This window comes from Lipophrys pholis (genome assembly GCF_963383615.2).
Source record: "Lipophrys pholis genome assembly, chromosome: 19".
NCBI lineage: Eukaryota > Metazoa > Chordata > Actinopteri > Blenniiformes > Blenniidae > Lipophrys > Lipophrys pholis.
In genome coordinates, this window is record NC_137647.1 from 20,035,421 (window position 1) to 20,157,316 (window position 121,896).

Genomic DNA, 121,896 nt, shown 5'->3' on the forward strand with positions numbered 1-121,896 from the left:
TGCTCTCATTTTCATTCAGTTTTGTTCGGAGTTGGGTGGCATTGGGGTCAGGGCGTTTCGAGTGTCACAGTGGTTCAGTTAGCATCTGCTCCAGCGTCAGAACAGTAAATCCCTCCAGACAGTGGAGCGGCTTTCTTGTTACATCATAGCGCTTTCTTCGTGTGCACGTGTCGCGAGCTATAAATAAGCTGTGTTGGCGAGGAGGTGAGTATTAAACACAATCTATCATGGCGTTTGTGATCAGGGATAGGTTCAGTAATCAATTTGTAATCAAGTATGATAGCAAAGGTAACTGATTAGTGTTTTTAGCTCAATTTCACAACACTGTTGGATGAAGGTCAGCAGAGAGAAAAACAGTCTCATTTCACATTATTTTCCCCTAGAAGTTGTCCTGATTGTCTCAATGGGTCGTTTCTGCAGATGACAGCAAACACAATCTCACCCTGAATTGTTCACTGTCCTTTTTATGATCTGGCTGCTCACATAGACTCCTGCCTTTGTTCACTGCAGTCTGGCTCAGGAATATATCCCATCAAAAGGATTATCTAAGCCCATGCAGTGTGCACGCACGGCCTGATTCCCCCGGCACCGTTTCACCGACGGCTATATTCAGTTACACAGACACAGAACGAGAGGAGGGGGTGGCTGTGGAAGGGTCACATGTAAGATTGTTATTGTGTTGCAAAATAAACCTGCAAAAACTGTTTGAAATGTACATTGTTTGTTTGTTTTTTTAAATTTAACTTTCACTTTTATATAATATTTGTTGTAGATTTCTTTCTAGAAAAAAGAACTTCTTTGTATGGGAACATCGTTGTAACATGCATTCACCTGAATGTTAGTTGATGTTACAGTGGGCACACATTATGGTCATAAAGGAGCAGACACTGGACTTAAAACCAAACTGCAAGAGAAGACAGAGGAAGCTTGGATAGCTTGGTAACCTGGCGTTCAAAAACCCTGGTTACAGCTGTACCAGCAAACAAAGCCCGTGTAATGAAGAGGCCCTCCGGGAAGAGCTGAAGAGCCCAATGGCTGCTGGAGCGGCATGCGAAGCCGTCCTCGTCCCACGTGTCTCCTGTGGTTGGATTGTTGGCGGCGTTGGGATGGAAGGGTTGAACAGACACTTTTGGTCCAGTCCCTTGTTTTGCCCCCATATTTCTGAACAACAGAGCATCATCTTCACAAAATGACTTAGTCCTTGTTGTGGTGTCCTAGTCTGCCATATTGGTTTCAGCATCATGAACGCCGTCCTCACCTTCCCAATGGACCCTTTCACGTCTTTATCAGATCCTCTCGTCTTGTCCACGCTACTTACATGGTGTGTGGTTTCATCCATCTTACAATTGTCACACTATCAACACGCTCACCTTTGGACTCTGTTTATTTAAACTCAGGGTGTTGTCCCTCTAGTTGTGGTTTCTGGGTGACAGTGAGGCTTCATCATCATCATCATCACCATCAGTCAAGATCTTCCATGGATGTCATGAAGGACGAGCCGATACTTTGTCTCAAAATCGAGGGTGAATGGAAACATCCTTGCTCAATGGCTTGGATTTCTGTCCATTATGAACCACATGAAAAACCGCCATCCAGAGCTCTGATGGTTGTGACAGTTCAATTCACAGGCATCTCAAAGCACTTTTACAGAGAAAAATATATGAGGGAAAGTGGAAAGGAAATAATCGCTTTTCACAGGAAGAAGCCTGCAGAACCAGGCCCAGCGGTGGAGAGAATTGGATACCACTATTTATCAACATTGTTATCTCATCTGTACTTGACCAACTCGACCAACTGCAAAAACCTGCCTGTAAATTCATCCCCCATAGAAATGACACTCTGGCTCAAGCTCTGTGCGACTCGAATTACACGTGAGTCAGACATTTTTTTTTCCATCGTTCCGAGTCTGTTTTGCCGCTTACAGCTTTCTAAATCAATTCCTCACGTCTCCCCAGATTTCAGTTGTTGTGATGAGCACATTAAGGATGATTACTGGAGTAAGTTGCAATCTAAATTGAAGGCTTATAAAGGCAATTAAGGCTGGAATCACGGGAAGGGTTGGCAGCATTACTCCTAAATGCTCCCGCTGCCAGCGCAGTGATGACGGGAAACATTACCAGTAAGATGTCAGTGAAACTGCAGCCGGGGCCGATGGTTTTGTCTCTGTTGGCTCCGACTGTGACGTCTTGTTCTATGAGGGTCACTGAAGGTCACTGCTTTTGTTTGGCTTGAATGTTTGTGATTTTTCTCAGTGATTGCTGTCCTTTCTCTTAAACTCTTTCCACTGAGAGGTTCTCCTGCTGCAAGTGTACCACTAATCAATTTAATTGTTGAAAAGATCAGTTGTCAAAATGAAAAGAAAACTCACCTTCATTCTCTTCGTTTAATGAAGATGATGTTAATAACAAGGTTCGGCACAGTTTTTCCTGCGAGATGAGCGACTCCCGACTATCTATCGCAGTTCATTCAGGCCCATTTCTATTTATTGTGATGGCCCACTTACACATGTGAAATCTGAAAATAGACAAATTTATGACCGCCCATGTATGCGAACAGATGCTCGCTCTCTCTCATGTCCGCTGACTAGAAGAAATCACCCGTCAGAGCGATTCACGTCGCTGCCTTTCAGCGCCGCGTCCCGCCGTCGTCATGTTGTAATTAAAAATGACACCTGGCACGGATTGACGCTCACGCTGGCGATACGGACGCGGTTACTTGTCGGCAAACTACGGAGATGCATTAAACACTCAGACACATTTGCATCAGCCTCTGGGTTGCTTTTAGCGGCCACAGGAATTTGCACATGGGTGAAAATCCCACCAGGCACGTATAGTCCATTTTCACTCGGTAACAACAAGAAACACTTCCGTCTCTCAACAGAAAGAGATGGACTGAAAATGGTTGGGTTTGCTCACAAAAGGGTTCCTTCTTACTGTTAACTCAAAGAAGCAGTAAATCATTGAATGATGTATGGGGGAGCTTTATTACTAATGATGTCAGTAAGGCACTGGGGATGAGATCTGACCTCTGCAGTAATGGCGTAGGTGACCAAGTGGATCCAGTTAGTGACATTTCTGAGGCTGTGATTGGGAGATGATTGATTGCTGAGCCTCAGGAAGGTGGCGATCAGAGCGTGCACGACCGTGGCGGACCAGGAATGCTTTTGACATGTGTCTGCTTGGTTATTAGAGTGAAATATCGGGACAGAGTCAGCAATACAAATGAAAACCATTTTTCAGAAAAAAATAAAGACAAGGCATTCCTAATACATACAGAGAGAGTGAAACGTCTCATGAGACTGGCAGTGTTTTACACACACCACTGTGTGTGTGTGTGTGTGTGTGTGTGTGTGTGTGTGTGTGTGTGTGTGTGTGTGTGTATCTGATTTACTGAAGTTTGACACACAAACTGACCCAAGCTTGATATGGAGCGGACACTTGTGTGGATGCATATAGATTAGATAAGCTCTTAAAGACCAACTATTTTGGGTTGATTTTCTGTGATTATTCATGCACATTTCAGCAACATGACGTACGAGATGGACAATAAGTTGTGATAGTCTTATTTGGTGGATTATTACGAAGGGAGCAAGCACAAGAAGCCTCACACTGAAGTTGTACTGGACTTATAGAAATGGACAAAATGTAGGAAATACTTAATTACCGATTTGCCTTTTACATAGTATCATTGCTCATTATGTCAAGGGTTGTATTATCGTCATAAAATGAACATAATATTATTTTTGTAGAGAAAGCAAGCGTTCGAACAAGGTATAATATGCATATTGTGAAAATACCGGGTTACCAAAAATACAATACACACCATCCCTGATCATTGAGGACGGTCCTCAAGGGGTTAATTTACTTTTTGAGCAATCAAAACTTGAATTGATGAAGGAACTTTAGCAAAAATGCTGCTGTTATTTTGGTGAGAGGTGTTTCCACTGCTGCACTGTCTCTCTTACATCTCCCTTATCTTTTTCCCATTGCTTTAACTTTGTGACCAATCATCTTCAAAATTGCCTTTTCACAGCTGGGTGTTTTTTTTTTGCTGTAATTTTTGGATATGTTCAAAATCTCCCTCGGCAAATACATTCAAATCCATGGTGTCACATTTCATTTTGTGTTTGTGGAGCCTCGGCCCATCATTCAATCACACATGCAAACAGACATGGAAACGACACCATTTCCAGTCAACTTTTCTCGTGTAAACAGGTCTAATGCCTGAAAATCCCTCGTTTGAATACTTCTATTTGTACATGTTACACATAGTATAATTCCTGGTAGATCATCCGCAAGACACACATACAGCAAATGTGCAGTTAAACACGCTTTAGTTGTAATGTTTACGTTTGGGGTTGGCGGGCTGGAGGAATTCATCCATTTCTGTAGAGGAAGGTGCAGTTCCAAGCTGGTCGGAGTTGTACGGACCAGATAATAACAATGATGGATAGAGCAGGAAGCGGCAGGCCTTCCTGGACATTAACGCTGAAGATACTGAAAAGATTTTGAAATGCATCAGCAGAAAACTGTGGGGGAAGTTGCTGCAGCACTTCGTTTACATCTACCGTGAGAACAGTCTCCACCATCAGAGTTTTCTATGAGGGTTTTTTTTTTTTTTAATCTCTTTACCATGGATTGGGTGAGAAAAAAAAATTCAGTGTCCGGCAGCAATTCTTGACATTCTTAGAAGATTTGATGATAATTTGGTCCTATTGTCTCACAGAACACAAGACAGGGTGTAAAGGTGGGTCTAAAGATCAGGGTACTCTGGAGCTAAGAAAAATGCAACAGAGGAGCTGAAACAGGATGGATATTGATTCATCACATATAAAGGTGGAATGGAGCCCGGAAAGTTCTTGATTTGAACCCAACATGGTCAGAGCAAGAGACAGAGAATCCAATACATCTAGTGATGCAGTGAAGTAGAAGACACTTCTCAATATACTAATAGTAGAGGACCATTTTTATGTCTTGTCTTTTATAATCTACGGTTGTGTACAGGAAATACATGTATTTTAATTCCAAAATAATGCTAAATAATAAGGCTGGTAAAAGCAAAACATAAGTTTAGTCAGAAGATTGAGATCTCCCACATCATTTATCTCATAAACATAGCATCCTACCAAGCTTACAGGTTTCATTCAACTGTATTATCAAGGGTCTAACCTACTGAAAGAGATCGGTTTCTGTGTAACCCTGGTTCAGGCCGGTCAACTCTCATGAAACAACTTAGCTATATACTCACATCCTTTGTCTTCCAATAAGAAAACTTTCTTCAGATTTTTGTACTTAAATAATTCTATAGTATCTAAAGATATTGTTGTTAATAGCTGATGGGAACCACTGAATAGTTTGTGTCGCCACGTGCAGGTTAAAGGCCTTTTTGTGTGGCTCATTTGACTAGAATGGGTCGTTGTCCAATTCCAAAGATGGAAGTTCAAGTCCCCAGCATTCCCTGAACATGTGTAAAAGGGTCCTTGGCCACGACACTGAGTTTCTCCCATTGGTGGCAGTTTGCATGGCTCTCATTAGTGTGTGAACGTGTGAATGAGGCTGAGTGCAAATTGCATACAAAGTGTGAGATTGCTCGAGTGGTAAAATGCACCACATTAGTAAAAATGTAACATTTATTCTGTATATTTACAGCCTGAAACCATAATAAATGTACTCAATTGTGCTTTTTAGGATAGTGATCAATAAGCAGTCACGTTTAAAAAAAAAAAAAAGTAATCTCTTTACTTGACTTTAAACATGTCATTGAGCAACATTATTTGAAAAAAAAAAAAGAAGAAAATTTTAAGGTGAAAAATCTGTTGTCATCTAGAAGACATGAGGAATGCAGAGCTCATGGGAAGATGCTGAGAGAAACCCTGACAAAACCTTTTAAACTGCGAAGAGAAGAGGTATGTTGAGTGTGCATTACACCTAATTACAATCACCATGATGCTCGCGACAGGCCCTGTTCGTCTTGCCCGGCTTCAGCCTCTTAAAGCAGCACGTCTAACGATCAGCAGGGTGTCAGGCTCACTGCCGGGTGCTGCCATCACAGCGCCATCGCACCAAACCTGCGTGTCACTCCGCATCACGTTTCAGATCTTCCGCTCGGCGTGACGCCTCTCCACTGCTCCACGCATCCTGTTACTCTCTCTATCCACTCTCAGCATTCCTTCAGTGTTGGAGTGCAAACTTTAAAACATCATCTCTTCTGACTCAGTGCAGCTGAGCAGGGCAGCGAGTCGGCTCCCGACGCCTGATGGGAGTACAGTCTGATATGTGAGCTTTTCTGATCAGATTGATTGATAAGCAGAAGAGAAATGAGAGAAAACAACCAGATCGTATAAAAGCCAAACACTCTCAATCATAAGTCTTATTTTGAAACACTTTGTCAAGAAAAAATAGTTTGTTTTTCCTTCTCATGTTGTGCTCATGAAATGTTTTTTTCTTCCCCTGATTCCAGAGTGAGGGGCTGCTGGAGATATTTTCTTCACATTAAAATAAGATTTCAGGCTCCAAGTTCATATCAGACTTCACTTTGTCAGCGTTAACTGTCTACAACTTTGTGTGCGCAGCACATCCAATACCATGAACGGAAACAAATGCTGAATAAGATCATTAAGAAACTAGATAAAATATAAAAGCAATAATAAAAACAATAAAACTAAATTTAAAAAAACTGAAAACTATATATAAATTACCAGTGCTTTGGAAGCGGATGTGTACTTTGAGTTTAAATTAAGTAAATTAGAAAGGAATCCAAAATATAGTCCATATCCAATAATGAAATTGCAGATTTTAATCATTTTAATATTTGCAGTTACAGTACTGGTCCAACAAAGCTGGATTGTGAAGAGCAGAATTAATAAATCCTTTAAGTTATTGAAGTAAGGGTCCTGTAGAGGTGGAGTGTTTCCCAGCAGATGATGAATGAAGTACAAAATGCAACCTGGACAGATTTAGAGTCACAGAACGGCACAAAGTGAAAGTGATGATTTAATCTGATGAACATGTACCTTCATTGTGGGGAAATACACACACATGGACAGGGAGAACATGGAAACTCCACACAGAAAGGAACAAGTGATAACAAATAATTGCTGGTTATGTAATGAAATACTGAACGATTCTCCACAACTATGACTGAATGTGATGACTATCCCATCCTATATACTTCTTTTTTAAAAAGCAAACTGCACAAAACCTGCATAAAAGCTTTTATTTCCAGGAAAACAAATCTTATTAATGCTGTTGACTGAAGTCTTTACACTTTCAATGTATGTTTTCAACGATGCACTAAGCTTTGACATGTAATCACTATAATGGATCAGATATCTTATCACACTAAAGGCAATTTTTTACGTTATGGAAGTTACTACACTGAATAAAAAAATGCCCAAATTACACAAAAAAATTAAGGAATTACGTTAATGGTGATTCAGACTAGACTGCTCCATTGAGCTGTCTGAATACAAAATTATTTCATAGAGCAACAATGCAAACACACAAAAATATTTTCTTAAAGTAAAATAAAAACAAGTGAAATGTCCTAACACTCAGAAGTAACCAAGTTTGAGTGTTTCTTTTTTGTTTGTTTTTGTCCTACGACATCGACAAACAGGAAGCAGTCGAGTTTTTCTCCCGTGAAAAAACGAAATCAGAATTTATAATAAAATCAGCAAAGCTCTAGAAATTCCAATTTCAACTGAGACTGTCATTCATTGTGATTTCATCAACCGTTTCCATCCCGATGAAACTGTAAATAAAACTAAAACAACTCGATATTGTGCTGGATGGCTTCTCTGGCTGACACACTCGGACATGAGCAGGAAAGCACAGAGGGACTCTGAAGAAGAAAGAGACAGCAACACTTTACACTTCACATGAAGAATCAGGTCAGGCGTCACTGATCACAAAGGGCCGGTGACCCAATGTGGGTCAGTCCCATCACACCGTGGATAAAAGAGCACACCTGCAGAGGAAGACGTCAGGTTGAGGTTGCACTCACTCACACATCAGAAGGCAATACGAAGAGCTGATACTGCCAGTGGAGAACCAACAGCCTGGACAAGCTCTCTCACTTTGAATCCTGAGGTTTAATGGCTTTTTAAACTGCAGCGACTGGATTAAGAATATTTTACGCAAATGAATCATGAACTGAAGCATGTACTATGGGATGGATATCAATTCTGGTAAAAAAAAAAAAGAAATATTGTAAAATAGTTGTTTTGTTTTTCAAAATTAGTTTATGAAACAATGGTCTAAATACATTGATTTTGAGTAGCAGCCACAAGACAACACTGAGACCCGAGCTGTGATTTCTGTGATGGTACCATGAAAGATAACTACCCCATTGCTATCAAACTATCCTCAAAGCCATGCTGTCAGGGTGAGTTTGTAAAAACATGCATGAAGCAACAGCTATAGGATAATTTATTGATTTATTGATTTATTGATTTATTGATTTGTTTATTTAGCAGCAGAGGGTTTCATTAAAATGGCTTTATGTTGAGATTGTGGTCATTTTTGATAGTAATTCTTTGTTTTTTGTGAAAACACAGACATTTTCATCATGTATACTTTGCTTCACAACAAAGAAAAACTTTAAAGTTTAAATCTAAAGGTTATTAAGGAACTATTTTACTGGTCAGGCCCAATCAAGATGAAATTGGACTGCATGTGGCCTCTGAACTTAAATGAGTTTGGCACCCCTTGATCTACGCTAATCACAGCAAACTGAAGGTGGAAAAAGTTCACCAGTCCGTCTCAAGCTGACAATCACAGGGTGCAAGTTAGGGTCATCACTTAACCTCAATGTTTTTCGAGTGTCTGTGAAGAAGTCTGGGGACCCAGAGAAAACACAGAAAGGCCCAGCCCAGAGTTGAATCCATGACTTTCTCACTATGAAGCCTAAAGTGCGAGCAAACACACTGGACCGAGAAGGAGCAAAAGTTCCTGTTCAAGCTCAACTTTAGTGGAATCTGAGTTTGCTGTTGCTCGTCTTACAGTCTGAAAGATGTAACATGGACATATAGAAATGAGTTGCAATACAACAGCGCTTTTCTGAGCCTGTTGCTGCATCGAAGCATGTGGGTTACTTTTACAGTGACTGTTTCATCAATGTCTTAGGTGAGCACAGACACACGCTACAGAAAAACCCTTCTGATGCAGGTGGAGGTAAAGGTGAAATTTTACAAATATGATCTTACACTCTTATTGAAAAATGCCAACAAGTAAACAAGGACACTGCAACTCTTCTTAAATGCAATAAGAGATAATTGTAATAGTTTATCCTGAAGAGATTCTGGTCAGTTTGTGTGTACATTTTGGGCTACTGTTTTAAAGGTGGTGCTGTCCATGGTGCTGAAACACAGAAGCACATGGACTACAAGCTCGACGTGTTGTCATATGTTCTAGTTTTTGTTTTTTGAATAGAGTAAATCAATATTTCAAGTTTTAAAACAGTAATGTTGTGTTTCAACATTTTAGTAAAAGATAAGTTAAATTAATTCATTTTTATTTATTTTTGTGACTTTTGAACAGTCATGTCATACCTGGTTAAAAATGATCTTTCAAGAAATGTAGTCTTCAGATAAAATGTCTATATATACTAGATTGCATACAGCTGTACGTCAAGGATTTTGCTCCTGGATACCCGGATAAATATTTGATGTTTGTACTCGTTCAGATATATCAGCTGACGACTCCATTATCAACACTTCCACTTGTAAAAACCTAGAGGGTCACATGTTTGGTTGGACATTTAATTACAATCTAAATGAGGATGTTTTCAGTTTCCTGACAGTGGAACATATTGTGCATTCATGTTACTGGGAACTTGAGAAGTTACCAGATGTTAAAATCCCCACTTCCAAGTTTGTAGTGTTCACAAGGCAACAAAAAGCAGCGATTTGCATCACCAACACAAGCCAACACAGCTGGATCAACACGTGTGAGTCCAATATCTTCAGTTGAGTCTGTGGTCATTCACAACTGGTGGAGCATCATGTTTATATGACAACTGACTGTTTTTGTTACCATTTTATTAAATGCATAATGAATTTTGATACATAGCACAGAGTTTTTCAGCTTTATTACAGTAAACGTTCCTAAAAGATGACTGAACCCCCGTCATATGAGGAGTTCACTGAACACAAGGTGCATTTCTGTTCTTATGAAAAGGCATGAAGGAGTTTGGCTCCAGTCTGGACGTGGTTGTTTACATTTTCTTTATTTTTTATGTTCCTTCACATTTAAAACCCATGCAAAAAGTACCAAAGTCTAACTCATTGGAGGCTTTTACTTCAAATCTGAGGGTACGTGATGTAATCACACATTCTGGTGTTTCTGTTTTCACACTCGCACTGCACCAGGATGTGACTGCAGCCACACTGAGACCACGTCCTACAGTTCCCGAGTCCTGGTCTCATCTACAAACCTATAAACATACAAACAACAGATGTGAAAGCAGCCACAGACTCAGATTCTGATCGGAAAATTGATTAAAAGCTTAATAATTCAAACTATTAGAAAAACTTAAATCCCCACCCTCATTTAGTGAGACGTGGTGGAACAAGACCGGGGAAACAAATGATTTGTCGTCAGGTTTGATTCCAGTTTTTGGGCGTTTGCATGTTCTATCTATGAGTTAGTTTTTTCACAATTCTCAAGCAAATTCACTCAGTGACGTTGCACTGCTATGAGCATGATGCACACACACACAGCCACTCCTGAACCAGCCGCGTAAAAGTTCAAAGAACATCTGCATGCACAATTGCACACACACTCCTTCACTCCACCGGTCACGTGTCGCCTGTCTTCATGCGACCCCTGACCTCAACATTAGTATGTGAAAGTCAGTACATTTAGCATGACCACGGGCAGGCAGTCAGACAGGCTGTCACCTCTCATCAGCCGCTGTGCATCTGTGATTCAGCAGCTGGATGCAGAACCTGGGGGGGCGGGAGAGGAGGAGATGGAGGTGGAGGAGGGGGGAAGACAAGCCGGATGCTGGGTAATGCTTCAATCCCACCGGCCCCGGAGTCACGCAGCTCCTCAGCGTGGCGGCGAAATGATGACGAGGAGACGGGAAGTCACAGGGCTCAAATTTAAAAAGAGGCTTCCGTCACCTTCCCGTCGGAGTCTGTCGACTTTTCCAAATCGGAAAGTTGCTCGTTCGCAGTCTGATTCTGCACCACTGTCATCACAACACCTTTGGAGGCTACAGTGAAGTGTGTGTGTGTGTGTGTGTGTGTGTGTGTGTGTGTGTGTGTGTGTGTGTGTGTGTGTGTGTGTGTGTGTGTGTGTGTGTGTGTGTGTGTGTGTGTGTGTGTGTGTGTGTGTGTGTGTGTGTGTGTGTGTGTGTGTGTGTGTGTGTGTGTGTGTGTGTGTGGCTCTTGTGGTAGTACCTCCAGGCTCTGTGATTAAACCTTTCTGTCCTCTCTCCCCGCTGTTTGACAAGGTTTCACGCTGACATCTGAGGTCCTGTGAGTCACACACAAGCCAGATTGGAGATTTCAGTCAGTGAATGTATGCAAGTCTCCAGCCTGAGAAGTTTTCTCTCTGCGTCAGACTCACTGATGATGTCTTCACACACACATCAAAAAAACAGTGTTTTCTTCAAAGGTTCTATTTATTTTGGATGCTGTGAATCTCACAGCCAACCAAACAGGTACAACCCCCTCCTGCTGGGAAACAGATGACACATTCCCCTGGCTGTTTCTCATATGCAGCATAAATAAAACTGTTTTTATTTCTCTCTTTTCTTTCTCGCTGCCCTGCTTCCTTTGGTCCGGACACAATAAGAAACATATAAAGTGGACACTCATACACCGGAGCTTCAACTGCATCAACCAACATTAAAATAAAAACAATATTTGGATGCTCAGTTGATTGTTTGGATTTTTCTTCCATTTATTCTTTTTGACATTTCCCTGATTGTAGCTCGCCTGGAATACAACCTTTGATGTCCTCGGCAAATGATTTTGTTTTTTCTTTCCTTTAAGAGTGCAATGTATTGAGCATTTAAACTCAGTTCCAAGTTACTTCTATTGGAAAATGTTGGCGTTACTTGCAACATGTGATTAGTGAGCAATCGGACAATGAGTTTTCTCCTCAGGTAGGTCCCATTAAACTCAGCATGGATGTATTAAAGCTTTATCATCGTAGTGTTTGCTGCAGCTCATTAGCTGAGCTGACAACACTGTGTGGGTTAGTGTGACGACTTGTGCACTCATTAAGTTGAGCTGACGTTACATCAGTTCAGATGCTCTGGTGTTTGAATGTAACAGAATAAACAAGAACAAAACAGGAGGCATTTCTTACAAGAGGTGGTAAAATTTGACTTAATGCTGCCTAATGCTGATATTGATGGTAATTAAAATTGGACGTCCTTGTCGCTGTCAGCAGAACTCCTCTTGAGGTAAACAGCTTTAATTAGAGTTCTACTTGGGAAGAAAAGGTAATTCTGTAGCTCGGTTGTAGCTCAACCGTTTCTACATGAGCCGGAAGTAATGAGCAGCAAACTAAATGAAACTTAAAAAAATATATATTACTGATTTTAGATTCCATGTTTTCCAGACTATAACTCAAGCTTCTTTTTTTTTTTTTAATGTCTTTGTTTGGAGGTCATGCAGCTTATTACAAGCGGCAATTACATAAGGAAATCTACTGGTGTATACCATCTGCAGCCACTAGATGTCCCTGTATGACAACAGAATTGTGCTAGAGTACCAAAGGAACGCCTACAAAACAAAAACAGGCTAAATGTGGACTAAAATGTCCAGAGCTGAGGTACAGCTTTACACATACAGATGTTAAATCTGCGCATGGAAAAATAAATGAAAGTTATTCTCATGTGAGACCTACGGTCCACAAAATACAGTATTTTAGAGCATCACGGCTCCTGTCATAACAGCGAGAAATTAAGAGATGGCAGACTTTTGGATGTGAAAGAAATGCTAATAAGGCAAATCATCTGAAGTCAAGACGGTGATCATAAAGAGTTTCCAGCTCCGCGGTAGAATAAAAAAGAAACGTGGAAGCTGAGCTTGAGAGACGCTACTTAAGTGCAAAACATTAAAAAGCAGTCAAATGTTTGAGAAAGACCTTTAAATAATTCAATCACCTGTTTTGTTACATCTATCAATAAAAAAAAAACTCACAAATGAACCAATGAAAGCTCAGAAATACCTCAAAATGTGGCACACTGAAACCTCTTTCATATCTGGGGGCTACAACAGAGAGGGACTCACACCACGTGCGTGCACACACACACACACACACACACACACACACACACACACACACACACACACACACACACACACTGTGACCGTGTGAAGGCTGCATGTGGGACCGCCTCTGAGCAGATAATGGATAAAGCACTTAGGAGATGCGGAGCTTTAGAGTTAGAAAAGCCACACTGCCTCAGCGAAGTTCAGCTGCAGAGTTAAAGTGAAAGCCGTCCGGCTCGAACTGGATTCTTTTCTTCCAGAGTCTGAAAAACCTCCCGGGAGAACAGGAAACAATGAACTTGTTAGCAAGCCGTGTCAAGTAGCACATTTTTTTCCCTTCGCATAACATCTCAGTGGCATTAAATCACATCTCACTTTTATTCCCTTCTGTTCAAACATAAGCGATTTCAATGCAATAATAAAAAAAAAAGAAACTGTTGAAGTAAAAGGCACAATGAAGAATTATTGCTGGGCTCTGCAGCTCCCCACAGCTCCGCTCACTATTTCAGCTGCAGTTCAAGTCTTCAGTTTTTTATGGCTGCACCTTAGCTGGGTTTTTTTGTTTTTTTTGTGCAATTGGGGCCTGAGGAGATCTTAGCTTGTGTCCTTTTTGATCACATTTGTTTGCTTCTCCCTTGAGGATTACAAGGAAATGATTTCCCATTTTCCATTGAATATTTCTATAGATTGTGATGCATGCATTTCATCAGTCGTACATCCATCTTCTACAAAGTTAGGCTACCGGGGGCATTGGAGTCACTTCCCAACCGTAACAGAGGTTTCATAAGCCAGTGTAGACATTGCGCGTACCACATCATACAGCAACTTTTTGACATTCAAAGTCACAATTCATTTAAGGATTTGGTCAAGACTGAAACACAGTGAAGGAAAAACGGATTCCAAGTAAAGAATGGGGTCCCATTGTAACATCTCAAGCCTTTCAGCATGTGCATTGTTTTTCTATTTTAAATGGCTGTTAACGATGTCTGGTTCATGGTTCAAATGGCTCGTGAAACTTCTCTCTATGGTCTCGAGTTTAGTTTTGGGTATCAACCAATACATCTGACTGAACCATGCCACATGAAAATCATGAGGGTAGATTTACCAAGCAAGAGTGAAAGTGACAGTTGATGGTCAGGAATAAGTACTGCTGCTCCTGCTGAACAAACTAGAATGTTTGCCAAGATCACCTGGTTCAAGGTTCACCTGGTCACTGCTGCCGTCTGCAGGACTGCTCACAGCAATGGTTTGTAGAGAGTTAGTCATAACAATAATTGAAGAGGGAAAAAAAACACCTTATATAGACTTAGAACCTGGGTTTTATTGGTCAGTATGATCTATATTTTCAAATAAAGAACAACATGTCGCTAATGTGTCTAACCAGATGGATTTCAAGGCCAACACACCCACAGTTTAGGCAACATAGGCACCAGATAGGAAAATGATCATATAACCACTGCATCAGTCTCTTGTCCTTTAAAGCAAATGTAAGAAAATGTCAATGATGTTGGTAGAACTTTTTAGCTTATTAGAAAACTTCAAGATATTCATTTTAGCATAAAACCTTTTTCTATAAGCTGAAGAAAGAAAACATTCATGATAGAATTCCATTGACGTCTGTTGTGCAAACTAGACCAGCACGTCCAGTGTTCCATCAAGTCTGTCCAATCAGAAGAAAAAAGCAGATTCAATAGTAAACACAACAGAAGCTCGAGCTCTCAGTGATTTATCGTTTAAAAACTCACTAACACACAAAAGTGGCATACAATCAATGTTTCCCTTTTACAGAAACTTGTTCATTGTGTTTTGGGTATATTCTAAAAGCCAAAATACATGTATATCTATATTTTCTTTCTTGTAAATCATGTTTACCCATGTCTCCTTAGTCGTGTTTATTTGGCGTCAGTACAAAATGTAAATCAGTAAATCAATTAAAACAATTCCATTCAAATTTAACCTCAAATAACCAGATCACACAGTTAAGAAAACTTTGCTCTGACACTACAGTAACAGGTCTGCCTTTGCACAGCAGGAACTCGTCTTTCCATGACTCTCTCCAAAATAAGCTCCTTATTGCCGAGGTCAGCCGGTCGGAGAAGAGAACGAGGATCCGTCTGTTTCCATGTAAGTAACTCTCACCCCGGGTGGATGTTCTCCCACTGATCATCTCTTTCTCTCCCCCTCCCCTGCTGGTTTAATTAAAGCAACCCTGAGGAGTATTTGTGTGTTAGCGGTGGAATACTTACACTCAGCGGGGAGTCCCGACGACATCTAAACCCTCTCGGTGGGTTCCTGATATCGGCCCCGGTGCTGACGTACGTGTTCGTCCTCGTTCCGAGTCGCAATGTCGTGAACTTTGTAAAAGCGTGGCTCACCACCTGAAGCACACACAGGGGTCAAACGTCAGACTGCATCAGACGTCTTCACGCATTAGCCGGGGCGTGTGAGCAGCGGAGGAAGCCCCCACATGTGAGGCCCATTAAAAGACGTCCCTCGTACTCCAAGAAGCCACATGAAAGAGCCCCGGACACTGGCTCGGAGAGTCAGACACTCATGCATGAGCATAAATATCACTGAAGGCGTGTATGTTTCATCCGCCGATTTCAGTGTGAGGACGCTCGGTCCGCTCCAAGTGAACGTGAGCCACCTCTCTATTTCGCACAGCTCTGAAAGGATCACAATATATCAAGTCTGTCTAATATGAAAAGAGACCAAACAGAGGAAGTTTGAGATATGCAAGAGTTTATGTGCCAGATTCCAACAAACCTCCCAGCTTCCCTAAAACTAACTGTTTAATTTTAATTTGCCTCAGATGCTCCTTTCATCATCCTGCGATCAAAGCAGGAGAAGAAGGAGGAAAATCAGGCAGGACGGTTTCAGCCGGGCTGAGGAAAAAGTGCAGCTTTTCTAGATTTAAAGTTCTGTCACTCAGAATACGAGGCGACGTCCAAATCTATTTTAACAAGTTTGACTCATATTTTGAATAAACTAACAGAAAATAAGTCAAACCTAATGTCTTTACTGTGTGAGTGTGTACACAACAAGCCGAGGTCGACTCATTAAGTCTTCAGATGAATGTAGAGGCACGAAAAGCAGCGATAACATAGAGTGGATGGATGCATCATCACATTTTAACCTCAGTGCATGTTGGAGTCTCTCTCACACATGTTAGGTCTCTATCCCTCAAGGGGTTAGATATAATCGACTTGCATTCTATTTACTGGAGACTTAACCTCACCCTGAACTTGACCTAACCCTGACCACAGTATGACATAATCAGTATACATTTATTTATATCAAAATATATCGATTCTTACGGAATGGGAGTGATCTAAATAAAAAAAATGCAACTAAATGGAACAAAAAATACAAACGTAACATATAAATAGAATATATTGAAAATATGCCTCCTGTCTGTGGGTAAAACAATTCAGTTATTCAACAATATAACATACAGTAAATCCAAAGACACAAATTTAAATAGATATTTTAGTTCCACGAGTTAGTCAACAAGTCTTTAATATGTCGGAATTCATCTCTTTTCAACCATCAAAGGCACAAAAACAATAGAAAAAAAAAAGAGAGAAATTGGATGTTGATAGAAATAAAACCTCTTCTGTGTTTAAAATGAAAAGACAAAATCACGATGACAGCGTGGGCCAGGTTCTGCTTGACGTGCATTGATTAAAATCATTTACGAGACGAGTGCTTGTATCTGGCGCTATAGAAATAAAACTGAAATTGAATAAAATCTAAACACCAATACAAATTTACTGTAAATACCCGGATGCTAATTCCTTAAATCTGTCCATCCCAATCGTCCTGCTGTGTGGATACCGCCCCATGCATAAATATTGTCTGTCCATATTAAATAAACATTGAACAGGAAAAATGAGAGACATCATGATGATTGTTTTTTTATTTCAAATCTTCTATCGGTTGGGTTTAGCCTTTTGGTTTGACTTTGTCGGTCAGAAACTCATCCAATCATCAAACCTCCAACATAACATACATATATATCTCTTTCTTTTGTCCTTCTTTTCCATCTTTTCAAACTTTCTTCACCATTTATTAGAGTGCCTTTTAAAATATACATTTCCCTTTGCCCGGAAACTCACTCAGTCTTTTTTATTTGAGTCTGATGAAATGCGTCATCGGTGAATCAAGCCTTTTGTTGCAGAGAAAGGGGTCTGCCGAGGTGAATGGAGCCGATCCCCACATGCACCGTGGTGCCGACAGAATAACTGCCTGCTAATGTTATGTAATATAATTTAAGTCTGATTCAACCAAACAACAGTCTGTTATGTCACCGACAGTGAGCGGGATGCTACTGTGGCGATACTAAAAACACAAAGTGTTATTTTATGCACTGTAATTGGCTGTAAACACTCAAATGTTGGATGCAAATAACTGAATAAATTCTCTTCTCTTTTTTTTTAGGACGATCATTAGAGACCTGATATACGATTCTCACTTTTTTGGCACCACGCTCAGATGAAAGTTTAATAAATCCCTTGAGAAAGCTTGAGCCACAGCGGAGGCAAATCATGGCAGAGAGGAAAATATATGGTGTAAATAAGAATTGAGTGAATGGGGGTAGAAAGGGGGAAAAATGAAAAAGCAATCCGAATCACAGCGTGCACAAAAATAACATCAGTGGGACACGAAGGGATACAGAAGGAGAAAATAATCCGAATAAAAGATGTATTTCTTGATGCAGTATAAAAGCGTTTTTTTCAAACTGTGGCAAAAAAAAAAAAAAGATATATGAAATCGGCTGCATGAGGACGTGAGAAGTGAGTGAATGCTCTGTAACGAAAGAGGGAAAAAACACATTAAGCAACATAGATATGTGATGGAAATGAAGTATGGCCATTTCAAAAAGTAAACACGGAATAATTTGCTGTGAAAATGATTGAATGTCTGAGTGAAATACCCGAGGTGCAGATGACATGAGAATAACGGGAAATCAAACAGCAGACGGTTGGTTCAAAAAATAAAATACAATGAAAATGATAATAATGGTTCTGATCCTGCAGTTTATGAACCAGAGATCAGAGACTTTACCTGTGTTTTAGTTCTTTGGCTTCACGCATCACAAAGGGAGCCATCTTTGGGTCTCCAGGGAGACGAGGTTGGAAACCTCTGTTTTTGTTTGGTTCTTTCCTTTACAGAACAAACATGAGCTCCCGAGCAAAGTGGATTTGAACCTTCTTTGTTGAGTCTTTTGCTTGAACGGGGCAAAGTGGAAATAATCTGCACATTTATTTGCAATACTAAACAACAATCTTCTCTTTTCACCCAGAGAGCATGTCTGTGTATCTGGAGGACTTGTTTGCATGTTTAAAGTTGAACTTTTTGGGGTTTCATTTTTTTTTATTTCATAGTGTGTGAGTCAACAAATACATTTTGGACTTTATTCTTCCATTATAGAGCTGGGCCGTTATTCAGCTGGATGTCTCTGCTGATGTTGACCGAGACATGTAAATGACTGTGTCAGGTTTGGGTTGGGAGACGTGGATTCAAGATGCCGGACGCGTCCTTTGTTAATGTAAAAAACTCATTTTAATGTCAAAATGGGAACCAAAAATTTCCCCATTTCATAGGAGCGAAATCCACAAAAATAAGACAATGAAGACCGAAGTGCAGGAGGGCAGAGACACAGATATGCAGACTGACCGACAAGAAAAGCCCATAATGTACCCAAACCACCAGGTGACGACAATCACACACTCAGGTGAAGCACATCAGGCCGGGGAGCAGAAATCAAAAAGCAGGAGGAGAAGCCAAGGAGCCTGAAATGAGAGACAGAGTTACAATCTCACCAAAAAAAAACCCACAGATATAAACATGAACAGTGACAGAATGACTTACAAATACACTGACTATGAGTTTCCACGCAGTTGATTGTAGCTAAAGCAGCGTCGTCACATTTTAACGCAGCAAAGTCGTCCATTCCACTAGATTACTGGTGATTATTACATCACTGGGTGCTACAAATGAAGTCGATGTGTTTACTTTTAGTTGAAGCTTTTGCTGGATTGAGCCAATCTGGTGTCTTCTGTCAGTTCAACTCAAGTGTTTAGGTTACACTTATAGCCACTAAAATGCAACTTTCACACATTTAGTAAAGAACCTCAGCGTTCCAAGACTTCATTTTAAGCATTGTGGTTGCCAGAAGAAACTCGACTGTGCTGCACTTTGCACCCGAATCTCTCAGACTATTATAAAAAAATAATAATAATAATAATCACTGAGTCATTAAAACAAAGAGAAAATGGCAGATCAATTTTGGTGCTACTGCCCCAAAAGTTCAATCTCCTCGCATTTTAACACTGTAAATGTTCAAACTGAAATTTAAACAGGGAACTGTAGTTGTGACTGTGTGCGTATTCACAAATGAAATGGAACCACGTTGCTGAGCTTCCGTGCTGTTGACTGAATGCAAAACAATGTTCTAGTTTGTTTATGTTTGAATGGAGCCAGCGGTGTCGTAAGAGAAAGCGTTAGAAAACGTGAGACGACCGCATCATCCACATGAACCAGCGTCCTCCACTGGCTTCAGTTGCACCTTCCCATTTTCAATGCTTCTTACCAAACCTTTATTTTAAATATCTATATGTAGTGGTTCAAGTTTTGGACCTTTTGCTGCCTGGCCTCGCACGCCGACGCCGGCCAACACGGAGGTAATCCGTGCGCAGCGTGACGGGAGAGGAAAAGGTCAGCGACTATGATTAGTTTATCACACTTCTTCGCCAGAGCACCTGCCGCTGATGAGCCGGAGCGTATTAGTCCGTCCACAGTCAGCGATTCCACGCTGCTGCTCATCTACTGTTACGTCTCCCTCTGCCACACTGGATCGCTCCCTCGTTTGCGGTAAATAACGCCAAATGTCAAATTTGAAGCAAATAAATGGTAATAGGCTCTGGAAGTTAGATAAAGTCCTCTTTTGGACACGCGTGGAAGGAATCGTTCTGGCTCAAGGTAGCACAATTAGCTCTCCGGTTATTTACGCAATCGTCTTTTGAAAACGTCTGTGGAGCGCTTCTCCATCTCCGTCTCATAGAGCCTTCTTTTTTTTTTTGGTTCTGTTTCCCTTTGGTGAGTCAGCCAGCACAGAAGGCCAGACATCAATACTTGATCTGCGTCCAAGGCGGCCCGCAGCTACCCCGGCTCCACCAGCTGGTCGGGGCAGCTTCGTGGTGTCAGGGTGGAGGGGAACGGGAACGGGCGCCGCTCGCGGGGCTCCTGCAGGAAGCGATCTGCAAAGCGCACAGTCAGTCTCACGAGGGGCCACGAGAGAGATCCATCCTGAAATATCCCCAAAACAGAATTAAAAAAAAAAAAAAAAAAACTCTCTGCCTATCAAGCAGCTGAGCGATGTGCCCACATGCTTTTTGTTTGTGGGGTCCCGCGGCGTTCTGAATGTGTTAAATCCCCGAGGCAGCCCAGCAGCTGCCACGCTAACTTGCTCCCTCCATTTTTTTTTTTTTTAATTTCTCAGTCCATCCACGGAGGCATTCAGGCCCGCCACACTGTGACATCCTCCAAGAGGGAGATCTGTCCGCAGGCAGCAGCCAAACCAAACAAGGAGGGCTCCCGTTCTCATGCTCATCGCTACAGAGCAAATACCCCCCCCCCCCCCCCCGATTTAAATATTACATCATGAAGAGAGTTCATCGTCATCCATCGCTGGCAAGATGAAGAATCACCAGCGAGAACAGAGAGATCAGAGCGAGCCCAGCGTGTTTATTGCAGTTGTGGTGCAGATTAATTTTAATTTGAAAAGCTATCACACAGCAAAACCCTCCCGAACAATAAAAAGCCACAAACTAAAGCGGTGTGGAGGAAATCACAGCGAAATCCTTCAGTTTCGGGGAGGGAATATTAGACAATATGGAGAAACAACTCCCTCATGAAGCATTATCGGCGTTTTACATGATTAGATTAGCATTAATGCCCAAGCAGAAATTTAAGTTAAAGTTCTGCTTTGCATTTTTATTGCACAGCCGACTTCTGAGCCAAACAACTTGAGAGGAAAATCCTGAAGAAAAAGCTTGACAGCAGCTCTCGTGATTATAGCTCAGTCCCTTCTGCCTCTCAGAGGAACATGGTGGTCATAAAACCTTCATTTTCTTTGACTAAATCTCTCAAACGCCGCTTGGTATTTTTGCGGTATTTCTTCTAATGTGTTCTTCCAAGAGATTGGGCGAAAAAAACATTTCTTTTTAAACTGAAGTAGCAAATCAGTTAATAAACATACTACATTCTCTTGTTTAGTTTGATCTATTAAGTCTTCAGTAATGTTGGACTGCTCGTCGAGACTTTCAGACCAAACACGCGACTTCAACAGAAGCTCCATATTCTGGAAACGCTCCACAGAAATTTAACAGCAAAGAAGAATCAGCCAAGAAAAAAAAAAGGGGGGGGGGGGGGGATTATTTGTTGCTGTCCAGTATTGAGCAATGAGATCATTTTCTGGTGCTTCTGGTGGGAAAACATCTTTCCAGAGGAAGACTCCTCCTCCTCCTCCTCCTCCTCCACCGCATCGTTGAACTGAATACAAATGAGTCTCCTCCACTGTCGGTGTAAAACATGGAGGAACTGTTCAGCTGGAGCGTTTCTCTATGCGCTTATGAAGAATTGAAAAGATGTGATGTTTCAAATAGTATTGCATGCGTGATAATTCAGTCTGTTAATGCATTTGAGGCAAAAAAAATATAAAAAAATGCAGAGAAACATTATTCAAAAGCAAAAAAAACTATTTTTACCTTCTGAACATCGAACATCAAACCCCGCCAACAAAGATTCAAAACTATGAAGCATTTGTTGATTTTTGAGATTAATTATAAATCACATTTTTCAGCTGTACTTCAGACACTAAATACTATAAGTGGTTTCTTTTTCATTAGAAAGTAAATGTATGAATAAATCAAAACACAAGCGTGTGACAAAGTATTGAAATTAGTAACAATTTCCACTTAAAGTACGTTGCATGAATCATACACAAACTTCTGGTCAGAAGTAGAGTACTCAATTAAAAAATATTATTACTTTAAATTGAATTGAATTGAAAAAATTCTGGACATGTTTGAAACAAATCAAAATGATTTCAGCATCGTAACTATAAGTGAAGCGTTCAAAAAGCTACTTGGGTAAGAGTAATAAGATACTTAACTGAAGTAATGAGTAATGGCTGAGTAACGTCTGTAAATTAGGACGTGAGAATTCAGATACAACCAAACAATATAAGTTCTCCAAATTGGATATAAATGCATCTTAATGAAATGAGACATAAAGACAATATTACTGAATTATTGTGGATATGTTTTATCCACATTAAGCCCCAGCAAATTTTTGTGAAATGATATTTGTCCTTATAATGATGAACTTTATAAACAGCACTGAGCGTGAACTTGAAAATAATCATTTGCATCACACAAGGGAGCAGAGTATAAATATTGAACAGAGTCTTTAAATATGTAGTTTTTTCATTGTTTGAGTTCATTTTGGCAGTGAATTTAACCATTTTCTTACATTTACATTCTTTTGACTCGGTGTCACAGTCGCCAGGATTTGATAAGAAAGTCATTCAAAGTTATTTTTTTAAGTTTCATGGATTCAAATGATATTAATCCTACAATACTTTGCTGCGTGTCAGAAGGCATCTTAAAATAAACTTCAAATCAAGCATCATTTCAGGATCTCAAAGTCGGGGAAAGTGTCTTCTTCACTGCAAAAGTTCGCACATGACATTTATAGAGAAATACATCCAGAGTTTGGGAAAAACTGCAAGATACTTCACCTTCTCAGGATTAGGATTAGGATTAGTCAGCAGATAAAATCTTCTTTTTTTTTTTTATCTTGCAACATTTGTTACGTTAGGAGAAACAACTGAGAAATCTTGAACGTTGAAATAGAGGATCAATACAGGATCTCTTCCCGGTCCAGCAATCACCACATGGAGCAAATGAAAGAAGAGCAGGAGCTGCTGGATGAGGAAGACCCCCAGCCTGGATGAAGACTAGAGCGAGTTGGCAGAAGTACTTGGATTCTTTCTTTAATTCTCAAGTAAAGGTAGAATACGAAATAGAGTTTTACTTACTGTTTTTAGTGTGTGTGTGTGTGTGTGTGTGTGTGTGTGTGTGTGTGTGTGTGTGTGTGTGTGTGTGTGTGTGTGTGTGTGTGTGTGTGTGTGTGTGTGTGTGTGTGTGTGTGTGTGTTAACACATACCATATTATTTTAACTTGTATTTCTACTTTTGAGTCCAAAACTACATTATCTTCTATATAAATGAACTTAAATTAAAATACAGTTCATTCTGTTTAATACAGGAATATTTTAACTTGATCACTTTTGAATAAAGTACAAATCTATGTTCAGATGTGTGGTTAAAAAGTAAAAAGTCCTCAGTAAAATAAATGCTCATGATACCTAAAATCACTACTTATGTACAGTAATGAAGTTTTTAAAAAGCGCGTAACTGCCACTCTATTTGCAACGATTCACTATGAGATTATTTTGTGAAAAACTGTTTATTGAGCTTTTTTTTCCCAGAAAAATTCAAACATAGACAGTATATGTAATATATATGGAGACATCAATTCAAACAGTTACTATCCAAGATGATGAAAAAACAAAACCCTTCAATTTAAAAAAAAAAAAAGAATCAATATCAATAAAAAATTATCAATAAAATTCATACCAAAAATGAAAAAGGGAAAAATGGTAGAAGAAAAGCGGTAAAGATGTTAAATATAAATACGTGAAAGTAGAATCAATAAATGACAGATGATTGTCTTCTATTGTTGCAGCCACACTTTGACTGTTGTTCAGCATCACTGCTCCAAAAACAAGCTTCAGAGAGAAATAAGCAGCGGATTTTATCCTTTTAACCATCTCCAGGAGCGAACGGCAGATTTACCAGAATTCCAGAATAGAACTTGAGGTAATACGGAATACATTTAATGTATGGAAGTGGGTACTTTGTACTTCCAAATAATTAGAATTAGCCTCCGAGCTAGTCGGGTCGTACATGCTGTGACACTCGCATTGTGTGTAGACAGTTTGAGTGAAGGTGGCAAGATTTACAGTATGGATTAACTTCAGGATATATATCAAATCTCTTCTGTCAACAATTTAAATCCACTATCCAAATGTCCACTTCTTTTGTTGATGAAATGATAAAAAAAATAATAATACTTTAAGCCACTTCAAACCATAGAGTGGCTTTCTGTGAGGACTAAAATCATTTCATAAATACTCTGAGCCATGTTTGTTTTTTTACAGAATAAAAAAGGAAAATCCTTTGACTGTTGATGAGAAGGAAAGCGAAGCCGGGCTGTGTGCGATCAATCCTCCCGGCACTTCATAGAACTTGTTCTCCCGAGGCTGCGGAAACATAAAAAACACGTTTGAGGCTCGTGACTCTCTTGGGGAAACGGCAACGTCGCAGAGAAACGCAGCGTCTCGAATGCCATGCAAATCATGTGCGTACTACTACTGTGTCCTCGCGGAGCCCGCTGCTGTTTATTTGTTTGTGTGTTGGCTCGTATTGTTTGCCCGTGAAGACGGCGTGTAAACTGCAGGAAAGGGAATCACACGGAAAACTGAATGAGGGAGCTAATCACAGTTAATGACCCCTTGATGATAATGAATCTTCTTTTTACACTTGTAATATTTGCTAATTTGGTCTTTATCAACGATTACAGAAGTATGACGGAAGTGGTCACATGAAGGTTTAAAAAAAAAAAAAAAAAACACAAGATGAAAACATGTTGCTTGAATAATTGCTCATTATTAATAAATGAGGTATTTGGTGATTGTAGTCATAATTGAACATTTCCCATCATTCTTCTTTCTTGTAATTTATGAGAAGATATCGTGGTAAATTGTATACAATTTGAATTCTAGGAGCTGTGATATTCCCCACTTGGGAAGGCGCCAGTTCCCAGTTTACAGCATTCACAAGACGACAATGCACAAGTAACTCTAACGTGTCGCTTTGTCGCGGCGGTCAGAGTCCAAAAAAGAACCAAACAAGCTCCAGAGAGGATAAACTGATCCTCCAGTTAATGTTCGTCAGCTATACACCTGTTTAGTTTTTCACTCTTAGCCTATATAGAAATCCAATGTTAGTACTAACGTTGCAGAAAACTGCTTTAATATTGATTCATATACTATACTGACCTGCTGTCCTAAACCTCCCGCTTTCCCAATGGGAAGTTCCCAGTTGCTCACATGCATTTTACACATTTTACACGCTTTGTTCACTCTTGAATGCAGCGTTTCTTATAAACAATACAATCAATCGATAACGATAACTATGACGTAGATTTTACGGCAAGGCAAATTTATTCGTAGAGCATCATTTAGACAGAAAACAATTCACTGGGTTTTACAAAGAAATAAAATAAATACATTAAAGCGAATGTAAAGACTCCTGCAGCACTGTCGTCTCTCAACCTCCTTATCAACATCTGTCTGAAGGTGTGCCTCAAGGCTCAGGTTTAGGATCAACCATCTTCACTATTTATAGTAATGGTGTAGGTCAGACTGTTACTGGTGCATTTCTATGCTGATGACACCGTTTTATAGTCTCGCACTAACAGCATCCTGGTTTTTCAATGTCTGCAGTCGTTCTTTGGGATTATTCAGTCTCAGCTTTATGTGAATAAAACAAAAGTGATATGGATCCAGAACAAAAAGAAGATCCCAGCAGTTATTTAATCTGTAACATCTGTGCAAGATACATCTAATGAGTTTGTGGAATCTTGATTGATGAAACTTTCTTTTAAAGCTTCATACTGAACATCTTTAAAAAATAAATAAATAAAAAAAAGAACAAATGCCTTTTCACAGTCAAGGCTAGACGAGTGGTCCTTACCTCTCCTTGACCATGGAGACTTTGTTTACATGAACACTCCTGCCAGCTCACTACAGATGCTGGATGTTGTTGTTTTTAGGAGCACTTAGCTTCCTGACAAACTCCTCATACATCACAGCACTCTGTATTCTCTGGTCAGCTCAGCATCATTATCCATACGCAGGCTTCTACACGGGTATATCTTTATTTACAAACGCATCCTTGGTCTGCTGCCATCATATTTACCTTCCCACATTTAAGCTCCTTCTGAAGGGTTTGAAGAAAGCTTCTCTGGTTTGTTCCTGGTTTTAAGTATTTGACCAGCTCAGCACTATTTTACTGTCTTATTCATTTGTATGTATTGTACTGTATATAGTATTGTACACTGGCATGTTTGAAACAGAATGTCTGTTTCTGTCCAAAGCAGGTCTCTCTTGTAAAGGAGACCGTCTCAATGGGATTACGTGTATTAATAAAGGTTGATAAAAAAATGACATGTCCACTGCTGATTATCTAAATATTCAGTTTAACCCAGTTTATATTCAAAACAATTGTCGGTCATTGGAAATAAACTTTTATCCAGTTTGTGGATTCGTTGGGTTTCTCTGTTAAAAGCACCAATAAATGACTCTATTGTATGTGGTGCTATAGAAATAAAGTTGAATTGAATGGAATTGTTTCTTCATCCTTTTCTTCTTTTGTCTAAATTAATGTCTTTTCAGTACAATTAGTAAAGTTTGAGATTTAGTGATGCAAAACAAGAACAACACTACTTTAGCAAAGTAAAAAAAAAAAAGAAAGAAAAGAAAACAGATAAATTTTGTCTTACAATTCCTTTCCACATTATTTTCTGCTCCATGTTTTATTTCCTTTTTAGAATTAATAATTATTGACAAGTTTACACATTGATTGAAATTACTTACAATCAATCACTGTGTTTTAAATACATTGGAAATATATCATTTTCAGAATAAAAGCCTTCCTGTTCATATTCAACAGGAAAATATCAGTCCAAAGGGAAAAGTGAGGACTATACAATGTCGGAGTATACAATGTGGTTCTGGGAGTTAAACTATGGAGAATAATTAAATTAACTGTTAATGTTCAGAAAAGCAGTAAATAACAAATTGATTAATAAATGGGTTTTGGGGGGGTTGTTAGGTTTATTTTTATGTATATAGCTCATAATCTAGGATATTCCATATAATTTATAGACACACTGTGTAAAAGCCACTGGCTTCAACCTATTTCTTCTTAAACTTGTACACCACTGCCCCACACGCCCAATTAGTCCAACAGCATCCCAATTTAAATGGAGTGAAAGCCTTGGCAGAGCGCACAGCGTTTGTGCTGCGGACATCCAAACACGCCGCCATCAGAGGGTTTGTGTGGAGCGTAGATCTGAGACCTTTGAGCCACACTGAGCCGACTGTCGGGAGACGGAAAGAGTCAGTGTGTCAGTGTGACAATGAGGATACAAACACGAGGCCACGGCGAGCGCCGGGACAGCCAGAGGGAGCCCAGTAGAAAACAAGTTCATCATTTACTGGTTTTGTTAAGTCGTTTGCACCGTGGGGCCGTTTTTTCTTTTTTCTTCTCATGCTTGTGCGATGACACAAAAAGCAGCACTTAATCTCTGTGTGATCATTATCTCCTCCTCGCTCCCTCCTCTCAGGGAATAAATAATTCACAAGATGCAAGGCTCTTTTCATTGGAACGATTCCCGGAGAATATTAAAGAGTTGGTTAAGTTTTTTTTTTTAAAAGTTAAATTACTGTTTTTTGGGGGGCAACTGGGAAAAGGCCATGAAATTATGTGGGAAATGCTTCCTTTATATATATTGTAAAGGAAAAAAAATAAAAGTCTTGACAAGTTTTGTACATTGTAGAGGGTAAAATAGATTTTTACTTGAAGAATACATCACTGTGGAAGCTTTTGAAGCCTTAAAGACACTTGGGATTCGAACATTCAACCTTGGTTTTATTGGATGGCCCGCTTTATCATCAGATCCCTGTGTTCTCATGCAGCAGCATCGGGAATCAGATTTGAATAGTCTTACACAAGCTGCAGCTCAAACCTTAAAGAAAAGATTTAGTTTGCTTCACCACTGTTTGCAGAGCCACTTCTTCTTGATTCTTCTTTTAGAAAAGGGTCTCCAGCCTGGGGAGTCCAACATGTCCCATGAGCCCCGTGGGCTCAGCTTGCGTACACAAGCAGTCCTCCTCAGAGAGGGAGTCCCGGGGGGGGGGAAATACCTTCCTCATGGGGACGGTTTGTTCACAGATGAAGTTTTCAGTGCTGCACGACACATGTATGAGCAGGAAAAACACACAACTACCCATCTCATACTGATTTGACCAACAAGAGCTGATTCCAGCTCATGAGTGAAGGCAGCGTGGACGTTGGGATACAAATCCACATAGTTTTATCTATTAGTACTTAACAGTGGGTGGGTTGTAATTTAATTTTTATTTTATTTTTTCTTAAGCTTGTTTGAAATCCCGGTATGATGCAGGACATTGCTTTGTTATTCATTTTAGGACAAAGCAGAACAAGAATATCCGTGTTTTGTGCAGCGAAGTGAAGTTTAGATCTACATCATGAAACTAAATCATAGTCGAGATCAATTTGTACATGAAAACACTATTTTGTTAAGGAGTCTGTTGAAAAAGGCTGAAGTTTCCGGAGAGCTTTGTTTTCATGTAAAATGGAGCTGATTGAGTATGAGAGAGAATTTTTCCCTTCCTTGCTGCTGATTTTGTTGTTTATCATTAAACTGGAGGACTGAGTTCATTAAAGATGAATCTCTCCTCCAATGATTAGAAGTTTGATGACATAGTAACGTAGTTGATTTTCACTTAGAATAAGCAGTTATGATGAAGGGCTTATTAAATATACAAACCTCTTCAAATCTACAAAAACCTTATAATTTAATATATTAACTATTTATTATAATTAACATGTTGTAACATAACCTGTTATACTTCAGAATGTATTATTTCCACTAAAGACGTTTTTATTTACAAAGGCCTATACCTTTTCTTTTTTGATTTTATCTATTATATTTTTTTAATTCCAACTAATAATGTTTCATGTAAACTTCATCTCCAGATTGAGGGACACCTCATACGGTAAACAGGAGATTAGTGAAGTTGTGTTAAAGCTTTCCGATAATGCCACAGCTAAAGTGAACGGAGACGGCAGCGCCGCGACTCAACCCAACTGTTTCCATGTAGGACCGATTCAAGCTCAATTAAAACGTTTTGTGATTGTAACTGCATGAAAAACTATATTTCTGATGTATTGAAGAAGTGGAGTCAGTGGGGAAGGAAAGAAAGAAAGAAAGAAAGAAGAAAGAAGTGTTGCAGGTGGTTTTTGTTTACAGGCATTAAAGCAGCAAACCTTGTAGTAATACACAGGGTTTTGGAAGCCACTCACAGAAAGTAAACACACACACACACACACACACACACAGCTCCTCTTTGCTTCACTGCACACCTCAGTCGCTCTGGTTCAGAGATGGATCTTCCAGGGAAAAGCTGAAGCAGCATCAGTTTGCTCAGGTTCTGAAATCCAGAGGGACGACGACGCTGAAGGATCAGAGGAGATGGAAACAAAGAGCTGGATGATGCTCAGAAGGACCAGCAGTTATGCGTCTCCACAGAACATCTGATATGTTCAGGTGTCTGTCATGAGCGTTGGATGAAGAATTGGACGCGACTGCTCCTCTGTATCTTCAGGTGTGTGTCACAAACACTCACCTCTTCACGTTGGGGGGCCTGACCCTAACCCTAACCCTGTAACATGGAGCAGAGGATGAGGAGGATGAGGCCCAGGATAAGCCCCAGGAAGGCTGAGAGGCCTTTCCTCACCCTGTTTACTCGACGCATCGGTTATTACCGCGGCGGGCATGAGTCACCGTGAAGAGCTGCGATCACTGTGGGAATAACTGCTGCATGATATATCTGTCTATGAAGTATGTGGGGATGTATTCTGAAGGGATAAATTGTGATAATGTGAAAAGAGGAAGGCTGCCGGTGTAGAGTGTATTGATTTTTATTTTTTTTTTTAAAGCGTAATCATGACCGAAGAATAAACTGCAGAAGTCATTATGAAAGAAAGAAAAAAAATCATTTTCTACACATCAATATGTGTTTGGCTCTACAGGCCAGCCAGCTTCTCCTGACTCAGTGAATATTTAATAATCACAAAATGTAAGTTCCTGCTTGGAGAATATTGGAGTTTAATTCACTGCGATTAACACAGAATGCATATATGAATCAGGAGGTATTTGGCTCATTGACGAATAAGGAAAAGATTCAGGTTCTTTGGGGACTTCAATGTATAAAGAGTTATAAGCCTGAGAATCAGAGGGCGGAGCTTTCATGGTCACATGACATCAGGTTCAGGTCTGAGCCTCACGTTTCCTCCTCCGTTTTCAGAAACTATTCCATCTGTTATGTTGAATTGCCTTTTTCCCCATAGTTCACATTTGCACACCTGAATGTATGAATGAATGAATGAAGTGTGTTCTGCATTTGTTCCACTGTTCTATTATTTTATCCTGAGTAGGTTTGAATTTTCCAAGAATGTGAAGTTTTGTTATTCTAGTTTGGATTTAATTAGCCAGTTGTCTCGTTTCTGTTGGTTCCCCTCCATTGACCTGTTATTCTTTTTAGCCATGACCTAGTAGACTTAAGACGTTTAAAGATCTTAATCAAGATCAAGAATAGAATAGAATTACTTTATCAATCCCAGAGAACGGAATAAATAGAATCAAATTACAATATCAGTAAGACAGATTAAAAATCAAATAAGTAATATTAAATATCAATATACATATACAGGGCTAAGCGGTGACTGGATATAAGAATAGAGACTGAACTTAACAGAAAAACACGCCTTCAGCTCCTCCGTCCTATTAGTCAGCGTTCTTACAATCCCTGTGACGGCAGACAGAAACTCTTCCTCCAGTCGCCGTTCTCTCTGTAGTACCGATCCATCTCTGTTTTTCCGGAGCTTCATTACCGGCTTGTCTTCTTCCAAGCCTCTTCCAGGAGGTCTGGAAGTTTCAAACGGTCTTGGGATGATGAAGCCGCCCAGCTTGAGGATGACGAGCTGTTCCTTCGTGTACACAACCATCGAGATATTAAGAAATCCTGCAACCCGAGATAGAAACAAGATGTGACATGTTACATTGATTTCTTTGTTTTCTCACATTTTGTTATCATGTCCTTAAGTTTCTACGTCAATCTCATGTCCTTCCCTTCAGACAACCTTTTTTTTTTTTTTTTTTAACTACTTTTCATATTAAAGTGTTTTAACATGTAGGATCATTGGTTTTCCTCTGTTGCAACATTCCGGTGAAGCACAATCTGAAATTTTCTCTGGACTCACAATTTTCACTCCAAAGTGCCAAAACAAAACTCTCACTGACCCAAACCAGGCTGCAAATCAGGTTTGAGTCCTCAAATATTCTTGAAACACATTCTTAGAAGTATAAACCTGGTAACTCTCTGTGTGATCTGCGTTCCTACCATCTTAACAAGCGGTTGTATGGCTCAGGGAGAAGATCAAACATTGCCATCTTTGTCCCGGTCTCATCAAATGAAAACAGAGAAAATACAAATGGAATTTTAGGGGCAAAAGACCTGGTGAGGTCTGAAGGAAAAACAAGCAAATGCAAACTTTGTTGGAAGAAAAAACAAAAAGCATCGAAAGGCCTGCGGGCCCGACTGTCACATGCTGATTCAGGATGACAAACCAGCTCCATCAAAATATGACACATCATGACAGCAGGCCAGCTCGTACACCGGAGGTTTCTCAAAGAACTTGAACCACGCTCACGTTTCTCCATCAGCTTTGTAACGTCACAAGATGAATGGCTTCAATCCCGGAACCTGAGACGCAGAAAACCGCATGAGGTGAAGAGTCTTTATCCTGGGGGTCGATGAGGATGAATCTCAGGTGTGCAGCTCAGCCAGTTGGTCCTGCAGACTCCGCCCACCACTCACACACACACACAGAGACCGGGGAGGGGAGACATGGGAGAAAAGGAGAAAGGCAAAAAGAATCTGTGACATTTTCTTCTTTTATCGTGATTCTTCATCAAAACTGAAAACAATACGCTGATGTCCAGATTCCTCCAGCTGTTGTGTGCCCCCGCCGCCCCGCACTTTGACCACCGCTGATGTAAGCCCTCAGAAAAAAGCACTTAAAAAAACTAAACAAAAAAAAATCCCTGTTTCTGATTGCCCTGTAGCTCAGTTTCAGTAAAAACCTTGGAGACTTGGAGTTTAATTAGTTTTCTCCTCTGTGATAATTGCATTCAAGTGTGGTTCAAAATCTGGCAAATACAGTGAATATTTCATGGCAGGGGTCCTTCACCTGTTGTTACCCCGCTGGCGTGCTCTGAATTTAGCCAAAATATCATTATGTTAAAAGCCGTCAACAAAATAACAGCTTTTTATCAACAACTATTTTCTTCCTGTATGAATGTCACGTGTTTGTTTTTTCCTGCATTTATTTTAAGCTCTGGTTGTATTGAAGGGAAGTAGATCCACTTTTTAGAATGGCTTATAGAGGAAAAAACACTTTTGAGGAGGACAATCAGCATGGAAACAAGGTGCCATTATCCTGCACACTCGGAGAGGAAAGTAGATGTAAACCACGGTCGACGTGCGCACAGTGCAGTCAGAGGTCTCTGTAATTGACATGAGAAAGAGTGTGCATGCAAATGACATCAGATGGGGTTTAAGCTGAACGGAGGTAAAAGTCAAGATTTCCTCCCTCGGAGGAAACGTTGCGTCCTGACATGTTTCCTCGGCTGTCACTGGCGGTTACCTTCACTGTCCGTCCGCGGCTCAGTCAGAAATGTGCTTTGAGATTCGGTTTCACTTCCTTCCACAAACAAGCCTAACATCCAGGCGAGCAGCGGGCGCCCTCTCACCTCGGCGGGCTGAACACCTGCCATATGCTGATCTAATTGGAAGCGCTGTTCACGGCAGCTCATGATGCATGTATGAGAAATCTCAGTCGGGGACGAGGGGTCGCAGTTAGTTTACCATCATCGGCTTTTCCAGGAAGGACGAATAAATGAATTCTCATTAGGAAAAGAGTCGAGGCCCCGGATGAGGGAAACAAGAGGACCACATCAGATAAGCAACACACGTATGAATACACACTCTTCCCGAGTCTGCTCATTATTGAAGCTTTTTCTGCAACACAGTCAAAACAATCGTCTTTGCAGATGAAGGTGGGGAGATTTTAAAAAAAAAAGGCAGGTTAAAGGTCTTCAAAATCATTCCTCTCTGGGAAAGCAAACATTTTTTAGAAAGATCATATAACATGTGAAGAAAGAGAGGAAAGATTTTACCCTCCTGTAGTTATTCATTACTTTTATTGTACTTTTTTAGTGCAGGTTACTCAAAATGACCTGAAATTAATACGCAAACGGTGTTTCTAGAAGCAGAAAAAGCAAAACATGTTTGTCAAAACTACTGGTTATCATCAACTTGATCAAAATATTCTCTTTTTTTTATGTTTCCATCTAATTTTGTGAGGTGGATTCTTCCAGAAGAGACCAGGACGGACACGACTGAGTGGATCCAACTCATCCGGATTTCTGACAGCTGTGACTTCAGTAAAAGTGTCCAATCACAAAGCAATGGCTCCGACGAGAGCTTCTCACTTTGAATGAAAACTTGGTTGTTTTTTTTAAATTCTAATATGAGCATTACTGCCCGCAGCTGCTCATTTTATACAACACTGTGTAACTGCTGTTGTAAATGGAGCCGGTTGTTGTTTCCTCCTCTCGCATGAGCGGCTTCACTGAGCAACGGGAGGCAAACGATGCTCAGACTGAATTTTTCTCATGTATTCAGCTGTAGATCTCATCCACCGCTCTCAGAGCGGAGGCTGCCAGTGAGCTCAGGAGCAACCAAAGCAACATCATGTTGTTTTGTTACAGAGAACACTGGAAATAAAAAGGTTTCTTACTAAGAACTCTGACTAAAACTGTTTAAACACCTCCTTAAAAAAATAACTGTGAGCAGTAACAAATATGCCATTACCAGGAAAACATGTTCCGTATTGTTGATTTTGTTGGAGGTAAACATTTTGTGATCAAACTTTGAGGGATTTTACCCTTCTGGTCTGTGTAACCTTTCAACTTACTGTATTTTAATAAAATATCTAACATCACCAGCAGACAAAACAGTAAATAAATGTAAGTTAAAATCTAAGTAAAGCTTGAAGCTCATATATCTACCTTTACTCTGGCTGCACACGTTAACTTCATACCAAGCTTTAAATATTTATTGAATTGCAGATTTCCTGTATTTTCAAAATATAATATACCATTGTCAATGGGGACAGCATGGTGGGCAGTGGTGGGCAGTGGTGAGCATTGTCGCCTCACAGATGGCCGGGGGTCCAAATACCAAGTCAAATCTTTAATATTAATTATGGATTTGGGGGATTTTTCTTTCAGTATTTTACACCACGATGAATTATTGCACTAGTACAAAAAAAACTATTAATTATGTATACTTTCATAATGTGATCTTACCACTTTGTATTAACACAAAATAAAAGCTTGTTATTTATAGGTTATTGTGTTATTATTAGACAAGTTCAGCCCACTGCACTGAAATGCGTTTGACATTTCTGTGTTGGAAGCAGGAAAATGGACCAACATAAAAATTTGACAGAGTTTTACAAGGAGAAAAATGTGATGGCTCCATGATAAAGTCAGAGCACCTCCAAAACTGCAGCTGTTGTGGGGTCAGGATCAATCAGAAGTTTTCAGAAGAAGCCACCAGATGAGCTCCCCTACGTCACACTGATGGATCTGACTGAAAAGTGTCAGAATTCACAGTGCGCCGCAACTTTTAGTGGCTATAAGGACAGAGATTAGGTACGATATCTGGCATAACGTTCTGGTTCATCGGCGCGTTCAAACTTCCCGTGTGAAATCAAGTCTCCTTCATATAGACGTCATCAGTTCAGTCTGTTGAATCTGAGCTGAATTCCAAACTGGAGGCAGTGAATGAGGTTACAGTGACTGTCTGCATCCCAAAAGCAGACCACTGAGCAAAATGATGCAGATTGAGCCACACTTATGCAACTGCAGCAGATGGATAGTGTGACTGCCTCTGAGTGGGAACCACCCCTCAAACCTAGAATTAAAAAAAATATATAAAAATGTTGTGTAGAACTTTACTTCTCCATACTAATTATCTCTACATACTTTTCCCTCGGCTGAGAACATGACAGCTTGGATATCCAAGCTGGAGGGAAGTGAAGCTACTTCAGATTCTAATTAGGCAGGAATGTGTGGCAATAAGAAGTGTGTCTCAATAATAAATGATAAAATTTGATATGAACTTGTGGTAATTAGTTTCTTTAAGTTGTGCAATCTTTTTTTTTCCCCCTGTAATTTGAGGTGACAGATTGTGTGGATAACTTGCTGTTGTGGAGGTGAAAATAGTGACCGAAGGAGAACAGTAGTCGAGGGTGAGATAAGGAATCTAATTCGATTTTTAATTATAGTGGATTTCAGTGATTTGTATTACAGCGTTCAAGTCGTGCGGTTGAGACTCTGGATGAGCGCGAAGCACAAAGAACAGCAAAGCTCAGAAGGGTAAGAATGCAACACTCTTTTTTTTTTTACCATGAACATTTTTGCTGCCACTGTGTCTTCAATAATTTCTCCTACATGATGAGTCAAAGTGAGAGACTCACACCTGTGACACAAAAATTCCTTCTCTTAAAACTTGATTTTCAAGGCTGGACACTCTTTATTGCTTGCATTGTGTTTTTGAGTCTGAATACCCCTCTAGTACAGATTTTCTTAGTCTGAAATGTGCATGGTCTTCCTGTGCAGCCCAGCGGTCTCCATGGTGTTGCTACAGAGGCTATCGACAACAAACCAAACTATGAAACTAGAGTGTAAATTTGTCGCTAGAAAAGTTGTCAAAACAAAGCTAAAGCCACAATCTATTTTAAAATACAACAATTTCCCCGAAAATAGAAGGGATGTCCGCCATGTTTCATCTTCATGTCGGGAGTAACCCGGCAATCACGTGGCCTGAAGTCTGCCAGCAGAAAAGAACAGGCATATGAAATGAATGTTCCAGAGCCATTTTGTGCAAATACTTCATTTTTTTCAGTATTGAACACAATTTGGAGAGAGACTGGGTTGTCCAAAACTGTGCAACTTGAGGGCTGGTTTTTTCAAGGGAAAACTGTTTATTTCATTATATTGCATTTTAGCTGTAATTTACATTAAAATGGCATTAGGAACGATAGTCTAACAATGTCACCTTTTGAAAATGGCTTTGGAAACGTTTCCAAAAATGCAACTTTTCTTGAAAAGTGTCGCGCTGAACGTGGATGAGTTACTTCCATTCACAAAACATTTAGCTGAAACTCAATGGGCATATAAGAAAGAGAAGGGGAGTAGAGAAAAAAATATAGCTCCGACTAGTGGCCAGGCATCGAAACTACAGCAGTATGAGTTCTGGTGTTCCCAGTTTATAGCACATCAAAACATTATGAATGGATTGATATAAGTTATATTTCTCACACTGTTGCCAGATGCATGCATCTATGTGATGCTGCCTTCCAGATGGAAATCTCGACTTATTAAAAATGTGCCTTGTTTAGGTCAGTATCTTGAGGGTAAGCCCAGATTAAAGTTTTCAGTTTGGCCGCAAGCAGTGTGACATGAAAGCTGATGAAAGCATTTCTGGACGCTTTCATCAGACGTGTAATGTCGAGATCAAGTGGAAAGTTACAACAAGTTTCTTTCCGAGAAAAATAAGTAATGACTTCCCATCACACAGGAGAGCAGTATGAGTCTCCAGATGGATAATTGAACACTGAAACCGTCATTAGAAGTCGCCCTGATTGCTTGTTTTTATGCAGTTGGGTTTTTATCTCATGTTTACCTGCTTCGTGTTTCACCTGCCTCTCCTGTGCTGCTTTCTAATTATATCACCCAGGACGGAAAATTTAATAAAACACTCGGAGCAGCCCAGTACAATCAACTCAAATGCATTGTCTCTTATGCAAAATGTATAAATACAGTCAAATTAAGGATGGGAGCACCTGTTAGTACAAACAGCCCTGTGCGCTTTGTCAGCTGCCTGATTAGAAATTCAACACACAGCAACACCATTAGAGAGTTCAGGCACATTTAACTCTCATGGGTCTGCAAATGCCTCGGGCACTGAGCCGCCTCTCACATCCTTCCCAGCGTCTTTATCTTTCCACAAGATTATTCTTTCTTTTTTTTTAAATGATCTTTTATAGTGACAAGTGTTTGCCTCACAATTATTGTGACACCACAGGCGGCTAATTCTGCTAATTTTGGCGTTCTGGCCCGGAGAGCCCAGCAGCATGGTAATTAAGCGGTGGCTTTAAACACCAGCGCCCTGCCATATCCAACAGCAGGAAAAAGAGAGCTGCACTACGCTGGGAAACCTGGTTGCATCTTCAGATATGATATTGAATGGCTTCCCTGTGGAGCCACGAGCAGGCATCATTAAACAGGTGTTCGACTGGTTATTTTGAAGCCGTGGACGCATCGCTGAGGTGTATCGTACATTTATATTCTGAGCTGTGCGGATTTCACACACATTCGAGATGTGGATTTTTGGTTTCAGAAATAGTGAATAACTCCACAGTGAAATGCGCACTCCCAGCATCCCTGAGCTCCTTTCATGTCTCACTCTTCCTCGCTCAAAAACATTCACGATGCTGGTCAATATTAGAACAGGACTTACGTAACACCTCTCGGATGCACCATCTGTTCACCTACGCTCTTACTAGGTATAAAAAGATCAATTTACTCATGCATACACCTTAGAGTGAGCTGGGCCAGCCGCCTGTCTGCGAGGAAACAATGAGCGCGAGTTGGACGGGAAGGGGGGAGGGGACAGAAGTTTCAATTTTCCGCCTCTCGTCTTCCCGCACCACTTGGTCACGCTTCAGTTCAGGCATCAGCCTCACGTCTCCGGCACAGATGTGATTTATCAGGCCCCGCTTCTCACCCGCCGGTACCACCCACCTCTGTCCTCGCCTCCGCCAGGGTCCGCTCTAAGGTTTCATACAGGCAAACCTCCGTGAGTCTCAATAAATTTCAAAGACACAAACAACTTATGATTGGCGAGGGCAGGGTTCAAAGTGGACAGGTTAACAGACACTCAGTCACTCACACTGGCAGGCAATTTGCTACACATCATCTCACATACAAGCTTTAGAACTATGGAAGGAAAAAAAAGCACACAGAGAAGATTTCTCCCACAACGTGTCAAACTCCACACAGTCCTCTAAGTGCATCCTCGAACTGGGCATATTTCTTGGCGTGAGGCAGAAGTCCAACCACTTCATTAATGTGCATAGACACCATGTAAACTGTAAGACAATGGGAAATGTACAGAAACATTCAGAAAACAATTCAAAAAATGCTAAAAATGTGGATGTCAAATTATTTCAAAGGCACTCGAGTCCAGATCAGTCAAGGCATGGAATCTCAAGCATCCCTTTTGTATCGCTCTCAGGTTTGCCTGCCTATATAATGTGCACATAGCTGCAACCGTGTTGAAGGCGCTCAAAATCTGCAAGGATTTGCTTTTTAAAGGAAGTCAAATAGAAAGCAAAGGGCAATATGCCAAAAAAAAAAAACTACCAGACTGCAGACGGCATGAGGCGGCTCTTAACAAAGCAGGCTGATGTTTATTTAAGGAAGCTAAAGCTAATGCTAAAGTTATTTGATGTCAGACATTTTTCATGCTGACTCGGTTCAGTCAAGAATAATGATGCACTGTTAAAGTAAACAGAAGAAGCAACAAAGGTGCACATTGCTAATCCTCTGCGGCGCTCAAACTGCAACACGCACCACGGAGTACTTAAGTATTTGTTACTCTTACTGTTAAATTCAGTGGAATCGCATTAAGGGTAACACCGATGGTATAGTCATAACTTTCAAAACAGTAAACGTCTGAAAATTGTTGCCAACTTGAGCAACAACAAAACTAACAAGTTTAACATATTAGGCAGGGCTACGGTAGTACTGCATATTTAATAAAACTCAATAAAGTATTTATATATCTTCCACCTCTGCATAATCGCTATGAGAAGCAGCTGGTGCATTAAGGTGGGACATTTCATTCCTGAAATATTTCTACTCTTTTTGAATGTTGCTGAATCCATAGAGGCGATAAATCCTGAGGGGTTGCCTGGATCATATGAGGATCTCTTATGAAAACAATGATTCTCTCTGCTCTCTGTCCTGAAAGACTATTGGAGCAGCTCACAGAGAAACTGGTGTGGTGATTCAAACATGAGGAGAAAGTTTTAGGTAAAAAAAACTGAAGTGTGAATAAAGAAGGGATTTTCAGAATGAATAAGCCAGGCCAAGGCCACAGAGAGCGATGCAAGTCATTTTCTTTCACTCTTTAGAACAACGAGCCAAGCAAGCTGTGACGCCGTGGAGTAATCACCCCCGTGCAACAGCCTTCATTAGCGCCTGCAGCAATCAATGAGAAAAAGTTGGAGCAGAATGGCTCCTCCATCTCCTCCTGGGCTGAAAGTATCTGCCTTATTTACATGAGTCACAAAAACCATTGAAAGTATTTCAGTAAGAAGAACACAAGGTCTCAATGTGACTGACGCACAAGTAAATGCGAGAAAAAGAAAGAAGGTTGCTTACAAGTGCTGCTCAAAGCGATGTAATGTTTCCCGCGGTCACAATGCGACTTCATAAAACACATGTTCCCAAGAACTGTGTTCATAACAAGAGAACAAAGGGTCTGATGAGAAGATCAAGGCCACGTTTACACATAGCATAATGTTCACTGTAGATCGTTTTCCCCCCAAAAAATGTTCATCAACACAAACCTGCTTAAAGCTTTGTTAAGAGCTACTATGAGCATGCCAAGCCTATAGGGGGCAGTGAAATGACAAAAATAAAGCCTCTGCTCCTCGACATTACAGGGATCATATTATGCTAAATTTACTTTCTACTGGTTTTCCAACAGTAATAATCGTCCCCATACCTGGAATGACGCCCCAGAAGTTAGGAAAGTCTGTCCTCTCGCTCCCTGGCTTGTTTCAATTTTTAAAAAGTGTGTTGCTCCAACGAGCCAATCAGAAGTCAAACCCTATATAGTGTCATCGGAGGTTTAGCCAATCCCAGTCAAGGTAGGCCCTCCCTTCGACCCTCCCACAAGTAGGCAGCTCTGCTCTGGCAAATGGCACCATGAGAGGAAGTACTTCCTCCTCTTCCCAAGATGGGCATGTGTGGGCGGGGCCAGTCCAGCTGACACAGACACAGCAGATTCTGAATGCAGCTCCTATGATCCAAGATTCGAATGGCTGAAAATCAAGGAAAAGCTGAATTTGGAGCAATTAACTTAAGCAATACAACATTTTTGGACTGAGACCCATGTGAAAGTGTTGAATAGCTGGATAATATGGCCACTTTAAAGAGCGCTTGTGATTGTCGATGCAAACAAGTCACAAAACAAGCACTGCTTTAACAGCAACACAGGTCGCACACATATATGATATTAAATCGAACTGAACTGAAAAATCCAACTACATTGAAACAAGGAAAACAACTTCATAACAAGCCTATCAGGCCTCCATCAGAAAAAGGGAAACCAAGCTCACAACAAGGAGACAGTCAGGGGGGAGGTTTGACCTTTACTCCCATCTTCCCGTCTATTCTTTACAGCTCTTGCACACATGTTCCACCTGTGCTCTTTATAGGCTTAACAGCTGATCAGCTGATCAGTAGTTCCATACCCCAAGAGAGAAAGGGACAGGAAAGCAAAAATGACAGGGAGCATTTGACACCTGAGTTCATACGATAGAGCGGTGGTTCTCTCCAGGTTAGGGAAGTGAGCTTCTGTTTGCAGATTGAAATCCTTAAGCAAGTCGACCCATGGCTGCTGGATCATCATCCTGCATGGGCCTCCTGATCTTCCACTACACTGGGTGATTCTCTGTGGCTGTACAAAAGAGAACAGGAGGGACCTGCAGCAGGTGTTGATAGTGGTATTGTAATGAAAACACAACCACCCCTCAGAGACATTTACACTGACCACATACAAAACTAGAACAGGCACTCAGTAGAGCGCATACCTTCGCCAACGCCACATTTGTCACCATGGAAACCAAAGGATAGCAAGGTAATTTGATCCACCACTGGTTCCTATTTGTTTGTGCTACTTGAAGTTGAGTTGAACTTGAGTTGACATGTGATTGGCGCACTGCGGCGCTCCAGCGTGTCTGCAATGGAGTAAATATTTCCCCAGGAGCTGTTTGCTCCCAAAATCTAATGGATTTGTCCTCGAGTGATGACAAATTATATCCCTGAAACCGTCCATACAATTCTGGTTAATTGTTCTTGCAAAAGGTTGATGTGTATGTATGTACATACATACATACATACATACATACATACATACATACATACATACATACATACATACATACATACATACATACATACATACATACATACATACATACATACATACATACATACATACATACATACATACATACATATGAAACGTTGGCGAAGGTAAACAGCACAGAGCTCTCCCTGTTGTTATGTTCTAATAAGATACAAATAAATTCTGTTTTGCATTATTCGAATATGTTGTATGTAAACCAGCCATTGCAGGAGCACTCTCTTATATTTCAAATAATTTTTGCACTGCCAGGTACCTTTCTGTTTGTGTAACAGATGTAAACACTGAGCCTCTGGTTAGGTTCTTCCCTCGGCAGCAACATAAAACAGCAGAAATTGCAACTGCAGGACACACGCTGTCAACTGTCTTGTTAATTTGTGCATTGGACAACAACGAACTTCCCCTCCTCCTCCTCCTCCTCTTCCTCCTCTTCCTCCTCCTCCTCCTCCTCCTCCTTTTTTTTTTTTTAACAAGCCAACATAATGTTGGTTATACACACTGAATTGTTTAAATGTGCCCCCTACTGAGTTAAAAGCAGCGATGGTCAGAAAGAGGAATACAAGTAAAATGCATTGTTTCTGCCTTATACAGTTTTGACCACCTGTATAAACCAATTCAAAAACAGAGATAGTATAGTTGTTTTCTTCTCTGCAATGAGTCATCAATCTTGAAAATAGAAATTTAAACTGTGTCAAAAATCATTTTGAAACCATGCCTCTGTTTTAGGCTTCTGTCTGAAAATGTTAGATTGTGATATTCCCATAATCTGTAGAGTTTCTGCTTTAATTTGTCGTATAGATTGTGTGTGTAGCATAAAGTGGCAGTGCAATAACATTTGAAATGTGGAATGTGGTTTGATGAAATTACCTTACATAGATTTTGATATTTTTTTAACACTGGAGTTGTCACTGGAGCTTGGAAAAAAATGGTTTATAAATTGTTGTAGCAAATATTATCCTGTTTCATTACAAGTGACCTGATCAGTGTATTGTTTTGTGCTGTTTGTGGCACTTGGGGGCCCTCATTGTTAAAAGGGTTAAGCCTGTCGCCCTGTCCTATAATCTGTCATCCGGTTCAGAAACGACAGGAGGAAGCTATATATTTCGGCTGGAGCCTGCAGGTGCTCAGCGCTACATATCTAATTATCTCGACAGCAAAATGAATCGGCCCTCGCAGCAGCATAAAGTTAGATTATGGTCCAGACTTGGGTCTCTCTCAGATCTCATTATTCAAACCGAGAACACTCGCGATACGCCTCCTGCCATAGATCCTGACCCTTCCACAAACAACTAATCAGAGTTTCTACATGTGCACAATGCTGACTTATTTCCCCAGAGGACAGCCCACATTACCTTTGAGACTATGATATGCACAATCCTATTTGCAGAAAGGAGAAGTCATTACTGTCTTACGTCCCCAGAAAAGCCTCTTGTGTAACAACTTGAAGCCAGAGGTGCTATTTTATTCAACTGAGTCATGAGGGTGAGAGCGGTACAGTGATGATGGGAGCCCGGGGCAGCTCTCCGCTCGTAATGTACGCACACACGGCCATATTCATCACCTAAACAAGCACACGTGCTCCGATATTGTGTATGTCAGCAGAGCAGAATGCTAAATAAATAAGTGCACATCCTTTTGTACATTAAATGTGACTGTTTCCAGGATCCATGGATCCACACAAGAGTGGCGAACAAAGCGTGGGCTCCGGTCTGTGCTGATGAAGCCGTGTGGTAGCGTTGTGTCTGAACTCTTCCCCACTCCAACGTGGGAGTGGGCGAGGAGCAGGGGTGATGCAAGCTCAGGCAGAGGCAAATTCTCATTTCCCTGCTTCAAAAAAGCCGGCAGCTCTGTAGTGCGCCGCGTCCTGGCAGCCAAGGCTTTCCCTTTTGCTCGGCTGGTGAACACAACCTGACCCAGAATCCACTGCGGGGGAGCTGCGGGCGCCGACTGCGGGGATCGCCTTCTGTTCAGTCTCTGCTTTCATGTGGAAGTGAGAGCGTTGTGGGCATTTGTCTGTGGTGGTGGTGGCTGAGTGGGTGTACGGCTACAGTGTGATACTACAAGAATAATTACTGCTACGCAATGATGAGGCGATTAAAGACTTTTTTTTTTTTTAACGTCTGACTGTTATACAGCTTTTTAATCTTTCTCTCTCACAGCTATTTACACTCTCCCTCCTCCATTGCGCCGACCCATTGTTCACCATTAAGTACCGACTTGACCTGCCTCCAATCAGCACTAATTGAAGAACACAACTGTAATTAACATGGGCCCTTAATTGGCACGTCCTAATGTCCCCACTTGTCAAGTATTTTTCACAGCATGCTGTGTTCTTTAGGTGATTACTGCAGCATTTGCCAGCAGTCCTCAGAGATTTGCCCGATAACACATGTGAACACACTTATTTCTTTAAAGCCCTGATGAACAAGTTACATGAGAGAGCGCCTCCTATTTGTATTTAATACAATACATGATGTTTTACACTTGATCATTTCAAATAGTGATGGTCAATGCATTATCACACAAAAAACTATTCAAAAGCTTATTTTCAGAGGTGCTTTAACTGGAAATGTGGATAGCGAGAATGCCCTGGTAATGCTTTAGATCCTCTCTGCGTAGAGTTTTCATGTTGTTAATGTGTATGCATGGCTGTACAGGCACTCTAATCGCCTCTGTCTTAGAGGTTTTGTTAATTGGTGACTGTAAATTGGCTCTCGGGTGTGAATAACAGTAAGGCACTTTCATTCAAAGACAGCTGGGATCGTTTCCAGCCTCCAGAGCCCTAAATGGGGTTATCCCGCTTAAAGTAGATTACCATACATTTTGTAATGTAAGAGTGACTTCCAGGAAGACAGTTCGAAACTGAGAGGTTAATAACAAATATTCAGCTCGAGAACCATCTGATCTCGTCATTTTGTGGCAGTTAAATGAAATAAGACTAAAACGTATTTAATTTTCAAAAGCCAAGCAGTCTGAACAGAGAAAAAATATATATATTTCATTGCCCAACTAAACCCTTCATTCCTATTCTGTTGTACTGATTGGATTTGGCAATCAAACCATAACTCCTCTACTACCAGAAATCAGACCAGTGGCCATATTGTCATTCAGTTGGCCCCTGTAGCCCTTCCACTGTGCAGCCAATCTATTCAAATATGAGATTAACCAATTTGTCCCCAATTTGCAACACAAGCTTCTCAATACAGTCAAAAACACCCAATTATAATAAAGAACTGATTATAATTGCTCATAATTGCTAATTTTCTAACAATTCACTGACATGAAATCCTGTGAAAACTCAGCATTATCGTCAGTGGAAAATGTGAGAAACCACCACATATTTAGTGTGACCATCACTTTATTTTAATGAATTCTTTCAGGGAAACTCTTAGAAAGAATCTTAGTCATCAAAGAAGATGTAAGAAAATGTGACCACATACATCTGTTCGATGGTGCAGTCATGAAAAGGTGAATGAATCCATCCATCTTCTATTTGTGCTTTAAACAACTTAAAGTTGGAGCCGCTGGAGTCCGTCTCAGCCGACAAAGGGTGGGTGTACAGTCGACCGCATGGGCAAACACAAAGAAATATCTAATTTCTGCGCTGTGAGGTGAAAATACAAAACTGTGCACTGCCATAGGAATCAAACATTAACGTTATATAGATACACTGAATTAGCTTTTAATCTAATTTGTAATTTAACCATTCCGGTTTACGTGCGCATGGAGGTTTTTTTATGATTAATTGTTATGCATTGATTGTGCAGGTTAACAGGACATATATTAAAACAGACAAAGCACAAAATAAATGAATGCACTGCTTCAGAGTTTAAGTGTTTCCTCTATGTATCTTATAAATGTGTGATCACAAACGAGGTGTCTGAAGGTTTTAGTCAAAGGCCTGAGTCAACTGGAAAAGTTCTTATGAGATTTCAGTTTTCTACGGGTGGTTTTACTGACATTTTTTACCTTTTTAATCAGACTTAGCGAACGTGTGATAAATGTGCAATAAAAAAAGTGGCACTTTGGCCATTTTTTAACACATTTCTTTTAACGTTCCGCAAAATACCCCTACGGCTGATTTATGACCCAGAACTCAGGGATCTAATTGAACAACCGAACCCTGCAGATGAAGAGTAAGTCTTTTAACTCTCTTGACCAGAAGGATTTGAATTGCTGCTTCGAGTGAAAGCGCCGAGGCAGAAGGCCCGCGATAAGCACATGGGAAACGATGAGAAGCTTCACAGCAAGCGATCGATACAAACCTTGGATAGATATGTAGGTGCACGACACTGTACCAAGCGTGAGGTATTTGTGTGTGTGAGTGTGTGTGTTATCATGTGTGCCGGTGCGGAGTGACGGCGTGACTCATGTGGCCCCGGGTGGCCCTGTCAGCCCTCTTTTCTCGCCGCTGACTGAGCGATCCTGGTTCTGTAAACATAGACAAATGCACCTTACAGGAGCACCTCACACCCCACAGCTCCGCCTTGCCTCAAACTAATGAATTTTTAAAGACAGCATCAATCAAACTGCGGGCCCGATCAATAGACCATAGAATGGATTTCATCAGCGTAGTGGAGGGAGGTTTTCCGTGCCGCCTGCCCTTTTTACTCCGACCGAGCTTCACGGTTAAACGACGGTTAAAGCCAAGCGCGCAACTTGGAGCGGAGCAACATAATCAAGGCAGGTCTGCCCACAGCAGCATTGAACAACCTGATTAAAGAGATAATGCGGCGTTTACAGTGACAGCGTGTCCTTTACGTGGCGCTGACAGGGCGCACATGGCCGATTGGACACCTGACAGTCAGTCAATCGGACCATTATCTGTTTGGATCACATTATGATATGAATAGGTTGTGGGAGACATTATTCCTGATGAGAAAGGCAGCAGACATGACCTGCCCAACAGTGGCGCCACACGCCAGCGCGCCAGCGCCATTTCAGGAAAGTGACATTGACAAGCTAAAGTACATGTGAGTGATTCGGTGACTTAATACCAACTAGACCAGCTAGATTTTCTTTTCAATGCAGGTCTGAAAGTTTTGCAATAAAAACTTGCAACAGCTTTGACGGTAGCATTATGAGGATGAGCTGACTACCGTCCCCTCTTAAATATTGAAGCAGACTCCTGGGCTAGCCTTGATATTTTCATACCTCCTCTCGTTCTGGGTTTGTTTCTGGGTTTGAGAGTAAGAAAGGTTTGAATCTACAGGCTGATGAGAATTCTCTGTGTGGAGTTTGCATGTTCTCCCTGTTCTCACAGGTATTTTCCGAGGTAAAATGGTGACAGTAAATGTGTTTGTGAGTGATCATTGGTCCCTGTGTGTCATTATTGATGGATGGATTAGATAGAATTCTCATGTTTTCCTTAATTTTTCATCAATAATCTACGTAGCTGCTATGGAAAACAACGTCCCCATCAACACGATGGTAATAAATATCTGTATTACCAACACTCCTGTTTGAAAGTCCTGTTTACACGACAAAAACAATACTTTCGTGGCATGTTAGGTTCCCGTTTACATGACGGTGTCCCGAGATGCTGAAAAAGCAACTTTTTGAGAATGTTCTGACTCCATCGTCATGTCAACAAGGAAAACACCCACTAGTGGCCTAACGGGAAAACCATGTCGCCTTTAGCGTTTCTGCCATTTCCATGTAAATGGACATCGTTTTTCAGACAGCTCTCACGTAAACATGAAACTTTTCTGAAACTGAAGCATAAAAATGATGCTTTTTCACTTGAAATGTCGTGTAAGCTTCCCTTCAAAAGATTGATGCCGAGCTCAGCTTGGCTCTCTGCTCTCTGTTAATTTAGTCTGTGCGAGCCGTCCATCCACTCCACCCATGTATATGATGCTTCAGAGCGGCGGGGGATCTACCAATTTACCTGCCACGAAGATTAAAGTGTCAGCTTTCTCGCGTCTCCTTGCTCTCCCCGGCTATGCTTTTAGGACGCAAGAAATTGCCTAAAGATTAGCAGTCGAGTCTAAGGAGGAAGCAATTTCTCAGCTCGATGGTGCTGCGATAAGAAATGGAGAAGGGCGTAATCCCTCAAATCCAATTTGATTTAATTGAATTAAATTAGTAATCTCGCAGGGAAAACAAAATTGAGGCAATATCATCGAGAATGATGCGTGAACAAGGAAATGCAGCGAGAAAAGCAGAGAGAAAAGGATACTACTCAGATACCAATGGAGAATTCCCATTGTCATCAATTCCCAGGTAAGATGAACCAAAAACCTGAAGGAAAACTTCAGGAGAAGGAGGTGAAGTATGTCAGCATTCGCAAATGAAAGGCATGCCAATTGGTGACAATGGCAAACACATGTCTTGTCTGTTTGCTGACATGAAAAGCTGTGAGCGAGTTTCCTCATGTGAAGTCAGAAGGAACAAAGGACGGCGGGCGAGCGCATGGACAGTTCAAACAGCCGGAGGCTGCGCATGACACGGAACAAAAGTTGATTTCCAGGGTGACTTCGCTTCACAATTTCCTCTGGTTTTAATAAAATATGTGTCGGGTAGTCCAGAGCAGTGGCGTCTCGGTTGAGACTTTGATTTCGGGTCGACCCGTGCCCCACGCGATAACGTTACAGGATCCAGCGCTAATCTGAAGAAACCACCTCTGACATATGAATTCTGCTTCAACCAGGCTTTATGAATGTGAAGTGAGTTTTCCGCTGGTCGTGTTGAGTCACCCGCAGGCTCTGTCTCAGATGACTGTGTGAGGGTCAATCAATGTATTAGCGCGTTGAATATTGTGTGTAAATACAGACACCGTCATATTAAGGGGGTCAATTAGGATTTTTTTCTAAATGTTGAGGTACAATATAAATGTCTACCCAACGTTTTAGCTTTAAAGTTCAATGGCGATGATAAAGATGCAGTTGCCTCAAAGTGAAACAAACGAATTCACAAAAGGATGGAAGTGTATAATGTGAACAACACAGGATGTACTGACTGGCCATGGAAACATATTGTGTTTTTACCACAAAACATGTTGGATGTCAAAAAGTTTATTATTTAATTTCATGAGAAATACAAGCAAATGTTGAATGGCGGTGCTACAGGATGAGAAAAGGAAGGAAAAGTGACCAGCACGTATGAGAGAGAGGACAAGTCAGAAAAAAGTTTAAAATGTAACCACAAACTAAATTATTCCAACAGTAACAACCCCAGTAATGATAATAATAATAATTATCAAAGGATTCAGAAAATCTGAGTAAATCTCTGGGAACAAGGGAGATGCTAATTGTCAGCGTTCGAGGCTAATGAACTGACATGATTCTGTACTGGAAACTATTGCATGAGATCATTTCCAGAAGCCATCGTCTGTAAACACGGTTCACATATTAATATGTATATGTGGATTTATGCTGTTTATCCTGTTTCTACTGACATTCTATGCATTTGTTCGTGAAGCTGAAAGACTTCTTAAATCGAGATGTTGCAACTGTAGTTTTATCTTATAGAGATTAAAGCAGTGTACTCCTAGATAATATACTTTATCATCCAAGAGCGCCGACGATTCATAAGCAACGTCGGCCATACGGCCTGTGCAGCATGTCAGTGTTTTACCTCCTCTGAAGAGCAGATGGACGCGCGCTGTTGTCACGCATCTGTTTGAATTCATTCACGCATCCTGAAACACTGGAGTGTCGTCAGGGATCTAGCACACGCGTGTGGCTGTAAATGTTAGGCCACATGTACATTAAAGTAGAAATTACGCTGGTTAATCTATAGCTTCACAGTTTTAGTTCATCCTCCCGCGGCAGTGGAAACGCCACCATGCACAACCAGTTCAGCCACACACAGCGGATTGAAATGATGGCCCGGCAAACTACACTCCGTGTGTGTGTGTGTGTGTGTGTGTGTGTGTGTGTGCGTGTGTGTGTGTGTGTGTGTGTGTGTGTGTGTGCGTGTGTGTGTGTGTGTGTGTGTGTGTGTGTGTGTGTGTGTGTGTGTGTGTGTGTGTGTGTGTGTGTGTGTGTGTGTGTGTGTGTGTGTGTGTGTGTGTGTGTGCGCACAGGGATGCTGTAGTGGCCTGCACTATCCCATAATCTGCTTCGAGAAGAAACAAAAGAGAAACATTTGCTGTTTTCCTCTGTTCCCCTGCCAAGAGAAGGGATCCCAGCAGCACCGAACAGGCTGGAAAGAGCAAAAGAAAGAAGCCGAGCAGTTTGGCTACGAGCCTCCTGCCTTCTTTCATACTCAAGGACATTTCAGTGTCCTCTCCTCCGCTGAGCCCCACACCCTTTATCTGTGCCCACCCCACCGGGGCCCCGCTGTGTCGGTCTCTGGGAGCTTCTCGCAATTCCAGCTGCTTATAAAATAAAAAGCCATGTAAGCCTTTGGAGCCAGAGGGATTGGAGATCCCTGGGGTAAATCTGAGGAACATTTACGAAAGAAAGAAGAAGAAGAAAAAAAAAAAAGACTCTGTGGTTTCTGTTTTGGACTTTTTATTCATAGCTCTGTTCCAAAAGTCAAGAGATTTTTAAGGCCCTCTTCACAGATCTTTCTTTTTTTTTCTTCTCGAAAGTTGAAATGCTGAAGAGCGTTATGAGAAGCTTAAAAAAAAAAAAAAAAAACTGTCATTAAAAACAAAAGATATCAGAAGAAGCACTTGGGAGTGGAAATAGTCCAAGTACACACAAAGTGTATGTACTGATCTATTCAGACACTTCCATGTATGGACCATGCAGGTGATTCAGCCCCAACGCTTTTCCAGCTTACGTCATAGGCTCAGACATTCGAGAGGCCTAAAGACATTACCATACAAAACACTTCAGCCTGCTGTGTTGTTGCCTGATGGGAGAAACTCACAATGAACAAAGCAGTGAATCTATTCACGTCCTCCAAATAAGACATCCTCTCAGCTGTGGCCATGAGATATACTATGTATAAGAGGCAGGGATGCTCTGCAGCCTCCTCCAACCCAGTGATTCACAGTGTTTTTGTTCCACTGGAGCCCCCTCGGAATGCATTATGAAAGGGCTGCAGACCCCACTCTTATCTCTGATTTACCACAACATCACAGCGAAGTCGCTGGCAGACACGGCCACTTTCATGAACACACAAAAACAGAAGCCTAGAGAATAAAAGCAATGGGAAATATCTCATTATCTCAATAGTTTCAAGAGAGTGTGCCATCACTGTTCTCTTTGACAAGAGCAAATCTGGTTTTGACAAGCTTATAGCAGACAAATCTTCAAACCCAATCCGTGATCTCTGGTCCCCCGACGTGCTTCATGAGGCCACAGATTGGGGAACCACTGCTCTAATATGAGCTTTCACAGGTCAAGATGTGCGACTTTATGCAGAATGAGACACGGACAAACTATTGAAGACTTTTAGTATGTATGTTGGTAGTAGTAGGCATGTCCAAAGAAAAGAAAAAGTTAGAGCCATTGGTTTAGATCAGTGATTCCCAATCAAAGAGTCACGGGCGGTTGTGAAGTTTTCGGGATCAGTTAGCGTTTTTCTCGTTTATGTCACAGAACTACTGTTTGAGTCTTACATTAACAGTGTATTATTCAATTTAATAATACAACAAATATAAGTAAAAGTTTTGAAATATCTGGATGTGTCTGGATATCGGCTAAAGAGGAAGATGGAAAAGTAAAAGAGAGCACCACGAAAATCAGATATATCATGTCTTCATAGAAGCAATGGACCAAATTAGAGGTGAGTGTACATTTTGGTGTGAAAAACTGGTCAATGAAAGTTTGAAGCGATGCAAGCTGAAACCAGGACGCAGTGATAGTTTATCCTTAAAAAAAAAAAAAATGGTACTCGTCATCATAAAATATGATGGAGAAAATGCTTTTTACACACAGTGTGTTATGAGGTTCTTTCATGGTGTGGTGGTGGAGGTGTTGTGGTGTGGCTTAAGTTCACAATGGTCCCTCAACAAAAAGGTTGAAAGTAATGGTGTCTGAGTTTCGAATACCCTCCACGTCTTTCATGCTTCTTTAATAAACAAGTTCCTTTGGGCCTACAGTTTCATACTGACTGCCCGTTGACACCTTTTGAAGTGCGTCTTTCTTTGCCTCTCCTGTTTTCTTCATGCAGATGGTATTGTCACGCTTTACTTCAGGCTACAGAGTGCCGATAATACAGAGAAAACAAAAACATATTTTCTTTTGTTTTTTAATCCAGGAAGTGAAACCAACCCCACTGAACACATATGAAGGGACACAGAGAATACAATAGGGGCTGTATGAGTTTCGGCAGCAACTCTACCTGCAAATCCAACAGGAATATTTTTAGACAGTTTCGTTGGAAGAATTTTTAACATTGTCTTTGTCTTTATTTTGTGTAATTTTCCAGAGTTAGTTCTGAAGGAAGTGACATGCTGGAATAAGTAATAAACTAAAAACCAAGATTTGGATAATAAATCTAACACCAACCTGTGTATCTTAGAAATTAATCAGACTGAAATGAGAAACAACCCTGCCAACGCTGATTGATTTTCTGCTTTCACGACCACACCTGCAAGGCTGACGGAGGCATGTTTGTGTACGCCGCCACTCCGTCAACAACGGGCGTCAAACACAATGGCTCCCGTCAAGCTGTGGCAGCCCAAACTGCTCCCTGCTGTTTCTGATTAAGAGACGGCGAGGAACAGATAAATCACCAGAGTGCTGCTCCAGATCTGCAGCTTCTCAAAAGGCCACCATCGGCCATCTGCCACCGAAAGGAAAAACTGTTTTCCGGCATCCTTTCTGCTGGGTCACGGATTTCGTTAAAGGCCACCGGGACTGTAAACAAAGCTGTGTCCTCTCTCCACACTGATCAGTCGAATGGAGACAGTCTGAAGCACCGCTAATGGTTTCCTTTTCAGTCTATGGGTCAAGGAGAAAACCACAGACATGCAACTTTTTCATTTTTTTTTTTTTTTTTTTTGGTCATTCATGCTGCGAGGAGCCTGCTTAAGCTGCGACAGTGACAAATAAAATGAACAGGACCTATGAGAGAACCATCCATCCTTTTCTTCTTCCTGTCAGCCGCAGGACTCGCCAGCTGGTGCACCAGTTTGTCTGTCCTGTGTTCAGAAACACAAGCTTGTGGAGATTTCTTGTGATGGTGGACAATCTGGCAAGCCTGCCAATTTAAAGGCCGATTCAGTGAACCTCTTTGTGATTGGACAACGGCAAAGGATCAGAAACTGACGAAAACTGCTCTTCATTCATTTGCAAATTACAGTGAACCTACAAACCACTGTCATTAATCAATCCATCAAACAATGGACCCGTTAATGGCATGGTGTCCGTCAGACTCTATCCGTCTGTCAATCAATCCATCCTGGTATCCATCACTTCATCCATGATTGCATATAAAAACTAGGGATTCACTGATATCGATACCGGGAGCGCAGGCAGGCAGTGAGGAGTGAACAGCTTGCTTAAAGCTGTTTAAAATTTAAAGCTTTGAGCAAAATGTGGATTTTCGGCCGTCTTTTTCAAAAATTGACCGTCCAACGACGGTCGGTGCCTAAATCGTTGCACTGAAATAGACCAGCCTGCGTTTAGCCCCCCTATCAGAGGACGAGCTCAAGAGAACCCGATCCAGTGCGGGACTCTGCTGTGAAGGTGGAGACCTGCGGCGGTGTGTATAAGCGTCAATTTAAAAATAAATTTGACGCAGCAGCGGCGAGGATTTATAAAAGGCGGCCCACCACTCCTAAATGAATGTAGAGGAAACCCTGCAGTTTATGACAAAGTTTTATTGAAATGTTTTCTTACAGTATATGTGGCAGTGCCATAGAAGAACTCATTTTGAATGTCAGTACATCACAATGTAGGAATGTTGTTCAAATAACATCTGTGGGAAAAAAATAAATAAATAAACGTGTGTATTGGCCTAAGTACTCGCCATCATTATCGGTGAGTACTCAAATGCAAGTACTCATACACTACTCAATTTGGAAAAAAGTGGTATCGGTGCATACCTACTAAAAAACAATCCATATCTAATTATCAATTTCTCAAAAGGATTATGGAAAGAAACTGGAGTGCTGACTTAAACACAAGTAAAACGTCCATTACAACTGTCAAGAAAATTTGAACAAAGTTCAGAAAGGCGTCTTCAAAATGTATTTGTTTTTCCAGGAAACACAGTTAGATCAGATTAGAAGGACTTCCTGTACGTTCACAGGCCGTCTCGTGGTAAACCCTTGCAAACCTAAAGTGTTTTGGTGAAACTATATTTCTGTGCTTCGTCCAACACTGAAGACACATATATATTTTATCCCACCGCCGGTCCGGTCTGCTCTTATCAGTGAGACTTCAAAGCTGTGTGAGTGTCCAGGAAAGCAGCAGCGACACACCTAATGACGCATGGCTGTGATTGGCAGGCCGCCTCGAACATTAACCAGCTTTTTGCACTGAGGTGCCTCCGCTTTCATGTCGGATCCTGGATTCAGCTGAAGACGGGATAATTATCTCTGCTGATGGTACGGCTCTGCTCCAGCTAAGTGGAACGCGCTGAGAAGTGTGGATGCGGGACATTAATATGTGAGGGATGGCAGCAACCGGGAGGTGAATTACCTACATCAACAAAGAGGATGGAGCCGCCTCGCACATCACGCTACAGTTTAAAACTGAATGACTTCACCGGGTAAAGAGAGAGAGAGAGACATGATGATACTTCTGCATTTTTGAAAGGGAGGCAGCTTTCAGCACCTCTTGCATCCGCGGTATGAAAGCTCTGCAAAGCAAACAAGAAGGACTCTCAGCACTTTGTGGTTCGAAACACACAAAACAATAGTAAATAGCAGAATACTGTTTGACATCGGGAAGATTTGGCAAATGTTTCCTTGGTACATTGACTGCAAGCAGTTATAATAGCATATCTGTGCTTGTTCTTTACAAATGTGTCAGCATTTAGAGGGAAAATGAACAGGTTCTCCAAATAGTATAAAAAATATTGCCTGGATAGATTGTTCAAATATCCTGAAGGAAGTTCTAACAAGCTTTGCATACTAATTGTCAAGTTATCTGGGCTTATTTTCTCATCTGTATCTGCCTAAACTTGAATATGTCCTGAATGTGGATACAGAGGAGGAGCCCACGTCTTCTTCTTTGTCTTAATAGAGCAAAGAAGAATCAAAAGGAGGTTAGGAACATTATTTAAATCACTGATGACACCCTTTGTCAACTGTCATTATGAGATGTACCTTTAATTCTTTAAGGAAAACAAATTGAGTTGTTGATTGCTATTAGTTATTATGAGTCATTTAAATCTTCAAAATATTTCATTATATCTTATTCAAATATTGTACAAACTTTTGACATTTTTAAATCCTTTTTTCTTGGACATTTTCTGAAACCGTAGATATAAATATATTTTATTTATGATTTGCACTTGGTAAACCATATTATATAGTATTAAAGCATCTCACAGTCAGCCCAATATAGTTTATCTCACATCAGTTAAAATTAGTAATTTCACCCATTTAATACTTTTTAAATAAAGATTTATCCCCATGAAACCTGAGCTTCGGCTCGCTGGTTCAGATTTCTCAAGCCGATCGTGTCTTTGCAAGAACTGAGTTTTGTTCCTACATTTTTTGGACCAGTTAACTTTCCAACCTATCACAGGGTTTATTGTTCAACCTGGTTGGAAGAAGTTCAGAAAGAGAAGCGACCGATTTTATCAGCCACAGTTTTCAATCAATGATGAATATTAAGCCGGCACTCGTTTTATGTTAATGACGACAATAATGCGATAAGTCTGAAAGCGCCGCAACAATTTAAAATTGCCATTAGCTTTGCTGCGACTGAATCACATTGATTCCCACAGTGTTTTGATGTGGCGCAGCAAATAGGCAGACATACTCTCAGATACCAATGATTACAAAGACAATTTCTGCTTTTTCAACAGTTGTTCCTGCTCTCGAGCTGCGTGCCAGCTCACGTTTACTATACAAACAACTGGATGGAATGAAGCCAATGTTAATTATTGTTATTTGCTACACCTGCTCTGCTTCTTCCTCCACCCATGAAGGACAAAGAGTGAAGCCGATGTTGGAGGAGAGATGGGATTCAAAGCAAAATAAACATTAACATTTAAAACTAACATAAAATACACTAAAGCTTCATATATAGAACCTACAAGCGTTGTTTTATAATTAGAGACACAAAGTAATAACTTTTATTTTTGATAAAAAAATTTCAATGAAATGAGAATCTACATCAAAACAAATTCAGAGGCCCGATTGAGATGAGGATTACATCCCAGGACTGTAACAGGCTGCATAATTAGACAAATAGTGCATTAATCTAGCGACTATTGCAGCGGGTGAAATGGCGGTCGACTTTAAATGTTTCATAGGTCCACTGATGGGTAGCTTAATCCACAGTTGCACAATTATCAGTAATAATAAATACTTTATCAGCTTATAGTTTGTATGGAATACAATAGAATAGGATCAAATAAAGTAAATATCAAGTTGTTTCAGTCAGATTTGATGTTTTGATCCTTGTTTCATATTTAAATAATGACACGTCTGAAACAATGACACTGTGAATCACTACACTACTGTACCACCTCTCACATTAATCTGTGAAATGATTTTGGTTGGGTTGTAACAAACATTAACAAACAATGTTTTCACATATAATTGGTCTCACACCAATTTTTGGTCGTTATTATTTGTGTTTAGGATGTAAAGTTCATAAAAAGCAAAATTTTTCTTATTATAATTTAAAATATCTGGTAAGTCTTTATTTATAGTCTGCAACTGGTGCAAAGGTTATGCCTTCAGCATTCAGTTTTTTAAATATGTTTGAATTAATTAATAGTTTTAACTACTCATTTACTCATTTACAATAATCTCTCACAGAAAAGAATACAAAATGCTTTGCAATTCATTATTATTATTATTTTTATTATTATTATTAAGTTTTACATCATAAAAACTTTAACACAATTTTGTTTGGGGCGTTATTTTAGTTTTTATCACAAACTATACACACTTAAAACATGAAAATAAAAGAATTTGTTATCAATTAGAGGAGCAACAACTGCATAACTCTAAACTTATTTGCTCAGCACTGCCATCTGCAGTCATGCAAAGGTATTGACTGTCATACTTCCTGCGTTTTTATTTCTAAATCAGATCAACAAGATGTTATTGACCCACCAACAGTGGTGTTTCTATCTGTCAATACTTGGTGGGCAAGATTTTATTCCAGCAGAGTTCATACCGATCACCAGTCTATCACAGGGCACACACACTCACACTCACACCTAGCAATTGTCCCACAGTGGTTGTGGGTTAAAATACTGTGTGTTTCTGTGTGGAGTTTACATGGTCTCCCCATGTATGGGTGGGTTTACTCCAGGTACTCCAGATTCCTCCCACAGACCAAAAAACATGCATGTGAAGTTAATTTGTGATGCTAAATTGCCCCAACGTGTGAATTTGAGTGTGTGTGGTTGTCTGTCTGTGTGTGTGTGTTTGCCCTGTGATGGACTGGAGATGTCTTCAGGGTTCCATCCTGTTAGGATAAGTTGTGTCAAAGATGGATGGATGGAAAATACACAACATTGTGTCATGAATCAAATCACAGGCTCTCGTGTGAAAGGTGAGAATTCTACCACTAAACTAGCTGCAGATTCGTATGGAACAGTGATTGTTACAAGGGTTTTGACACTGAGTCACTCAGTTTACCTCCAGTTTCTTCTCCGCCAAGCAGTGCCAGCATCAGCACCAGCCAATCAGCTAAGATTTACCCAGAAATCCATTAGACCCAAACCACAAGGGATTGCAGCACCATATTTGTGGTATCTGGTGTTTTGATATATGTGGTTATTATGCAGCATATCCAGGACCATTTTTCTAGTGAGGCTGCTATAGGTTTAGACTGTTTCTCTTTTCATACATTCATATATCAGCTTTACCTAACATGCTCTCTCTCTCTCTCTCTCTCTCTCTCTCTCTCTCTCTCTCTCTCTCTCTCTCTCTTCATACCACCCTGCAGGATCTCTGACAGTGAAACTGAAAGTGTGTGATCTGACTGTGGTCTGCACTATAAACATAAATCAAATTAAATCACCCGCCTCCTCTGACCTGCTTTCTACCTGTAGCACAAACAGAAAATGTGTCTGTGTCTCGGTCTACTGACAGGTTTGACCTCTGACATGCACTAACATGCATTAATTCCCAGAACACACACACATCCATCCAAAAGGCATCTGAAAAAGCTGTCAGCGGGAGCGCGCTTCGTGCGCGCGTGAAGCAAAACCTGCAGGGGGCGCGCTGGAAATGAAGAAAGAGGGGTCAATTATTTCGCCACCACCATTCTCTCACCTACAGCCACGGCTTTGGTTGCCCCCACAATGCACCGCGGACACGCGGCTCCGGTGCGCGTTCACGCAGCAGGTCTGGGGATGTCGGTGCCGTCTCCGCGCTCCCGCCTGGGGAGAGAAAACTTTTGTCTCCTCGAGAGAAGCGACTAAAAGGGCAAAATGTATAGGTAAGTCTCAGGAAAAGGCATATTAAGTTTGCCTCGTTTAGAATCTAAAGTGATAGTGATTTAAGAACAAAGCTCTAAACGTGTTGATGCCACCTCTGATCATTCCTAAACTTTTATTTTAAGGCGTCTCTGAAATACAAGGCAGCAGGAAAAACTTGAGTTTAAACATGATTTGCTTCTGATGTTTGTTTTAAAAAGAAGAATAAGGTGGGAATCTTTCATTTGGTTTTATAGTGCGTTTTTTTTTTTTTTTACTTGTTTTTTGCTCAATTTGAAACTTTTCAACAAACTTTAAAGCGTTTTGTGTTTAATTATTAAGTCGTTATAAATGATCTATTGAATTCGTTTGACGGGGAATGTTTATAATCGCATTTTAAACCAAATGCATTTAGTTTCGAACTTGTTGTCTTTCATTTACTTACATTTCTAGTCTAACATGTTTTGTTTAGGGTTTTTTTACCCGATTGTGGATATTTGTTATGTGCTCTTGCGTTCAGTTGACCTCGTTGGAGTTTAAAGTATTTACTGGTAGTACAGACAACAAGCCTTTTCAATTAAATCTGTTTCTATAGTACTGCAGTTATAGAAATACTCTCACCTCACAACCTGATTATACAAACAAATGACCTGAAAATAGTTCTAAGACTGTATTTTATTTTTATATAATCCCTAATAGAGGCTTAATTCACCTAAAGTTCAAGAATCTCCCCTCTCCAGTCTAGCAGAGAGCCAATGTGTTGCTTTTCTTTATCACAGATGACACTGAGGAATGTGGGACAGACTCTATGGAGGGTTTCTGCACCCTAAAATACCTCTTAATCACTCTGTTTACCTCTCCCACTATTTCCTTTTAGCAGCAGGCCTCACTGATTTCCAGAAGGCACTCGCCTGTGAAATGAAAAGCAGTCACAAAAGCTCTTGGGCCGGAGAAAGCCCCTTATAATACGACGAGTGTAACACGAATTAATCTGATTAAAGAATTACAGCATTCCATTTCAGAGTCCCACGTAATCATCCAGGAAAAAATGCAGGTTTGTGGTGTTGTAATGTCGAAAGTTCAATCGCTTTGTGGTGAAATTGTGCTCATGTGAACCTAAATGTGTTTGGACTATGAGCGGAAATAGGAGTGACACAAGAAAGCCCAAACATACACAGAGGCAACATGCAAACTTCCCAAAGGAAGTCCTCCAAGTCTGCAATCGAACCGTAGATTTCTCACCGTGAGGCAGGAAAGCTAATCACTACACCGCTGTGTGGCCGAGAAACGGCACCTGAACCCTCAAGTAAACGTATACAGGTGTTTTAAGAGTTTTCTAAGCAGGAGATGCATAAAGAAATGCATCTGTACACATGAAACCAATGGAAATCTTTATTTCAGGCCTGTAGTGGCACTATGGCATCACTCTAGACAAAAACAGAGAAGAAGTCATGAAACGCACACATGAAACTCAAAACACACACAATGGCAATTAGGCACCAAGACAAGAGGGACATGTGTTTACTGATGAAGTAGAACTTCTGCTTCATTTGTCATTGGATGAAAAAAAACCAAAACAAAAATAAAATGTTGTAAAAGCCATAACGATCTCATTAGTTTCCATAGCTTGAACTCAAACCTGCTGTCAGTTATTGGGTGGTTGGTTGGTGGCGCTACAGCATGGGGGTTAGGGATGAAACACTAGTTCAGCATCTTGGAGATGTTTAAAAACAATAGCTGTTTCAATCTCTGAAAATGTGTAGAAAGAATGCATATTTAAAAAAATAAAAAAACCTAAATGGGTTTACCCAGACCGTCTCCATGTGGGCCGCATGGGTCTTTCTTATTGATTTGAAATTTGAGTAAAGAATTTCTATAATTTCACAAAATCAAAAAATTACAACTGAAAATGTCTCCAATCTCAACATTGAGCCAATTTTAGTGAAACCTTCTTTTGCAGAATACAGTGAAATGTCCAGGAATAACTTTTTTGAGGCTACTGTTGGTTTACCATCTTTCATGGAAGCATCACTGGTATCTCAGGTCGTGTTGTGTCCAGCTAAAACAACTAAAACGGCTAAAACTACTTTTAGAAAATGGTGAAAACTGTTAAAATAGTTAACATTGCTAAAAAGGTATAACAGCTAAAATGGTTTAAATGGCTACAACTAAAATGGCAAAAAAGAAAGTTAAGTTTCAATATATATATGGATGTGAACATGTAAGTTTAGTAACTTTATGTACAATTTCCTGAGCTGTTATTCTTATTTTAAGGATTTAATATGATTTGAGGCTGAAGGCAGTTCTATATGTGGTTTAATGTGGCAAAAACTGTTTCTCTAGTGTTTTTTTTTTTTTTTTTAACTGCGACCTGATTATAAAAATAAAAGTAGCAATATAATTACACAATAATACTTTAAATATACTTATGTAAGTTGGCGTGGCACACGAGTTCTGGGCTCCACAATGTAGGTCATAAGCTTTGTGAGATCCCAGTTCTTGGAGCCAATGAAGAGGTACAGTCAAGGCCACACACACGCACACACACACACACACACACACACACACACACACACACACACACACACACACACACACAATTGACCAGGTGTGGCAGTAGGTTAATGAGTGACTGCACCGGTCAGAGGGCAGGTACACTTCACGCTCGCAGAGAGAAGCTAAACGTCGCTAAAATGAAAGTCGATATAATCTGAAAAGCCTCCGCCCGGGACCGGGAACGTCAGATGGTGGGAACAGGTCAGAGTTTGCGCCAGCGTTGCCGTTTTGCTGAGGTTTCGAAGGGTTAAACGTTCGTATATATCGTCACATGTGTGGGGGCTCTGTGTGGACTGTTTGTCGTATGTGTGAAACAGACAAAGCAGCCGTGATTGCGCTCTCCACTTCGCGGGTTTTAAAAGGGCTTTGTACTTTGACAAAAGTAAAACTTCCCGGCCGAAACGCTCTCAAGTGCGGCGATAATAATGTCCCTCTTCTGTGGTCGCACACGATCTGACTGAAGGAACTAATTACGCTCTCCTCAGCAGATGAGCTCCGCTCTGTAATTGAGCTCGGACAATCAAGCCGCCCCCGATTGGACTCCGCTCCTCTCGACGAGTCGCTGCCTGCAGCCGCCGTGGGAGCCCTGGTCGCCATGGAGACGGTGGTGATCGTGGCCATCGGGGTGCTGGCCACTATTTTCCTGGCCTCCTTCGTTGCCCTGGTGGTGGTGTGCAGACACCGCTACTGCCACCCCCACGACCTGCTGCACCACTTCGACTCCAAGTCAGTTTTCTTATGGTTGATTTCAGGATCCTTCAACTTCCGGTAACGTCAGATTGTTATTGTTGGAGGGACTTTGTTCCCGCGGTGTCTGGGGTGGAAAAGGGATTGTAAAAAGTTATAAAAATGTAAATACTTGCAGAGAAACACATCAGAGTGTTTTGTTTAATGTCAGACCCAGAAAGGAAACTTTAATCTCCCCTCATACCTCCTATAATACCAGTGGCCGGGTCCTCACGTCCCTCCTGATAGAATTGACCTCATAAGAGGACACGTCTTCCTGCACACGTCCAGAGCCGACGCTCGCTACTCATTTAGCTCCTTCACTCAGCAGTCGCAGGTCTTATTCCATGATTTCCACTACAGCAGAATGTCAGCACCTGCTGCTCTGACTGTTTCTTCAGCACAACTTTAGTCTGAGCTTTTCTCTTTTCTCTCACTTTCAGGGCCTAGAGGTCAGGTCACTCCACTAATCCATCGTTTCCTCCCTTCACATCTATTGAAAGTTGCAAATAGAAAAATTAGTGACCTTGTTGGCTTCTGAGTGAAACAGGAACCGAAAGCTGACCAGAATAATGTTGTGGATTCTTGGTATTTTCTCCAGTGTGGACAAACACACACACACACACATATATATATATATATATATATAATTGGATCTATGTATTACTATTTTAAGATGAAGACAATAACAGCTTTTATTTTTTTTAATTTCCTCAAATGTTTTGCAAAGACTGATTTGTTTCAAGCTGATGTTTTATAATAAAGGAACATGAATTCTCATCATAGTTTTCAGTTTCACATAAATTTGATAATTTTGTGATTTCTTTAGTTTTTTTCCCATTAGTATCTTATATTTATATTAAAATTTAATCTCCACACTCGACATTTTAACTAAAGCCATTAAACAAATCCCTCTTCGGTGGAGCAGAAAATCGAGGTTTTTCTAATCGCAGATGAGGCTTTCTAGAACATACTATAACTAATCGCACACGCTTTGTGTGTTCCCGCAGTAGACTCCCTGATGTCAGAATCTCCTTTGATTGACTCATCAATTAATCGACCTCTCATTGAAGCGCAATATTCCACAAACTTATCGTCATTATGAGATCAACGTGCTCAATTTGGCCAATCAGATGGAGCCCTGCTGAGTTAGATAGAAGAGAAAGAGCACTGTTATTTGGTAGAACAAACCTCAAAGCATTATAGACACAATAATAACACAGTCCCACATGGCACTTTTTAACCACATTCAGAGACATTTAATTCAAATTAAGATAGAATATATGTTTAAAACACATTTCTCAGACAAACTTTAACATTATTGTTGATAAATGTGGATAAATCAAGACTTTTCTCTGTTAAAAGAATAAACAGTTGAAAACATATCCTAAAGCATTTAAACCAATTCAATGAACAAACAGTATGAACAATTTGTCTTGTTTCCAGGCTGAATAACTAGTTTTTCCTCATTATTAGCTCAGACGGGTCTTAACTCTCAGTTCATTCAATCTTTTGGTTTTCAGCTGTTCCGTTGTTTCAAATGCGTCTCCTGACTGTCCTGTCCTGTTCCGGTTCCCTGTGCTTCCCACAGACCCACCCTGGACCTGATCGGGGCCATGGAGACCCAGAGCGAGCCCTCGGAGCTGGAGCTGGACGACGTGGTCATCACCAACCCTCACATCGAAGCCATCCTGGAGAACGAGGACTGGATCGAGGACGCCTCGTACGTCTCGCTGTGGCGCTTTTGGAAAAGTCCAAAAGCCGAGACTTGAAAAATCTTGTTTTCCTTCTCAAATTGTGCTTTTTACTGCGTCTCTGTCGATTGAATCTTTGTACTTTTTTCTCCCGCAGTGGTTTGGTGTCTCACTGCATCTCTATCCTGAAGGTAACCAAAGCACTTACTTTGTGCGTTCATCTACTTTTCAATCTCTTCGTTTTTAGTGACTGACTGCAGGGATGTCATTTAGACCGCTAAATCTCATCGTCCTCCTCGAAATAGAGACGATTGTGTTTGGGTGATATAACACACTCGTCAAAGTTGCCTTGAGTTGTCGTCACGCGCTCCAAGCGTCGAGTGCGACCTCCGACAACAACAGAGGGATTTCAGTTCTTCTAAAGTTTCCATTGCCAAGTTGAGCTTGATTCAACCAATCCGCTCGTTTTCCTCGTGCAGATCTGCCACACGCTGACCGAGAAGCTGGTCGCCTTGACGATGGGGTCGGGGGCTAAAGTCAAAGCCCCCGCCAGCTTGAGTGACATCATAACCGTGGCCAAACGCATCAGTCCGAGGTAACTCAACAAAAACCAAACGACTCGGGGCGAATCCGCCCTGTCAGCATTACCTTCACAGACTAACATTCGAAATTCGGTCTCACAGGGTGGACGACGTGGTCCGGTCCATGTACCCTCCGCTGGACCCGATCCTCCTGGATGCCAGGTAATCCCAGCAGAGCTTGTTTTTGTCTCCCAGATGAACCTTTTTTATGACTTTGATTGCTCAGTGCAGTGACTTTTTCACTTGGTTACACTTGGTTACGTGAGCAGATCATAGTAAAGAAGCACATTTCATCCTCCATGCAAAGTGAATAGAAAGTAAATATAATTCATGCCTGCTCGGCTCTGCACACTCATTCATAACCAGCGAATGAGGCGCCTCCATTCAAAAAGCCGCCGGTTGAGTTTCATTTCAAGCCCGTTTCTCTTCTCCAGGGCGACTGCTCTCCTGCTCTCAGTCAGCCACCTGGTGCTGGTCACCCGCAACGCCTGTCACATGTCCGGCAGCATGGACTGGATCGACCAGTCGCTCAACGCCGCCGAGGATCACATGGTGGTTCTGCGCGAGGCGGCGCTGGCCTCCGAACCAGAGCGAGGCATACCTGGAGCCGAGGCTCAGAGGGAACATGCCATCTAGATCAAACGCAGCCGACCGGTGGCGGGACGTGAAAATGTAGAATGTTTCCTCCAGCTGTCGTTTTCTTTGAGAATTTTCTCCCGTTAAATATTATCTGCCACTCAGTTATTAAAAGCCTGCTTCCCACACACTAGTTCAGTTTAATAAGGACAGTGATAAAGCTGTGCCAAGTCATGCAGGCGTGTGACAGGCGATTTTTATAATATCCCAACAAAACAAAAAAAAAAGGAACTTTTACATTGATTTTGTTGCAAAAGGGCACAAGTACTCATGCAGGTGGGATTTTTTTTGTTTAGTTTTTTTTGGATAATACCATAAGCAGATCCTCTCAGAATGAAAGGTCTGTGGAAATTTCTCAAGTGTGCCATCACCCAGCGGTGGGCCTAAATCCAGTCTAACCAGCACTGCACAGTCACATGGAGGCTTAGTCAGCTAATCCATTCTGAGGAAAATAACACCCGCTAGCCCCCGAACCCAAAGGGGCTCCAACTCAGTGGACCAGGGGAAAAACGCCCCGCCTGATTTATTTACACTTTACAGGGTCAGTGGATGTTGGGGGAAAAAAAAAAAAAAACATCCCGCAGATATTGGGAGAGTTACTTTAAAGAGCAGCTGGAGTGTTTCCAAGTTTCAGCATGTTCAGTGAACGGACATGAAAGATTGGCGTTTTTCTAACGATAGGAATTATTTTTTTGAAAACGTGGTCAGATTTAGGCGTAAATCCACGTAAGAGACGTGCATGAATAAAGTCAACCAAGACATTTAGCCGACAATCCCAAAAAATTTTTTAATTTTCACCGGTTCTCTACGTGTTTGGTGTTCCTGTGTGACGGGGAGCCGTTTGGAACAGAGTGTTGATTGAGGTGAAGCAGAATGGGCGTGTTGTTTTGGGCCAGCGGGACGTTAGTGGAGCATGTCTACCGGTTCCTTCATGCTTAGCTAATGGCGAATCCCCGAGGAGCCCTAATAAGGCATTACCCGGAGCCGCTGTGAACGCGGCGGCCTCGGCTACAAACACACGCGGTACAAACGTTTGGGCAGAATGAACTCATCAACACGGCACAATTGTAAGACGCTCTTCATAAAATATCCCGTCTCACACGTCACAGGATGTTGGAGGCAATCGTTAAATCAGGCAGGAAAGCACCATGTTGTTCTGTTAATCGAAACGCCGTTGAGAAAAATAAAATAAACGCAGCTCTGAGTGCACGGACGTCTTGATGAAAAGATATTGATCGAGGAGAAAACACTGAAACAGTGGTTAGCCTTCAGTTTTGTTTTGGGTTTTTTTGTTTACATTGTTTATTAGCATTGATTTTATTTTTGCAAGCACTCTCATCTTGTCATTCTTTGTTACTGACATCTACCTTTACTCTGGCGTATCTTTTTTTTTTGTATCTTTTGCTGAATTGTACAGATAAAATTACGTTACATAAGAAAATGTGGTCTGTTGCTGTGACCTGTACGGTAGCTACAGAGAAAAATCCATGTCCAATAAAAAGTCCACACACTCGTACTAATTTAACATAAATAAAAGTGATTTTCCTTTCTTTTTATTGCGTTGTGAGCAGTCCATCTTCTTCGCCCTCTGCTGAGCAGGAAGTCCCTGCTGCCGGGGCATCAGTCTGCCTCCACTTGTTCTGGCTGTCTTAACACAACAGCCCTTTGCTTTTCTTCAAATCAATTTGCTTCCAGGTCGGGAGGGAGGCGTATTCATCTCTCTTCATTTCCAAAAGAGTCTGAAACATAATTGCAGTGATTTATTTATGGGGGGGGGGAAAGATGCACAAGTGTATAAATGGGATGCAACTGCTAATATTGAAGTCCTGACAAAACTTCCTCTCGGGATTTATCGCCCTCATTGTGGCGAAGCGCCGGCCTGGTGAACGCTGCAGCCTGCTGGTGGAGCGGCGTCGGTGCACCGGCATGAACTGACCTGGAAGTCCTGGTCTGAGAGGTAGACCTCCAGGTTCTGGGGGTCCACGCCGTCAGGTAAAGGGCTCCTCAGCAGTTCCTCCAGCGGGTACTGGGTCTTCATGAGCTGGGCCAGGGCGTCCTGCACCAAGGTCAGCTTCTGTCGCCCTGCGTCACCCTGACATGGTCAAACGGAGCAAGAGGCAACGGTGATGGACAGGCAACCGTCAGACTTTCTTCAGAACCCAGTCACCCTTCAGTGATAAATAAGCATCCATTTAAAAAAAATATTCTACATTTGCATCTTCGTTCAATGAAAATGAGGTGCCTTTTGAAGTTATAATACATCACAGGTGTTTGTTTCTTGTGTTTGCCGACAACAAACAGCATAAAATAATGATTTCCTTCTTAACGTCCCCATTTGTTGGTTAATTAGTTTTTTTCTAACTAAAGTGGGTTGTCTCATGAAGGTTCCAGGTTTGATTCCCCATCTTTATATGTGGAAGGGTCCTGAACCCTAAGGTGTGTATGTCACATTGTAAAGAGTTTTGGATTGTGGTGAATCAGTAGAGAACAGGTACATACTGTGTATACATGTCAGACAAGGTTTCAGGGCGCTGAAGCCGATTTGGAAAAGTCAAAGTTCAGCATGGACATGATATAACACAGAGACAGACGACAACAAGACAAAATGCAAACACCACATTTGTTTGGGATCATTATTTTTTAGGAGATATTTTCTTGAAGCTCAATATTGGCTGAGTGCTGACGACGCCTGTGATTCATGTTAGAGGGACAATTCCCCGTGATGATTTAGTTGAGTCATTTCTAAAACAGCAGCTTTAATCTGGAGTGAATTCTCGGGGGATGAATGCCATTTAGAGCATAATTAAACCCCTACATCTTCAGTGATTGCAAGAGAGCTCCGCAAAAATTGATGAGCCAATAAAAGTAAGAGTGAAAGAAAAACAGTGGTTCAGGTTTTTTATGGGGTGTATTTATAAATCAAATATCAAAACTTTTTCTTGTTGAGACATTAATAACCGACGAGTAGTCGAATATGTCGAGGTCTGAGCAGGGCAGGCCTGCTCTGGGGGGGGTTGCTAGAGAGCTTCATGGGGCGGCTGAGCAACAGGAATTATCTGTGGGTCAGGGGGAAGCCTTTTCATTTGATAATTAGTTTTTTTAATTAAATTTTGAAAAAAGAAAGTGTGAAGCTGTAAAACACATTTTCAAAGCTGAATTTATTCTAAATGTTTAGTGCAAAATCATAAGTGCAAATAACCTGCAACAGCTGCAGGCTAAATGTAAAAATACATTATATATTTCAAAGTAAAAAAAACTCCATAGGCAATAAAAAAGCTAAACTAACAGCTGCCAACAGTAAAAATTCTTCCACCCTACTAGAAAATTACCACTTGAGACAAAGTATTTGTATTTATGAACAGGTGCTTGAATCATTTAGTGTTTTCATATAAAAATGTTTGGTAAATATATGACCCCCCCCCCCAAAAAGAAAACTGGGCGGGGCTTATTGGTCCACACTTTGAAGCTCAAAGTCTTCTTTTCGTGACTCCACGCCACAGGACTGATCTACATTTGCACTCATTACATTCAGACCATGTGCGAGTGTGTGTCTGCACCTGTGTGTGACATCCCGAGCTCCTCTCCCAGCGAGGGAACACGTTAGTGAAGGTGAGAGGCTCCGCCCCCTCCAGGATGAGGTAGGCCAGCGGCGGCCTCCTCGGGTTCATCTCTGGGTTCCAAATCAAAACAGTGAAAAGATTGAAGGATTACCTGCGAGGCCTGCGTTCACCGAGGACTTATTTGCACGCAGGCTGTACCTTTGCAGTATTGCAGCGCCGTCTGCAGGGCACACTTTCTCTCGTGGTGCCAGAGGCTCCAGGCAGACGCAGAACTCTCCGTCTGCTCAGGCTGACCTCGCTGCCACAAGTACACCTCCAGACGGTTGTCAAGCAGGAACAAGGCTGGACGGACGAGAGTGGAATTAGATCGACGATTAAGTTGAATGTGCTGCGTAACTTTTAAGCATCAGCAAATCAATGGCATTATTTTATCCTTGCTGACCAATTCATATTATGGACTGTACCAAGTATTTTTTGAATGCCAGACTTCCAGGTGCTTCTCGCATCATAAGATAAAAACAGCATTAAAAAGTATTATTCCTCCTTGTTGGCAAATATTTAAATTTGAAATCATCAACTAAGTCCTTGCATATAATCTGCAACTGTCACAGGCCTTCCACTCATTGTCTCGGCTGCTTTTAAATTATGTTTCGTCTTATAATTTAAAATGAGAAAAGTCATGCAGGGAAAAGGCAGCATCAAGAAGCTCTCCGAGACTCACACGTTGAAAACTATTGGACTGCATTATGCCATTCTCCATCTCGTGTTGTTGTGAGACTCGTTAACATTTCATGTATGTATGTAGGCGTTTGCTGTTTAATTTTATTCTTTAACAAATTCAGAAATAGTTTTTTTTTATAAGCCAAAAAAATTAAAGTGTTTTTCCCAAGAGGCAATATATATTACTGGAGGTCAACTTACTTTATGACAGAGCGGACTAATGAGAGGACCTGATAAAAAAAGGGTTTCCATGTGTTTTGTGTTTGCGCTCACCGGGCTGTGGCACAGTGTACAGGCTCTCCTGGACAAAAGGCATCGCCATCACCAGCCCCGGAAGTCGTGATGGACTCTGGAGCTCCACGGCCTGGAAGCTTCCAGAAGAGGCACTCAGGTGGAAGAGACGAGGTGTGAAGCTATACTTCCCAGGATCTGTAAGCACCCAGGAATGGAAACTCTTAGTATCGCTGAACGGTTTAAAACATTGTGGTTTTTAAAAACCAAGGAGCATCGAGCACCTTGCAGCATGCAGTCATAGGCCTTCCTGTCCATGTGTCCCAGGGCCGTCCAGAAGTCTGCAGGTTCAGCACCTTCCTCCACTGCCTGCACCTTCATGGAGCTGCCTTTACTGAGGCCCAGCTCTGGAGGACACCTGAAACACACACAACAGGTTGAAACATAAGCGTTAACACGATGCTGCAGCCCTTTCAGCAGTTTACCCTGGTTATGTGACTCACATTTGAGTGAGACGCTCCACCGCCCTCTTGCCGGCTTCTCTGATGCTGCTGTGAGCTTTACATCCAGTCCAGAGATACAGCGCCCCCTGCTGGCTGTTCAGCAGGACAACAGCGCCTCTTGACCTCAGGCCCGCACAGGAGCGCTCCACCTCTAACAGCAGGGCCTCCTCCGGGAGCTCCCCTCGCATGCAGAACAGACGCCACTCTGACCCCAGAGACACATCGGAGGACCATTTCAGCCGAAAGTCAAAAAAGAAAAACGGAGAGAAAAGGACAACTTTGCTGCACCTGCATGAGCCGGAGCAGCTTCTCGCTTCCCCTTGTGGACCACCAGGCCTCCCTGGAAGAGCTGCAGGAAGCAGGGCGGCTCCTGTCCCTGAGGCACAACCACCTTCACACAACACACACAACGTCACTTCAACACTCAACAGGACAATCGTTTAAATACTTGAAAATATAACTGTCAGACTGCTGTCGAAGAGTATTGTTTTGACATTTAACTTGGTCTTCGATAGTCTGTTGTTCTTCACTCATCCGTATATTTGTCACACATTGTCCTCACACCCAGTGTTTCTCCCATCAGCAGATATGATTTATGCAGCACAACATTGTATACAAACACAGGAAATAATAATAGAGAAGATTTATCTAACATTTACCTTTTACTAAATTAAGTACTCGTCTTTCACATCTTTAAAAAGTCTTTATATAGACAACAAATCTGCAGCCGATTGTGCAAAATTACACTTAATTTTCCACAGTTTAATCATGATCAAGTACTGATGTCCTTCAACATGTGTTATTTGTATTTTTAAAAAAGGTAATCTCAATGTGACTGCGGATGCATTGGAAAGATGTTTAAACCAAACTAGTTCATGTAGACAGGGCGTGCCTGAAAATCTGGTGTCAAAGGGACAAAACATATGTTTGTTTTTCATATGAAAAGTGTTGCCCATTTCCATTATTATGGTCAATTTTAGGAATCCTGAACCACCTTTATCAATGCCAATACCCAGAACCATTGGGCCATACTGAAGCTACCAAATATGCTAATTTGCATATGAAGGCAGTTTTGAGTCTGGAAACATTTAAAAAAATAAAAAGCTTAAAATCTTTCAATTTTAGAATGTTTATCCAATGATTTTTTTGCAGAGTTAGATTTTGTGTATTTTACCTATTTTTCTTATATCTATTGTGTACTTTCAGTTACAATTAAACTATTTTCTCTAACGTTTGGAGAAGCAACCAGGACACAAAAGTTCCCCAGTCAGCGTCGGCCTTCACACGCTTTTCTCTTTCATACGGTGTTAGGATTTTTATTTTCTAATTATGTTTCTGGAAATTTGCAAATTAACTTTATGCAGAAGGTGTTTTATAGCTTCAGCAGTCTCAATGCGCTGATCGTTCTCATTTACGCAGCAAAAATAACAGTTGTCATGCAAAATGAGCACCCAGCATTCCAAGTAACTTTGGATTAAGAGTTTATTTAGACTATAAATGATCCACTCTCTTGATGGTCATAGGTTTTACCTGTGACTGCTCTTGATTCTTCATCCCAATGGATAAGAACGCAGCAGTGTCGCGCCCGCTGACGCTGGAACGAAGCCCTCGCCACAGAAAGAAGGCCGTGTTTTCCTTCTGTGCAGAGACGCCGTCACCCTCATCTGAGGCTTTCATGTTATCTGTAACACAGAGAAAGTTAAGCAATAATAATCTGCAGAGAAACTTTCGCTAAATGGCACATGATCTATTGTTCCTGTAACACAAAGTGAGAGCTGATGCAGCATCTTCTCCTAGAGCTACATCACTGTGGCAGTTGTGCATGCCACCGTAGGGTTTCCCTCCACACGGATGCAGAGTCAGACGGGTTACTCCTTTTATTCAAATAATCAAAAACCTCAAACTCTCACTTGCAGACTCTGCAGTCCTGCATGTTTCTTCCGCCTGTCACACCGTGTGTCTGGCGGCTCCTCCTTTCATGGGCAGAGAGGTGAGGAGACACACCTGATTCCCATCAGGGGTTTAATCCCCTCTCGACTACAATCACATTTCCAGTCCCATGTTTCATCGTGTGCGTGATATTTTCTGAATTTATTTCTGACATTGCATGAATCACTTTGGTTTGTCTGTTTGCCGTCTGTTCAGAACCTCAGAGTACTTCAAGTCAACTTAAGGAAAGAGTGTACTTCTTGTTTCACTGTAAAACCTCAGTAAAAACACAGCACTGCTGCATGTCACTGAAGATACAAACCCGACCTTCACATTCCAGCTCAGACCCGTCAACACGAGAGAGCACGTCCACGAGCTCAAAGGGATGCGTCCATTTGATTCATCAGCTTGCGTCACTGTTCAATTCCACCTCCCAAGTGCCTCGTAGGTAAATACTGTCACTTTGAAGCAGTTACTGTTTAGAGTAACTTGATTAGATTCATCTGAATATTCATTTTCTATTCACATGGAAGCTGGATGTGGTTAATAGGTTAATTTCTCTTTCAGTGCCACGTCCAGCCTGAAGAGAATGAAGGGGAGAGCAGCTCTTTGACAGGCTGAGCAGTTCTGTTTCGAAAAGAAAACTTTACGACCCCACCAGTCATCGTCTCTTCACCCAGAATCAAAGAAAAGGCAAACATGGCGGAGCTTCTCACCAAGGAGAGCTGGACAATCATCAGATTCATCTCAAAATATAATACAGCGGGAAAGTTAATTCCTTAAAAGAATTTAACAGCAGGCTCGCACCAACTCCACCTTCCACCTCCAGCAAAACCTGCAGGAAAGAAGAAGACACCGGACACCGACAGAACAAGGCTACAGCCTCCAACCGCCAACCGCCAACCTCCGCCCAGAGTCAGACCTCATCACTTAAAGCAAAATGACTGAAGATCTTGACATGAGAGGTCACAGAAGAGGCTGGGATAGAGCCGAGATAACCGACATTAAAATAAAAAGACGTGTAACCTCTGCCTCTCGAGAAGCTGAGTGTCACTCACTTGAACTTATGCATTTAAACTGTATCCATACAACAGTAAACATTTATATTCTAAAATACTTTGAGTTGTCTTTATGTGAAGCATTCAGCTTCTACGAGCATATCTTAGCTGATATTAGTATATACATTAATATATAGTAATACTAGTGCAGCATCAGTTCTTCTTCACAATATTATTTAAATATATAAAACGTTTCTTTATGAATTGCCATTTTTCAAATTACATAGATTTGTATTTACTATCAGATATTATGACCTGCCCTGGCTTCACCCTGATCTCAGTCTATTGGTACTTTAAATGTGCTCCGATTCCACACAGGACAGAGCAGATACAGAAAATAGATTACAGAGTTTACACTGACTTTAACTGAGCTGGAATGATTTTCTGGTTAAAGATCTCAAATTTGAAGACTTTCACCTCACAATCGGAAAACATCCCCCGTTTCCCCACAATGCTTTCGCTCACAGTACAAAGACATGAGTGTTTTTAATGAATCTGTGTCTCTGAACTTATGAGTGTGAATCTACTCAAGTCACATCTGCTTTCTCTGAGAGTCACTGACCAGTGGCGTCGACGCTGTACGTCCAGCGGACGACGTAGGAGTCTCCTTCGTGAAGCTGTCCCGTGCTCTCCACCGGGATCTCGCTGTCGTCAAACTCCTGGACGTGCCAGGTGTCCACCGCCGCCGTCCTCATCTCCATCCGGCCTCCCTCCTCCAGCGTGATGACGCCGCGGCCCCTCTGAACGTCCACGCCGGCCAGAACGGCGTGCACCGCACAGTCCGCGTCTGGCGACCGGCCCGACACCAGAGCTTTGGCGTCACATGGACTCAGGAGGTCGGACGGTGGCGGCGCGGGCGGGGAAGGCTAAGAAGAGGAGGTGGGGGCGCAGAGACGACAAGGTTAATTAAAAATCAACTGACCTTTGTGAGAAGATGGTCAAGCTTCTTGCTTAAACTCGATCTATAATGCTGCTGCAGGTCAGCTACACGAGAATCACATTTTAGCTTCGCTTCACGTCACTAACCGCTCGTAAGTAAGCAGGGCGCCAAGAATACGTGAATTAATCTTTACTTGCATTGTTCATATCTCATTTGTAAGTGTTACACGTCCGTTCAGCGACGTACACAATGATGCTTCAACAAAGTGAGACGGAGGATCAAACAGCCAACCTTCCTTTTATTAAAAAAAAAAAAGTTTCACGATCGTCTGAGCCTTCCTATACAAACACCTCAGCTTTAAAAATGTATGAAACGTAAAATAAACTTTGTTTCTTCGAAAATACAACTCAAAATGAGATCACTTCAAGATTGTTTGATTTAACAAGACATCTAAGACACATCGTCTTAAAACAAGTACATTCCTGAAATATTACTTGGTGGACGAATTTATCCTAAATCATCTAGGATGAGACATTTTCACTAAAAACAATAAGCTTGGTAAGAGTTGGAGTTTTTGCTGTGGTCAAACTCATGTTTTTAGACAGTGGAGGGAACCTTGAAGACCTGACAGGGAACACATGTAATCTCTACATTGGAAGGCATGTTTTAATTTTATCTTTTTGAAATGACACAGTGAAGCGACTGGGTCCGTTAAAAAGCTCTCAGTGTCAAATATTCTAATCTTCATGTTAAGCCTCATTATTTTGGAACAATCTACTAATCTACAAAAACACAGTTAATTTGTCATTATTTAAAATATTCTTTCATTATACGCTGTTTTTGTATTAAAGGTTTTTGAAAATGTAGGTTTGAGTTTGATCATAAGAACTTGTTCTATCGGTATTTGTGTATTTTTTTCCACTTTGTCCGAAACACACACACACGTTCCGGTTTTAAAAGAAAGAAGATAAACACCAATGTTAATCACTTATTATATAGAGACACAATATTGATGAAATCAAAAACTGAGGAAGAAAATAATTTCATGCGTTTGTATTTTCCAACTCTGTTGCCCACATTTACACCTGAATCACTTTAAAATAGATCAAACTGCACTTTATATATTAAGTCCAGAGTTTTGACGAATGCTGAAATAAGTGTAAAGATGCTGAAGTGAGAACAAACCTGCGCTTCCTTCCTGTCCGAAGCAGCTTCCTCGCAGCCTCCACTCACACCCGTCCAGTCCAGAAACTTCTCCCTGAACAGAGCCGTCTCCCTGTCCTGGGCCAGGACCCCGAACAGAGCCCACGCTGGACGGCCCTCCCCCCTCCTGTGGACGGACGACGGAAAGAGATGAAACAATCCTGTAATACGGTGTCGACATTGTACCTTAATGTGCAGAAATGTACAAGGTGCGATTTGTAATGAAAGCAGAAGGATGTTTCTGACGAGAGCAACTCAGGGTGGGTGTATAAGGGAGATAGAACCTCAAAATGGAAAGGACATTACATAAAAGAGCAATAAATAAATGGAACCTGTAGACACTAAAATAGAAAAATAAATGTTCCAGGCACGTTGGTTTTAGGGTCCTATAATACTACACGCAAACACACAGTGATGGCGGGATTCTAAAGCTACGCCTGTGTGCAGTTATGTTAATGTCAAGTAAAGTAACGGCAAAGAAAAAAAAACACCTTCAACAAACTTTACTTAAATCTAAAAGGAAGCAGTTTATTGTGACGGGACTGTGAGTGGGTCAAATGTACAGAGTTTAGACAATAGTTTATTTATTAAATCAGGGTTTTGTTTTGTTTGTTAAATACAGAGATAATAGAACTACAGTAACTACAGTATAGGCATTACTAAGTATGTTTTAAACCCCAAAAAATTTGGGGAGTTTTTTATTCCCCCCCCCTGAGCTTGTAAACTTGCACTGCATGGAGTTTTTGTTTGTTCTTTGGCTTTTTTTTTTTTTTTCTATAATCATTGTGTTGATGGTGTAGGCTACTGAAAATCAACCCTATGTGATAAATAAACCATCTTATTTATTTTTATTTTTTTTTTAAGTCAGGGGCAGACAAAAGGCTGCTCCTTTCCAATAATGTTGCTGATTCGAAAATGTAGAGAGCATTAATGTACAAATTCTGCTTCCACTTTCATGTTAATAAATAAATAAATAAATAAATAAATAAATAAATAAATAAATAAATAAATAAATAAATAAATAATTAAAGGAATGCGGTAGGATTATGTGGACAGTTTGCTTGTATTGGTGCATTTAGTTGTCATTATTAATAATAATATTAAAGTAAATAAATGCTCTTTGCAGACAAAGGAGCTAAAGCAAAAAGCTCTCAGGTTAATTATTTAATTTCTCACATCCTTTGTGTTTGAAATGTAGAAAATTGCCCAGTTCTAGAGTATAGGAGGTATTTTTGTGCTTTACGCCAGCTGAAGCACGGCAGAGTGCAGCTTGTACGTCCAAAAGTATAAAATGGATTTCAGAGTCTGTGCAGAGCGGAATTCCTTCGCTTTCTTTCTGCATTAAATACCTGCAGTGGATTTTAGGACTTTCACAACTGTTGCTGCACGCACAGACAACCCATCGCCGTGCGCATGAATTCTATCACGTGTCGATGAAAGACCGTCATCGAGTTCGCAGAGTGCATGTTCATGTGTGTTCTGTGTGGAATGGGGACGCTCGCGGTGTGGACTGACAGCTGGACGTCGGCGTTACACTGAGTGGGATCCAGGGGGTTGACTCGACAGTTGCTGTAGTCGTAGGCTCCGACCCACAGCTGGTGAGTCAGCTGCAGGGCCACGTTCCTCCTCCTCTGGGAAACATCCCGTCCATGCCACAGGTACACCTCGCTGCCAAAATCAAACACCAGAGCCTGCACACACACACACACACACACACACACACACACACACACACACACACACACACACACACACACACACACACACACACACACACACACACACCCACACCCACACCCACATTAGAAAATGATCAGGCTTTTTTTTTTTTTTTTTTTTTAAACATTCCTAAATCTCGTTTTACAACGTCTGTGAAACCCAACCCCACATTCGAGGAAGAGGCAGAAATAGAGTCGAGATTCGGACCTCAGAGGAGTCGAGCAGCGAGACGCTGGGAACGGAGGCCCAGGCTTGTTCGTGAGGCACCAGCCTGTTCTCCACCAGCCGGTAAACGCAGTTCGACTCCACCACACCACACTCGTACAGCTCATCCTCTTCTGGGGCGCCGGCTCCTGTCGTGAGAAGAAGTAAAGATAAATACATCTGAATTTTCTTTTTTTTTCTTATGAGAAAGTTTGTCAGGTCACATTCATTGAATAAATAATGTTTTTTTTATGTGTGTGCCTGATGAATGTGGCAGGATTTAAAAGGGAATTCATTGACTTTCTGATAATACGAGTTATTAACAAGAAGCATTACAACAAAGAAATAATCTTTTTTTATTTTATTTTACAATGGAACGGTCAGTTTGTGTGTGTATACACATTTATTTTTTTCATATGGGGGCAAATGTTTCTAGTAGGAATACAATAAAGTACAATAGCAGTATGATAAGAGTGAAAAATGATAATATATGGCTCTGTTATATCGATTGGCATTTTATTTATCCAACTTCATATGGAGAATTTCACTGTTCCATATTACAGTCAGCATCAACATGGGAATGATCACAGCAATACATCAATTGAAATTTGACCACTTTTATGTGAAAAAAAATAATAAATGAACTGCATGAGTGGAACGAGTTAAAGCAGGACAGGAGGCGGAACAGTCCAGAAGTTCCACGTCCGGTTTGGACCTGACCTCCGTACTGTGTCCGTCCTCCCAGAAGCCTCCAGAAGTCTGCAGCTGCGTCGGTGTCGGCGCTCCGCCCCTCTTCCAGGTGGATCGCCTCAGAGGCCCGACAGCCCAGATCCGTCTGGCTCTGGATGAACGCGGCCAGCTCCGAGGCCTGAAAGACACAACCCGAGACTGACACGTGGCTGCAAGCAGGGGTCGCAAGCTTTATGACCAAAAGAGACATTTTTGTGGTTTCCCACCGATTCAAATTTTTCTGGAGCCACAAAAGACGTTTAACCTTTAAAATGAGGTGTCTAAAGTTTCATATATACAATAGTGTTGAAACACATAAAAACAAACTGTACCTTATGATGCATTTATGAAGTTTCAATTAGCTGTTTTTGTACCTGATTTTGGTGGTTTCATCCTTCTTTTCCAGCATTTTTCATGCATTTTTTACATTTTAGAATAGAACGAGCTTTGCTCCACACACAATATATCAAAAGAAAACTGAATATCAAATAAGACGGAATAAAAATGTAATTATTAATTTTAAATATGAATATGTATAAGGCTTACCAGTGACTAATATAATCACAGAAAGGATTAAATTAGCCAAAACACAGAAAACTATATAGAGAGAGGAGTTTTATAATCTTATGGCCACAAGAAGGAAGGACATTTTAGCCATTTTATCTCTTTTCTAACCAGGTTGGCTTGTGGGATGGTTTTTGTTTTTACATTTTAAACTTTTTTTTATTTACGCTTTTAGAAATTTTAGTCGTTTTAGCACCCCCCACCACCCCACCACCCCATTTTAGTTATAATACCATTTTTATCCAAGAGATAAAACAAAAAAAAACATCTGAAAATGACTGGTGTGTAAATAATAAGACACTTTCTCAGATTTAGAGCTGAACTGGGACCTTATTTTGAAGCCACTACTTTAAGCTGGTGAATGAGAGCCGCCAGCCGCCTCCTGCAGGGTGCACCCCGCCTTCACCCACAGTGAGCTCCAGACCACCAGGAAGTGTCAAATAACTTGGTACGACACTGACATTATCAAGTAAATGTGAACAGAGTTAGGAATACAGCATGGGACAAGTTTAAATGAGAACATAAAAGTAAACACAGAGACTCACAGAGCTCCACTCCATGCTGCAGGGGCTGCTATAAAAACTACTTTTTTTATGCATTCTGTGGTAGAAAATGTTAAATATGATTATCTAACATGCACAACAAAGTCATTTCCATTGTAAATCTATGCAGAGGATCTCCTCCAGCATTTAGTGAATGAACAGATCGTTTCTGACATCTGGGTCTGTGTTTACGACATTACATCATGATAATCACATAGAAGGACTTCCCTCGTCGTTACCTTGGCTTTCTCCTGTTCGTTGGCGCTCTCTCCGCTCCACACGAGGCAGCAGTCCGGCGTGACGAGCAGGAAGCAGTCTCCGCTGTTGAGCGAGCGCGCCAAGGGCGCCACCAGCCTCACCTGCATGCGCCGCCTGCCTGTCAGCACAGGTCAGCGTCAACAGCCGAACACACCCACACACACACCCACGCACACACACACACACGCACACACACACACACACACACACACACACACACACACACACACACACACACACACACACACACACACACACACACACACACATCCTCCGACAAACACAAGTCAGTTTCTTTCCTGACCTTTGATGTGGATGAGCATCAGGCTGCTGAAGGCGGGGCGGGACGTGGATCCGTCAGCATCCGAGGAAAGCGCGCAGTCGTCCGAGGCCACAGGCTGACAATCCGACACCGAGGAATTTTTAGAGTCTGGGGGGTAAAAAGAAAACATGAGGCGGGGGAGATCTGGTGTGATGGTTTGTTTGTGCTCCTCGTTTGGGAATCTGAAGCAGCTGCCGCCTATGAGCGATGGCCGTGGCGTCACACTACAGAGTATCTGGAGTCCATGCTTCATGGTTTCCTGTGTGGACTTTGCATGTTCTCCCTGAGGGATTCCTCCTGATATTCCCTCACAGTTAAACACAAAATGTACAAAAGGTCAACTGGTGACCGGATTGTCTGCAGGAGTGGAGTGAGGGGTGAGATAAAGCGATAGTAAAGGAAACAGGAATGGTGGCCTCACGGTTCTCGGCTTGCGCCCTCTCCTCGGCGGCTGCGTCGACTCTCTCCCCCATGTAGTCCTGCCTGACGTCCTCCCGGGCCGCGAGGGCCCTCAGAGGGTTTCTGGATCCTTGAGTCCGACGGGACGGACGCACCGACCGCCTGTGCTCCGCCACGGCCGAGGTCAGTCTGCGCACAAACACACAACCAATCCGGACTCACACTGACGATACACAACGGGCGTCGTCTCTTTGTAAATCAACTTCAATATGAACTGTGAATTATTTTCCCCGGAAAAAAGCCCCGACAGAATTCAGCAATTTTAACACCAATAAACAAACAGGTTCCTGCTATTTAAGCTTTTCCACGTGGAGCAGATATCTTTAAAGACAGATCCTGGATTATTGAAGAGCTGAAGATTTCCTGAGTCAATCAGCAGCAGAGGTCTCTGTTAGAATAATTACACAGGTCATGTTTATGGACAACAAACCAACTGTATCTCTATGGGTTAGTTTAAAAAATTATATTAAACTATTGTACTAAAATAATTGAAATGCAAAGATTTATTTACTTCTATCATTGATAAAAGCAGAGAAATCTTTTGTTGCCATTGTTTTTTCTGACCTCTGTTTTCTCCCCGATAGAGAAGCAGAGTCGCAAATTATTTTAAGTGCATGCAAATTGAAGACTCAAGCAAATGTGAAAATTTGTTAGAATAGCACTGCACACTTAACAGAATCACCTAAGAAAAAGTCTTGGTTTTAGACTTTCTTCCCTCAAATCAAGAATATAATTTATCTCCACTTGTTCTATTTTTTTCTTTTTTTTTACCTCATTCTTATACGAATGACAAGTATATTTTGAGTTTATATGGATGGCAGGTCAGCTAATGAATCAAGGAAGTGTCCTATAAAGATTTTTATTAGGACAGCCTCCTGATTGTTCTCCCTTTATGTTAGTTTCATCTTTTTTCTGCCCTTTATGTGTTGAATTTTCACTTAATTATTAAATATCTGCCTTCTATTTAAGACTGTTTAAACAGTTTGGATCTGTTATCAACACGGGCCCCACCAGCTTATTTCTAATAAAAACAACTTTTGCGTGAGGTAGCTGTGTCAACTTTAAATATCTTTATATATGCATCTACAACTGTTACACTTTATTACATTTAATAAATCCTATTACACTTAAAATAAGTGTTAGTAAACAGGCTCACATGGGTGTGTTGGTCTGACAGAGGACATCCAGGTCCTGTTCACTTTCTGGGGCCGAAACAGCGCCACCATGTGGAAGGGGGCAGGCGGAGGGAGGCGACTGCTCGAGGTCGGAGCCTCCATCACAGCCACCCGATTCATCAACGGGCTTCTCGTCCTCCGACTCCCGCGGAGGCGCCGCGGGCGAGGAGCTGCGAGGAGCTACAACAGAGAAAAGCCGTGAGACGGCGGAAAACTCCCCGGGCGTGTACGCTGCGAGGGAGTCGTGTTGTTTTCATACCGCCGCCCTCCGTCACAGGCCGCGTGGAGACGTCTGCAAGAGAGACACGCAGGTTCACACACCCACCTCCCACAGAGGGTTTCAACGTGTTGCTGCGCTGACCTTCACGTGTGCACGGGAGGGTTTGGCTGGAGTCCTGGGAAATGTCGCTTGGCCCGGCTTCGGGTGACGCCAGGCCTGCAGGAGACGTAGAGTCAGACAGGAGCCACACACACAAGAATCGGGTGGGAACCACAGCGGGTTCGCTCACTTCTCTGGGCCGTGCGACGGCTCTCCCGCCCCGTGCTCCCCTGCGGCCAGCCCAGCTCCTCAGAGTCGCCTCCTTTACCCTGGACGGCGAGAGACAGGAGAGTGAGGACACCAGACCGGCTCCTCTGAGGACGCAAACGCGAGAACAGGACCGGGGGTCTGCAACCTGTCCGCTCTGGAGCCACATGTGGCTCTCCAGCTCCTCTGGAGCGGCTGCCTGAAGCTTTCAAGAGCGTGTAATGGAAATAAACATTGTTTTTCTTTTTTTATTTTACGTGCAATCCGTGCCGATTTTTTTTTTTTTTAAAAAAAAGGTCAAATCTGCAGGTTAAAAACAGATAACTAGGTTAAAACGGATCAGTCAGTCGTCGCTTTGAAAGGAGAAATGGAAGAAAAAAAGGGGGAAAGGGAAAACAAGAGAAAAAGAAAGAAAAAAGGAAAAACAGAACGAAATGAGAAAAAAAAAAATTTTAAACTGAAGAAAAATAGAAAATACAAAAAAAAGAAAAAAGAAAAATTGAACAAAATGAGAATAAATACTTTTTAAAAAATTTAAGAAAAATGGAAAATACAAGACAAAACGGAAAAGGGAAAAAAAACAAATGTCCATTACAGCTAAAACTGCTCTAAACATTGGGAAACATACGGCGGCCATAAACAGCTGAATCAGCTAAAAGGGCTATGGTAAATGGTCAATGGGGCGGCATGGCTCGGTTGGTGTGTGAATGTGTGTGTGTGAATGGGTGAATGTGATGGACTATGGAAAGCGCTTGGGGGCTGCTCACGCAGTTGAAAGGCCAAGATGGTTAGAGTGAGAATATCCATTGAAAAAAAATTAATAGTTAATGTAATAAAATATATTACAATATTTCATTATGCAATATTTCTTTTGTATATAGAGCTTCTTCTTTTTTAATATCTATTTCTTTATGCCCGATAATCAGCATGTCTTACGACTCCAGACAAATTATATTTGGTGAAAAATGGTGAAAACGGCTCTTTTGGTCATTCAGGTTGCAGACCCCTGGTACAGATATATTCTATTAATTCACCTTCTGTCTCCATTGAGGCTGCACAGAGTCCTTTGTCGGGGACGAGACTTCCTGTGCCTCAAAGGACATGCTGGTCTGGGGATTGAATGATAATGAAACGTACACATGAGGACAGTGAGAATTAAATCCCTTTGTAGAGGTGGATGAGAATCAAAGCACGGAACATCAAATCAACACGAAGGACAACCTGTGCACAATTAAAATGGAGGAAAAGTTTACAAGTCTTACTTGCAGACGAGGCGATCAAAGGATGAACAATTACCTCAAACAAATACACAAATATACTTTTTTATTTAGGTAGCTGTACTTCAAAGCAGCCGACTAATGAATAAGTTCCAGAAATTATGAATGAATCCCAGAATTTCCAGGTTATTATCCATTCTTTTAATCTACATAATCAAAGTATGATACAAGATCTGTCATCAGTGCTAATCATGTATTCACACGGACAAATACAGTATTACTGCAACAATAGTTAGAGAATGTGTACATACACATCATATGGTGCCAGTAACACCATGTTGAAAAGAAGCATCTGAAAGAAACTACACTTCTACTTTTCAACACTTCAGAACTTTTTACCTTCAGTTCAGACGTCTAATTATTCTTTCTGATGTTTCCCAAAATCTCTTTTTAGGCAGAAATGGTGAAAGTATCCGCGCTACGTTTTCATAAGGGAAGTTTGACAGATAAAACTAATTCACGAAGCAGTGCAACACCGGACCATGAAATAATTAATTAATTAGTGAAATAATTAAATGTTTTTTATATAAAATGAATTTATATTTTTTATTAATTGACACATTTAATGACACATTTATATATTTAATTCCAATTTTAATTAATTAATGACATTTAATTATTTAATGGTGTATTTATTTAATTTTGGCACATTTAGGCAATGAAATAATTAAATAGTCAAAATAATTTATGTCTTTTACATAAAATGAATTGGTATTTAAATTAATTGACACATTTATATATTAACTTCCAATTTTAATAAATGAATGACATTTTTAAATAATTCTTTAATGGTGTATTTATTCATTTAATTTTAGCACAATCAGTTCTCTATATTATATTACTTGGACTTGCTTTGTTCTGTTGGTTGTAGCACTGTGGGAAAATGCCCTTTCTTCAAAAAGAACATGAACCTTCTGATGATACAGTGAAGTACTGGTGAATCTTATCTGTGATTGGACGGTCCCACTGCAGAAATCCACCATAACGGCTACTATATGGACCCACAGCTTTATTTATCTGCCTAAATGCTTCAGAAGTTCTAATCACCAGACGTATGCATGCCCAATCTAGTCAGCGGTGACGGGATCGGCATCTCAGAGTCAACTTGCCTTGGATGTACACGTAAAAACACAAAACTTTAAAGCACTCTGGATGTTTTACATTCCTGTCCGTCATGCTGCAGCGTATGAGGAGATCAGTGACGAGTCCCAAGCTGCTTCTGCAGCATGCAAACAACCCAGAACATGCCGTCGGTATCACAGGAAACTAGAAAAAGTAATTCCATAGAAAACGGGATCATTCCTTCCAGTTATTGGCATTTATATTGTATTTATAAAACTTTTAAGTTCTATAATGTGATCCATGACAACGTCTCAGATATATATTTTGCTTTAATAACAAACAAACAAAAATGTTCCGTTTTACTTCAGAGAGGTTTGGATGCAATGTTTCATAAGGTTGTAGTGTGCAGAGGTATTCGGCTGCTTATTGAAGTATTCCAATTAATTCTCACCAGACATTTTTATTTCTCTATCGAAAGTGGCAGAGCTGCAGCTCTGGATCACAACTGACTGGAAAGGGAAACTTTATGGGATGAGTATCAACACTGTCTGGTTTAAAGGACGAGGACGTTTACATTTCTCATTAAGCTGTTCTCTTTACACACACACACACACACACACACACACACACACACACACACACAATGCCCGAGGCAAACAGTCCAGTTTAAAACACTGCATACAAACACTATTACACTCAAATTTATTGGCGATACAGCAAAAACAACCTACCGACTCTACAACAACCTAAAACCTGACACAGATTCCATTTGTACCTCAGAAACAGAAACGCTGAAACGCTGCACTTCATGTCAGTGTTGTGAACATGCTCACTAAATCTGAGGTTTTCCGATTCTTCTTTCCAGATCTTTATGGTGATGTTTTAGACTTTTTGGACATTTGAAGGCCCTTCTCAGTATTTTGTTCCTCTCCGAACTCCAAAGCACTCAGATGTGACGGCGCCACAGTCTTACAGTCAGTTCCAAATATATTCCATGCATTTGTTTCTTTTAAAATATTGATCCTTTCTCCAAAAGCATTAGTCTCAATTTCATGCATATGACCAAATATGCAAATGAAGTGATGGCATTACTTTTAGCCAATAGCTATTTTATTTATGAAGCCCAGCTTTTCTCTGACTAGCGCCTCCAGAGTTTGTGTTTGGTTCATATAAGAGCACAAAGTTTGTGTGTTCTGATGTGAACTGTATCTAAAATGTCCAGACTTTGGGCTCGACCGGTCGCACAAGTTAGCAGAAATTAGTAAATGATTAAAGTCACTAGTAACCGTTTGAGAAGCGCGTGATGAGGCCGCAGAATCAAGCTCATTTCAGTCCAGGGGTCACATCCAGGCCGGATCATTAGAACGGCAGAATAATAATCTTCAAATAGAGATGTTTTTGGTTTTATTTTTTAAAATAGCATTTCTCTTTAGTTAAATATCATGTCAAACATTTAAATTGGAAAAAAAAAATGGTCACTTTTGATATTATGGCCACACTGCCCCCTGGTGTTCAACTCATGAAATGTCCACCGTTTGTTACGTTTAGCCGTTTTGGGCTTGTGTGTTTTTACACATTCCCCCGTCGCCGTGTGGCTTTAATTGCGTTTCGGATGCGATACTGCAATACCCAGTAAATATGACAAGATTCCAGTGAATGTCTTAATAATAAACTCTTTACAAAGTGATCCTGCCGGGCAGGAGCCTCTGGCAGGCCGGTTTTGGCCCCCGGGCTGCATGTCGGAGACCCCTGTTATGAGGGATGTTATGAAATAAGAAGGAGCGAGTCATTTGTTAAAATAAAATTAGTTTCCTCTGCTTCACCCTGTTAGCTCAGTTAGCTGCGTGGGTCAGTTTATCGACTCTGCATCAGTTAAATGGATGAACATGCCCCAGAACCTTGGAGAGCAGCACTGAACAACTGAAAAGAAGCAGCAACAAAGATAAGCAGCTAAGATAAACGACCAATGTAAACTTGGAGAAGATATATTAATGTACAATGTTAATTAAGAGTCGGATATCTGAATGCTGTTGCAGGGATCGGAGTTTTGTGAAATAGTAACGGCAGTTTTAGCTTTAGATGATGTTCAATTACTGAGAGACAGCAGCTCTGCAGCTGTTTTTACATACAAAGCAAAGGATAACTATGGACAGGATTAGTTTAATGTAAAGAAATTGTTTCCAACAGAGAAAAACAACGTTTTCCGTCTTTCGGTTAACAGTACTAACATAATGTTTATCAATCTTACATGAGACAAACAGTCATAATGGACAAAAATCTTCTTGCTCATTATCAGATGGGTTAGCTGATATCAAGAATGAACAAAATTCTCTAATATTGAATTAGTGTATTTTTTACTTTAAAAAGGTGGTTAGTGTTCAGGCTTCTTAAGGGTGAAATGTTGCATGTGCTTCATTAAGTAACATAGATTAACATAATATAGATTGATCTTTTATCATTTTGTTGTCCTTTAAAGTAAAAAAAAAATGTATTCAAATTAAAAGGAGGTAATTATTTCATTACATCAGCTAGAAACTAACTCTTTTAATCTATCATCACAAAACCGTCCCTGAATTATACCAGCGGTGACCCAACTATGACCCGCAGGCAAAATGTGGTAAAAATTTAATCGTTTTAATGTCATTTTATTGCATCAACTGCTTGAATAAGCAACAAACGAAAACCGAACAAATAATAACATTGTCGCTTGTGATTAAAAAATCTATCTTGACCCAAACAATTCACCTGGAACTGTAAAAACTATTAGAAGCACATGAGAAGCATGCAAAATGGAAGCAGACGCGTCGATGATGTGTTTGGCTTCACAAAGACAGAAATCACTCTGCGGGCCTGGAGGGTTAGCGGGACCGAAGCTTCTCACAAGTCGGCTGTGAAAATCACTCCACACCAGAAAGCCACACGCAGCCTGCCATGCAGTGTCTCTTTGTAGTTACCTGATTAAAACACATGATATATTGGGGCGTATTGCTAGAAAACACAGAGGCAAAGACGGGCTCCTGGGGGAGAAGAGAGAGGGCCAAGCTAAAGCTTCTTGAGACCTGATAAGATGTACTTTCAGAATGATATATAAAAGAAAAAGGGATGAATTTGCAGTCGGACTCACCCAGCTCTGAGGGCCAACGCTCTCCGGGTGAGACTCTCCCTGCTGAGAATCACGTAGGAAGAAGAGAAAAGATGCATTGAAATAGTGAAAAAAGAAATGTACTGAGCACGCTGAAGCAAAGGGGGTCAACATTTAACCACCAAATAATCGGCCCGTTTGCATTCCCCGATCCCACTCTTGAGACAGTGGAACTCATCTCACTACATAAACACCGACCAGTCTGAAGATATTCCCCGGTAACTCGAGCCTGAGCTGCAGAAACTTCACACATACCAGACCCAGAGGGTCGCAGCCAGGCTGCTTTCAACGGGATGACAAATCTAACCGCAGGCTTTTTTCTCCATCTCGATCGAAGGCTGGCAGGAGGAGCGAGCTCTCCTGCCTCCAAAATGTCTGGTGCCAGTTCCTGACTGGCTTCAGGCGACTTTATCAAGAGAGATCAGATCAAAAAACTAAATCTATCTAAATGATGAGCTGCCCGGAGGCTTTGCAGGCGAGAGGTCAAGCACATGAATAAGACAACAAGTATAAAGAAATGGCCTTGTTCTGGTTGTGATTTCTTAAAACAGATTTAATAAACTGATAATCCAGAGTGATTAGATTGTCTCAGTCTTCATTTATCTGACCAACATTCACCCAGTTTGGTCTTCAAGTTGGTTATTCATTGGATGTGAAGCAGACTTCAACACGACACTGGACGGTAGATTTTTAAAGATAAAACAGGGTCTCTACTCACATTCATTGAAACGGATCGTCGCAGTGAAAAAAACATATATTTCCTTCATATCTGGGGTGGAAACTGTGAAATTACAGACCCATGATAAGTGACTGTATGTCGAGTGTTCCATAATTATATTGTGGATATTCATTGACTTCTGTTTATCGTTTGCAGCTAAATCTTTAAAAAAAAAAATATATATATATATATATATATATATATATATATAAATAAAATACTTTCACCAGCTGTGATGGAATGTACAGCAAAATTATTTCGTTGAAAGTAATGCAAGATCATCTGGATGAATAATTAATAAGCACTTTATTGCTATTAGCTCATGTTCATACTGAATTATTCTATTTCTGTGGTAAACGTTTCACAAAATTTCTTCTTAGTCCCATAATTCATTCATAATTAAATTTTTAAGAGGACATTTGCTGCTCTATGCGTTTTTTTTATTCTACGTTTGCAAGTCAAAATCAGTTTTCTCTATGCGAGTGGCACCACATGCCTCCAGACCGATTCGTTCACTCTGGAGCAGCACAGAAATCATGTTATTTCATTCTACGGTCCCCAAGAGGCGCAAGTTCATATCTTCTCTATTCAGTACCATAACACGTGGCGTTTATTTAAGAGAAACACTATGAAAAGAAATGAAAAAATAAATAAAAATCACACAAAACTGTTTGGGAAAATGTCTAAAATGGGATAAAAAAAAGTATATTAAATGATTGATAAGTCATCAGCCAACATTCTAACAATCTTATTGGAGGTGAAGAAACCTACTGCTGCAGTTTAGAAAATGAAAGTAGACAGCAGGTATTCAGAATTTTGACTTGAGTAAGGTGTAATAAAGTACATGGATTACAGTGGAAATGATTCACTGCTGAGTAACCTCGCTGAGGTCCTCATAGATGTGCAAATTCTTGAAATTGGAAAATATTACACCTTAACAAAATACCACAATAAAGCAAATTCAACCACAAAAATGCTCTAATACATTTTTTAATTTCTCTATACAGTAGAAACATTTCTATCATGACTTCCATCCCATAGATTTAAAAATTATACTTGTAATTTTCATTTATAAACAGATTATTTTAAGCATATAAACATGTTGAGAAACTTCTGAATCTCTCTGGTTTATACAGACTGACCCTACTCGCAGTTTACAAATATAATTGGAGTAATATTCTTCCTTAAAATGGTTAAATCCCTTTCGCTCTGCATCTGCTACGTTTGATTTAGGGAGAAAATGTTTATCAGTCCAATCCATCTTTATTTGTATAGCACATTTAAAACCAGCACCAAGGTTGACCAAAGTGCTTCACAATAATAATAATAATAATAATAATAATAACGATGATGATAATAAATAAATAAATAAATAAATAAATAAATAAATAAATAAATAAATAAATAAATAAATAAATAAATAAATAAATAGATAGATAGTGAGGGAAACAGAGTAAAAACAATGCCACAATTTTACAGTGTTCAATTAGCATTAAAAGTACATATGTGTCTTGAGTCGACACTTGAAGGACTCAAGAGACCGAGTGGTTCTGTTGTGGAGAGACAAGCGATTCCACAGACGGGCTGCAGTCATGGAAAAAGCACCGTCACCTCTATTTTTGAGTCTGGATCTTAGAACATCGAGGACCATCTGATATACCGACCTCGCAGACAAGACAGGAGTATGAACACGTAAAAAGCGTGAATAAAAAAGAAGGTGCCAACCCACGCGACACCTTAAAGACCAATATCAAAATATTAAAAACAATTCTAAAAGAGACAGGAAGCCAGCGGAGTGAGGCTAACACTGGATTGAGTCGCTCTCTTTTCTTTGTCCCGGTTAGAAGTCGGGCGGCAGCATTTTGGACGAGCTGGAGACGACGGAGATCAAGTCCAATGTAGAGGGAGTGACAGTAGTCCAATGGAATAAAGACATGTATGACTCTCTCAAAGTTGTTGTGAGAGAGATAGGACTTTACTTTGGTAACTAAAAGAAACCAGTCTTTATAACAGAATTGATTTGTTTATCAGTTTGAATCCACTGTCAAGAATCAAGTTTGCAGAGGGGCCAAGCGCACTGGAGCAGTCAACGAGTAATAATCTGTGTTTTACATTGAGACACAGAGAAAATATATCATGTTTCTACAAAGAACTGCATTCTGTTCTAATAAACTAATAAATGATGAAGACATGAAGTAGAGTGAAACTAAATCAAGAAAATACAATATTCCAACATCTTGACTTTAACCATGACCAGCATATTAGGAACAAAATAAAATTCCAACATTTTTGTGCCTTAAATCATTTTTCAACCATTTGAATGCTGACCTTGACGTCACAATTTCAAATTAATCAGATTTGAATCCATTATACTACATCTGAAGCTAACTTTATCTGCATTATTTAACCGTGTGTCTGTTTATATTGCTGATTTGCCCTTGTATGTTAAATTAGGACAATAAAAGCATTGTAATTGTAAAATTCTTACCCCGATGTTGCTGTTCTATTAAGCTTCCACTGATTTTCCCTGCTGTTATTATCACTGCTGGAGTCTTTAAACGATATCAAACAAAGTTAAACCAACGACTAGATGAACCTTCACAAATGAGAAGTTTAACATCCAGCATGTCAAACCCTCCAGAATATAAGGATGTGTTCCTTACTTTCGTCCTGCTGGCCGTCTCCTGCAGTTTATCTGTGTGATCAGACCAAGTGGCTTTATTCAGTTCTCTGGCTGTGGCCTCATCGTCAGTCTTCCTCTCTTGTTCTTCCCCTCGACTTGAACAGAAACACAGAACATAAATAAATCAAAAGCTCGTATTTGTGCGGGTAGGATCTACAAGTAGGTCTGAAGTTACTCACTGGACTCTTCCCATTACATCTGAGCTGGAGCCGCTTCCCACAGAGGAAATGTTCTGTGCTTTGTTCTCCTCCTGATCGCCATCATGCGCCCACGGAGCTCTCATTGGCGTGCAGGCGATGGTTTCCCTCCTGTTTCTGGGCCTCTGCCTCCACGGAGCGGCGCTCTGAGAGCCTCCGTCCACTCCTGGAGCCTGATGTCTCTGTCTGCGCGGCGGTGCACGGATTTCCAGACTCCCAGTTCCCTCCGTCCTTTTCTGCTGCACCGGCTCGCCGAAGCCTCCGCCGTTCTGTTCGTGGACGAGCGAGCCGTCCGTCTGGCCGGCCTCCGTCCTGCTCAGCTCCAAGCCCGCAGAGCGGCTCTTCTTCAGGATTCCTTTCAGACCCGGCTCGGAGCCGCGGCGCTGAGGGATCGGAGCGGGCTCTGTGGCCTCGGGCTCGGCATCCGCTCGTGGCTGCGAGAGACGCACCTCGCTGGGCCTCAGGTTAACGGACGAGGCCTGTTGTCTGTCAGACAGGTGAGGGGACAAAGAGAAGGCAGGAAGCTGAACGGGACCTTTCTGGAGCTGAGGAGAAACGGAAGACGGTAAAAGAAAGATTATTTTCTGAGCGTCAAGCTAATAGAACAAAAAACCATGATGTGTAATCAAGGATGGCATGGTGGTAATGTTATGGCTGGTGGATAAAGGACCCATAGGATAGACCAACACAATGTACGAGGGAAGGTTTTCAAGGTACTTTTCTATAAATAAAAATCTGTAAGTGCTGCATGTAAATGTATTCAACCCCTCTGAGTAAATACTTTGGAGAGCCACCTGAAGACACAATCAAAGCCTTTTGGGGAAAGTTTCGAACAGCTTTAAACATCCACAGACTAAAATAGCTGAAGCTTGGTCAGATTGAATGTGACCAGCAATCATTAAGTCATGCAGGGAATTTTCAAGTGGATGACGGTCTGGACTTTGACTGATCCATTCTAACACATTAATCTGCTTTAATCTAAACCTTCCCATTGTAGCCTCGACTTTATGTTCAGAGTCGTCCTGCTGGAAGGTGAACCTCCACCGCAGTCTCAAGTCTTTTGGAGAGTAATGGCGCTTTTCCACCAGTACCTACTCAGCCCGACTCGACGGCAAGGAGGCAATGCGACAATGTGACGTCGGCAGCCGGGTCATTGGCCGGCGCGTGACGACACAGATGAGCCAGGAGGGCGGCTCGTTCAACCCGCCAAATTGTTAAACCCGGTCACAACAAGAACGCTCACAAACAGAGATTGACGCACTGAAATAAACTGCGTGGAGCAGCGATGAGGCGCAGACCCACTTCGAGTATCAATAGGCCTCCAAGCCACGGATACTATCGGTGTTACGAATTAACCGGTTTCCCTGTTAACTGGTGAACTGGTAAACGTCCCTTGTCACAGCAGCTGTCCTGGCGAATGCCGTTTAACCGGATCATAACGTTTGTTTGTCTTGTGGCTTAGGACTGAGTAGGTACGAGTGGAAAAGCTCCATAACAGGACTTCCTGTCCTGTATTCGTCTCAATCCATCTCCCCATCAGCTCTAAGCAGCCTCCCTGTCCCTCTTGAAGAAAAGCATCCCCACAGCATGATGCTGCCTCCACCATGTTTCACAGTAGGGATGGTGTGTACATGATGATGTGCAGTGCTAGTTTTCCTCCACACACAGAGTTTGGCAATTAGTTCAAAAGGTCCAGTTTTGGTCTTTCCAGTCTTCCACGAGGGCCTGATTTGTGGAGTGCAGACTGATAGTTGTCCTGTGGACACACTGTGGACACACAGCTCCTCCAGAGTTACCATGAGCCTCTGGTCTGCTTCACTGATCAACGCTCTCCTCAGTTTAGGTGGACGGCCATGTCTTGGTTTGTATAGATTGCATGAGATGTTCAAAGCTGAGGACTTTTTTTCATAACTTAAACCCTCCTTTAAACTTCTCCACAACCGTCTCCCTGACCTGTCTGGTGTATCCCAGTGTTGTTCGCAAATGTTCTCTAATGAACGTCTGAAGCCTTCATAGAACATCTGGATTTACAATAAGATTAGCTGACACACATGGACTCTATTCACTAATTAGATGACTTCTGAAATGGTAAAATGGTAAATGGATTTCACTTATGAAGTGCTATCCAACTGCTTTAACGCAGTCCAAAAGTGCTTTACGTTGTTGATCACATTCACCCATTCACACACACATTCACACACCGATGGAGGCGGCTGCCATGTAAACTACCAAGACCTTCCATTGGGAGCAATTTGGGGTTTAGCGTCTTGCTCAAGGACACTTCGACATGTGGACAGGTAGAGATGGGGATTCGAACCGGCAAAACTTCCGATTGGTAGACGACCTCTCTACCGCCCCAAAAGCTCTTTATTGCCCTGGATTTTATTTAGAATCCGAGTCAAGGGGGATGAATACGTTTACTAAATGTTTCAGAAGAATATTCGTCACAACAAAGAAGCAAAACCAAATCGTTCCACGAGGGGAAACTAACATGTCAAGGTGGAACAATAAATTTGGAAAAACAGGTGAGGGAACTCACTTGTGCACGGTTTTACACAAGAATGAGGCACAGCCGATGTCAATCAAAGGTAAACAAGTGACGTGAGGAAGCAGAGAGGAGGACGAAGTTACTTCCAAGTCACTCCATTTAGAAGTAGTTTGATTATTATTGGAAGGATATTCTCATTAAATTGGGTTAATTGGTGACTTAAAATTGTCTGTAAATGTGTATGAGTGTGAGTGTATGTCTCTGAATGAGCCTTATGACGGACTAGAGACCTGTCCTTGGTCTCTTTTGTTGGAGACAACTGTGTCAGTCTCCAAAACTTGACATGAAGCGACTATAAAAGATTGAGGGACTGACATTGTTGTACTTCTTTATTATCCTCTACTCATAGAAACACTGTCTTCCTCTGGTCCTATTTTTTTCCTCTGTGAAGCTATGAGAACATGTTGAGTACATGATTCTGTTTGTCTCGTCCTCACCAGGCTGACCTCCTCCACAGTGATGGGCTGCGTGCGATATCGAGCTCCCTTCTGCCGTCGCCGCTCGGGGGGCCCGTCGGCGGGGCCGGCGTCCTGCTTCTCAGGCAGCGCTAGTTTATTGAAGAGTGCCAACTTTTCACTCATGCTCAGCTTGCAGCTCTCATCGTCGTCCTCCACAGGGTCGGCCTGCACAGGCTGGGACTCGGCTGGTGTAGGGGCACTGCAGGAAAAACACCACACACACACACACACACACACACACATAAAAAGTGAAGGTAACTGTAATTCTTCATGGGCCTTAGATCACCACTGTTTGGGGCACATCAGTGAGCTAAATCACTGCTCTGGGCTCCATGTTTCATCATTTCAAAACACGCACGCACATTTATTTTTAGTCGATCGGATAGACACCATCCTTCTGCTGGAAATCCCCTCCGGAGCACCAAACGTTCGTCTGAAAATAGTTTCTTCAAGCTGCTCTGTTCATTCCTGCTCGAGCTACACTTACAATCGAGGCCTGAGGTTTGGTTCCTAACCATTGTACCACTGCACAAATCTGAACTGTGCAACAGACTTCATTAACCATCCATTTCCCTGCAAATTTATGTTGCAATATCTTCCAGGGGTCATAAAATAGTCCCCAGCTTTAATATTCAGCTGAAAGTGGTTCGGCAAAGAGGCTCGATTTATTCAAGTTCGAGTAATGTTGTAATAAAAACTATAATTCCTTTGTTTAACGACAGCAGACAAATGAAATTTATCTTTTTCCTTCATTAAAAGAGCGTTTCCGTTGGGTCGTCCCCCACCTGATGGCCACCATTTCCTCGCAGGTGATTGGCTGGGTGAGAAACCGATGATCGTTGCCGCGCCGCGCCCGCCGTTCGTGGCAGACGCTGCCTGAGCGAGGCTTCAGGAAGGCCGAGGCCTCGGGGGCGGCGGACTTCTCCAGCTCCTGCGGGAGGGAAAGACGCCTTTTTGTTAATGACACATCGGTTGTGGTTGAGCGCGCTTTTTGCGGCAAGTGGTCAAATTAGCGGTATCGATCCACAGCTTCCACCCGTTGAATAAGTGATGAGGAGCGCAGGTAAAAATGGCAGCCAAAACTCCCCTCCTACTCTATTTGTATGGACACAGGCGGGTCGGGTAGCTGGTGAATAAAAGCGGCGAGCTGCAAGGTGGAGCGTCTTGGCGACGCGGATCACATGCCGGCCCAACAGGTCACAGTGTAACCGGAGACCCGCTGGCTTGGGTTACCTCCCTGTCCGCCGCCACAGAGCGGCACGCTAATTATAACACAGCTGCTGCGCTTGTTAATGGCACCGCAGTATCTGGCACATTTTCACCTGAGGCTTCGGGGGGACTGAGACCGTGGCCGAGCACAAATCCAAGAATAGGAGAAAATCTGCAGTGCGTTTGGTGGTCTGTGCGAGATAAAACCATCAGGACTCTCTGCTACCTCCGCTCTGCGTGCATCACTCAATAAACTGAGCCCCCACCTTTAAAAATAACAGACAAACTGCAGCATCCAGATGAACTCCAAGGCCAGCACCTGCTTGCCCATTCATTTTCCCTACACCAGATCAGGTTGTGTGCTGCGTGGTCAGCACTGGCTCATCCTGCGTCTCAGGCAGCAACACCAGCAGCCGACGTGACCGTTGATGACTAATGAACGCTTCCCTTTACTCATTTCATACATTTCAGTCCAACAGCTCATCAAATCAAGGTTCATTCAATCCAGCCTGGACGCTATTTGCACTCCCCAGTTTGGTCTTGTGAAAATAAGCTTAATTTAGGACTCCTATTTTTCTTTTACTAAATTGGAGGGATCAACTCATACTCACTTTAAACAAAGACATCTTGGCCGCCACGCTCATTTTGGCTCTGTCATCTGTTTTCACGTCGCCTGAGAGACACAGGGACACAAACCAACGTGTCACAAAAGATCAGAAATAAACACGACAACAATCTGTGTCAAACTGTGTAAATCATCACACGCTGCGGACAGTTTGCAGCACTGAAGGAAGCTGAACTACCAACAAGTGAGCAGATCATTTAGAGTACAGTTCTAGAAATACATCTTGGAAAAGACACAACTTGGACTGTGCATCTGAAAAGGCTTCCAAATCTGATGCTATTATTAACTCTTGAAAGTGGCCATGCAAGATTTATAATGTAATTACAGTCGCACTGAAATAAGAGATACGATTTCATAGTTTTTGTCTTGCGTTTATGGGCTTGTTGTTCTGTACCCATCTGTTTGTGTCAAATAATAGTAACTGTTATTCTGCAACATACAGCCCAATTAGATTAATTCAAATCTAGAACATTCTTAGAATTCTAGAAATGCATAAATGCACAACAATTCAAGAGCACTCCGTCATCAGGCAATTTTATATGTTATCTTATAGGTCGAATCTTGTATAACAATCCAAAATATAAAAAAAAAAAAAAAAAGTGTATAAGGACAATATGTTGAATTCTTAGATTGATTATAAACAAATTTTATAACATTTCGAGCTTGTTTAAATGAGAAAGAACTTTCTGTTTCCTGCGACTTTTCACTTGACTTAAATTCAAGGTCAAACACATTGAGGCTTGAAAAACGTGCAGTACCATTTCAAATGTTCTGTCAGATGGTTTGACTTGAAACTCAAATGTTTCCGACCACACTTTGCACCACAGCAGGGCTTTACGGCTTATATTCAACCTATAGGTTTAAATCTATTACATCGAGACAAATATATGGGCTGTTCATCCTGCCAATGCTTTAGATAATTGATAATATTGCCAATGTACTTCTTCCACCACAGACAATCGCAGAGGAGGCATTGCAATGACACAGCCTTAAACCAACAGTCCAAATGTCCAAATGGTAATAAAGGCTACTTGTTGCACATGCTGTGGGTATGTTTAAAAACCGGTGTAAATTCTCCAGAAGTCAATCTTTGCAGAGACTTGCTTGTAATCTTTTTATGGAGGGGGTCAAGCGGAGGCCTGACTTAGCATCGCTCCACTGTCCACGTGGTTTTTTTGGGGACATCAAGCTGTCGTCGCCGAGGAGATTAAACATTGTGAGCCTGCAAATAAAACCTGATTTATTCCTCGAGCTATTACAGTCGGATTTATGAAGCCAACTGTGCATTTTAACAGCTCAAGGCAAATACATTCCTATTAAATCTGAGTAACTCTGGAAAGGGTTTCTTAATCATTTAAAGTTTTGTTTGTTTTTTAATACCTGCAACAGAGAATCTCTATGTCCCACCACTATAATCTACCACAAGCAAAGCAAGAGAGTTTTACCTTTACCGTTCTCTTCTTCCTCTGCATCCACCAGCCTACCAGAGTAGAAAAAAAAAAAGATTTCAGGTGAAATATAATCTTCAGATCCTCTGCGTTCAGGTTAATATGAACACTGAAAGTCTTTCTCCTTCAGACAGTCCAAGACTTTGAGTTGCATTTGCATGTTTGGTAAAGCAGCCCTCCCGTGTCATGAAAGTAAACAAAGTCATGCAAACCACACAAGCTTTGTGTTTCTAGTTGCAGCACTTTCTTTCAGACTTTCTTTCATGCACTCCTTAAGGAGTTTATCTTCCCTTCTCACTCTCCATAGATTTATACATCAAAGTTACGTAATTCTCTTTCCCCTGCAGGATCTCCAACAGAGGAAATGGTCATTTTTGGACACTTTTTTTTATTTATTATTTTTGCCATTTAATGTCAATAGTTTTGCTTCTTGCTCTCTGTTCCATCCTTTTCCTTCACTACCACGTTATCCACCATCTCCGAGTTGTTTTCATTTCACATGTGCTTTGTCACGTGCAATTGTTGGGTTGTTCTCTATATCTTATTTATATATAAGGATCATAAGAGGGCTATATCGTAAATGGTTCCATATAAATTGCCATTGAAAACTTGACGTTACTTTTAGTAGCCAGACAATTTTGAAGGCTCGGCTGATAAAGTCCAAGTTATTTTTCCACTACAAACTACTACTACTACAAATGTGCTGAAGCCATCTGTCCCATTTCAGTGAACCCAAACTTCCCAGTCTGACTATATTCAGGTGTATGTACATCAGATACCCATGAAATGCAATGAGTTCAACATTGTTTTAATACGTAAATGCACAGCAAAACAAAGTTCACGGCAAAAAACCCGTCCGTTAGTAAAACCCAAACCAAGCGCTTCGTCAGTACGTTTACGTCCATTAGACACACCCACAGCAAACAGCCCCTACCCACTGCTCTCCTCCATCTCATTGGCAGTGATCGGCTGCGTCCTGAAGCGGTCGCTGGTCTTGCGACCGCCACCTGAACCGCCGGGAAGGTAGCGCCGCGTACGGCGGCGGCCTGCGTCCGGGCCCGGCTTCACAGCCAGGTCCAGAGAGGACGTGGCGCGCCCGCCTTCGGGGCAGCTACAGTACAGGGCAGGACAGCGAGGGGAGAAGAAAGACAAACACTATCACAGAGGCAGGAGGTCTGATCGGGGCGGACTGGAGTGCACACATGCAGGTCGCCCTACACTTTCTCTGGCTCCGTCTGCTGCAGGAGAGCGCTCCGTAACTGGCCCACCGACACCCGGGTGTGGAGCTGCGGGGCGTCAAGGTTCCCCTCCCCGGAGAGCATGCTGCCAGAGTCCTGGCAAACCTGCCTGAAGGGGGGGGGGGGGGGGGGGGGGAGGAAGTGAGGATACAGGACTGGGGAACACGGTGTCTCCTGCTCTCTCCAGAAACTAAGCAGAACGTCAATCAAAAGTGCGTCTCCAACAACTCCGTCAACTCACTTTGTTTCCGGGAGACAGAGACACAAGGAATATATTTATTCTGAATATTCAGCTGTGAGGAAGGGTTTTGTTGGTAATGCCGGCGGCGCTCAGACGACATGATGCAAAATGTGTTGACCCGATGCAAGAGAAGACTTAGACTGGCTTTTGAGGCTCCCTGCTGGGCCCACTGATTTAGACGTCTCGGTTTTAATTAGCAACAAAGGCCGGACAGCAACTGCTGAAGTCAAGGATCTGGTGCTGCTGAAAGGTCACTGCTGAGGTAGAAAGCCCTGGTGAACAATGAGCGCAGGGCTCGCCGAGACCCCTGCTGCCATTACAGCTTCCTGCTCTCCATTGTAAAGACAATCTGATATAGAACAACACTTCAAAACGGTTTTATCATACTGCTTTCTTCAGCTTTGCCACTCAGAATGAACATATCAGTCAATGCTTAAAAAAGCTGTTGGCAGTGCACAGTGTACACAGAGGAAAATATATAGTACAATAAATAAAATAACACAATGTTTGACTATATATACTAAAGAAAACTTTGGTTCAGGTAAACAAAACAAGGTACCAAACAAGGTAATTGGACATTTTAGACACTTTAACAAGATAAATCTTTGGTACGCTTGTGGTATTAAGAGTAATTGTCCAAAAACTAGTAGGATGAATCATTCTTCAAAAACAAGACAATAAACTGGTGACCTTTCTCTGGCTGAGCCTGACAAATCTCAATAAAGCATCTGTGGTATAAACATTCTATAGCATATTTTATGGTTTAAATAGTGGTGAAACCACAAGACCAAACAATAGTCATCTAAATGCAACTTAAAAAAATCATTTAATTAATTTAATTAAGCTTGAAATAAAAGTTCCTCACAGTATCTTACTTAAAAGATAAGTTTAATGAACCTTATATATATGTTCAAGCTCATTTTAACCTGGGCTGATCAATATTTTCAGAAAGGCAGGTTACATATCATTTCAAGATGAATTATAACATATATATATATATATATATCATTCAAATTCCAGTTGAATCTGCACAGATTAGGTATAATTACAACCCTCAGGTATGGAGAGCACAACCAGAACCTGGCCGGCCGCACTTTCTGAACCATTTACAATCAAAAGCTGTTGTAGTTACGGCTTTGGATACGACCTCTGTACATCTTGTGTGTAAACAATCAACACTGTCATTAGTTTTGTTTTGCTCATTTTATTGCCGTATCAAAGACGAATAATATTACACTGCACACAGCTACTGTTAGAATACTAACCTAATCCATTTCAGCCAAATACAAGCAGGATGTACTGATGTCAAAACAAAACGACCTGAAACATGTGACGAGTTGCGATCGGGACGTGTAACTGGAATAACCTGTCGTTTTATTTGTGGATCAACAAATGAGATCCTGATCACAGCTGTAGATTGAAGCTCAGGAGGGTGAAGTTCCACAGAAGCAAACAGTGTGCCGCATCAACAATGCAGCGTTGCCCAGCGGCTCTTCCAGTTTAAAAGACGTCCTTGAATTCTTTTCATCTCTTCAAAGAGGCTTCATCAGTCGGACTCGAGAGACTCGTGTATTGGAGCTGGTGAAGCCTCTCGGATGAGTTTGAACAAGTGCAGCTGATTTTTCTCTGATTAATAATCTAGAGACAGACAAACCCAACAGCTCAACCTCATCTTGGTTTTGGCAACAGAATTCATGATTGGGCATTAATGCCAAGACACTGGAGTGTTTAGTGTCTTCAGGGAGTTTTGTGGGCTGAAGACGATGTACTACAGTATTTGAACTGACCTACGACTCACCTTCTCGGGCAGTTGGGCTCCGTGGGGACGTCTGCTTCTAGTCCGTTTGTAACCTCCGGCGTTTTGCCGTTGACTCCTTCACAGAAGCCGTCCGAGTTCAGCGACCTTCTGTGGGACTTGGCTGCTGGCTCCTGACCCTCCTTAACGTCCGTCCTCACCCACTTCGAGGGAAGATCCTCCATGTTGCCATAGCGCTCAGCTATTTCCCGCCGCCTCTCGGCCTTGTACCGGGCAATCCGCTCCGCTCGGGGCTCCAGGACAGGGTTCTCCAAAGCATCCATGTCCCTCACAAAGATTCAGATGACTCCCTGTTCCGCAGATACTCGGAAAGCATTTAGTAACAAACAGTGGGCCGGCTGTGCTCGCTCCGCTTTTCAGCCAGGGCAAAACATGGAGACCAAACGTTGCCCCAGTGGAAATCAGGTTCCGTTGGATGTAAAGTCCTTCACCTGTCAACGGTGTGACGCCAGTCGGTTTCTCCTGGTGAGAGAGACGCTCCTCCTGGGAGATGGAAGAACAAACATCAATGGGCTATGGCAGCACACATACAACTCAAGCGTTCCTGTGAACTGCAATCCTGATCCCTGCTCATGAACAATACGTCATTAGGAAGATACACGCTGGAACATTGTGTGTGTAGAAGGAAACAAGAACAAGTGGAGGAATTTGAGTGAGTGGAACAAGTTGGAGGCTCAACAATTGTGTCAGGTTATCTCCTGCAGAGGTCGTTATCTATCGAATGTGGTCGAAGGAAGGAAAAACCTGAAACAGTGGGAAGGTGACCAAGACTCATTAATGCAGGACAACAGGTCTGATAGTGTCAGACACACACACACACACACAGTGTATGTTCCTACACATTATAGGGCATGATGCTGTGGCAGATCAGTGCAGAGTCACCACTTAACCCAACAAACACGTCTTTTTGAGTTTATCCACACGTGCTATTCAAGCCGCACAGAAAGGCTGTGAATCGAACGAGGGATTTCTCACAATGAGGCGAGAGTGCGAACCACTACACCATTATGTGGACCTACATTCATTGTAGATATTTATTTATTTTTTTTTTTTTTTACAAGCACAGCTGAGTTCATTGCCTTCTCTCATACTCTGGTCCATGTAAGATGACCTGTACCAGCCTGCAGTGCCACGCAGGAATCTCCCCTTGCACTGAAACTCAACACTGCTGCTCGGCTCGGCTCTCGCTCCAAACCTCGATGGCACAGCCTGCAGTAGTGCTGGTCTTTACTGGCAATCTGCAAGTAACTCCAGCTGGACAAGTGGCACCTACCATTTTATAACAAAGAGCACATAAATCTTTTTAAAATGGGCAAAATCAAAACTTTCTGCGGTTTCAAAATTTGTCATATTGACATATAGTGTCCAATTGGAGTCGTCACGTTCCCTAGCAACAAAAACACACATACAAGCTCTGAAAAAAGAGTCCCGGCTGACTCCATGGTTGCCAACAACACCGACACAACCTGAAGCTGTAAACCATGTATAAATAGTCCTGATGTGGCATGATTTTAAAAAGAGCGACTGAACCATCAGCTTGGCTCACAAATGTGGGACAGGGTGTGTGTGTGTGTGTGTGTGTGTGTGTGTGTGTGTGTGTGTGTGTGTGTGTGTGTGTGTGTGTGTGTGTGTGTGTGTGTGTGTGTGTGTGTGTGTGTGTGTGTGTGTGTGTGTGTGTGTGTGTGTGTGTGTGTGTGTGTGTGTCACAAATATGGACAGGCATAAATGTGTGTTTGCATATGCGTCTGTGTGCTTTCTAAAACTGTGCGCGTCAGCATTCCTGGAGCAGGAAGCACAATGGAGCCCGAACAAAGAGACGTGAGCCACAGACTTAGTACGGCAGATGGATGCGCTGGTGACAACGCAGCTCACAAAGTGAAAGTTCAAACTTTTACTTCGACTTTCATCAATTTCACTGCCGCTCTCAGACTGCCGGGAAGAAATGGGTATTAGATTGAGCACGACACAGCGAAAGAAAAATCCAGATTCCGTAAAAAAAGCAGCTGCGATCTGGTTTTCAGCTCTAGGAAATATCTACATGTCAAGTCATGTTGAATAAAGTCAAGGCTGTGTTTGCAAAAGTCGCGAGCTGGGGGGGTGCAAATCCTCAATTGCCAATGCAGAGGAGAACTTTAACAAGCTGAACTGATGATGCAGTGATCCAGGAAGTCTATTGCTGCTTTACAAAGTGTTGACAAGGGACATTCTGCCCACATGATCAGAAAAAGTCATACTGCAGACACCACAACAATCTAATCTCACCCACGCCACACTTCTTCATGTTTTGAGTGGGTTAAGTGTGGCCACGCTTGTGCAAAGAGCAAAAGTCATGTGACAAGCTGGAGGATTGTTGATTAGAAGGAGAAATGCCATCGAGGCTCAACGAGGGATCATGGGCTTCTAATCCTGCCACACTAGTTGACATAAAGCTGCAGGCTGAGCACACAGGACCAATGTTCTACCTCCTGTCAGGGATCATAAAAGCAATTGTAAAATTACATTTGAACAAAGAGTCTAAGGAAGTAAACAAAAGGGGGAAACTTGGTGATTTGAGGGATGGGTTCCAGACTGACATCCCTGACCTTCCTAATCTCACCTAAAGCCATGGCATCACAGACATGTGCCAAGTGTGTTTCTCCTGAAAACTTAAGTTTCCTACAATCATTTTAGAGTTTTAATTGTAGTAAAAGTACACATTATGCAACTGCAGGGACTCGGTGTCTAGCAGTAGCGCAGTAAACCAGATTAAAGTCCTGCCAAGAATAAGCCTTCACCCAATTACACCTGTCCTGCCGTGCTACCTGCACTAAAGCCCCCCATGGATCGCCATAATTCAAGGACAAATTCTCAGAGGCCTTTACTGCATGACTCTAATGGAGTCGTGTACATAATAAATCATGAATGTGGATAGTTTTACACAGCCCTGCATTGCATCGTGCAGGAGTGAAACATGGCCGTTTTTAATTGACATCAGCATCTCCAGACCTTTTAACTGATGTCTGCTGGTGCATTAGTGACATGTGGCTGCAGGGCTGAGGGGGAGAGAGGCTTTCTGTCAGCCTTGTTATGCTCCCACCATAATCCACCCATGAGCTGTAAGTGAGCTATACGTTAACGGATGTCTGCTCTATTTTTAAAAGATAAATCCCCATTAATTTGTCCAAGAAGATATTTAAAAGGATATCTGAATGTCTGACAGGTGCCTAAAGTAAACACCTTCACAATTGGTCAATTAAATAATGCTGAAATTATTTGAGGCAAGTTGAAACAACACAAAGTAAGTGTTACAGGAGCGTTGCTGGTAAATAATTCAAGTGACTTCGTGCGTAATGTGTGCGTAAAAACACCCCGAAAAACAAATTACCAATCAATTCTGTTAAAAAATAAAGAAATAAATACTTGACACGTCTAAATGAGTATTTTAACTCGTAGGGAGCACAAAGTAATTGAACGTCCACTATATCCACAATGTTTAGTACCCAGTGCGCAGCCGGAACTGCACAGGATCCACAGCAGCGGGTGCGCAACCGCAACAAGTTGTTCACTAAAACAACTGTGAGAAGAACACGTCACAAAGATCCACCTTTTACCGTGTTCCCTTGGGGGGAAAGAATTATTCATTTTTAAAAGAAATGAGGTATTTTATATTTACTTACATGCAGCGCGCGCCGTGCACCTCCCTCAGTGTCCGGGGACCTGCGGTCCCTCCCCGCCGAGCTTTCACTGCCGCCACTCGCTCCAAATGTAGTCACACGCGCTCGCAGCTGCGGGTGGTTCGCCGTATTAAGGGGGGAGTGTATAAATAGATGGACAAACCCCTGGGACGCGCCCCTGGCAGTGTACAGCAGGCAGCAGTCGATATGTCACACAGAAAGACGCGTCTGCCGTCGAGCTGGTGGTTTTACGCGTTTTAAAGAAGTCTCGAGGTCATTTGATGTCATGTCAACCGGTGACGACCGATTCATTATATAGTGTAGTGTATTGGAAAATGTGACAGTTAATTTACAGTACAGAAAAAAGATCAACTAATGATCTCAAACGTCCTTGGGTAAGTCCATCTTGAAGACATATCAGGGGAGAAGGAACGAATTCTATTCCTATTACTGTCATATTAATAATCAAGCTTATTTTTGATATCATACTTAAGTACAATTCAGTTTACACTATGTATTCCACTAAGCGTTGGTTTGTTTTACACCAGTAGCACTGATTAAACTAGTACAATGAAAGGTATGTATGCCTGAGTACAAATTTACATTATTCCCCCCAGTTATTATACCTTACATTTTACTGACCGAACCTCGACTGTTAACTGTCATATTAACCATCACAAAGCAACTGACTGCATTCAGCTTAAACACTTTTATATGAGGAATTTAGAACTGCCATAAAATTACCCAAAAAAAATCACTAAAGTTAAAATATATCCAAAAAATACCATTTTCAATATAAATCTAATTATTATTACTGTTTGTGATTATATGCATCTGGGACTGCTATTTACTTGATGACAATAAATATATGTTAAACTTTAATATAACTTTTTATTAGTTTACGTGATCAAAACATCGTCCTACAAAAACAGGTGTCCGACAGAGGAGCCCCACGGTACGTCTTGTTGCCAAACCTAACTCAACAGCGCCCCCTTCCTTTCACACCGTGAAACAGCAAGTCAAATGATCCTGGCATGTTTATGAGGCTTTAACTGTTCACACATGCAGTGGACATGCTGTTACATTCAAATGCAGGGACGTATGTTAGAAACACTTATTTATAGAAACGCTTCTCAGTGGAACAGTGAAACTCCAGTACAGAAATATCTCGTACAAACAAATAGAAAATCAGAATTACATCCTGAATCACACGTTGACAGAAACTTTTCAACTTCAAAGTGCTCGGTGTTTCTCAGATTTTCAGGGGAAAAAAACGAAGCAAAAACAAATCTCAAGTTCCAATGACACTTTGTGGGAATTCACACTTTTTAAATCGAACATAAATACAACAAATTCAGAAACAACACAGGCAATCCGTCCTGAAACGAAAACTCTTTTGTCCTTTATAACTTTTTGTGCCATGGCAGCCTCTCTTGAAGGAAGAGTAGAAAGTAATGCAGAGAGAATATTCTGGCAAAACGTGGGTTAAGTAACATGGCTGAGGTCAGACTGGAGACTCGCAGCAGCAGCAGTGGATGTTTTCCTCCTTCTCTCTTCCTCTTCAGTCTTCAGCGCAGTGGAAGAAAGGATGGGCCAGGGCTTCGGCGGCGGAGATGCGACGGCCCGGTCTGAACGCCAGACATTGCTGCAGGTGAGGAGACGGCACACCTTTGTCAACAGTTTAGAGGGAATTGCTGCTTCTGCTTTGTGTGATCACAGGCTCGGCACCGCTTCAATCATGTCACCTCTGGACTGGAAATTAGGACACTGCAATGTTTACTAAACTTACTTTAGTAAATAACGGCTGAAGAAAACGTGAGCATGATCTGGCTTTGGTTTATTGCAGGAGTCTGCGACCTGCGGCTCTAAAACCACAAGTAGCTCTTTAGCTCATCTGTAGTGGCTCAATGAAACTTTCACAAAAATACATGTAAACAAACATTTTATCTTATTTTTATTTTATTTGATCAGCAGAGTCTCATCTCTTAGCTAAACTTGACTGTATAGGTGTGGGCATTCTTGGACATAGATCAGTGTGAATATAATTTCATAAAATACAAATTTAATTATCTATATAGATTATCGATAATGGGTTTAAATATTTCCAGTATATGTGGATATATACTACTTTGCTCTGTTATGTTTGTTTGTTTTTTGTTTTTTTGTTGTTCCCACATGTCCGAAATAAACTTACATCAATACATGGATATGTACATGTATGAATATGTGTTTCAGTGTGCGTACGTGCGCGATCACAGGTTTTGACGTGTCTGAAATAGTAGATATATAAATAAATAAATAAATGTTAATATAAGTCACAACAACTAAAACGGGAAAAATACCCAAAACCACTAGAAATGGTAAAGAAAAAAAATATGCAAAAACAGCTTAAAAAGAAAACCTAAAAAAAATCATAAAAATGGGAGGAAAAAAAACACATGCAAAACTGCTTAAATAAGAGTAAAATGTTTAATAGAGTGAAATGTCAAAATTGCTTTTAAAAGGCTAAAAAAAAAATAAGAATAAAAAAAAATAATATGAAAACTGCTAAAATGAGTTAAAAAAAACAACTAAAATTGTAAAGAAATTTACCATCCTGAATTGTAACTGAAACTTCAAAAATGCAACTGAAGATACAGTTTATACATTAAAATTATATTTGAAACTTTTTAAGCTGCGTTTGCCTCATTTTAAAGGTTAAACGCGTTTTTCGGCTCCTCACATATATTTTGGTGGAAAGTCACAAAAAACGGCTCTTTTGGCCGTAAAGGCTGCAGACCTGGAGTTTATTGCCTCATACGTGTGAAACTAATAACTTCTCACTAAGTTTGTTGATTATTACGAAGGCGGCAAAACTTTCGATCGTCACTACCAGAGGGTCAAACAGTTCTAAAGTACATCTACAACAAGGACTTAAGTCAAATATGGCAGCTTGTCCAGTGAAAAAATGATTGTATTTGCGTATATTTTTAACCTGGAAATAAACTAAATAATGTTGTTATATGGTTTTAGTAACCGGTTTCTACTGATTACAGTAAGTAGTTATAATCACTAAACTCCTTGTTAAACTGTAATGAAGCACTAATTTCCCCGTAACTGTCATGCAGTGATACTGATTTATAAAATGTCAAATGACCTCAACTTGCACCTTCGATTGCCAGATTTAAGATGAAGTGAAACCACGAATACAAACGTGCTCACAGACAGCAGGTCGTTCTCCTCTGGCAGCAGGTTGGGCAGCAGGTTGGGCAGCAGGTTGCTGCCGGAGCCTTCGGGTTGCCAGGAGAGGAAGTAGGAGATGGCGGTGTCCTCGGGCCAGTCCTCCTCGCTGGGTAAACCCATCACCCTGATCAGGAGGAAAACAAAGGAGCACACAGAACAACCGGGAAATCAAAACGCACTACAGGGGAAAAACATTTAACCCCTCCTCCCTCCACTCACTGGAAGATTCTCTGCAGCTGCTGCACCTCGGTGTATCCCTGGAACAGCGGCCTGCGGGACGACGACGAGGTTCCATCAGAGACATTCACGGCAGCGTCGGGTCGACGTTCACGCTTACAAACACAGACCGAAACGTCCTCACCTCAAGAGGAAGAGCTCGGCGAAGATGCAGCCGACGCTCCACATGTCCACCGGGGACATGTAGCCGGAGTTCAGCAGCACCTCGGGAGCCCGGTACCACAGCGTCACCACCTGAGCCCACCAAGGAACAAGAACGAGGCTGACACAGTCCCCAAAAACACCTCGTGTCGAGACTCTCTCTCCAGATTTAGATCGTCATAAGGACTTTATGTAACTCAGAGTAGTGTGTGCATATTAGATTATGTTCCGTGTCGACATACCTACAAAGACTTATTGAATATATCACCTGCTATTCTCAGTCAGTAAAACTGAGGTTTTCTCTTCAAACCAGGTCTTATCAACGTGCTTTCATGTTGTCAGTAATCAGATTACAGTGCATCTTAGTGTTATTAAGACTTTACAGACCAGGATCTCTGACAAGTCTAAACCCGGGGCAAAGAAAACCCAGAGTCGTGGATAAATCTGTCACTGCAGGAAGGCGAAAGTACTTATTATCAATATATCGTCCATGTTGAAATTGTAGCATGTGTAACATGAGCCTCTCTAGTATTAATGCACACGAGGACCATGAGATCATGAGACCAGGAGACGTCAGGATTTCACAACGATCACAAGCAGTTTGGTAACTTTGCTGTTGTGGCTCATTTCTCCTTTGTGCTTCATTTTAATGAATTTTGTTCTGATAATGGATCAGAATTGTTGAATTAGTTAATTCCACTACTGAAAGCACATTGAATAGTGCAACGTTAAATGTAATTTATTACAGTTCAGTCCGGCTTCTTGTGACATGTTGACGTCACAATGACGGTAAACGTCTGCAGCCTGAATACGCACACAGATTTACGCAAACACAAAATGAAGTACGCACTCACTAATCTCATTCCAAACATAAACATGCACACAAGTAGAGCTATTGAGACATAGAAATATATCACATAGAGCTGACTGGGTTGGAGAAGAGGGAAAAGAGGAGTTTTGACCTCAGAATGAGGGATAAAGTGCTCATCAGAGGAGCGGCGGAGCAGCTGGTGCTGCTTTACGTACACCCGGGGTGAGGGCGATGTTGAAGGTGTAGATCCGAGCCAGTCCGAAGTCTGCGATCTTCACCTCCCCCCTGCTGCTGACCAGCACGTTCTCCGGCTTCAAGTCGCGGTGCAGCACCAGGTTGGTGTGGAGGAAGTCCAGTCCTCGCAGCAGCTGCTGCATCACGTCCTGAGAGCACGCCGGCCGTTACTACCGTGGAATTAACGTCAAATAAAGACCAGGCTGCCAGTTCGCACCTTGATGGAGTGGCGGCTGAGGCCGGAGGCGGGGACTTTGGAGAGGTAGGTGGACAAGTCCTGGTCGATGTACTCCAGCACCAGAGTGATGTCCAGACTTCTGCCCACTGGAACCACGGAGGTGTCCAACAGCCTGCACGGCACACAAAGACACATGGAGACGCGGGACGGACATCGAAATGACAAAATACTCACAGTGGAAGTTAAGGAATGGAAGAGAGACGATCGAAGATGAGAGGAGAGCTTTAAATTGTAGAGTGGACGTAAGATTCATTCATTCATCACAAAGCCAACATGTTTTCGAGGGTACTGCATTAGGTCAATACTAGTTTAGGGAATTTTCGTCATGTCGTAAAAACTTTTAAAATGTTTTACCCCGAGAACTATAACTGATATAAACAAGGTTGGCTATTTAGACCTCTGGAACTTCTGTCGTTTTGTTTATTTGCCGTTTACTTTTAATTTTAAATGAAATATGATTATTCCAGATAAAGGGGCAGAGTATTTATGTTAGTTAGTGCTGCAACTAATGGTTAATCATTGATTAATCTGTCCATTATTTTCTCAATTAATTGATTATTAATCAGTGGTTTTGTCGGTAAAACATCAGAAAATGGGAGAAAAATGTTGATCGCCGTTTTTTCAACGCCAAAGTTGACGCCCTCAAATGTCTTGTTACGTTCAAAACACAATAATATTCAGTTAACGGTCCGAAGAGGACTGAAAAACCTGAAAATATTCACATTTCAGAAGCTTAAATCAGAGAATCTAGTTTTTATTTTTATAGTCCCTTTATTAAAGGTGAGTCTTTACAATTATTAGATTTTACAAGATTAATAGATCAAACAATTAATAGATTATCAAAATAGTCTGCGGTTAATTCAATAATTAATAAATTGATTATTAAATTAATCCCTGCAACTCTAAAAATAATCTTCCTTCATCTCCCTTTTATTCAGCTATTCGAAAACTTTTGTTATGTGTTGTTTTTACACTTAAATCAACAAATAAGTACATAAACTCATGACACAAATATTGGAAGTCAATTGAAAAAAATGAAAACACCCTTTAAATTAAATTACAAGTGAAAAATAAACTCAGGATGTGCTTATTGGAACCGATTCTGCGGCATCTACATCATCACGTACATTAATCAAACAATATTCGTGGATACATGTCTTTCATTATGTATTTGCAGAGCAGTTTATTGTGCGTGTTGATAAATAAATGTACTATTGTTAATCCCTCATTTGAAAACCATCAGATTAACTGTGCAGCAGAGCCTACTGGACGATGTTGGGGTGGTTAAACTGTCCCATCTTGCGCAGCAGCGCCACCTCCCGGAGGATGACCGCAGGGATCCCGGTCTCGAACGTGTCTCCACGGACGTTGAACTTCTTCACCGCCAGGGGGCGCTGGTTGTCGCCGACCTCCCGGGCCTTGTAGACCTTCCCATGTGTTCCTTTCCCCAACTCGGCGAGCAGCTCGTAGCGCGAGGCCTCGGCGATGTGCAGCATCGTTTCCTCCTGAAAAAGGCTCTTTTATTTATTTATTTTTTTAATAAAATACATTAAAACAAACTCAAATTTACGTAAACTCCCTGATGTGACTTTATAGTCAGCACGCTTGGTAATCAAAGTATCTAATAGCCTTGAGAGTTATTGATTATTATTATTATTATTTAACAGGTAATTCTCACCTGTGGAGATAAAAACGTACCTGTAATATGAACCACGTGTTGCCTGTATTTATCTTCACGGATCTCTGGGGGTCTGGCCTCTTCCCAAGGATGATCTGTCTTCACTCGTGTCAGTAGCAGACAGAAATGATGGGGAATAATCACACCCCTTTTATTCGCCAACTAATCAGAAAGCTCGAATTTGTCATTCGCAAAGCCCACCGGGCAGCACGTGGCCAGCTGCTGTCCGTCAGCACGTGCTGCGTTCAGGTGTAGAGATAAAACACAAATGTCTCTAAACATGTGGCCCAAACAACAACAAAATATTGCTAAACCAAACACGACTACACTGTAATCTGCCTGAGGACTGAGAAAGTAAATCGTCATAGTTGTGTGCAAATGTTTACAAGCAGCTTATATTGATGACCATTACCTGAACAAAGGTGCACCTTAAATATATAGACATTTTGCTGGAATGAGAAATCGAAATTTGCTGAGCATGAATGCACATTATATAGTGCAATGTCTATTATGGCAGTTCTGTCACTCGTTTGCAAAATGTTAATATGTTGGTAACATCATAATATATCTGTGCAAACATACAGTATAAGTATGCACTTGCAATATATATATATATATATATATATATATATATATATATATATATATATATATATATATATATATATATATATATATATATATATATATATATATATAAATAATAGGGTCATAAATAAAAACACACGGGAGAAAACAAGGGAAAATAAGAACTTCTTATGCCAAGAATGAGGAAAAAAATCTTAAAACACTGACACATGGCCATGTTCTGGCCACATGGTGGTGTCGCCATGAGCACTCTGTAATACCAGGGCCTGAAATCTTCTGGAGTCTGCATGTTCTGCCTGTGCCTGGATTTCTTTCCAGTTGAAAAACTTGCATGTAAGGTGCAACTGTCAACCCATTTGCCCTGCGATGGACTGGGGACCTGTGCAGGGTGCAGCCTGCCTTCAGCCAGAGTTAGCCGGGACCCAGACGCTCGTGAAGCTTAACGGGAGGAAGCGGTGTAGAAGGTGGATGAATGAAGAGGAAGGTGCAGAAGCTTCACACGGATGGACAAGGTCAGAGCGTCGAGAGACCACATCAGTGCAGCCGTATGATGCCGAGTCCTCTGCTGCTTTTCAGCTCCAGGTCAACGTCTCCAAGGTTTCAGAGTTTCTTCCGTTTGTCTGCTGACGGGCTGCATGAAGACTCTGTGCTGGTTTCCTGAATCATCTCCAGGAACACGAGCAGAGGCTCCGTGCTGGATCCCGACATGATGAACGGGCCTGGCTCTACTTTATTAAAAACCTTTTTAAATCAGTATCACATTTTAATCTAATTGGCATATTTCAGTATTTATCTAAAAACAATGAGCGTGTTTATAGTAAAGCGGTGATTGGATTTTTAAGTAGTTTCTTAAAGGAAGCGCAGACATTCCATTAAAACAAATGGCTGAGGAGCCAAATCAATAGTTCACCTTTTGAGAGAAATCTTTAAAAAACCACACCTGTAGAGCCATAAGCACTTTAATGTTTACACCTTTTATTTGTTCTGTTAAGAGGTTGAACTGTAACAAACTACAATCCAACCTATAGTCAGGCAAATGAAAAGGCACCAATGCATGAAATGTCACATCAAACAACAAAAGTTCATCGTAATCCCGACAGTGTGAGGGATCGCGTCAAAAAACAGCCGTCATCAATGAGCACGTTCCACTTTCTTCACGCGTCATTGGATTGTTAGTGACGTTAGATCCAACTGCCCGACTCACAGCAGCGTCGTTCCAGTTCCTGAGTGCCGTTAAACAGCTACTCTCCTTTTAGTTTATCGTTCATGAATTTGGTTCTCTTTGCCAGTCCGATGGCGTCCAGGTGGAGGTTGCGGTCCAGGATGGCGGAGCCGCAGCAGAGCGCCCCGGCGAGGGCGCCGGCGAAGCCGCACAGAAACACGTCCTGACCTGCGAGAGGAAAACACACACACACACACACACACACACACACACACACACACACACACACACACACACACACACACAGAGCGTGAGAGGACGGCCTTGCCTCTCGGTCTCAGCGCGCTCAGGCGGCGTCACACCGACCTGTCAGGTAGAGGTTCTTCAGGGGCGTCTGAGGCCGAACTGTGGCGTTCAGCTCGGGGGTGAACCGGGCGACGCCGTGATCCGCGCCGTAGATCTCGCCTTTAGGGGTGCCAATGTAGTGCGTGTTTGTGATAGGGGTGCCAGCATCGGCATACTCGATCTGCAGAAAGACAACAGGCTATTAGTTCACAAGATCTCACAAAAGAGTAAAAAGGCTAAATAATAACAACAATAATAATAATTAGCCCATCTGACGTTTCAGAATTGGGCAAGATGATCAAATCCATCACATTCTGACATTTGAAAAATATATATTAATAAATTATGTGGAATTTTGCTATAACAATTCTTGAAATTATTATTTTCATAATTATTTTAGTTCATAAGATGTCACAAAAGTGAAAAGGCTTAATAATAATAATAATAATAATAATAATAATAATTAAAAAAAATAATAATAATAATAATAATAATACAATTTTGACTTTATCATGTCAAAAAGATCGCTCTGAATTAATTTCTCCTCTCCTCTGCCCTCAGCGTACCAATCACCATCATTTAAGAATGGGCGGGTCATTTTCCATGAGATCTGATTGGTCAGGGGGCGGAGCTTTGACTTCTTATCCAGAACATAAACCTGCTCAGGAGCAGGTTAGACATTCAGTGTACATTCAGCTACAGGGGTGATTTATCCCGGTGAGGAGTGAGCGAGCGTCGTAGTACGGAAAACCCAGGGTTAATCCTTGAAGTTATCTCAATAAGAGAAAATCCAGCGTCGTACTACAGACCTCTGGTACAACAAAACCTAGTTTTCCTTTGTATGCTCTGAAGTAGTCAGAATTAGATTTGCACGTCTCAAAGTAAAACAAAACAGGACACTTCCTGTAATATACAGCACTCTGGTTATAATGTACTGTCACGTACTGAACTTCTTCAAAACAAACAATATTCAGCTCCTGAGTACAGCGGACGGATTAAAAGTCTTCACCTTGTCTCTTGTGATCTTGGGGAAAATGTCCAGGACCACCCCAACAGCCGTGTCGATGAACGACTGCTTCAGCTCTTTGTAGTCGGGACCTCTGTTGGTCACCTTTCCATCCTTCCACTCCTCAAACCAGGAATAGTTGGCGAAGCTGACCAGACTCAGAGTGGACTTTCCTGACGTGACGGGAAGAGGAGGTGTTGGGGAGAAGCTGAACAAGAAGCCCGACGCGGGGTCAGAGTGTTGGACCCACCTGGTGATCTCTCCTCCCAGGTGGGATCTTTAGCCGACGGGGAGGCCACAAAGAGCAGGGGGATTTTTTTACAAGACTCCTCCCGCTCTCCATTCAAATATTCCTCCACCCTTTCAAAAGAAAACAAAGTTCATGGTGAATTTATATTCCTAACAGCACGAAGCTGAAGCTGACAGTGTCGAAAACATTGTGTGAAACATTTTGTGGCTTTTTGGTTGTTTGTTTCCAAAGAAACAGTTTGGGAGAGAACTGTACCTTTACTATACCATCATCTGGATCACATGCAGAAACAATTCTTACAAACACAAGTTACTACACGATGAAGAGAGACCGTTCAAATCTTTATATTGTGCACGTCTGTGTGGTTGTATTACAGAAACACAGCACCAGCATTTCGTTATGTATCCTGATTGTTAAGATACTTAAAAAAATTACAGTCATAAGTTTTTAAATCCCGCCTCAGAACACACCTTTACCCTTTGTGGCTATAAAACCAGGTTTTGTAATAAGGTGCATTACATTTTATTGTGTTATATTGCATTTTTACTTCAGTTTTTAAAGTAGCGTGTATTATTTCTGTATTTAGTTTTTCTTGTTTGATTTTATTTTGGCGAGGAAGACTGCGTCGGACGCACTGATACTTGTTTGCACTAAATCGTTGTTATTTAAAGGTTTGACGCCTCTGCTCTTCCCAAAGTGTACCTGACACGCTTCCACTGGAGTCCAGTGGTCAGTCCACATAAGCTTTTCAACATTTAGTGTTTTTGCCGTGGCGGGAATCACAATCAGCCGCTCGGTGCAGGTAAAAGCGGGACAACATACAGCTCATCAAAGTTGTTTTCAGAGAAGATCCAGTAGTTGTCCGCCTTCAGGCCCAGCTCCTCTTTGGTGCCATTCAGACCGAGGAAGATGCTCAGACCACCTTCGCCGTACTTCATCATGCCCAGCTGTTTCTGGATCGCTGCGGGTCAGGTGAGTCTCATCAGACTGGACTTACAATGCTTAAAGCTTGCAGTCGCGGTTTTGCTCACCTGGCATGGCCTGGAGCTCTTTGGGCAGCAGCTTCTGGTAGGTGTTGAAGATGCCGGCGTTGGAAATGACCATCGGGGCACGGATATGTACTTCCTCCTGGCCTTTCATGACGCTCACGCCTGAAACCAGAGGAAAGAAAAACAAAAAACAGCAACATTAGAAAGAATACAGCGAAGCGTGACGACCGCGGCATCCGAGGTGGCCACACCCACCACAGGCCTCCTTGGCATCGTTGAATAAGATGCGGTTGACAGGGGCTCGGACCAAAACAGCGCCCCCTGCCTGCTCGATGATGGGGATCATGTGGTAGGCGATCTCACTCGCCCCGCCTTTCGGGTACCAGGCACCGTTCAGGTAATGAGTGGTCAGCAGGCTGTGCATGGCGAAGCTGGAGTCTCTTGGTGCGTTTCCTGCGGATCGGAGACGGACACACAACCTGTGAGCAGCCTGCAGCGGGACGAAGAGCAAGGGCGCCGGGCGGGCCGCCGCGGGGTCCTACCATAGGTCCCAAAGATGTAGGCGAAGACGGCTCTGAGGTCCTTGTTGTCCGTCAGCTCATTGACAACCTCCGTCAGGCTGCGGGGGGCCATTTTGAAGAAGAAGGACAGATGCTTGGCGAGCCCGGAGTAGGCCAGGAATTTGGCCAGGGGGGCGGGACAAAGCTTCAACAGAGCCAAGAGCCAAATACCACGTCCACATTTCTGAGGAGAAAACGGCAGCCACACATGACGGCTACAGAAGACGGACACACACACCTGAAGTGGAGTAAGTGGAATATTATAACTGTAAAACTCAGTGCAGATAGATTCCCTTCTTTCTTGAGTCTGGTTGCTCAAGCACTAATTCTGACATCGCTTTTAGTGGCAGTGTTTTGATTCCTGTTTTATGAAACATTAATGTATAATTAGATTGTTTTCTTTAATTCAGCCATCAGTACCTTGTTTACAGGTTAAAATTGCCTTCCCGTGTCAGTGAGTTCTTCTTTGGAGGAAATAGCTAAATCCTAGTAGTATTCCTACCGAGCAACTGAAGGGGAAAAGTACTAATTCTCTTTTTTATGAAGGCTTCTTTGTTTGAGGGGCAGGGTTACTGTTGATAGTCAGGCGCCTTAAGGAAACTGTTTGGGGGGGGGGGCTGATGTTACTCGTGAAGGAATTACAATAACTTAGTTTTTAATTACATCTAAATGACACAATAAATGCAGATGGACTGGTTTCTAGTATTGCACTCGATTGCGATATACCAAATCCTGACTCCTGCTCCACGATAAGAATTGTAGCCCCAAGTTGTTGGCAAGTGGAAATATTGTCCTTAAAAATAGCTGAAATGTTGCATCAGCTTTTAAAAAAATACAAAAATGACTAACTATTCCTGTTTGGATTGTTTCATTTCGACATTCTTGCAAATCATGATCTATAAAAAGAAACGCACATTGGGGAAAAAAAGATGCAGTGGTGGAAAGATAAAGTGGCAATTCCTTATCGGTGTGATAAAGAAAATCTGCTGTTGCAGCTAAAGCCTGTAACTCTGACCTTTTAACTTGGCAGCCGGTCAGGCAATAGCAGTGACAATATCAACGGGAATCTGGATAGTGATGATTATCTGTGCTAAAGTGCAACTCTTGGACACGTAGGGCAGTGGGAGTAAAGGCATCTGCATGTTGGACAGTGATCACAGTGGGGTGGGAATCGACAATTTTCAGTGTTAAAGATGTAGTTGCAGGCAAGTTACCGACCTTGACCAGCCTCATGTACTCATCGATGGCCTTTTCCTCTCCGGGGAAACACTTTTTCAGCTCCTCGGGGAAGCGAGTCCTGCCGCTGTAGATGGGGTACTGCCGGCGGTTTTCCGGCGGCCCCAACACAACCTGGTCGAACGGGTTCTCCAGAGGCTCCCACTGCAGCTGTCCATTAGTCATCTGGTCCAGCATGCAGCGGAACGGCTTATGGTCAAGCAGGTCGCCAATGTAGTGGATTCCTGCAGGAAAAAAAAAAAAAAAAACACAGCAGGGTTTTATGTCTGCTAAAACTGACAGATGTACGAAGAAAGCGGATACACAGCCTATCCAACTCACCAACATCGAACTCGAAGCCCTTCTCCGTGAACGTGTGGCAGCATCCTCCGGCCCGATCGTGCTGCTCCAGAACCAACACCTTCTTTCCAACTTTGGCGAGCAGCACGGCGAGCCCAAGCCCGCCGATCCCGCTGCCAATGATGATGGCGTCTAAGTTGTCTGGTACTTTACTGGTCAGGAAACCTGAAGACGGCGACAGGAAAGCAGCACAATACTTACAACATGTGAAAGGACTTGATCCAGATGATAGAAAATTACTAAATAAATAAATAAGTACTCCATTACTACATCTTCTTCTGTGTGTGTGTGTGTGTGTGTGTGTGTGTGTGTGTGTGTGTGTGTGTGTGTGTGTGTGTGTGTGTGTGTGTGTGTGTTCATATATGTATACAGTGTATGTGTGTATATATTTATTATGTCTTCTATAGCAGATGACATTCTTACTGTATATATATTTTTTTTCCAATACAGAAAGATAACTATATAATTTCACTATCCAATATTGGAGAAGGAGTAGGATTAAATAAGTTTTACTTCTTCCTACCCCTTTTCAGGCATTTAATTAGGTATAAGATGTATGTATGCGTGTATGTTTATAAGAATGTGTGCGTAAACTCAACCATAAAATGTATTGTAATGTAATTACTTAAGGTATTAATGTATTTTGTCTGAATATATCTTTATATAAATATAAATGTATTTATTTATATCATCAATAAGGAGTGTATACATATGTGTGTATATGGAGTATATAGATATAGCTACGTCGGTGTACATATGTGATTGCACACATGTTTGAAATGTCAAATGCCTGAAACGAATCATCGGTTGAGATTAAAAAAGAAAAAAACATCTGATTTGGTGAAATATTTTGATTTCCATACCACACAAAGTAAAATCATAAATCATAACATTAAAAATGGTTCAAAATGTAAAAATATTCCAGTTTCTGTGCAATAAATCTAAACCATTTGGAAATGTCGCTGTTATAATTAAACTATAAATGAACACCAAAATTCTTGTTTGTTTCTTTTAAATGCAACTGCATTTTTCCTATTTGGGGGGTTTTGCGACTGTTCCACTGTGTTCGTATCAAGACAAAGTTTAAAAGATAAAGAGGTTCAATCATGAAGCACTATTCATGGGAATGGTATTGACCTTCAATTACAGCTATTATAGTTACATCTCATGGACAGGAAAATTAAATGACACTCAGCAACATTAATTAACGAAATGCAATAAAAAATAAAGACTTTAAAACTGTTTTAATTGATTTGCAGAAGACGGAATAATAATATTTTGATATTTGACACATCGTTGCCTGGCAGCGGGCAATGAAATAATACTAATACATCACATGTTTAGTTTCCTGCAAAGTCACTAACTTTATAAATGACTCAGCAGCCTACAATTTCAGTCATTTTCAAACTAGTTTTCCTGAGAAAAAGTGAAGTTTGACGTGATGTGATGCGAACAGGGTCATTTTAACTCACCTTGCTTCAGCACTTTGTTTTTCTCCTTCTTGTCGAAAACCTTCTTCTTCAGCGGTTCACGAGTGTCCGTCTCGAAGGGATTCGGTCCGGAGGAGCGGAAGACATATTTTAATATAACCGTGGCCAGAACCACAGCAAGAGCTGCCACAATGAGCCACATTGTGTCAGATTTTCTGCTCCGACATGTGAAGAAATGGACGATCCAGTTCAACGAGAAGTCCACTTCCCCGTTCAAGAAGCCCCGCCCACATAACGAGGCAGGAAAACTGAACCAATCAGAGCGTTCGTCGGATAGCGCTGACATCGTTTCGACCAATCAGCGTCAGGTTTACTCAGCGCGACGCCTTGTTTGCAGTAAGAATGTCTGTTGTGTTGCATAACGAGAAGCAACCTTTGACTTCTCCACAATAAAGAAGTAACTTTATATTTATAAACGTATTAAAAAAAAAAAAAAAAAAAAAAAAAAAAAAAAAAGTCATCACACGCTTTGCTCTTTCGTGTAATGACTTGCTGGACCTTTCTGGTCTTTTGGGGATATGAGGTCTGTTGCGTTTGTCAGGACACGAGGGATGGTGGCTGTGGCACCATGCAGCTCCTCCAGGAAAGTCCTGTGGGTGATGTGAGCTTCTCCTGTTTGTTGCTGCAAAGTGCCTTGTGAAGGAGGAAGATGTTTGTGGCAGAGATGTTCATGAGATGATGGAACAGTTCATCTCCCCCTCCACTCCAGTATCTCCTGCCTTATCTTCCTCCCTCTCTCCAGCCTCTCCCTCCTCTCTGGCTCCTGCATCTCCCTCCTCTTGCTTCTGCCTCTCCCTGCTCTTTCTTCTGCTTCTCCCTCTTCTGTCTGTCCTTCCTTTCCCTCTTCTGTCTTTCAGTCCACTCTCTGGCCTGCTTCTTTAGTCTCTCGTGTCTCTCCTTCTTCTCTTGCAACAGCCTCTCCCTCAACTCCTGTATCTCCTGCCCCTCCCTCGCTCCTCTCTCTCTCCTGCCTCTCTCCCTCTCTCCCTCGACTGTCTCTCTCCCTCCCTCCTCTCGCCGTTTTGCCTCTGTCACCACTCCTGGAGCTCCTGCCTCACCCTCTTCTCTCTCTCCAGCCTCTCCCTCTCCTCTCTCCTGCCTCTCTCCCACGCTCTTCTCTCGCTTCTGCTTGTCCCTGCCTCTCGCCCTCCCTCCTCTCTTTCTCCTGCTTCTCGCTCTCTTGCCTCCCTCCCTCTCTCCCTCTCCCGTCGCTCTCCCTCCCTCCTCTCGCCCTCCCGCCTCTCCCACCACTGCTGTATCTCCAGCCTCTCCCTCCTCTCTTGCTCCAGCCTCTCCCTCCTCTCTTGCAGGAGAGGCAGCAGGAGCCTCTCCCTCCTCTTCCTTCTGCCTCTCCCCTCTTCCCCTCCACTCTCTTAGAATCCACTCTCTTGCCTCCCTCTTTAGTCGCTCATGTCCCTCCCTCTTCTCTTGAAAGAGAATCTCCCTCCACTCTTGCATCTCCTTCGCTCTCTCCTGCCTCTCTCTCTCTTGAATCTCCTCCCTCTCCTGCATCTCTCTCCTCTCTCTCAAATCCTCCTTCTCTTTTGTGAGTTTCTTAATGTCGTCTTCCATATTGTTGAAGCACTGCAAGTCCTTGCAGTTTTCTGTGGTCTCAGATCTGGAAGAGCTGGCATCATTTGTGAAAGCCTTTCTGAGTTCAAGGATTCTTGTCGAAACCCCACGCTGTATCGGTGTTCTCTTATTGTCGTCTTCCATATTGCAGTTTTCCGTGGCCTCAGTTTTGAAGAAGCTGGCACCATTCGTCAAAGCCCTTTGGAGCTCAAGGATTCTTGTCGAAACCCCACGTTGTATCGGTGTTCTCTTATTGTCGTCTTCCATATTGCGGTTTTCGATGGCCTCAGTTTTGAAAGAGCTGGCACCATTCGTCAAAGCCCTTTGGAGCTCAAGGATTCTTGTCAAAACCCCACGTTGTACCGTTGTTCTCTTCATTTCCTATGGAAAATACTCCAACGGTGCTTGAAATTGTAGAGATGCACTTGCAGAAATATTGTCTAATGTAATTGAGATCGCTCGTATTATCTTGTCTATCAGTAGCTGTCTATGGACTGTGTGACAGCCAGAAACGTTTGATCAGCTGATGTGTAACAATATAACTTCAAAGGAATCAAAGATGATGATAATGAGCACTGTAACAAATTTCACTGTAAAATAACAGTAAAATACTGGCAGCAGTATTTTACTGTTAATTTACGATACAACTCCTGTTATTTATTTGAACAGTATATTACCGTATTTTGAATAACGGTATATGACCGTAAAATAACGGTGGCAGTTGTGGTTATTTTACAGTGCATCTACTGGAACTTATTTAACAGTATAATACTGTTTTTTGAATGACAGTAACTGACGGTAGGATAACGGGGTTGTCGTTATTTTACAGCCCATCGACTGTAATTTGTTTAGCAGTATAATACCGTTTTTTGGATTACAGTGCATGATGGTAGGATAACTGGCTTATTTTATTTTACAGCATATCCACCGTAAATTATTAGACAGTATATTACAGTATTTGGACTCCAGTATGTGACAGTAGGAGAACTGCGGGTTCTGCTGTATTTGTATTCGTATAAATCCTCACAAATTTAAAAACAAAGTATGCAGGGCTTATCAAATACCCAGACCTAATCACTGTTCGTGTGTCTGAGCTCACCTGAAGAAAAGTTGCAGGAAAAGTTAGTGGAGGACTCAGAGGAGGAGATTATAGAGTGGACAGTACAGCGAGCGCTCACTCTGACGCAGTTTTCACGAACCAAGAACCAGAACTCAGAGCTGAGCACTCACTCCAACACCGTTTCCCAGAACCAACAGTACAGAGCTCTCACTTTAAACTTATTCAATTGATAACAAATTTCACTTAATAACAAACTGTCTCACCTGTGTTTACCTCAGTTTCTATCATCAACATAGGGGTTCTTTGCATGCCGGCTCAATGAAAAGACTTATTCATTACAAATTTTTTGGTTAGAGCCAATCTTTCCTAACCTCTGACCTTGAATAAAACTCAGATGCAGACCTGTAATTAGTTTGAGAGCCCTGGTGTAGAACACGAGAGAATATATACATTGCTGTAGTTTATTACAAAGTGCTCATTTGTACAGCAGACTTTGTAAGATTGGTAACACAAAGAACATTTGTAGTACAGAAATGACAGTATTGCATTACCACATTTGGAAGAAACGGTCTTCAATACAATCATCAGTGACAGGCTTTACTGAACTTGGAACATAACCTCAGACGCTGATTTAAAATACCACCAAGAACAGTGTCACAGAACAGTTTAGCTTGAGAACAAGTATTTTCCATGTGAACAATAACAGTTTACGTGGAGAAGGAAAAGAAGGGGAGAAAGAAAGAGCAAACAGTGAGTAGTTGACAGCAGCATTTGGTTGGTTTCCTCAGTCACCGCTGATGAGTGCCTGTAAAAAAATAAATAAAATGAATATAATTTGCAACACATCGTCTGGAAAAATATACAAATATGGAGGATTAAAGAAAGGAGAGAAAGAAACATAAAAATGAGGTGAGAGAGCAGTATAAATGTGCAGACTTACCGATATGATTAGGCAAAGTAAGGAAGCTGATTTTTTTCCTTCTTCATTTTCACAGATTGAGAAAGACAGACATGACTACGATGGAGTACATAATGACATGTGTTTTATATGTTTTTAATGTTACAAATGGCACGAACACACTTACACACCTTGCTTCTCCAACTAACCACAAGTTAACACAGGTTAGTTATATCTTCACAAAATTGGTGATTAACTGTAATAACAGAACAATCTCTAAGATGTTTATTTAAATAAATGCTTGTGCTCTATGGCCTAATGGGGTAACACAATAGTGAAAGCCCATACATTTGCAGTGATTGTTCTGTCAAACTGCCTGTGAGCTGCTTCTGCCTCTCTCTCCACCGTCAACAAGGATCAGGTGAAACAAATGACCTGCCGGCTCAACTCTCTGAAAGGCCGGGTATAAGATGTGCCTGTCAGGTGTGCAGGAACTCAATGGCAGAGCTCACCTCGCAGCAAAACACTTACGGTACTGTGGCTCGCAAACCTGGATGAACAGCTGGCTTTTACCTAAAGAACTTTCACCTGCTGTTTCAATAAAGAAAAAAGGAATTTGAGGGTCTGGTTCTTGGAGTAAAGTCCAGTTTAAAACATCCGGTGAAGAGAAACTCTTTTTAAGTCAAGAGCAGCACAACAATTAAACAG

The 121,896-nt window shown here is 41.6% G+C and overlaps 4 protein-coding genes across 13 annotated transcripts; 1 reads left to right on the forward strand and 3 right to left on the reverse strand.

Annotated features, from left to right (window-relative positions):
- The first annotated feature begins 57,933 nt into the window (after positions 1 to 57,933).
- Positions 57,934 to 65,790, forward strand: tmem98 (transmembrane protein 98). Of its 5 annotated transcripts, none has more exons than XM_080487950.1 (7): positions 57,934 to 58,065; positions 61,084 to 61,366; positions 62,916 to 63,047; positions 63,176 to 63,209; positions 63,498 to 63,613; positions 63,702 to 63,761; positions 64,034 to 65,790. In XM_080487950.1, exons 2-7 carry the CDS (start codon positions 61,194 to 61,196, stop codon positions 64,233 to 64,235), a joined length of 717 nt encoding a protein of 238 aa, XP_080344076.1. In that variant the 5' UTR covers positions 57,934 to 58,065; positions 61,084 to 61,193; the 3' UTR covers positions 64,236 to 65,790. The 5 variants fall into 5 exon arrangements, with proteins under 5 accessions (XP_080344076.1, XP_080344075.1, XP_080344077.1 ...); XM_080487949.1 differs by having other exon boundaries at positions 57,945 to 58,065; positions 61,087 to 61,366; XM_080487951.1 differs by having other exon boundaries at positions 57,948 to 58,065; positions 61,087 to 61,324.
- svilc (supervillin c) lies at positions 65,500 to 103,239 on the reverse strand. Of its 6 annotated transcripts, XM_080487944.1 has the most exons (34): positions 103,136 to 103,239; positions 99,462 to 99,962; positions 97,403 to 97,531; positions 97,119 to 97,295; positions 96,182 to 96,216; positions 94,723 to 94,784; positions 93,688 to 93,833; positions 92,882 to 93,101; positions 89,879 to 90,441; positions 89,680 to 89,794; positions 86,281 to 86,322; positions 86,111 to 86,173; positions 81,852 to 81,926; positions 80,801 to 80,879; positions 80,653 to 80,727; positions 80,551 to 80,583; positions 80,273 to 80,471; positions 79,079 to 79,245; positions 78,640 to 78,765; positions 78,317 to 78,453; positions 76,963 to 77,110; positions 76,246 to 76,391; positions 75,835 to 76,010; positions 74,302 to 74,446; positions 72,799 to 73,102; positions 70,780 to 70,931; positions 69,538 to 69,640; positions 69,250 to 69,454; positions 69,031 to 69,164; positions 68,789 to 68,944; positions 67,994 to 68,137; positions 67,793 to 67,905; positions 66,172 to 66,327; positions 65,500 to 65,974 (listed from the first exon to the last, which is right to left on the reverse strand). In XM_080487944.1, exons 2-34 carry the CDS (start codon positions 99,740 to 99,742, stop codon positions 65,885 to 65,887), a joined length of 4,896 nt encoding a protein of 1,631 aa, XP_080344070.1. In that variant the 5' UTR covers positions 99,743 to 99,962; positions 103,136 to 103,239; the 3' UTR covers positions 65,500 to 65,884. The 6 variants fall into 6 exon arrangements, with proteins under 6 accessions (XP_080344070.1, XP_080344071.1, XP_080344068.1 ...); XM_080487945.1 differs by lacking the exon at positions 86,111 to 86,173; XM_080487942.1 differs by having other exon boundaries at positions 80,551 to 80,727.
- Positions 103,240 to 104,693: 1,454 nt separating this feature from the next.
- cdk21 (cyclin-dependent kinase 21) lies at positions 104,694 to 109,511 on the reverse strand (the record flags this gene model as incomplete). The annotated part of the gene is made up of 7 exons (XM_080487252.1): positions 104,694 to 104,777; positions 106,334 to 106,478; positions 106,574 to 106,624; positions 106,716 to 106,825; positions 107,759 to 107,926; positions 107,995 to 108,127; positions 109,282 to 109,511. 7 exons carry the CDS (start codon positions 109,509 to 109,511, stop codon positions 104,694 to 104,696), a joined length of 921 nt encoding a protein of 306 aa, XP_080343378.1.
- A 1,714-nt stretch (positions 109,512 to 111,225) lies between these two features.
- retsat.2 (retinol saturase, tandem duplicate 2) lies at positions 111,226 to 117,885 on the reverse strand. The gene is made up of 11 exons (XM_080488866.1): positions 117,641 to 117,885; positions 116,151 to 116,333; positions 115,812 to 116,053; positions 114,576 to 114,777; positions 114,289 to 114,486; positions 114,076 to 114,195; positions 113,867 to 114,005; positions 113,045 to 113,154; positions 112,798 to 112,967; positions 111,810 to 111,969; positions 111,226 to 111,671 (listed from the first exon to the last, which is right to left on the reverse strand). The coding sequence occupies exons 1-11, from the start codon at positions 117,798 to 117,800 to the stop codon at positions 111,523 to 111,525; spliced, it is 1,833 nt and encodes a 610-aa protein (XP_080344992.1). The 5' UTR covers positions 117,801 to 117,885; the 3' UTR covers positions 111,226 to 111,522.
- Between the last annotated feature and the right edge of the window lie 4,011 nt (positions 117,886 to 121,896).

Excerpts from the sequence above, each read along its gene's own strand:
- tmem98 (XM_080487948.1), top strand. Across the intron at positions 63,210-63,497 it reads ACTGCATCTCTATCCTGAAG|ATCTGCCACACGCTGACCGA; the intron begins GTAACCAAAGCA and ends TTCCTCGTGCAG. Across the intron at positions 63,762-64,033 it reads CCGATCCTCCTGGATGCCAG|GGCGACTGCTCTCCTGCTCT; the intron begins GTAATCCCAGCA and ends TCTCTTCTCCAG.
- svilc (XM_080487942.1), bottom strand. The coding sequence starts at position 99,742 with ATGGATGCTTTGGAGAACCCTGTCCTGGAGCCCCGAGCGGAGCGGATT. Across the intron at positions 81,927-86,110 it reads ATATCATGTGTTTTAATCAG|ACCAGCATGTCCTTTGAGGC; the intron begins GTAACTACAAAG and ends TTCAATCCCCAG. Across the intron at positions 79,246-80,272 it reads TGTCAGACCAACACACCCAT|ACTGACCTCGGCCGTGGCGG; the intron begins GTGAGCCTGTTT and ends GTTTGTGCGCAG.
- retsat.2 (XM_080488866.1), bottom strand. The coding sequence starts at position 117,800 with ATGTGGCTCATTGTGGCAGCTCTTGCTGTGGTTCTGGCCACGGTTATA. Across the intron at positions 114,487-114,575 it reads CTACATCTTTGGGACCTATG|GAAACGCACCAAGAGACTCC; the intron begins GTAGGACCCCGC and ends TCCGATCCGCAG. Across the intron at positions 111,970-112,797 it reads CCAAGATCACAAGAGACAAG|ATCGAGTATGCCGATGCTGG; the intron begins GTGAAGACTTTT and ends GTCTTTCTGCAG.